Source organism: Cimex lectularius, unplaced genomic scaffold (genome assembly GCF_000648675.2).
Source record: "Cimex lectularius strain Harlan isolate CLEC.00 unplaced genomic scaffold, Clec_2.1 scaffold14, whole genome shotgun sequence".
Classification (NCBI taxonomy): Eukaryota; Metazoa; Arthropoda; class Insecta; order Hemiptera; family Cimicidae; genus Cimex; species Cimex lectularius.
This window is the reverse complement of record NW_019392637.1, coordinates 602,164-708,140: the sequence shown is the minus strand read 5'-3', so window position 1 is coordinate 708,140 and position 105,977 is coordinate 602,164. Positions and strand designations below refer to the sequence as shown.

General features: G+C 38.2%; 7 protein-coding genes and 1 long non-coding RNA gene across 10 annotated transcripts; 4 read left to right on the top strand and 4 right to left on the bottom strand.

Moving 5' to 3' along the window:
• Positions 1-6,101: 6,101 nt before the first annotated feature.
• Positions 6,102-11,007, bottom strand: LOC106663191 (solute carrier family 35 member E1 homolog). Its single transcript, XM_014387843.2, has 4 exons — positions 10,594-11,007; positions 10,449-10,519; positions 6,863-7,000; positions 6,102-6,807 (listed from the first exon to the last, which is right to left on the bottom strand). Exons 1-4 carry the CDS (start codon positions 10,916-10,918, stop codon positions 6,289-6,291), a joined length of 1,053 nt encoding a protein of 350 aa, XP_014243329.1. The 5' UTR covers positions 10,919-11,007; the 3' UTR covers positions 6,102-6,288.
• Positions 11,008-12,366: 1,359 nt separating this feature from the next.
• Positions 12,367-14,445, top strand: LOC106663192 (cation-dependent mannose-6-phosphate receptor-like). 2 transcript variants are annotated; one of them, XM_014387845.2, is made up of 6 exons: positions 12,367-12,686; positions 12,741-12,898; positions 12,965-13,080; positions 13,145-13,276; positions 13,637-13,763; positions 13,822-14,445. In XM_014387845.2, exons 1-5 carry the CDS (start codon positions 12,544-12,546, stop codon positions 13,712-13,714), a joined length of 627 nt encoding a protein of 208 aa, XP_014243331.1. In that variant the 5' UTR covers positions 12,367-12,543; the 3' UTR covers positions 13,715-13,763; positions 13,822-14,445. The 2 variants fall into 2 exon arrangements, with proteins under 2 accessions (XP_014243331.1, XP_014243330.1); XM_014387844.2 differs by having other exon boundaries at positions 12,368-12,686; positions 13,145-13,251.
• A 1,714-nt stretch (positions 14,446-16,159) lies between these two features.
• Positions 16,160-17,915, bottom strand: LOC106663143 (xyloside xylosyltransferase 1). The gene is made up of 6 exons (XM_014387744.2): positions 17,697-17,915; positions 17,585-17,636; positions 17,194-17,527; positions 16,895-17,115; positions 16,590-16,836; positions 16,160-16,528 (listed from the first exon to the last, which is right to left on the bottom strand). Exons 3-6 carry the CDS (start codon positions 17,509-17,511, stop codon positions 16,322-16,324), a joined length of 993 nt encoding a protein of 330 aa, XP_014243230.1. The 5' UTR covers positions 17,512-17,527; positions 17,585-17,636; positions 17,697-17,915; the 3' UTR covers positions 16,160-16,321.
• Positions 17,916-19,214: 1,299 nt separating this feature from the next.
• On the bottom strand, positions 19,215-47,342 carry LOC106663141. Its single transcript, XM_014387743.2, has 12 exons — positions 47,080-47,342; positions 30,339-30,461; positions 30,126-30,270; positions 29,949-30,016; positions 26,685-26,822; positions 26,501-26,611; positions 26,181-26,441; positions 25,889-26,120; positions 24,275-24,420; positions 23,943-24,215; positions 22,586-22,840; positions 19,215-22,461 (listed from the first exon to the last, which is right to left on the bottom strand). Exons 2-12 carry the CDS (start codon positions 30,427-30,429, stop codon positions 22,379-22,381), a joined length of 1,803 nt encoding a protein of 600 aa, XP_014243229.1. The 5' UTR covers positions 30,430-30,461; positions 47,080-47,342; the 3' UTR covers positions 19,215-22,378.
• Positions 47,343-48,266: 924 nt separating this feature from the next.
• Positions 48,267-49,534, top strand: LOC106662989 (ejaculatory bulb-specific protein 3). The gene is made up of 2 exons (XM_014387449.2): positions 48,267-48,570; positions 49,238-49,534. The coding sequence occupies exons 1-2, from the start codon at positions 48,363-48,365 to the stop codon at positions 49,432-49,434; spliced, it is 405 nt and encodes a 134-aa protein (XP_014242935.1). The 5' UTR covers positions 48,267-48,362; the 3' UTR covers positions 49,435-49,534.
• A 2,545-nt stretch (positions 49,535-52,079) lies between these two features.
• On the top strand, positions 52,080-53,251 carry LOC106663247. 2 transcript variants are annotated; one of them, XM_014387937.2, is made up of 3 exons: positions 52,080-52,146; positions 52,532-52,928; positions 53,001-53,251. In XM_014387937.2, exons 2-3 carry the CDS (start codon positions 52,532-52,534, stop codon positions 53,135-53,137), a joined length of 534 nt encoding a protein of 177 aa, XP_014243423.1. In that variant the 5' UTR covers positions 52,080-52,146; the 3' UTR covers positions 53,138-53,251. The 2 variants fall into 2 exon arrangements, with proteins under 2 accessions (XP_014243423.1, XP_024082589.1); XM_024226821.1 differs by lacking the exon at positions 52,080-52,146 and adding an exon at positions 52,180-52,199.
• A 4,546-nt stretch (positions 53,252-57,797) lies between these two features.
• LOC106663103 (amyloid beta A4 precursor protein-binding family B member 1-interacting protein) lies at positions 57,798-98,316 on the top strand. The gene is made up of 11 exons (XM_014387680.2): positions 57,798-58,126; positions 64,558-64,593; positions 71,762-71,875; positions 85,145-85,283; positions 88,733-88,837; positions 88,901-89,109; positions 89,168-89,321; positions 89,392-89,699; positions 89,757-89,945; positions 95,848-96,024; positions 96,082-98,316. The coding sequence occupies exons 1-11, from the start codon at positions 57,944-57,946 to the stop codon at positions 96,760-96,762; spliced, it is 2,295 nt and encodes a 764-aa protein (XP_014243166.1). The 5' UTR covers positions 57,798-57,943; the 3' UTR covers positions 96,763-98,316.
• Positions 94,327-95,820, bottom strand: LOC106663104. The gene is made up of 2 exons (XR_001339994.2): positions 94,520-95,820; positions 94,327-94,451 (listed from the first exon to the last, which is right to left on the bottom strand). It is a non-coding gene; the product is annotated as an uncharacterized LOC106663104 (long non-coding RNA).
• Positions 98,317-105,977: the final 7,661 nt, after the last annotated feature.

Here is a 105,977-nt window from a genome sequence, read left to right as displayed (position 1 = left end):
TGCCTTATGATCTTTGCATATTAGCCATGACGAATTCTTATGTATATATGTTGTTCAAATTGGGGGTTATCGGGAAAAAAGGGCCAGAGGCGACGGTGGGAATCGAACCCACGACCGCGGTGTGAGAGTCTCTCATGCTAACCACTCGGCTACCGCGGTCCCCTAATACATAATTAATAATATACAATTAGCATTTATGAGTAACTACAACTATAAACGTAAAATGATGATAGATCTTGATCTTAATTAAATTATACACTACATTAATGAGGCTACTCATGAGTGACCTACTTATTAGCACTGATGAACCAGAAAAGAGTGGCATATAAAAGGCAAGATGTGTAAGGCGAACCTAGAAAATTGAAGAAAAAATTGAATTTTAAATATTTATGAAAAACAAAAAATTGTAACAAATACAACAAAAATGCAATGCGGTTTTACATACCAAAATGACTCAGTCGCACTGACACTTAAAATAAAAATTAAACAATACACTGTTTCTATGAAGTCTATGAATATAACACTGAAGAGAGTAGAACACTATCAAGTTCACAATATCTTTAGTTTAGGCAAAAATGTAATCATACTCAGTAGGAACCACAATTCAGTTTTGATATAGGCTTAATGACTTATGTCTTGTCATACAAATATATTAGATTTGTAGTATTTTCAACTAGTTATTGAGTGTATGTTTTGAGTGATGATGTGGGTGGCATGGGCAGATTTTCTTCCTATTCTTTGGCCAAAACTGACATTTACTTGTATAAAAGTTTAAAATCAAAAATTTCATCTGGTTGGAAAATCATATATTTTTGGGACTTCTAATGTTTTAGTTAACTGTAGTTCTGTACTAGGCGACGCAGATATTGTTTTATTTTTGGAACACTAATTCCATAAAAATATGCATTTCATTTATTGCAAACCCATCAGATTGAATCAAGATGATTAAATTGGCTGTTTAGGCTCAGATAGAATATTAACACTAACATGCTCACTAACCTGGCTGCCAGCAGAGAAAGTTGACTTACACTTTGTAAATCCCTCCTGGAAAAAGAAAAAAATTAAGTTAAAATTAAAAAATGGTAGACAAGGTGCATATAAAAAATAGATATTATATAAATGAAATTTACCCTCTGAAGGCAATAATCCTTGCATTAAAACAGCTACGATGAACCAACTAACTGTACACACTGTTCAACACTCGCGAAACAACTTAACGCACTGTTAAATAGTACTTTGTAAAAAATGTAAAAGTAGATGTAAAAATGTCTCAATGCCCTTGGAAAAAGAAAACAGAACTGTACAACGTGTACAATAAATTAAATGTAATTTAATACAAAAGTTACTTATCAGATCATAAAAAACTATTGAATTAAATGTAACAGCAACTTACATAAACTGGCCTACAAATTACATGCAGACAGTATTGAACCAAATTATTATATTGGCTGCTGGGGCAATAATAAATATTAACACTAACATGCTCACTAACCTGGCTGCCAGCAGAGAAAGTTGACTTACACTTTGTAAATCCCTCCTGGAAAAAGTAAAAAATTAAGTTAAAATTAAAAAATGGTAGACAAGATGCATATAAAAATAGATATTATATAAATGAAATTTACCCTCTGAAGGCAATAATCCTTGCGTTAAAACAGCTATGATGAACCAGCTAACTATACACACTGTTCAACACTCGCGAAACAACTTAACGCACTGTTTAAATAGCACTTTGTGAAAAATGTAAAAGTAGATGTAAAAATGTCTTGACACCCCTGGAAAAAAAAAGAAAAAAATAAGCATACAATAAGTTAAATGTAGTTTACATGCAAATGTAATTTATCAGATCCCACAAAAAATTGTATTGAACATAACAGCGACTTATAGAAAGATAACAATAGAAATCCAAGATTAAGACAGCTTCAACAACCTTGCAGCTTATTATTTCGCTTAAGTTGAGAGTTCGTTTGGCCTCAGCTAACTGGGTCCTCACAGTGTCTTAATCTTGGAGAATGACTACTCCGCAGAGTTTAGTGTTGGCGAGTAGGGTGGCAGGAAAGTTATTGAAAAGTATGAAAAAAACATTCTCTTTATCATCAGCGTTTTATGGATCCTGGCATTGTCCATAACTAGAAATGTGTTACATAATGAAAGCCCATCAAGTTTTGTACACAGCTCACATAAAAAAATCCCAAAAGTTTATCATTTTTCAAATATTTATATTTTTTGATGAAATAATTTTACTTTTCTTAAATTTAAATAAAGGTTTTCGTAACTAATAGCTCGTATTTATTTTCCCCCTGTCTATAAAATCCCAAAAGGGGCAATTATTAAATTTGTTGAGGCAATTATTAAATTGGTTGAAAAAATTATTAATTTGACTGAAAAGTGCTATATATTAATGCTAACAACTGGAATATTTGGAATGAACAATAGGCAAAGTGTCATTGTCATCAGTTTTAACATGCCAGATTACATTATGAATAATTTGTAATTTCTAAATAATGAAATTTTAAATATTTCAATTAATTATACTTGTTATCTAAGGTCTTGGTTGAGAAATATGGCAAAAAGGGAGGAAAATTAAAAGTTGTAGATTAAGTTAAGGAGTTGGTCTGAGTTGATCGAAGTCATGAAAGCTCAGGTTAGAGCAGCGTAATGAGCCAAAAGTTGTGGGGTTCGAATCCCGCTTGTTTTTAATTTCAACCAAGACTTTAAGTAAAATGTATAATTAATTGAAATAATTAAATAGGTCAATTATGACCGCTAATCATATAAGGATTAAAGAAATTTTAACATCTTTGCCATTCAAGTCAACTCAGACAGCCAGTAGCCGAAAGTCTTTTGATATGTGAACCAAAATAAATAAATTATATCAGTCAGTATTATATAATAACTGATCAATTGTCTATATACAATGGAATTCATTTAAAAAAAACAAAGACCGAGGCTTTTTAAACTAATAAATGTCCAAATTGAAAAATACCTTTCGCGAGGAAGAAAATGCGATGTCGAATTAATGGCCGCCAGGAGTGAAAGAGGGCGAATGGCGGGATATAACTTCCCAGTCCCCCACCTACAGATAATTATTTGTACAATTCTTTCACAAATTAATTTAAACAATGGAAAATGTTTAAAAATAATGTAAACTGATTACTGTAAGTAAGTTTATTTTAATTACGCCCAATTCTTTTAAAAATTTAATAATAATTGATTACTTTCAGGAGATTGTTGACCAAGCTGGCAGTGAGCTGATAAGCCGACGATTCCTTGTTTAGAATTTGTATAATTATTTCATTTAAAAAATAAATAATTAATTCTTATATATTCGTCAATTTTTTTGCTATAATTTTTGAAAAGGATTTTGGGGAATCTAATATTTTTTATTTACACGGAATGCTCCTTGAATCACCAGCAGTTTCCCGCCATTCTCATGGCCGATTCTGGTTGCAACTTGGGTCAAGCGCGACTTCTTTCACGGTAAGCTTTTATTTTGAAATATTACATATAATTTTATCTTAATAAAAGCTGCTTTCTCTGTCAAATCAAAGAGATATTGTTAAAGAATTTTTTTATAAATCGCCGGTTTCAAATATTGATTTATTGGATGTACTAGTGCAACACAGCAATCGGTATAAGCTTTTCGGATCACCTGGGTGACTTTGGTTAAATTTCCTAATGAATTAAATTCCTAAAGAATCCTAAAGCTAAGCAAATGCCTATTCACTTCTCACAGTCCACTGGCAGGCTCGAGAATCACCAACCCTGGAGGCAGACCTTACACTTATCTGTCCAGCCATTGACGTTGGGATCTGGAGGGGGGTGCTGCCAACAGCTACGTCAATTCAGCACCGAATGTACACCGTTCCAAACCCTTTTCGAAATCACATTCATTCTTAAATAAATTCACTCCTATTTACATAACACACATTCAAATGGGGCGATGGAGTACTCGATATCACTTACCACATACTTTAACATATTATACAACTAACCTAATTGAAGGTAGATGGGGGACTTGATATTATACCATTGAACCTCTCACACCACACGTTCACATTAATAAATACTTCAATTAATTATTCTTTTTATGTAAGGTCTGGGTTGAGTTGAAAAAGTTAGTGTCACGAGCAAGATTCGAACCCACAACCTTCGGCTCAATATGCTGCTGCTCTAACCACTTGAGCTATAGTGACACTACAGTGGTTAGATGAAGGTCGTGAGTTTGAATCCCGCTTATGACACTAACTTTTTCATTTCAACCATGCCTTTACATATAAAGAATAATTAATTGAAATGAGTAACTTGGTCAATTAGACCACTAAACATAAATGGATTAATAAATACATTCACTCTCAACAGAAACTAGGTGTACATAACTATTATTACTGTACAAACTGTTAAAAAATGAATAGGAATATTTGTAATTTATTCTTATTCCATTAATTTTAACTAAATTAACCAATATATTATTTTTAGTTGGATAAAACAAAATAGAAAATACAAACAGAAAACAATCAAATGTTAATTCTTATTTTTAATGATGGATTTACTTAAGAATAGTAGACACTAGACATGAAGATTACTCGTTTTGTAAATGAACACCTTTTCTCATCTTTTATCCATTTTAATCCAGTTGTATTCTCTTTAACTGTGGAAAGACATTTTGAAACAGAATTTCTCAGTATTATTGTGAGAATGAGGCATAGAGGCAAGTGGATATCACAGAGGCATCGGCATTTTTCAGAACGTAGTCTCCTGGGCTTAAGCCCAATTCCAAGAGACTGGTAGGAGGTCTGGTATTGGATTTCAGCGAATTACAATGTTAAAAGTGGATAGAAATATTGTCATTTCTATAAGAATGGAACCCTTTCCATAGTGCCCGCAAGATTGTAAATGTTTTAGCTACGGCCTTTATCAACACAAACAATTCGTAATCATTTGTGGGGAAGTTGGCCTCAAATCGTATGCCTCTTTGAGACGACCTGCAGCAACAGCTTGCCACTAGCCGTGCAGCAAGCACCTAGAAGATAATGCCAATTGAAATGCTGTTATGTTTACTGACGTCGCATTTCTGTCTGTATAGTGATAGCAGGCACTGAAGAGTCTATGAGAACAGGGGGTGTGTACAATCAGTTCATGCAGTTTGTGGTGTAATGATCGGGGCTGGGATTTACACTGGATTACGAACTTTTCTCCATACTGTCGACCTCACCCCAGTCCGATATGTCCAAGAAATTATCAAGGAATATATCCCTCAAACGAGGGATTTTCTATTTCTGGATGACAATGCCAGCTCTCATAGCGGCTGAATTTTTCATTAGTTTAGAAAGCCCATTTTTGTGCAGGTTACTATAGAACAATCCCGTTTCCTCCAAGAATTGGAACATGGGACCCAAATACTCACTGATGTCCTCAAGCACAATTCTCAAATTGGGTAGTACTTCTGCATGCTCTACGCACCCTTCAATTAGATGGAACATTTCAAACAACCTTCCTCTGCAAGCCAGATACATATGCTGGCATTGGTTCAAAAGTGTCCATGTGTCCACCTTAAACGGATGAGGATGACCCATCTAGGAGTCAGATCCTCTGAGGGGTGTCCCGGCCTTCACTGAAAGAAGTTTCTTTTTTTAGTTTCGGTTGGTTTTTCTTTATTAAATTATGATTTTTTTAATTATTATAGCTCGTTTTAATGTTTTCATTTATAATAGAATGACAGTAGTTTATAGAAGCTCTCCATTCAAACAAGGAAGTTCAAACAGTAAATTGTAAACATTTATTTAAATTTAAAAAAATAACAATAATAAAATTTTTTTATCTCAATTCTAATCGACAGCCCTAAGGAAAAAAAAGAAAAGCTATAAATTTTCAATAAATTATCTATTATTCTATTATAAAAATTGTTATTTACAATAAAATTAAGTAGAGCATCTCACAGTTTTTTTTTCTTTGACAAAACAACCAAACAAAACTTTACACAAATATTAAAAAATAAACAATTATTAATGAATAAATAACGATTTTTTGTTGTTGCTCATTTAATAAACCTATTTACAAAAATATATGTCACTTCTATATATATTGACAATTTGTTCTTTTCATTTTTTGTTTTATAAAAAAATATCACAACAAAAACATAAAATTTAAAAAAAAAAATTGTTTTTCCCTTCCACCGATTCAATTTCGCTCTGGATATGGTTTTTTTTAAAAATTATATCATTATATCAGATACAATTCAATATGTAAAATTTTGTTTATTCATTTTATTTACTTAATGGTGATATTTCATTAAACAAAGTACGATATTTTGCTGTTGTTGTTGGTATAACTTGGAAAACCGTTGGCAAGTCCATTGTGGTTCTTGACCGGTGACATGGTGATGTTGTTTATGGTCGAAGGAAGGAGTGGGTGAGACTTTTCCACTTTCCTCGCATCCAGTTTTGCTTTGTTGTATGCTAAGACGCCGAGTACGGCAAGCGTCATGCCAAGAACATTCGCTGAGGTGACTGGGTTGCCCAGCATAATAAGCGACGCCGCAATCACGAAGAGACGTTTGGACGCTGATGCGACACCATATGTCAACGGGCTCACCATAGACATGACAGAAAAGGCGAGTATGTTCTGGAGCCAGTTGAGAAAGCCGTCCGTGAGGAGGAGCGGCAACACCTGCCCCCTTCGGAGCAGTGCGGTCTCATTCATCAAATGGCCCAGGTCGAACGACAGCCAGAAAGGGATGAAGAGGAAGAAAGACAAACGGCCCAGGATCTGGAGCAGGCGCAGATGATGCACACCCGTATCATGAAGGACCTACAATCCATCTGACATTAATTTTCATTTTGTTTACTTTAAAATCATTCAATACCTTCTTGGAGAATATATTTTGTAAAGAATACTGCAAAGTGGCGGCCAGCGCGCTCAGCAGGCCTAACAGGTCGAAGCTGAGTTCGGTCATCGTCGCAATGATCACACCCAGCACTATTGGCACAAGCGATAAATAAACCTGAAACAAAAACAAAAATTACAGCTACAGACAATCCAATACAAAACTATAATTTTCCTCCTGAAAGAATTATTTTGCTTTCCATTTTGAGAAATGTATAACCTGCTGAGGACTATCAGCAACATTGCTACCACCCAGGGATGCAACTATGCTGATTACGTTGGAAACATTGCACCTCTAAACAGCAAAACATTACAGGATATTATGACGATATTAAGCATCGTTCTAACACCTCCATGACAGGAGTATTCGGTCCTGCAACCAAATACTCACAACCCATGGGAAAATACACCAGTATCTTCCAAGCTGAGGGCCATGCAATCAAGAAGATTTACCCAATTAAATAAAGAATATAGATATGATGTCAGATAGTCAAGCAGCCATCAATGTGCTAAGTTCAAACACAATTAGCTCTAATGATGATGCTGAATTGCAAAACCAAACTAAACAAATTAGGTATGCAAAACAAAATCAGCTTCTATTGGGCCCCAGAACATGAGATTAGAAGGCAATGAGAAGGCCCTTGGAAGAAAAGCTGTACCACTGATAGGACCTGAGCTTTTCTGTGGCATAGGAATGAGCATCTCAGACATAAGGCAAAAAGAAAATGTGGGACATGGAACTCACTCATTGGACACAAGCAATGCAAGAACTTAGCTATCAGGATTCTTAAAAGGACAATTCAAGCTAAACGGAAATCTGAAGAAGACTTGCATAACCCAACATGGCACGTATTTTTAAAAGTTTTAAATGCCCTCATTGATGATTTACATTGTGAAGATTTTAAATCAAAATGAATTAAGCGGTTTGGCCTCACTATAGGCGACAAAAATAAATACTTTCCGTAAAATTAACAACTATTGGGTTGTCCGGAAAATAATGCAGGATTTTGGTATTAAACAAAACAAAAGAAACTAGTTACTTTAAAGCAATGTTCTTTAATCAAAATAATTTCCCATACTCTCAATACATTTCTCCCAACGTGTTGGTAACTTATTAATTCCNAATGAGTAATCCTGTAAACGTAAACAGAATATTTTATATAGATTTTTTTTAATGAAAACTTAAAATCCTGCATTATTTTCCGGACAACCCAATAAATCAAAATTTCAAAGTGTGAAATGTGCAGTATTTAGTGACCATTAATTAATGATTATCTAGAGATCGTGAGATGTGGCTTGGTGAGATGTAGGGTTAGAAAAACATTTACAAAATCAATTGTATAGATTGTCCGACAACTTACATCAGAATGACATCCCAATATCTGGATAAGAGAGTAAAACAACAAACCTACGATGGCAAAAAAACCAAACAAAATCCTATAGCACTGGCTACATTTTGAACACCAACACAATTTTGATTTCAACAAACCAAAAACATTAAACACAGAACAAAATAAACATAAATGTAACTTTTTAGAAATTGTTTACATCAACTGAGATAAAACGCAGCATCAATTACAGAATAGCACATGTAAACTCAGCAGCAGCTATGCTAATATTACAAAACAAATTTGATATTAATAACACACATATAACACACAAAACATATAATACAACATATAAAGCAATTGTATCTATTTCACTTGTGATTAAAAAAAGAATTCCACACATCCTCTAAGGCTGGACCCCACATGCCACACCGCGTGATGGCCGTCTGTCTGGTGTCACACGGAGAGCGATTAGAACAATGGAAGTGAGTCGACTAGTCCTCACCTACACATCGCACTATGCCCGACTAGTTTGGCTTAGTTTTTGACGGATATGGATCTTGTGAGCTACAGTGAAGTTTATTTTATTTATTTTTTTGTAATATTGCATTTATTTTTCTATTCGCTATTGTCTTTTTATAATCTTAAAACAATTTTATAATTTTTTAAAAATAATTTTATATAAAACTTTGTCTCATCGCGCTTTATATGTGGAAGCAGCGAGTAAAATTCCCCTTCAACACATCTTTCTTTCCATTCATCGTGAACCAACATTCTTCTCCTTCTGCTATGATTTCTTTGCCAACTAACCTCTTCCTCTAAAGCAAGTGGCTATCATCCCTAATTCACTATTTTTAAAACTTCTTAACATTTTTTCTCAACGAAACGATGTAGCTTTGAAGCCGATGAACAACTTAGTGTATTGTCCAACACGGTGGGTTCACTGTGCAGTCATGTGAGGTCCAGCCTTAAATCGTCATGGCTCAGTGTTCTAATAACAGCCATATTATCCAATATTCTTATAATATTAATAATTATCTAATATTCTTATAATACTATCTAATATTCTTGAACTATAATTCATGAATTCACTTGATGTTAAGATTCAAGACACTCCACACATCAAACAATTCTACATAGTCTAAATCTTCAACAATTTATCATTCCTTTCCCTAATAATCCTATCTTTAATAATAAAAAGCTAACTAGGCCTGAACAACAAACATTACCCTTTTTTCTCCACTGTAAGTCCCTTTCACCTCAAAGGAAATTAATTTCTATCCCTACTTCATTTTTCAAATGTCATGTAATCAGGATTCGATTCTCAGGTACTTCTGAAGTGGCCACGGGGAGGTATTAATGAAGTAATTACTTCTATTAATTATTAAATTAACCTATATTTGCTTAGTGGTCATAATTGACCATATTAATCATTTAAATTAATTATTCTTTTCATCTAAGGTTTTTGGCTGAAATTAAAAAATGGCAAAAAGAGGGAAAATTCAAACAATTGTAGGTTGAAATGGGAAGTGTCCGAGGGGATTGAAGTCACGATAGCACAAGTGGTTAGAGCAGTGGCATATTGAGCATAAGGCCGTGGATTCGAATCCTGCTCGTGACACTAATTTTTCATCTCAGCCAAAAACCTTAGACGAAAAGAATAATTAATTGCGATAAAGATTGTTTTTCTAAACCTACATCACACCAGACTGCATTTCACAATCTCTAAACAATAAAACCATTAATATCTCACTAACTCAACACAACACACAACTGTGATAAATTTACACAGGAAACACACTTTGAGTGAGTACAAGTATTTGATTAAAACTAACATTTCTATATTGTGTACATCTTTGGATAAATTCATATTCACATCTTACATATAATTTGAACAATGTTTATAAATCCCAGGGCCTGAAGATGATCTCAATAGATCGAATGGCATGATAATAAAGAAAATATTTTTTTTTAACCCTCATCACACCAGACGTTTTTTGTGCAGCAGTGTATTTTTAATTTTTTTTTTTTTTTTTTTAATTCTCTGTGGTAAAACTGGCAAAGAAGGAATGAAAATTTGTTTATACATATTAATTTTGACATATGGAGGCTATCTAAAAATAAGGTTATAACCTAAAAGCAACCTATTCAGGCGTAACCCTCCTTACCATATTGAACGGTGAAACAGATTTGAGGGGGAAAAACTTTTTAAAAGAAATAATACTGTTATTATTTTACCTTAAGAGTGTGTTTTTCGCCGAGAATAATCCTGGACAGGACGACGGTGAAGAGCGGCATGGTCGCTTTGACTGAAAAAAACAATCATGAGGGAAAAACTGTGTCAAGGGGATTGACTTCGGTTGCGATCTGACAACTCCAATACCTGTATGAGCGTACGACACCGGCACCTTCCAGATGCTGACGTGCGTGAAGACGGACGCGACGAACTTTCCCAACGCCAGGGGTACGAGGAACTTGAAGTAGAACTTCCAACTGAAACTTGAAGCCCGCCTTACTCCCCATAGGTTGAAGAACGGGCCCGAGTAGAGAGTGATAGAGAGGAGTTGGACCATTGTCACCGTCATCGGATACGGGAAGTCGTTTAGGAGCATCTTACCGACGACGTTGTTGCTGCTGCTCACTACGTACCAGCATAGGCAGAGCGAAACGACGGTCAACAACTCTCTCCGATCTTTTGAGTCAGCCATGCTGGCAGCGACTGACACGAGAGGCTCCGACAACGGCGGAAGATCGATCTGCTATCGGATGGCCAAGGCTGCCAACATAATACAACAAAATAATAAAGGCATTTTATAATCCAATAATATACAATTAAATTACAGCTACTAAATAAGTAATAAGTTATGGCAGGGAAAATTCCGTCTGATGGAGGTGAATGGTGAAGCACACACACACTGCTGGAGGGGGGATGGTGACGCTATATTTCACCATCACCCTTCACCACTCACACTAATAAATAAACGCATTAAATAGTTTGGCTTATTAAGTAGCTTTTATATAAACATTAGGGCAAACCCAGAACACCTGCTTAATCAAATAAAAACTGATCCCAACATTAAATTCATTAAATTATTCTATGAAAACCACCCTAAACTGCCTACACCATATATATATATATCGACGTCTTTCACAATCCGAGGTAGATCCAGATCAAACCCGAAAAATAACTCAGTCCCCAACCCCTCCCTGGCTACTTCCATAAGTTAAATTCGATTTTTCTCTTACAAGTAAGCGAAAACAGGAAACAAACCCTCAGAGTCCAAACAAAATTCCTTGAACTAAACCAATCTAACGATGATGCTTTAATCATATACACTGATGGTTCCAAAAAATCACATATGGTAAGTTGTTCTTATGTAATTGAGGGTCACTCTTCTATTTTTCCTCTACGCTCACTTTTCAGTCCATAAAATGCAGAAATATTTGCCATTTTAAATGCTTTAGATGATCCCCCATTACCATAAAATAATTATATTTTCTGATTCTTTATAGTGCACTTCAAGCAATTCAGAACCCGCACTCCAAAAATCCATTATTTCAGAACAATTGGCCAAATTAAAAAAAAATCTGAAGGTTCTTCTGTTTCTTTCTATTGGATACCAAGTAATGTCAGGATTAAGGGAAATGAGCTAGATGACGCATTAAAAGCTGCACAGAACAATCCCATAATCTCAGTTTTAATAAATCCTGAAGATATAAAGTCTGCTTTCAAACTTAAAATTATTAAATTCACTAATTTCGTGGTCGGCTTGACCAATTAATGAATTATAATTAATTAAGGTTTTTAGTTGAGATAAAAAAGTCAATGGCACGAGCGGGATTCGAACCCCCCCCCCATTGAAAGATGGCAAAAAGGAGGGAAAATTCAACAGGTGCGGTTTTTATTTTTTTATGTTTTAGGCGATTTTTAGATATTTATATATTAAATGATAATCATAAACAGCAATTTTCTTCTTTTTTAAATTTTTTATTACTTGAAGGGTTCTTTTTTAAAATTAGTTTTTTAATTTTTTCTTTAAACTTATTAATTATTAATGCGAATAATAATTTTACATTATTTTTAATAAATAAAATAAATTATTTAAATGTAATATATTTTTTTAGGACAACTTCACAGGAGACAAGCCTGTAGGATAACCTTTTTAAAACCTCTACCCCATTTCTGTTGATAAGTCTTCCTGTCGAGATTGTTGAAAGTCGTAATTTTTTATTAAACAAATTTTGAATTATTTTAACATTTTCAATTATACGAATAAATACAAATTAAACGGAAGTTTGTGGGGTTGAAAACAGGTCGAAGTGGCGATTGGAAATGATCGTTTGGCTGGTTGTGCTCGTCCTGGTGGGCAGGGCGACGTCGGATGTTCGGTCGACAAACCTCTGCGTCCTCAATGACGTCAAAAATGCCGAAAAGATGAAAATGATGAACGAAATCAACCTGCTCAACAACGAAAGGTGAAATATTTATTTATTATTTTTTTTTTAAATATAATCTTCTCATTTTTATAGGTTTGTCGTAACATCAAATGATTACACATACGTTGTCACTATGTGCAACTCTGCTTCAAAGGAGGCGGAAGGTAACGCTAATGTTATAAGGACAAAGGTTCCGGAGCATAACGTCACCGTACTTGGCCGGTACAACAACACAGACATCGTCGGAAGGGGTGAGTGCTTGAAATACACCCAACTATAAACATGTTTACCCATGCATATATATTTTTCTTTTACAGACGAATGGCGCATAATGACCTTCGCAGATGGTGATGTGATCCGCGAAAGCTCAACGTGCAACGGTACTAAGTGGAAAACGCTTGTCATACTCACGTGCGACCCTGACGTCTCAATGGTAACTTCTCCCGTACTCTGCACATTTAATGTTTATTTATTAATTTTTTTGGCGTTTTGTACAGCTTGAACTGATTGACCCATTAAACGTCGGCTGCGTCTCCATCTTCCTTCTCAAGACAAGCATTGTCTGCCATCCTTCTCAGAGCGTCGGAGTTATCATATTTTATCTGTTAGATTTTATACCTTTTTATCAAGTTAGCATGATCTTTGTTTTGTTATCAGTTGAACTACACTAATTCAGCGAGAAATCATCAAATAACCTTATATTAGATAAGAAAATAATGATATCATCATAATGATTATTCTGTTGTCTGTTAGTATGCATGTATGTTGTGAGTCGTTTTGAACTGTCCTTATGACATAACAATGAAACAAGCTAATCATGATGATTACTCTTATATCAGACAAGAAAATAATCATATCTTGATGATTATTCTACTAGATACGAATGTGTATGTATATATATANTATATATTTACATGACAAATCAAGTGTGATGATGATTATCATGTAGTCTTTTAACTCTAGTTTTTAATTTTTTTTTTTTTTTTCAGAGTTCTGGTTTTAATATTGTGCTATTTCCTTATCGGGATGGCTTACAAACGATTTGTGACGGGCGCCAAAGGTCTTGAGCAGATACCAAACTACAACTTTTGGCGGGACCCCACCGCCTGGGCACAGGTGAGATTGTATCTATTTAAATTACGATAATATTTTTCCTGTTTGATTTTTTTTTCAGGATTTAATCGGGAAGCAGGAAAGGCGCAGCGAGCCATGGCAGCGTGTCAGCGCCGACGCAGCTGATGAGCCTCTCCTCCACCCATAGCCCGCGGCCCAGCAGGCCTAGGAGGAGGAGCCCGAGGGGGAGACGGCGGTTCTACCTGTCAGTTCAACATGCATCGAAGTAAACAGGGCACAGCTTCAGAACCGGTTCACGACCGTCTTCCTCAACTAACCAATCCCCGAAAGGCGGAAAAAAAATCTATGTTCGTTAAAAAGTCTAGTCTCCGCCTTTAAACCAAAAAAATATCGAGAAATAATAGAAAGTTGAGGGAAGGGTAAACAAGTTATTTTTTATAAAATTTTCAAGATTTTTGAAGTAAATCAGAAATTTGCCTAAAATCTGAAGTTTAGCCAATTTTTGGAACTTTTTAAGTGTAATTTTCCCCTTGAAACGTTACCAAAGCGTCCAGATTAAAAATAAAAATAATAATATTTTTATAAATGACTTAGTGGGAGTATAAACAATATAGCGTACCGTTGGCGATGTTTTTGCTTAGAAAAACAAACCTAACACATCGGCATTTTTATTATTATTGTTTCTGTGTCATAATGTGTATAAATACATGAGTCATTATATTAAGTAGTTGCTTCATTTATTTATTTATTTATTTTATTTTTTGTTTTGTACAGGTGTAAAATTATTCGATGTGTGTTTTTGGTTTGTATGTTGCTCTGTTTGGGCCACTGCCTCCATGATTGGGAGGGGTTGGAAAATATTTAAAAAATCGGACAATAGAATAGAATTTAAATAAAAAAATTGTCATTTGTAAAAAAAAAAAAATGTAGATAAATTGAATAAAAGTTTTAAAGTTTTTACATATTTCCTTGCTGAAACCTGGCCAACATGTTGTTTTTGTGCCTTGGCTCAGTTAAATTTTATTTTTACCTTTTTTATTTAAATTGCAAGTTCAACTTGCCAAGTTGTATGTGTTTTTTTATTGTAATAATTTTTCATAAATTAAGAGCATTTGTTATATTATTAGTCGACTCCACGGAGAAGTAAGGGTCAAGGAAATCGACCAATGAAAATGACATTGAGGTTTCAATATGGTTATCTATTCAAATATGTCTCCTGGGAAGTGGTCTTCCAAAGAAACACTTAATATTGTATAATATATAACTTAATTAATTGACTGAAGATTGAAGAAAAATACAGTTGACAATAAAGAAACTAAGTAAGTGCAAAAAATACAGTAATTTTCACAAACATAACCTCTACTAAGAATTACAGTTTTTGATCCAACAAACAAAAATTAAAAGTCGACTAAACAAAAACTGATAAAGAAAACATTTATGAAATACTAACCTTAGCTGGACCATCATCTTCATTAGTCTTCTGAAAATCAGTGCACCCAGGTGCTCGAAAATTTCTGCCTGAGTACAATATATTGACACTTCTTATTTACTTGAGTGGTTCGGCCAATCGCCCTTTCGATGTTCGAATTAAATATTTAGGGTGACAATGGGATTGAATCTCTCACGGGCAATTTCTGAACCTGCATCTTTGCAGGTCATTTTTGTCGGGGCCTTTTCCACCATATCATTAATTACCGAATCCCTGCAACCCTAGAAACACCGTGAATACACTCACAAGAGTTGCTCACAAATCATTCATTAATCAACTCACCTGAGTCGCTCTCTCAGGTGTCACCCTCACCCATTCTTTAATCCACTCACAAATCACTCATTCTGCTCACATGGGTCACCATCAAATCACACATCACTTGCCTGAATTTATTAATCCACTCAATAATCTATTCTCATTAGTCACTCAATAATTGACTCACTCATCCACATAATTAAGTCATTCATTAACATGACCGCTCACTCTTCGACTTTCTTTCTCGTCCACTGTGACGTGTCATTCATCCATCCTTACAAATGAATCACTAATCCACTCACTCACTGACCATTAGCCCATCCACCCTTACGAGTCACTCTCTTGTCTACTTTATTAGCTCATTCATAACACGACCGCTCACACATCAACTTCATATCTCGTCCACTGAGACATTGTCACTCATCCACCCTTACAAATTATTCACTAATGAGTCACTCATTCATTCATATATAGGTATATACAAGTTCACTCATTAACCATCAGCTCACTACTCTGATTTGTCACTCACTAATCCATTCATATGAGCCGTTCACTTATCACTCACATTAGTCACATCTTTTATTAGCTCGTCCACTCACAATTCTTTGTTCGCGGTTAATGATCAGAGGGTTTAAATTACAAAAAATCTTTTATTGGTTAAAATACATGTTTATAAAAATTTTGCTCTTTAAGAGAATAGATATATAAAAAATATTGGAATATATGTAATTGCACTTATTTTCTTTTTCTCACTTATTTCTGTACAATCATGTATGTAATTTTTTAAAAAATTTTTTCTCTTTTCTTTGATAATGATAAATAAAAAATAATGTATATACAGTTGTAAAAAATTTTGTCACACCTGAGGTATCTTTGAATTGCAGTTCCCGTGATATATCTTAACGGTAGAATCGCACCTCGCAAACGTGTCGAATGTCTCCTGGTAGCCGTGGTCCTTCCACCACTCACAAAGCTGCCGGTTCCATCCGCAGTCGAGCCTATGTATGAGGGACGGGTGCTCGAAGGTGAGCAGGCTGTAAAAGTCCTGGTCGCCCAGGTGGCCCTAAATGAAAATTAAAGAAATTTTTTTAGTTAAAAAAAAAATAATAAAAGGAGTTGTAGACCTTGAATATGTATTTGCTGGCTAGGCGGTTGACTTCGTGCTCTTCAAGGACATGCTGGTACAACGTAGAACGCCGCATCTTCTCAAGGTCGAGGAGCAACACGCCCGAGTTGATTCCGGGTAGGCCGCCTTTCGAATGGGCTGCGCCGAACCTGGTCGTGTTGTTTCGACTACGGTACAGGTAGAGTATGTGGTGGTAAACTGGCGTCAACTCTGGAGCAGCTCCGATCACCGATTCGTTTGAAAACCTTGAAATTGTAATCGTACATATATTTTTTTTTAAATACAAAAACCTGACATTATTACTTATCGAATTCGTCAAAAAGCTCTGTTATGTCTGTCTTAATGAATGTATCGACGTCGAGCATGACAACTTGTGACTGAAAGATGAACTTATGCAGGCCAATAGAAAGGAAAAAAAGCGATGCGCTGTAATACGCGCCCGGCTGGGAGCTGAAATGTTTCTGCATCACCTTGATTATGCTTTCCATTTTGTTTGTCAGTACGTGGACTTCATGGTACACTACCTTTTTTTATATAAAGTAAATTGATCAATTAAAAACAAATATATACATATATATGTAAATATATAAATACGAAACAACCTTGAGATATTTCCCAGTGTTATTTTTAGCTGCGTCGACTATGTCTTTGGCGATGTACCGGCTTGAAGCGTCAACAACAAGGTTGAGCGACAAAACAGCACCGGTCGTACGCAATAGCGAGTCTAGCATGCGTTCAAACTTGCTCTTTATCGTCGGATGGCCCTGCTTCACCCTGGTGAATATGCACCAGACGTTGTAGTCACGCGTGCTGGCTCGTTGGCGTTCAGGATGAGGCGTTTCCCCTCTGTCAAAGCTAAGGAGGATCACGACCGTTGTGAAGACGAGAAGGACGACCAGGGTCTTGTGGATATTACGCATCAGGGCTCTCGCACATCTGCAGTACAAGTAAGTAAATATTTTTCTACAAAGCGCAAACACAAAACTAATTTACCTGAGTAAACTTTAATCGCCGAATCTTTCAACCATCACGATAAATATTTTCCCTTCAAGAAAACCAATAGAAATAAATTAAAGTTCAATCACAAGTAAAATATTGAACTTACCTTCCAACTTGACATTTAGAGCATTCATTAAAAAAATCAGATAAATTCACTCATTAAATCATATTTTCAACACTTTCTTTTTCAATTTTTTTTTTTTAAATCTTGTAAATATTATTTAAACTTAATTTCCCCCCTGGACTTAGAATGTTCAAAAAGTGTAAACAAAGCACAGTAACAAGACGCGATACGGCGAGGAGGTTAAAACACTGTTATACAACACATCTCTTCGCTTCACATAAGATACCATACGTCAAACACAAAAGTAACCCCTGAAAACGGAAAATTTTTAAAACAAAAGATCAATGTCTTTAATAATATGTTTATTAAAGTTAAAATTAAAAGTTTCTCACGTCTGGGGGAATTTTGGATTTGTATCGAATTTGTTGACAATCGATTCTCACCCCCAATTTGATTTTCTAATACGGCGGCCATTAATAAAATATTATCGATATAATCGATATTGTTAAAACGGATTCGATTATCCTGGCCCAGTATACATAGTATAGAGGTATATTTTACGCGTAGCAACAAGTCACTTATGATTTGTCACATGGTCGTATGTCTTGTTCTTATCTCCTTACAGTTTTGTATCCTGGTTTCTGCTACATGTTCTACTGGTCCTGTACCTTATTCGTTTTATTGTTAATCTTTTTTAATGTTGTTTTACTCTATTTTTTAGGAATTGTACGGTCTTTCGCACGTACTCTTTTCCACAGTCACATTTTATGCAATACACGTGTATTCTATACCAAAACTACATATGCTATTAATGTATACTACATCGCCAACATTATATCTTAGTTCTTTTAATGTTGGCAGGTGTGGTGATATTTTGTTTTTTAGATAGCAATAGAATTTACAGTATACCATTATGTATGTGGCCAATAGATTAAATTGAGTATAGATTCTTACATTTTCGTTTCTAATTTGGCGGCCTTTGATAATGAAAAAGTCGATATTTGTATAATGAATCGATTCTTGCATTTTCATTTCTAATATGGCTGCAATTGTTAGTGAAAAATATAGATGTATCTAATAATGGTAAAAATCGATGTTTGTATTATGAATCGATTCTTGGGCATCGATTCCGTTGAGTATCGATTCTCACGGCATTTTCATTTCTAATATGGCGGCCATTGTTAGTGAAAAATATCGATATAACTAATAATGAAAAAATCGATATTTTTTATTATGAATCAATTTTAAATTATCGATTGTTCTGCTTAAATTAATGTTAGGATTCATTCTTGACCGCCGATTCAGTTGAGAATTGTGTTGAGCCCCCCCAATTAGATTTCCAATATAGCGGCCATCGATTAAGCCGTTGATATATCTGATTCGGCCGAGAATCGATTCTTGACCATTGTGAAGTTCGATAATCGACCGCTTGCCATCGATTTTGTGCGCAATGGTTTACTTGCATTTTCAACTTACCTTTGTTTAACCTCATACGAGTTTTTGCCCTTTTCTTCACCCACCTACAAATTCAATACGGGTTGAGAATATCAAAGATGAAAGTGTGTTTTAACTTTGAACAATTCAAAGTGCATTTATTTGGAACATAGATATATATATATTTTCATATTGTAAATACATTTACGTTCTTTTTTTTCCATAGAAAGAAATAACCCTCGTCTCGCACCTATTCGTCTAAGACAATAAAAATAGGTTTTGTAACAATTGCTCATAATACAAGAAATTTTTTATTATTTTTTTGTGTTTATTTTTAGTTTTGATGATGAGGCATCGATAAATAAAAAGGGGGAATATGAACGTAAAATTCAATCACCCAGTTCCATTTCTTGAAACGTTAGGCCTTTCAAAAATTCATGATAAAATTACAAATTCAATAAAAACAAAATAATTTAATTACCTAATTCAGTAAAGAAAGGAAAAAAAAGGACCGGAGGTTGTATTCTTCGGAATAATAATAATAAGAAGAAAACGTGCGATAACAACACACGAGAGGGCGAACGGAAAAACAGAGAGAAAAATATTTTCACACACGATTCCATCTAGGTGGGAGAGTGTCGGGATTTTCGGATTAGATTTTTTTTTTTCAAAACTTCAGTATTCTTTGTAATTTTTAATTTTGCCTAATTTATTACTCCGGAGGTAACGAGAGTGTAAAGTAGGAAAGAAATTTCCTCGGTGCAGTTTGAGGTAGGTTCGTTTTGCTCTCAGCACTAATGCCCTGAACAACAATTTCGGCGCCAAACGCATCTTCGTCTGACCTCATTGAGATATTTTAGCTTTTTGATCAGTTTTATCTAACCTTATCCACCTAGATAACCGTCCATCTTGCTAATTTTTGTGCAAAGAGCTGAGCTACTTCGCTTAACCTCTTTGAGATAAATTTGCCTATCTTATCATTTTCGTCCAACCTTATCCACCTAGAGAAACTTCCGCCATGGCAATTTCGGTGCCAAACACTGATTCGGTTAACACCATTAAGACAATTTTAGCTATATGATCTTTTTTTCTAACCTTAACCACCTAGAGAACCTTCCGCCATGGTAATTTTGGCGCCAAACTCATCTTCATTTAACCTCATTGAAATAATTTTGCGTATATGATCATTTTCGTTTCAATTTTCCGCCACGAAGAACACTTTCGGCGCCAAATGCATTTTCGTCTAACCTCATCTAGGGAAATTTCTCCGCAATGAACAACACTTTCGTCGCCAAATACATTTTCATCTAACCTCATCTAGGGAAATTTTTCCACCATGAACAACACTTTCGGCGCCAAATGCATTTTCGTCTAACCTCATCTAGAGTACTTTTTCCGCTACGAACAACACTTTTGGCGCCAAATGCATTTTCGTTTAACTTCATCTAGACAACCTTTTCCGCCATGAACAACACTCGGCGCCAAATGCATTTTCGTCTAACCTCGTCTTGAGAACTTTTTCCGCTACGAACAACACTTTTGGAGCCAATTACATTCTCGTCTAATCTTATCCACCTAAATAACCTTCCGCCATGATAATTTTGGCGCCAAACTCATCTTCATCTAACCTCATTGAAATAATTTTGCGTATATGATCATTTTCGTTTCAATTTTTCGCCACGAACAACACTTTCGGCGCCAAATGCATTCTCGTCTAACCTCATCTAGAGAACTTTTTCCGCTACGAACAACACTTTGGCGCCAAATGCATTCTCGTCAACCCTTATCCACCTAGAGAACCTTTCGCCTTGGTAAGTTTGACAACAAACACTTCTAACCTCATGTAGAGATCTTTTTCCGCCATGGCCAACATTTTCGGCTCCAAACACTTCTAAACACTTCTTCGTCACTCTTATTAATCTAGAGAACAGTTCGGCGATGGAGGAAGCATTTTCTCGCCTAACTTCTTCGCCTTAGGCCAACGGCGCGAAACTTTACTCCTGAGTTTCCTTTTCGATTTAAGAGAGATGCACTAAGTGATATCCGTGAGAGGAAATAAAATGTATCACTATTGGAAAATTTTTTCCTAACATTTTAAAAATTTGTCTTTAACAATATTAATTAACCTAGAAACTGAAATTGAGCCCCTCTCCAATACATTTTCGAAATGCCTTAGGTTTTTTTAATATATATTTTTAACTTTAGAACGAAAATTCATATTGAAGCTAAAAAATCAAAAAATGATTAATTTTATTTAGAGATTGTCCATCACTTGAGTGAGATAATGAAAATTGGAAAAACAACAATTTGTACTAACTACGAGGTAGTAAAACCGGTGGGGTTAATTTTTTTTAAAATTATTACCTTTATACACTTTTTTATCACAGTGGATTCCTTCGATATTTTTTATTTTTATAATCCTGTGTGAAAACGACTCAACCGAGTTTTGACCGATTCAGAAAGGCCCAAAAAAATCTATATCACATTCACCTAACCCCATGATAAATAAAATCTCACCCCGATAATTTAAAGAAATTTTTAAAAATCCTTCCGAATTTTTATTTAACATTCCAACCCCCTCTAATTCTATACTTTATTGCTTTTTGTTTGTTTCCAATTTTTCTCCTTAATAAACTTACAATTAACATTTAAACATTTTCATCCTGATTTTTTTTTTTTGTATATTATAAACTTTATATCATATATGTGTGGGTGTAAAAGTTATAAATCACATTATAATAACAGAAACTTAAGATTAAGATTGTTCTAGAAAAGAAATACAAAAATTTACAGTTTTACACATACACACGTACATACACGTGTATGTATATATTTAAACTATTTTGTGTGTGTTTGTACAATTTTCCATCTCTAAATTTTATTATATATATTTTTTCTTCCAATTTAATTTTTTTCTTATCTTAAAATTTATACACTTATTTCTCTGCATCTTCTGTTTACACAGTTTTTTGTTTTAATTTTAGAATTGTCTTAAGAATCCATCACATTTTTTCAAAAAATATACACTCGTCCGCTCGCTAGTGAAACCTTTATTTACACATTTTTTCGTTTTGAGTAAGAACTAAAATTCAAATCAAATTTTTCTCGGTGCTCTGAGTACAAATTAAAAAAAAATTCTGCCTAATTAATTTTATTCCTTTTAAAAAGACTTTTTTTGACAAAGCACAGAGAATTGCAACCTAGAGATTTTTTATTTATTTATTTTTTTAAATTTTCGGTCTTTATTTTTTTAACTTTTAAAATTTTCAACCTACGCTTTTTAAAAAAAATCATCTTAGACATACTGCAATCAGCAAGAGTGCCGTACTGAGGTGCGCCGCCGCTCCGCTGCTGCTCACTTCCACGCACTGGCCTGTAAAAAAAAAATAATATAAATATGTTGAAGTCGTGAGGAGCGGTAAAGAATGAGGTAGTTTAGAAATAATAATAATACTAATATAAAATAATAATAGTATGTTAAAAAAAATGTTTTTTACCTTGGCTTGTGATGTTGAAAGCGAGGATTCCCGTGAGGCCGGGTATCACAGTCCTGCTGCACGTGTCTGAGCTCGTCGAGAACCTGACGTAGTTCCACGAGGGGATTTGACCGGCCCCGTTGCCCACGGCCGACCTGTGATGGGCCGGACTGTAGACGAAGCAGTAGCGCTTCGAACCGTGCGACGATCGGCTCACAGGGGTCGTGATCACGAAGCCGGTACCGTTCTCCGACCAGCCGGCGTGGCATGTGTACGCTGACGTCAAAGGAATGGGTTATCAAGTGATTCTTTCGTTCGCGTAAGGGCTGAGTTGGTGAGATGGTCACTTAATGTCATAATAACAACTGTACGATTCATTAGTTTCATGGTTCACCGTTTCGTTCGTAGAGTAACTGATTAACTGTTCGCAAGACTCAGTCACTGAGTCGGTCACGTTCGTTAAATCACTGAGTCAACACTCGTTCGCTCAGTTGGTGAGTCAGTCACTTAGTCACTGTGTCGGTCACTCCTTCCCTCTAATCTATGAGTTGTTCGCTCATAAGATGAGAAGGCCACTCAGAAGGTCACTCTTCCTCAATGGGTGAGATGTTTGCTCATTTGATGAATAGTCATTTAGTCGGTGAATCGGTCACTCGTTCCCTCTAATCGATGAGTTGTTCGCTCATAAGATGAGTAGGACGCTCGTTTGGTGAGTGTAGGTCACTCAGTCTTCAATAGGTGAGTTGTTCGCTCATTTGGTGAGTAGGTCAGTCAGTCGGTCACTCGTTCCTCAATGGGTGAGTTGTTTGCTCATTTGATGAGTAAGTAACTCAATCTTCAATGGATGAATTGTTCGCACATTTGGTGAGAAGGTCACTCGTTCCTTAATGGGTGAGTTGTTCGCTCATTTGGCGAGTAGGTCGGTCATTTAGTGAGTAGGTCACCCAGTCCTCAATAGGTGAGTTATTCGCACATTTAGTGAGTAGGTCACTCAGTCGATGAGTCGGTTGTTCGTTTCCTCAAATCGATGAGTTAATTGCTCGTTGGATGAGTAGGTCACGCAGTGAGTCGACTACTCGTAGGCTCAGTAGAAAAGTCGTTACTTGATCAGTCAGTCATTCTTTCATTTCCAAATCGAGAGTCGTTCGCTAAATTGGTCAGTCGGTTACTCATTAGATCAGTTGGTTAATCGGTCACTCAGTCGGAAGGTAGGTCACTCGTTCGCTCAATGTTATATGTGATTCATTATGTCTATCGATCTGTCACTTTTTTATGTGTTCAGCCAATAACTGGTTCAATCATTAATTCCTTGGTCCACAAGTCACTGTTCGTTCGTTCAATCATTCTTTTGAAAATTCAAACCTCAGTATTGTCTTACCGGACACGATGCTCCTGACTGAGCCGTCGCACTCGGACCTCAGCTCCATCGTGTCTCTCCTCGTGCATGCCGAGTTGAGGGAGATGGCTTCCAGCGGGCAGTTGTCCAGGTCCCTCAGGCCTCCAGCACCCTGGTCGTCGCTCTCGACCTCCTCGGAGGCGGCGGCGCCACCCCCGGCCGCCCTCATCTCCCTCCTGTTTCCACTTTGCCTGAAAATCCCTGTGACCGAGTAACGCCCCGGGTGAGGGCAAGGCTTCAGGTCTGGGTTCGATGCTGCAAAAAAAAAATTTATTTAACAAATGGCGGTGCGTAAGGTTTTTCGTTATACTCACTGACTAACGTGAGGTATGGGACAACCGCTCGGTCGAAGTTGCTCTTGCTGCACGCCTCTTCTGCTCTCCTCGTGAAGCTACCTGATTGTACTTCGAGCACATGCTGGTCCCGTTTATAAAAAACCATACATACATAGCCGCTCTGGCTGTGGAATCACGAAGAAAAAAGATTATAAATTATATCGCTGTATAGACCATTGCTGAGTGTGCGAGTATACGAGTGTATGAGGAAGTGTGTTAAAAAAAATTATATATTTGATTAACGCGATTATTAATTTATTGTAATGATTAAATCGTAGAAATCGATACTTAATAATCAGCCATATTGGAATGCTATAAAATCGATTTGTAACAATTCGCAATATTGACCAGCGTATAACGATTCTTGATCATCTGCCATATTAGAATGTCATAATATCGATTCTACGCTATCCGCCATATAGGAATGCTATAATAACAATTATCAACTAGCGGCCTCATTTGCCAGCGATATATCGATTTCCTAATTATTCGCCATATTGGGACGCCACAATGTCGATCGTAAACCATCCGCCATATTGGACGGCCATAATATCGATTCTAAAATATTCGCTATATTATCAGCGATATATCGATTCTTGACCATCCGCCGTATTGGACACCATAATATCGATTCTAAAATATTTGCTATATTATCAGCGATATATCAATTATTGACCATCCGCCGTATTGGACACCATAATATCGATTCTTAACCATCGGCCATATTGGCCAGCGATATAACAATTATTGACCATCCGCCATAATATCGATTCTTGTCCAACCGCTATAACATCCATTCTCAAATATCGGCCTTATTTGTTAGCGATATATCGAATCTTGACCGGCCGCCATATTGGAACGCTATAATATCGATTCTAAAGCATCCGCCTCATTAGATCGCCATATTATTGATTCTTAACTATCTGCCTTATTGGAACGTCATAATATCCGTTCTTAACTATCTATCATGATATCGATTCTTAACTATCGGCCATATAGCCAGTGGTATATTGATTTTTGACCATCCGCCACATCGGAACGCCACAGTATAGATTCTAAACCATCCGCCATATTGGCCAGCGATATATCAATTATCCTATTATATTATATATCAATATCCGCCATAATATCGATTGTTGACCATCCGCCATAACATCGATTCTAAACTATAGGCCTTATTTGCCAGCGATATATCGATTCTTGACCATCCGCCGTATTGGGCACCATAATATCGATTCTTAACTATCGGCCATATGGCCAGCGATATATTGATTTTTGACCATCCGCCACAGTATTGATTCTAAACTATCCGCCTTATTTGCCAGCGATATTTCGATTTTTGACCATCCTCTATATAGGAACGCCTTAATATCAACTTTAAAACATCCGCAATATTGGACTGCCATAATATCGATTCTCAACCATCGGTGTTACCAGATTAGACCGCACAAACATCGATTCTGGACAATCGATTTGCACTAAATAGTTGATAATCCCAAACAATGTTTCCATCGATACTACATTGAGTACGAGAGAGAGCTCGACATTGAGTGATTTCGATTTGCCTCATTAACGTTTTAATGTTATACTGACCATCCGACCGTATAGTGTCCGACGATCTGCACATGGTCACCAGACGTCGACGCCGCAAGGGGTCCTTTCACCTCCGAGCACTGAACACGCGTCTCCTCCCTTCCTTCCGAATCGGCAATCCTCAACGTAGTGTTCCGATGCCTTAGGGAGTAGCTTCGCCTGTGGTCAAGAGTGTGCCACTGGCCCGGGGCTGACACCCAATTCGGGAATTTACACCTGCTCGGGCTGCTTGCTGTAACAAAATATATTCGTTTGTACTTTTTTTTAATGTGTATATGTGAATTACGAGTACCTTTGTAGAGGGTCATCGTCCTGCTTCCTTCCATCGGGCTGAAGAGTCCGTTGCAGGTTGCGTCCCCGCTCTGGGCCACCCTGTACGCCACTTCCCCGTCGCCGTCCCCTGTCCCGATCCCGTTCCCGACTATCGGGTACTTGTCGAACACGAAACACCTGTACCTGTCCTCGTTCGAGGTCGCGTGGCCGTGCTCGATCTTACCGACCAGGTACCGAGACGAGCCCTCTTTCCACATCGCGAGGCACTGGAGCTCCTCAACTGCAAAAGTAAGGGGCGGATTAAGGAGATTAAAACGGATTAAGAAATTAGATTATTACCGGCGCTTTCGCTTCCGTAGACGTCCGGGCAGGCTTGGTACCTCAGGAGAAGCCTGCTGTCTTGGGTGCACGGCTCCATCGTCGACGCCAACGTGTTGCACTCACCATGGCCTGAAATAAAACCAGAAACGTCACAAAAATTTTATGTACAAAATAACTGAAAAGAAAAAAAAACACAGCTCACCTCTGTTGTAGTGAAAGGTGTGGTATCCTGTGAATGGACAGGCGAGAGGCACTGCGTTCTGCCTGAACATCGAGTACAAGAGGGCATCGCCTGTTATTTGAGTGCATAGTGCCAGAGAATCAAGGTGAGAGCAGTAGGCTAAAAATACAAATACAAACCGTCAAAAACGCCAGAAATACGCCCTGAGGCCTGAAGTCGAGAGTTAACAGGTGAAAAAGGGGGGAAAAACTTTCTTTCGGAGGGGGTTGGGGTTTGGAAGGGAACGCGCGGCCGGCCAGATAAGGAGAAAGTTAACGGCACTTAAAACTTCCGGGAAGGATCTTTAATAATCTGTTGCTCAGAAATTGCCCTGAAATATGGAGTTTCCGTACTGCTTTTAAGGTTTCATGGGCCGGGGAGAGGGGGTCGAATTCAACCACCCGTTATGAGGGATGATCTTTTGTGGATCCTGGTTTCATTCAACTACACCAACAGTCATTCTGTTCACACACCCACATATTCATTCCTTCAGGTATTCACTCGCTCCATCACCGAGTCAGTCCGTCACACTCTCACAGATTCATTCGCGTACTCATTCATTCACTCTCTCATTCAGAAAATCAGTCGGTGACACACTCATATATTCAATCCTTCAGGCATTCACTCGCCTTTCCACTAAGCAGCACTGAGAAGGTCAGTCACTCACATATTCATTCCTTCAGGTATGCACTCGCTCTTTCACTAAAACATTCGGTCACACACTCACAGATTCATTTATTTAGCCATCCTCTAAATCGACAATCTCTCCGTCGATTACACATTTCCTGCCAACCAGGTAAACATTGTCATTTATAAAAAGGGCAAAGTTGCGGCAGGACTTATGGGGCGATTTATTTTTATATTTTATTTCGTCAAGCACGCGATGAAATGAAACGGTCGTGTCCACTATCGTCGCGAACTCACGCCAATTCGCGTTACAACCTCCTCATGGTCGATCAAATATGCTCACAAGGCAGGCAGGCATCGGAAAGTTCAAAAATTGGATTTGTGGATTCGTTTCTTTATTTGTTTGTTTATTACGCGTGGCCAAGTAGAACCAGGCCGTACGGTTTGACCAACCGGCCAAAACCCATCCCCCTTTGGACGCCACCATCGATAAAGGGGTGGCTCCAAGGGAAAAAGTGCGTATTTGACCAGTGGATCTCGCCCTCGCTAACGAACTTCAAATCCAGTTAGACTTAATTTCCGGGACCGTGTGTTTGTTTCACGTCCAAGGATCCTAAAGACGGGCAATTTTTACAACCCTTTCCCCTTTCTTCCAGGCCACGTTTTTCGCTCTCGCCAAATGAGACAAAGAGGGCCGAGGATGAAAGAACACAGGAAGGGGATGAAATGTGAAACGTATCGATTCAACCTCCACCCTCCGTCCTACAACAGCCCACCAGCATTTCATACTTAAAGAGATCATAGGTACATATAGAACGCAAGTGTATATATTACTCGATTGTTCAGACATACCTCGGGAAAATGTTTGTCGGGGGTGGAGCCCATGAGTCATTTTCCGTGACTCAAACCAATTCCCCCCCTTGGTTGAAAAAAAAATACTCACGTGATCACGGTCAATCAAGGAGGTGATGGTGTTATAATAAAGACATTACACCTTTGAGCAGGGGGAAGGAGGCAAGACGAAAAATAAAAACCAAATCGCGAAGGAGTGGTGGCGGGAAAATCGGATTTACTCAATTGAAACCCCTGAAGATTAAAAAAAATTAGGAGGTTTAAAAACACCAAACAAAAAGACTCAGTTGAGAGCCAACGGTCCACTATAACAAACTTTTTTTCTTGAAACGTCCAACTATAGCAAAAGCAACTATTTATTAGGTTTCGTGGTCCGATTGACCAAATAGCAAAAGGTTTTTTTTTTAAATTGGAACGGTCCAAAAGTAACAATCAATTGTTTTTAACTGGAAACGGTCCAACAGTAACAAATGCTTGTTTTTACTTGGAACGGTTCAACATAACAGGTTTTTTTTATCTTTCTTGAACGGTCCACTAGTAACAAACGCTTTTTTTTTTTTTTTTTTTACTTGAAACGTTTCTATTGTACAAAACGTTTATTTTTACTTGGAACGGTGCAACTATAACAACAGTTTGTTTTTTAACTTGTAACGGTCCAAAAGTAACAATCAATTGTTTTGAACTGGAAACAGTCCAATAGTAACAAACGCTTGTTTTTACTTGGAACGGTCCAACATAACAGGTTTTTTATCTTTCTTGAACGGTCCAACAGTAACAAACGCTTGTTTTTATTTGGAACGGTCCAACATAACAGATTTTTTATCTTTCTTGGACCGTCCAACAGTAACAACCGCTTGTTTTTACTTGGAACGGTCCAACATAACAGGTTTTTTTATCTTTCTTGAACGGTCCAACAGTAACAACCGCTTGTTTTTACTTGGAACGGTCCAACATAACAGGTTTTTTTTATCTTCCATGAACGGTCCAATAGTAAAAAACGCTTATTTTTAACTTGAAACGGTTCAGCTGTAACATACACTTTTTTAACTCGAAACAACATTAACAGTAACATTTTAACCAACCAAACAACAACCGATCGTTCGAAGTAAGACTAATATTCAATAACGTGAAACGTTCCAAATTAAAAAAAAAAAAAATAAAATAAATAAAAATAAAACAGTTTCCAACTTGAAACGTTCCAACTGCAACAAACGCCATTCTTCTTTGTTACGTACCAAATGGCCAACTTTGGATCGTTCCAAAGAAACTTCTTGGAACGTCCAAACTGTAACAACGCATATTAACGATATTATCTTAGAACATCTCAACTACTAAATACGCATTCCGTTTAGTAACGTTCCAACTTAACCCTACAAACGCATTTAACTTGGAACTCCCCCCCTCCCTCAATTGTATCGAACGATCCATTTAGCGATGGTTAGAGATGTAATATGTAATAAATGATAATGATGTAAAATGTAATAAACGCTTTTGACTTGAATCGTTCCTTTAACAGATCCGTTTCAACTTGAAACGTTCCAACCTAATAAGAAACGTTTTGCTTTTAGTATGATGAAATTAAAATCGAAGAACTTTGATCGTTCCAAAAGAGAGTAATATCAAAATACTTGGAATATCCAAATTGTCCACTTAAACGTTTCAATTAAAACTAACGTTAAACGATTTGAAACGTTCCAACTTTAAAAGCCATTTTCAACATGAATAGTTGAAACTGTAACAAACAATTAAAAAAGAAAGAAGACTTACTTTCTTTGTACTGGAGTACATTGTTGTGCACTTCGTGTATGGAAACACATCTGTAGCAGACGCCGTTCCTGGAACAAAAGAGAGTCGTCAATTTAAAACCGGTGGTGGGGAGAGTCCGCCTGTTTTCGCTTGTCTTTCTTACCGTAAATGTTGAAAAAGAAAGGGAAAAACACTTACTCGTGCACAATGAGGTACTTGTCATCTCGCTGGGCTATGCAACGCCCTTTGGTGCTGAACCGGTTGAGGAGAATGGTGATCGGTTGCCTCACGCCCGATTGGAACCACGAGCCTTGCCATTTTTCAGGGAATAGGCAAGACGATTCTTAAAAAATAAATAAATAAAGCATAAAAAAAATTAATCAATCATTTGATTGATTAATTTATCTTTACCGCTATGCCGGGCTGCGTATCTCAGCGGCGGGGCACCCAAGAAGAGAAGAGCAACGATGAGGGGCGCCGACCTCCAAAACACCATCACCATACTTCCCCGGCTGCCTCCTTCATCATAGCGATCTGAAAATCATCAGGCAGAAGAGCAAAGATAAGTCAAAGTCCAATCGGATGAACGAACCTGTGAATGACATCGGCTAAATAAACGCTTTACAACTTGGAACGTTCCAACTGTTATAAACGCATTATGTGATAAGAATGGACAATTTCGGGAATGTTTTAATTTTTTTTTTATAAATAATAGGAGTTGTTTCTCACTGTCAGGAGCTATTTCATGATAGTTGGATTGTTTGAAACGTTCCAAGTTTTTCGTTATCAATTTCATTTAGAACGTTCCAAGTAGGATAGTTGGGACGTTCCAAGTTTTTTTGTTATTAGTTTCATTTGATCGATCCAAGTTTTATAGTTGGCACGTTCCGATTAATTTAAACTTAGTTTCATTTGGAAATTTTGTTAAAATCGAAATGTTTAATACAGTTGGAACGGTTTAAGTTGAAAAATGTTTGTTATAGAAGGGACGTATCGCGTTGTTAAGCCTACTTTCATTTGAGAATGTACAAGTAATTTAATATTAGTACCATATGGAACGTTGCACGTAGGACAGTTGGGAAGTTTCAAGATTTTTGTTATTGATTTCATTTAGAACGTTCCATGTTGGACAATTGGAACGTTCCAAATTTTTCGTTATTAATTTCATTTAGAACGGTCCTTGTTGAACAGTTGGGGCGTTTGAAGTTTTTTGAATTTCATTTGGAATGATCCAAGTTTAACAGTTGACACGTTTCAATTAATTTAAACTTAGTTTCATTTGGAACGTTTAATACAGTTGGAACGCTCAATGTTGAAAAACGTTTGTTACAGTAGGGACGTACCATGTTTTTGAGCCTAGTTTCATTTGGGAAAGTACAAGTGGTTTCATATTAGTTCCATATAGAACGTTCCACATTGGATAGTTGGGACGTGCCAAGTTTTTTGTTATCAGTTTCATTTGAAACAATCCAAGTTGAGCAGTCGGGCGTTTCAATTAATTTATTATTCCAAGTAGTTTTTCTGATATTAATTTAGAACGTTCCGAGTTAGTTAGTTAATGTTAGTTTCATTTGGAATGTTCCAAATACTTTTATCGTTCCAAGTGTTTGTAGATAGATTTTGAACGTTCCAAGTTGTTAATCTCAATTTCATTTGGAACGACCCAACTATGTCGAAATTGTTTTACTTGGAACGATCCAAGTTAGAATTTTGGTACGTTCCAAGTAGTTTAATCTTATTATCATTAGGAACGATCCAAGTTTTTCGATATTATTTTCATTTGGAATGATCCAAGTTTTTTGATATTATTCTATCTGGAACGTTCCAAGAAGTTTAACCTTAATTTAATTTTCCCGGTAACCTTTGTTACAGTTGGAACGTTCCAATTTGTTTTACGCTTGTTGAATTATTTGAAATCGTTCCACGTGTTTGAAACATATGGCTACGTTCGGAACGTTCCAAGTGGTTGAACATCAGTTGAATCGGTTCGACCGTCCAGGTTGTGAGTATTTGTCACATGTGGAACGTGCCAAGTTCATAACCATAATTGATCCGGGGGTATTTTCAAGGGTTTTTAATGCTTTACCCAGAGGTTGAAAATTATAATCGGTACTCGCGTGAAACACGGCCGGCGATTAATTCCTGGCGGTGGCGGAGGTGTAGGTGGAGGGGTAAAATTGTCCCAGGACCCGGTGGATATATTTGTTTTTAACCACCTCCGCGACGGCGGGGGGAAGGGAGGGCGCATTAATTATTTCGCGAGATTTAACACGAATTAAGGGCCCCCGCCACGGTTTTCCCAGGGAAAAAGGCCGGATTAAAAATTTATCCCCGGCATCCTTTTATCCCGGATTTAACGGCCGGATCCGTCTTTCCATACCCTCTCCACCAACACCACAAATCACAAATTGGACGGAACGAACTTGGTACGGCTTAATTATTCATGTTTTTCCTTTCCCACCCTTCACTATCACTCTCGTTGAATGTATGTGCAGAAGGAAAAACATTGCCGGGATTTTTGACATTTTTTGGCACGAACCCGACCCAAATTCACTCAGTCACTCACCGTTCATTCAGTCACATTTGTTTACTGACTCAAGACTCAAATGAAACTGCCCAACTTGGCACGTTCAAATGAAACTAAGGTTAAACTACTTGGAAAGTTCCAATTGGACAACTTGGATCGTTCCAAATGAAACTATATTCAAACAACTTGGAACGTCCCAACCGTAACAAACGTTTATTAACTTGGAACGCCCCTACTGCTCAACATGGGACGTTTCTAATTAAACTAAACTGAAAAAACTAGGAACGTCTATACTGAAACAAACACTTTTTAACTTGTAACGTTCCAACTGTAACAAACGTTCTGAATTGAACGCACGTACTTGAAACGTTCCAAATGAAACTAACATTAAACAACTTGGAACGTTTTAAATATAAGATTCTTTCTATGTAAGTTCTTGGTTGAGACAAAAAAAGTCAGTGTCACGTGCGGGATTCGAACCCACGACCTTCGGCTAAATACGCCGCTACTCTACCACTTGAGCTATCGGGACTTCGATCCTCTCGGACACCAACTCTCCATCTCAACCTACAACCGTTCAAGTTTTCCCTCTTTTTGCCATTTTCAAATGTCGTGTAATCGGGATTGGATTCTCAGCGAATTATGAAGTGACCTCGGGGAGCTGTTTAGTGAAGTGATACTCCTTTTACTTATTAAATATTAATCCATTTTACGTTGTAGTGGTCAATTGACCAAGTTACTACTTTCAATTAATTATTCTTTCTATGTAAGGTCTTGGTTGAGATAAAAAAAGTCAGTGTCACGAGCGGGTGGATTGAAGTCACGATAGCTCAAGTGGTAGAGTAGCAGTGTATTTAGCCGAGGGTTCGAATCCTGCTTGTGACACTGACTTTTTTATATCAACCAAGACCTTACATAGAAAGATTAATTAATTGAAAGTAAAGTAGTAACTTGTTCAATTGATCACTAAAACGTAAAATGGATTAATAGTTTTAAATATATCTAAACGAATAAAATTCACGAAATAAAAAAACCTAACATGTGGTTTCACGATTGTTGAGACTAACTAATTCTACTTCCGGCTCTCACCCTAAAATTCTATAACCTCCGTCGACAGAAAAAAAACAACGCTTAAATCAAATTTCATCCCTTATTTTGAAGGATTGCCTTCCACCCTTTTTTTGCTCGAGTTGGCCCTCGTCAGGACGACAGGTGCAATTTGCCCTGTTAAAGCCAAGGGGGGCGGGATACCCGATATGAAGGTCGCCTCGGGGGCGATGTAGAGGAGGCGACAAAAGCCCGCTTTGTTGAAATTCGCCCATGCGAATAAGAATAAGGCAAGAGGAGGTGAAAGTGAAAACAAATTGGGACCTTCCCACTAAATTGGATGAAAAATTTTGATCCGATTTTATCATTCACCTATCCAACGAGCCATTCTTTCACTCAGACGGTTTGTCATTTACATTTCGTTCACTTAGCTTGTCAATGACTTACATTCGTTCGGTCACTCAGTCACTCGATTAATATCACATGAGTTCGTTGATTGCATCCACAGCACCCCCCCCCCGTAGTTCAGAGGTCACAGCAAGAATGCGGTTGGGCCCCTTTGTTTTTAAAAGCGATAAATCAGCAACTCATCGCCCTTTCTTTTTTTAAACCCCCAGTGCGAGTCATCATCGATTTCGAATTAGGCCGGGAGGAAAAATGGGGTCGGCCGTCCGTTTGCCGTTTTTCCTTTTTTCCCTCCCCGTCAAGTTTTTTCGGCTTTTTTTAAACACAGGATTCCACTTTATCCTCTCGGACGATTCGACACGGCTTCGCTTTTACACTGTACATCCCCTTCGCCCGGAAGCCGTCAGGGCGAAGGGGTGGCCGAGGCGAAATATAAATATACGCGTTAATGCATGAAAGGGCGAGGGAAAATTAAGAAAGCCGTGGCATCGGCGGCGGCGCAACAGTTCCGGCCCCCGGGGTAAGGGAGGCGACCGGACCCTTGATTTATAAGAGGGTGGAAAATGATAATTTTCCAAAAAATATTAACGCTGTAAATATTGACCCTTCCGTTAGAATAATACCGAAAACACCCATCTTTATTAAAGTTCCGATTCGCGTATTATTAATTGGGTAGGTCGTGGAGCAAGTTAAAGAACCTAAAATGTCTAATAGAGAAAAATATTTCTACGGCGATCCTGATTATTATGTCAATACGGTTGGAACGATTCAGACGCTCGAAGTGCTAACTATAAATCAGCTGGAACGTTGCCAACATTTTGTATTCCTACGTCGAAGCGGTTGAAACGGACCATACATTCCAACTGGTTAAACAGGTAGTATTTAAGAGGTTGGAAGAGTTCATATGTTCCAAGTGGTTGGATAACATCGTCAATGCAGTACAAAAAATTTTTTCCAGTTCTTATTTTTCCAACTGGCCAAACAGGTAACGTTTTGTTAGTTCCACGTCATTCCATATGTTCCAAGTTATTCAACAAGTAAGTACCACGTGGTTGGAACGTTTTTTAAGTTTCGAATGGTTGGATGATTGCGTAAGAACAATTCAATCGGTCTATAAAATTCCACAATACTAAACCAAATCGTAAGCACTCCCAACAGTTCAAATGTTCCAACAGGTTGGAATGTTTCAAAAGTTCCAAGAGGTTGGATTCCTATGTGAAAGCTGTTGAAACGGTCCATAAGTTCAGAACGTGGAGTCACACGTTCCAAGTGGTTAAACACCAAATATGAAATAAGCTGTAGCGTTCATTTCAGATTGTCGAGTTACATCACAGCCAGTTGAAACCGTCACAAGTTTTATTGAGTTACACAATGTTAGAACGGTCCGTAAGTTCCCAAAGGTTTGATTAGTACGTCAAAGCAGTTCATACAGTTCTTATGTTCCAAGAGGTTGGAATGGATACGTCAAACCTGTTAGAACGGTCGTTGTCATACAGTTGAAACGTTTCATATATTGCAGTTTGTTAAGCAGGTATTATATAAGCGGTTGGAACGTTTTATAAGTTTTTGGTCGTCGAAATTCCTATGTAATAATCGAATTTATGCGAGATGGGGAGTGAATTTCCCCGGATCCTGTCTCTTTATTACGGCCGAGACTCGGAGAGACGCGATATCCTCGGCTCTTTATCGACGAGGGGCGACTTAGTATTCTCGTGGGGAGGCATCCGGTTTCCGGAAGGGGATAAGGAGTGAAGGGGCAGCCCCTTTTACCCTCCCCTTTTCCCACTTTGTCCGAAACCCCGACCCACACTGGGCCCGCCGCTGCGACTACGAGCCTAAAATCGAGAAATGAATCACAACGCCTAACGAGCGGACGAAAAAAGAAAGGAAACAAAATGAAAAAAAGATCACACGAGCGCAATTAGGCTAGTCCCCTGACCCTCCGCCGCTCACTCATCATCACTCTTTGATGATAAAATGGGCTTTGGCTGGGGGGCAATTGCAGAACCTATTCTTTAACTCTCTACTACATTAACTGCTGCTTATTTGCGTTCTCTCACATGAGCGACCCATAAAACGAGCCAGGTTTTCGTTAAATGGGCTTATGAGTCAGACGTGACAAGAAGCAGCTGAAGGTCCCAAAGAACAACAATTTGAAACTTTACAAATGATTTAAAACAACTTGGAATATGACAAATGACTCAATTCCAATGTTCTAACTACAATCAACGCTTTCATATTTGGAACGTTCCAACTGAACAACTTTAACGGTTCCAAATGAAAGGATGAATAAAGTGCTTGGAACGACCCAAATGTTCAACTAGGATCGTTCCGACTGACATTAATAACAAAGTAAAACTTGGATCGTCCACAAAATTAACAAATGCTTTTCTTCTTTGGATCGTCCCAACTGCACAACTTGGAAAGTTCCAACTGTATCAAACGGTTGTTAACTTGGAACGCTCCAACTGCTTCTTTGGCTTATTCAATTGGGTTAGTAACAAATGAAACTTAAGGTTTAACTATTGGAACAAACATTTTTCAATCTGAATAGTTCCAACTGTACCAAAGCTTTTTCAATTTTAGAACGTCCCAAGTGCAATAAGCGCTTTTCCTCTTTGGAACGTCCCAACTGACCAAGTTGGTTCCAGATGAAACTAAAATCAAAAAGCTTGGAACGCCATAACTATTCAACTGGGACCGTTCCAAATGAAGCTAATAACAACAAATTTGGATCATCTCAACCGTTTAACTTGGACTGCAACAAATGAAAGTATGAATAAACTACTTGGAACGTCCCAAATGTTGTACTTGGCTCATTCCGAATGAAATTATTGTCAAAGAAACTTGTATCGTCCACAAACTTTAAAAAACGCTTTTCCTCTTTGGAACGTCCCAGCTAACCAACTTGGATCGTTCCAAATGGAACTGAAATCAAATAAGTTGAAACGTACCAAATGTAACAAACGTTTACTAACTTGAAAAGCCCCAATCACTCAAATTGAATAGTTCCAAATGAAACAAAGGTTAACATTCCAATTTGGGACTTTCCAAATGAATCAAACCTTTTATAATTTGGAACGTTGCAAGTGCAATAAACGCGTTTACTCTTTGGCAGGTTCCAATGGTAACAAAAGCTTTTCCTCTGAAGCAGACCAGATGATCAACTGGGATCGTTCCAAATGAAACTATAATCAACGAAATTGAAATGTCCCAACTGTAACAAAGGTTTAATTAGTTGAAACGTTCGTTCTAGCTGTTTAACCTGGAACGTCCCAAGAAACCACTACCAACATGAAATATTACAACTGTAACATTTTTCCACTTTGGAACTGTTCATCTTGGAACGTTCCAAATGAACTACTTGGCCCCTGATGTTCCACTCGGATCGGAACTATTTTGTCTGGGGGCGGTTGGAAAGAAGGAACGGGGGCGGCGATTTCCTTTCAGATGGTAATCTATCGACCCACCACCGCCCCTCGGCGCCCCGACTCCAGTAGACGGCTGGTCCACCTTTTACACGGGGGTGGTCGGCCACCCCCCCCCCGCCGCGGTGTGGACCCCCTCTGCTATTTCGGTCTTGTCCGTTTCCACGCTAATCAGCGGTCGTCGATTATCCTCAGTAACTTCGATTCTTTTTGTCTATTTTAAACAAATCGCTCGTAAACACCCACAAAAACGAATTATCCAGGGAACCGCCATACTGCCTTTTTTGGGCTAATCTCCGGATACATAAAACGGATTTATATTCACGCTTTTAAAGACGGCAATACTTAATCTGATTATAAATGGAAACGGTTTTAAACGCTAACGCTGAACACGTTTCTGTTTGGGATTTTAATCCCGACGGTTTAGGACAAAATCGGATCATCAATCCAACGTTAACACACGGTGGATAAATATATTTGTGTTATATTCTATGGAAAGATTAGACCTAATCTAACAAATAGACGTACGTGGAGAGACATTTTTTAATTGTGGAATTTAAATACAAGATCTTCACCGGTTGGAACGGTTTGCAAGTTCCCAATCGTTGGATTATTCGAACTAAATTGTTGGAACGGTTCAGAAGTTCCAAGTGGTTGGACAGCTCGGCAAAAGTAGTTGAATTGGTTCATTAGTAACAGGCGTTGTCACATAGTAAGCAGGTGGAACGATTCATAATTTCAAAATGTTCACTCCATGACGGCCACTTGGAACAATTCAGAAGTTCCAAGAGGTTAGATAGCAGGCAAATGTTGTTGAAGCGGTCCATCAGTAACAGTTGGATGAGTCACATAGTACGCAGTTGGATGGATTCATAATCTTAAAATATTCACTCCACGATGGTCACTTGGAACGGTTCAGAAGTTCCAAGTGGTTGGATAGCTCGGCAAAAGTAGTTGAAGCGGTTCATTAGTAACAGGCGTTGTCACATAATACGCAGTTGGAACGATTCATAATCTTAAAATATTCACCCCACGATGGTCACTTGAAACGGTTCAGAAGTTCCAAGTGGTTGGATAGCTCGGCAAAAGTAGTTGAAACGGTTCATTAGTAACAGTTGGTTGAGTCACATAGTACGCAGTTGGAACGATTCATAATCTTAAAATATTCACTCCACGATGGTCACTTGGAACAGTTCAGAAGTTCCAAGTGGTTGAATAGCTCCGCAAAAGAAGTTGAAGCGGTTCATTAGTAACAGGCGTTGTCACATAGTAAGCAGGTGGAACGATTCATATTTCAAAATGTTCACTCCACGATGGTCACTTGGAACGGTTCAGGAGTTCCAGCTGGTTGGATAGCTCGGCAAAAGTAGTTGAAGCGGTTCATTAGTAACAGGCGGTTGAGTCACATTGCAAGAGTTGGAACGATTCCTCATTTTAAAATGTTGAATCCACGATGGCCATTTGGAACGGTTCAGAAGTTACAACTGGTTTGATTTCCCTTTTAATCCCCCCGTCCCAATGACACTGAACTGTTTCCCGCGGGATTTTAGTCGGATTATAAACTAGAAACAATTATCCTTTTGAGTTTAAACGCTAATCACTAAGCACATTTATCTTTGGGATTTTAATCGGATCATCCAACGAGACGTTAATCCCCGCCGGGTAATTTCACTCGTTGTATGGCGTGGCAAGATTTTAACTAATCTATGGTAGTGGCCATTAATGGATTATCAATTTCAACGCTAATCCCTGCGAGAAAGGATCATTATTACGGGTTATCCATTGAAAAAGTGAAATACCCCCCACTCCAACCGTGGGTTGTGAACCGATCAAAGGTTACCGCAAAACGGATTTCAACGCTAATCCTAGACGATTATATTCGATGGTTCATTCTAAACAGATCGTTTATCCACTAAAAGGGCTTATGGTTGGATTATTAATTAAACCAATTATTAGTGTCGTTCGGTTGAGGGATGGGGGAGTTGATTTTTAATCTATGGAGAGACATAAAGGGATTATCTCACGGGCGCGTGTTGACATCAATTCTGTTTTTATTTTTTATAGTTTTTTTTGTATTTTTTTTTAAAGCCTCCTTTTTTTCAATTGGTAAGGTCAGCGCATTTAAAATTGATACGGTCACGTTCCCGTGTCGAAAAGGCGTTTAAGCCCCATACGTGGGGGGGGGGAGGCGGTGAATACGGGACGAAAGAGAGCAAAGAGGGCTGAATAATTCAAACGCTAAATCGTTGATGAGGTCAAGGTATAATCAGAGGAGAGTGGTCGCCCTGGGCCCGGATGAAAGTGGTCCGGTTAATTTCCGAAGAACGGTCGGAAGGGGTTTCAAAGGGGGCGGGGGCGGGGGAGTTTCTATTCTGCAAAAACCCGGAGGAGTAGGTGGTAGAGAGGCATTTTGTAATTCTCGAACTGGAACAAAACATCTACACCGGTTGGAACGGTTCATATTAAACTTATACGTGTATAAGCATCTGGAACGGTTCGTAAGTTCCAAGTGGTTAAACACGTAGTAAATAAGTGGTTGGGAAGTTTCTTAAGTTCCAAATAGTTGGATTATTAAGTTGGAGCTGTTGAAACGGACCATTAATTTCATATTGTTGAGGCAAGTCGTAAAAGTTGGAACGGTCAATAAGTTTCAAGAGTCCCATCATAAGTGGTTATAATGGTAATTTGAGTAGCATATTCCTATGCGAAATGAAAATTTTAAATATGAAATATGATGAAGGGGTCCATAAGTTCCGTGTGGTCGAACTACAACCTAAGCAGTTGGAACGTTGCATATGTTCCAAGTTGTTACTCATGTAGCATGTAAGGGGTTGGAACTATTCTAAGGTTCCAGGTGGTTCAGTCGCATCATCGCTGTTCCCCAGGCAGTTGGTTCACTACCTCGTAGGAAGTTGGAACGTTCAGAATTTTCAATATATTGTCCAGATAACGTTGAAACGGGTCAAATAGTTGCATTCTTACGTCAAAATAATTGGAACGGTTCACATGTTCCGAGTTATTCAACAGGTAGTAAGTGGTTGGAACGTTTCAAAAGTTCGAAGAGGTTGGTTTGATACGTGAAAATTGTTGAAACGGTCCATACTCCATAACGTTGGTTCACATCACAAGCAATTGGAACGGTTCGTATTGAACTGATATGTGTGTAAGCGGTATTGTCCAGATAACGTTGATACGGTTCAAATAGTTGCATTCTTACGTCAAAATAATTGGAACGGTTCAACAGTTCCAAGTGGTTGGCTAGCTGTTAAAATGATTCATAAATTTCAAGTGGTTAAACCGTTTGGACTCGGTGGGAACGGAACATATGTTAAATTGGTACATGTTAAACTCCTTCATGTATTAGCTACAAGGGTCCATTTGTGCCTAGTGGTTGAGTCACATCGTAAGCAGTTGGAAATGATTTATATTTCCAAGCGGTTAAAACGCCGCGTATGACTTCGGTTGGATTGTTTCGTAAATTCCAACAGGTTAAATGGCTACGACAAATCGGTTGAAACGGTCACAAGTTCCAGGTAGTTGAGTCACACAGTTGGAAGTTACATATGTTCCAAGTTGTCAACTAAGTGGTACATCAGCGGTTGAACCTGCTCATAAATTCCAAATGGTTGTATTGCAACGGTTGGAACAGTTCATTATTTGCTCAGAGGTTAAACAGGTAAGTATGAAAACGCTGGGAAGGGTCCATCATATTCAAGTTGTATAGTTAAGTCAAAGCAGTTGAATCGTTCCATAAGTTACAGGTGGTTGTCACATCATAACCACTTGGAACGATTCATGTTAATCCACAAAGTGTGACATCATCTTGAACGGCTAATAAGTTCCAAATAGTTGGATGGACATCCTAATCGGTTGAAACGGTTCATATGTTCCGGTTGTTTGAGTCGCACCATTGCTGTTGCCCACGCAGTCGAATCGCTAATTCGTACGAGGTTGGAACGGTTCATATATTTCACAATGTTTTCACAAAATCCGAACGGGTCGGAACGTTCGAAAATTGTCACAAGGTTGGTTTACACTACGACGTGGACACATAGCTTTCCTCGGTGTTTTTGTTTATTGAGAATAATTGTTAAATGAAAAACTATTACTTTTCGAAAATGTTCCGTGGGCCGTTCCGTCCTCCTCATGGCAGGGGGTCGGAGTAAATGGTCGGTGGAGCGAGTTTGGCCGGGTTTTACACCGCCCCGCCACCCCCGACCCGATCAATACAGCTCGCAACCTTGCAATCCGCCGCCAGAACACAACCCCCGCCCCCGCTCACGCTACAGGACTACGGCGAAACGCCTCGGGCGGCCCGCATCCCCCTGGAAACCGGCGATAATTCCAGTGACAAGTTATCACTGATCAATAGTCACAGATTCGATATGGAAACGTAAAAAACAAATATATTTAAAAAACAACGGGTCCGTGTAATTTCGCTTTCTTACTTTGCTCTAAGCCATCCCCAACAGAGTCACTTTGCTCTCTACAGTTCAACCAGCGAGAACTTACGGACCCGACTCTTGCCCGATGGCAATCATTATAATATGACGCCTCAGATCATCGGCTGGTTTGAATAATTGAATAAGGACGCGATTGAAAAACAGAGGAATTAGCATAAACCGATTTGGATCAACGGTCTCCGATGCCCCCCCCCTCTCGGGTGCATAATGACCGTCGTGATCATCCATGTCCGGATAGGGCTGTTTATCAAGACGCTATCTACGTGATTAACTATCTAATGCACCGGCCTGTCGTTGATAATTAAGCTGGACTGAGAAAGAAAAAATAAGAAAGGCCGGAGAAGCTAATCGAACAAAAAATATCTTAGGTCTATGCTTCTCTTGGCCAGGACGCAAGATTCTTTGGCAGGGTTATTAACATTCCGGAATACCTGCCTCGATCCTGGTCAATCGGAGGACGTTAGATCAGTCACAAGCGTTTCAAAAGTTCAAAACAGAAAAAAACAGCCAAATTTTGTCAAATAGCAAATCGAATAGATCGTATAAGCTTCAAAGGATTCGGTACGGTTGGGACGTTCCAACTGTATGGACCATTACCAGGCTCACCAGCATCAAAAAGCCCTGAAAATTTTGAAGAGTTTGAAACGAAAATTTCAAATATTACGAACGTTTAGAGCGTTTCAAGTGAACCAACTTTACCCAGGAGTCTGTCAAGCTTCCATGATTCTATGCGGTTGGGACGTTTCAAGTGAACCAACATTACCCAGGCGTCTGTCATGCTTCCATTATTCTAAAAGAGTGGAACGATCCGAGTGTTTTTATTTTCCTAGGCATTCGTTAAGTTGAAAAGAAAAAAGTTCCAAACATTTAAAATATGCCGAGTATTATAACTACAACCTGACATTCGTGAAGTTACAAAGTTCGAAACAATTGAAACGTTCCAAGTGTACTAACTTTCCCTAGGCGTCCGCCAAGCTTCCATTATTCTAAAAGGTTGGAACGATCCGAGTGTTTTTATTTTCCTAGGCATTCGTTAAGTGTGAAAGTTCCAAAAATTTAAAATATGCCAAGTATTATAATTTCAACCTGACTTCGTGAAGTTTCAAAGTTCGAAACAATTGAAATGTTCCAAGTGTACTAACTTTCCCTAGGCGTCCGCCAAGCTTCCATTATTCTAAAAGGTTGGAACATTCCGAGTGGTTTTATTTTCTTAAACGTACATTAAGTCTTAAAGTTCGAAACATTTGAAACGTGCCGATTGTTCCAACTATAACGAGACATAACTTTCTCTAGGGTCCGCCAAGCTTCCATTATTCCAAAATGTTGGAACATTCCAAGTTTTTTTATTTTTCCAGACACTCGTTAAATCCCACAGTCCAAAAAGTGAAACGTTACTACTTTCCTCCGGTTGGAATGATTCAATTTCAAATTTCAAATTTCAAATGTCCCAATTCCATTTAGAACGCGTTAAAATTTCAAATAATCGAGAATGAAGGCATGGCCCGGCCAGGGCTGTTCCTCGGGAAGGAGGTGTTTTGCAAATTCTATGAGCTTCAAAGCAATCATTGGTAATGATTGTTATTTAATGGATTCCATCTCAAGACATTGCCCACCGTCACTCTCTCAAATAGTCCATAGAATAACATCCAGTTTTAATGATTATCTTCCCCGGTTGAATCAGCCCAACGTTTCAACAAATATAATATATATCGTTCGTTTCAAGTTTTCAAACGCTTTACAGATTTTGAACCAGCAGGAACGTTCTTCTATCCAGTCTTGTGAACCGTTTTAAGTTTCACGGAGTTTCGAGCGTTTCAACCGATAAGATTGTGACCTTGAAGTCTTAATGTCTCACAGATTCTGAACTAGTTGGAACGTTTCGAGTGTTTTAATTTTACTAAGAGATTCATAACTCACAGATTTTTTTAAATTGTATGAAACATTTCAAATTTTATGTACGTCCTTAGACTAGAAGTTTCAAAGATGCGAACGGTTTAACAGTTTCAACCAATCGAATTATTCCATTTAGCACTAAAGTTTCACTGAGCTTTAGACGGTTGATAGTTTCAGCTGGCACATTGTAGCAATGAAATATTTAGTCATCTATTCCCAAAGGTTGTCGCCAATCCTAACCTCCAGGTCTCTAGCATGCCTCATAGGTACTTAACGGGTTGAACCTCAACCGATACAATTGTCCATTGAACGCTTTATTCTTAAAGAATGTTCACCGGTTGGAACGTTTCAACCGTCATAAACGGAATTTTTTAATTCTTTCGTCTCACCGATTCCTAAAATTTTAGAACGTTTCAATTTGTACAATTGTAACATTGAATTCGCTAAAGTTTCTTAGCGCCTTAACAATTTGAAACGTTCAACCTTCACCTATAATGCCTGGAAAATTGTTAATTGGTGGGAATGTTTCTTAGCAAACCACAACTTTGTGCAACTGTGAACTCTTTAGACACACCGATCCCTCAACTTTTCAACTGACACAACTGTACCTTTGCATCTTCCTAATCTTTTGGAACGTTCCAACCGATCTCTTTATTACCACCGATTTCTCAACGCTTGGAACGTTTTAATTTGTACAATATTGTAACACTGAACTCGTTAAAGTTTGTAAGTGCCTTAACCGGTTGAAACGTGCCATCCGGTGCATGCAACTTTGAACTCTTTATCCACATCGATTCCTCAACCTTTGGAACGTTTCAACCGATACGATGCAACCTTGAACTCTTTAATGCCTCTCTGATTCTTAACCGGTTGGAACGTTTCAATCTAAACAATTGTAATATTATCTAATAGGGTGTAATGTATCTCGGATATTTAACTGGTCGAATTAACTTGAATCCTGTAATGTCTCAGAGATTCTGAACCGGTTGATGCTTTTCAATCGGTGAAAATGTAACCTTGAACTTTCCAGTCTACCAAATTCTAAACGTTTGTTCCAGCTGGAATGGAACGTAGTACGATGCGAGTAAATTACCGACTGAACGACGACTTTCTCATTTCGAGTACGGAATCATCTTGTTTTCATCTTTTTTAATGATGCTAGAGGCTCATCTGCGTTTCCAAAATTATCATTCCTCGCCCTCCGATAAATCGACAACGCCCCCTCCCACGGGTATATTTAAGTTGTCACAGATGTCACCCCGAGTCTCCCGGGGTACTTAGAAGGGCTCCTCGCTCCCGTTTTATTAATAGGAGCCGTTTCTATTAGCGTCCCAGGCGCCCTGCGACTCCGGCCCCGGTCGATCGGCATCAACTTTTCAAAATGGTGCGGGAACTGAGAGAGAGGAAGTGAACGGCGACGCGAGACCGGCAAGGGATGCATTGAATAATAAAATTCCCTTCACCACTTTGCCCTAAACATATAAAATAAACAGAAAAACACGCAAAAACCATAAGTAATCCCATACATTAAGAAATTTTAATTTTTCAAATATATTTTTAAAATCATTAATTGGAGGCCATGGTGAAATTTAATCGGCAAAAATCATTGTTCGTTCACTAAATGAAACATTAACACAATCATTCATTAATCGTTCGATCATTTAATGAGCCGCTCACCATCGTCACTTACAGGTACACTCAAGGTGTTTGTTTTATCGTTCGTTCACTTAATAAGCTTATAGCCGATTCACACACAGGTTCACTCCGTCACTTTGTATTAATTCATCGTTCGTGCACTTAATGGGCCACTCACCGATATAATCACACATTCACTTACTCTCGGTGATTCTTTCACCGTTCGCTTAATGAGCCCGTTCATCCATAGCCACTCACATTTTCATTCGCTCACGTACAATGATTCATCGTTAGTTCTCTTAATGATTCACACTCCAATACAGACGCACACTTGCTACACACATTCACTTGCTCACAGAGATTCTTTCACGGTTCACTTAATGCGTCCATCACCCGTAGTCAATTGTTCACTCGCTCGATTTCATTCATCGTTCGTTCGCTTAATGAGCCTAATGCCCAGTCACTCACTGGTACATTCGCTCACACACAATGATTAATTTGTGTTGATTAATTGTTAATTAATCGTTGTTCACTAAATCACTTAGTGATTTATTTATCAGACGTCCACTAAATTAGTGACAAACCCACATAGTTAGACGTTCACTCAATCACACTGATTCATCATTCGTTCCCATAATGAGGCACTTACCCAATATTCAACGAGGCACTCACTCAATTAGTGACCCATTCAACGTTCGTTCTCGTATTAAGCCGAAAACCCATCGAAACTCGTTCAGTGATTCATTCATCGTCAGTTCTCTTGATGAGCCACTCACCCACCGTTAATCGTTCACTCGCTCAGTGATTCATTCATCGTTCGTTCTCTTAACGAGCCGATAAACCATAGTCATTCTATCACAGTGATTCATTTAATGAGCCGATAACCCAGTCACTCACTCACTCAGTGATTCATTCAACATACGTTCACTTATTGAGCCACTCACCCTTACAATCACACGTTAACTCACGGCGATTATTCATCGTTCATTTAATGAAGCGCTAACCCATTGCCACTCCGTGATTCTTTCATCGTTCACATCATTAGCAGCTAACCTATACAATAGTTCGTTCACTCGCAGATTATTTCCCTGCCCTTTGGAAACCCCCTATCTATTGACATGCACGATTTGTTTTTTGTTCTTTTTCTGACTCGCTTTATCTCCATCGTGTCTGGGAGGGCGGGCGAGGAAGATTCCGGTTTGAGATAAATAACTAGTAGCGGTCTCGACTTCACGAACAGACGAAGCAATTCTCGTCCTGAAAGGGGGGGGCGACAATTTCAACAAAAAGATAATATTCTTATGGGAAAAAAAGAAAGTGAAAAGCCCCCAATCGTCGAAGAGAGAAAAAAAATTTCTCAGTAAAAAAGTAAATAAATACAATAAATCTTTTTTTTTAAATATGAAGACATTAAATAAAGAGCAAATTTGTGGAGGGGAAGCGACATTAAAAATTGTTCAAACTTTTTTTGGTCCTCTTTTGGATTTTAGATCGGTCCAAATTTTTCACAACAAACAATACAAAAATTCATGATTTTGTTATGTCAATTTCTGTTTTAACCACAATTTTAACAAGATTTTTCGTTTTATTTATTTTTTATATTTTATTCTAACTTTGATAAGCATGGCCGACCTTCAGTTTTCCTGGTCAAAATCCAACTCTCTAAACAATCTCTTTCTTTTAGTAAATCTTTTTTTGTTTTGTTTAAACAATTTTATTCTAAATAAAAAATAATTAATTCAAAGTTTAAATACCTCAACATGACAACTGCGTCGGCTATCATCTCGATGGGTTAATCCAATAGGGGTGAGGGACATCCACTGGGCTCACTGGCAAAATATTTTTTCTAAAAAAACCGACTCACAACAAATTTTCCAAAAAACATAGAATATTTAAACAATTCAACCCTTTTTTTAATAAACCAATTTTTATTTTTAATTTCACCGGGCCTGGAACGCGCGTTAATACGACGTATTGAACTTTTCCGACCGTAATGGGTTCCCCGACTGAAAAGAGGGTGGCCGGGCACCCCCAGGCCAGGGATGCAGGGCCGCCAACTCAAGCGGCCTTTATGAGACACATTTCCCAGCTTTTGTCAAAACCTGGTACACTTTGAAATACAAGCGCCCCCTCCCCAAATCAAAAAATATTTGTCCATATTCTTTTCGATGAATTGTGATATTTCGTACATTGGAACCTGTAGAGTGTGGAACGTTCAAGAACCGTGTGGAACGTTCCAAATGCCCCAAGCCGGATTCTGCGATTTTTCCTCAATTATTACAAAAGTTAATGTTGTGAAGTTAAAAATCCGTGATTTTTTTCATCGTTTTCTCTAAATAATAAACGATTTCTGTCAAAAATGCCACACCTTCCCAAAAGTTTCAATTGTTCAAAATTACCCGTGTGGAACGGTCCAAATGCTCAAAGTCGGATTCTGTGATTCTTTCCCAATTACACTAAAAATATTAACATTTAATTAAGGTTTTTAGTTGAGATGAAAAAAAGTTAATGGCACGAGCGGGATTCGAACCCACGATCTTCGGCTAGATACGCCGCTGCTCTACCACTTGGTAGTGGTAGAGCAGCGGCGTATCTAGCCGAAGATCGTGCGTTCGAATCCCGCTCGTGCCATTAACTTTTTTTCATCTTAACTAAAAACCTTAATTAATTGTAATGATTTAATTGGTCAAGCGGACCACGAAATTAGTGAATTTAAAAAATATTAACGTTGTGAAGTTAAAAATTCCAAATTGTTAACCGGTTTAGAATGCAAGTCTTTCTTCTCGTATTTCATGATCTCCTACCAAAAGATAGTAAAACTGAACGATTTTGAAGTTTTAACGATTCTTAACAGTTTCAAAGATTTCATGTGATTCGTCCTTATCCATGTGTGAATCCTTTTTGGCAATTGATATTTCATTCGTAGGATGTCTCATCGGGTCACTCTGCTATTAAACAAAGGTGTAATTATTTTTGTCGGAATCATATTTTCCACTCGGCCCCTCCCGTCTATTTTCCGTCTGTTAAATACCGGACGATGCCAACGCTGGTGCATCAGTGCAGAATGAAATCCGCGACCCTGCTGATCTGGCTGTTGGCATGCGCCACCTCGTCTACCCAATACACGACCAAATATGACAACATAGACGTCGAGGTGATTATGAAGAACCAGAGACTCTACAGAAAATACTTCGATTGCCTCACGGACCGAGGACGTTGCACCCCTGATGCCAAGGAGCTCAAAGGTAACTGAACTTAGAACTTTTGAAACGGTTGAAATGTTCAATTCGATTTAGTCATAATGGCCCAACTTTTGTACATCCTTGGAACAATTGAAACGTTCTATACTGATTCGGTGCTAATCGTACAGCTTTTGTAAATCCTTGAAACGTTTGAAACGGTTGAAACGTACTGTACTGATTCAGCGCCCAGCTTTTTTACATTTTTACATTCTTGGAACTTTTGAAACGGTTGAAACGTTCTGTACTGATTCAGCGCCCAATTTTTTATATCCCTGAAACTTCTGAAACGGTTGAAACGTCATATACTGATTCAGCGCCCAACTTTTTTACTTCCTAGGAACTTTTGAAACGGTTGAACGTTTAGTACGATTCAGCCCGCTCTAATGGCCCATCTTTTGCTCATCCTTGGAACGGTTGAAACGTTCTGTTCTGATTCAGCCCTAATGGCCCAGTCTTTGTGCATCCTTAGAACTTTTGAAACAGTTGAAACGTTCTACACTGATTCAGCACCCAACTTTATTACCTCTTTGGAACTTTTGAAGCGGTTGAAACATTCTGTACTGATTCAGCCGTACTCGCTCAACTTTTGTTCTTGGAACCTTTGAAACGAGTGCTAACTTTTAAACTTTGAATCCAAGTTTTCGAATATCTATTTCTTCTTTTTTTTCAGATTCGCTTCCCGACGCCCTGGCCACCGGCTGCTCTCACTGCACCGAAAGGCAACGAGTCGGCTCCGAGAAAGTCATCAAGTACCTGCTTGACAAGAGACCGGCGGACTTCGCCGTCCTCGAACGGATCTTCGACCCCAAGGGGCTTTTCAAATCCAAGTTCGAAGATGAGGCGAAGCGCCTGGGCATACCGGTCTGACGCGAAATATTCCAACAAAATATAAACATTTTCCTCTGTATTATCTTTTTTTGAGTTACCTGGGGAAAATAAAACTCCACCCGACGGTGGAAACAAGGCCGAGGTGAAATTCAATTTCCTAACAACCATCCATCCTACTTAATTGTCGGTCCGGTTCTCTGTCAATCGACGTGCAATTAACCAACACCAAATTAGCAAAATTTATTCTTTCAGGATACAAAGAAAAATTATCAAAAACAAAAACAGGAATGTCGTATTGCTGGAACGTGTGAAACGAACCATAACGCTTGGGACGTCCTAAACCGGTGGAAACGCTTTCAATTTTTTCCAATATTTGAAACTTGAAAAATTAATATTTTGAGGAGAAAATTGACGAAATCGAGAAGGTAGTCTTGAAACATTCCGGTTATTTTGAGCAGTTGAAATCTTACAAACGTTTTTATGGTTTTAGAATTTTTGGCAATTCCACAACGTTAACTTGTTAAATGTATAATTAGGAAAAAATCATGGAATTCAAACTAGAGAACTTGGAATATTCCAAACCGGTTAAAGTGAACGGTTGAAACTTTTTGGACACTTCAAAACGTTGCTTTTTAAATGTACAATTGTGAAAAAATCATGGAATTCGAACTGAAGAACTTGGAACAACCGGTTCTAGTGAATAGTTGAAACTTGTGAAACGTTTCAACCTAATCGAAATTTTCGACGCTTCAAAACGTTAACTTTTTAAATGTACACTGACAGGTAAAATATTCAATCCACTTGTAATATAACTCGATTTGTATATGTTTTTATATATTAATCAAAGTTTCAGGTTTTTTAACGTTTAATAATTGAGTCTTTATCTAGAAAAGTAAAGAAAAATGTAAATTGCTAAGGAAAATTAATAATAACAAATAATTTTAAAAAATTAAAAAAGGACGGACAGATGAAATTTGTTTTAGATTTTTAATAACATTTCAATATCGCGTATTTCCTCCTCTTGCCTTAATTACATCTCGAAGGCGCCTCGGCATACTTTCTACCAGTCTGGAAATGTCTCTTTGCTGGAGGTAGCCCAATCTTCACGAAGAGACCTTTCAATATCGTGTAGTGTTTCAAGATTGTGTAGGAAGTGATGGACTTATTCGTCTTTTGAACCTTATCCCATAAATGTTCGATCGGGTTCAAGTCTGGAGAACGGGCTGGCCAGGCTAAGACCCTGATGTTATGCTGTTGAAGGTATGTTTTTACTATGCGACATGTAGAAGGGCATTATCGTGCATTGTAATAGGATTGTCGGTTATTTCATCGGAGATAGGTAACGCATGAAGTTCCAAATTTCATCCACAAGCGAGTTGCCGTCAAAGACCATCCACGAACAACAACCATCCTGCCCATAACATCACAGAGCAGCACATTGAAAAGGTTAGCTCTGGGAAAAATTACAAGTTTCGTACCTTTCATTTCGCCTTCTCCACACTCTTTCACCCCCATCTGGATTGTAGAGCAAATCTACACTCACCTGTAAAAAGTACAGCAGATCAATCTAAAGACCAATGGCATGTTCTCGAGTAACTCTGGATGTTCTTGTCAATTCTGGACCTCTTGCGGGGCAAAAAACCATCAGTCCATATTGATTTAATCTTCTTCGAGCAGTGCGTTCAGAAATTTGGACACCTCAAACTTCCTGGAGCTCATGAATCGCTTGAACAACAGTAAGGTGCCGGTTTCGCATAATTCTCAAAGTCAAAAAACGGTCATCACGTAATTCTGTTATCCTAGGGCGCCCAGAACCGGGCCTTTTATGGTAGGGCCCAGTTTCTCGAAAACGTCTAACGTCTCGAAGTGTTTCAGTCCGTCATCAATAAATGCCACACACGCGCAACATCCTCAGCACTGAGTGGCATTTTTAAGTTTAAAAATTGAAATTAAGAAAACAAAGATGAAACTAAACAGTTTATTGCTTCAGCCTTCCATTGCGACTAAATAAACATTTTAAATTCCATAAAAAGTAAACATTGAAAAATTCTTTATCCTTGTTTTGGGATTAAGGATTAAGTGTCCTTAATACCTCTAATTGATATTCCCAATTTTAAACAGCATAAACAAATATTTATTGATAAAAACACTGAGTGAAATTAAGGGCAGAATTTTCTTTCATCGAGAAAATGAAAAAAAAATCAATTGGGTGTAATTTTTTACCTGCCAGTGTATAATTGGGAAAAAATTATGGAACCCGAATTGGAGACCTTGGAAACCGGTTCTAGTGAACAGTTGAAACTTTTGAAACGATCATAATTCAGTACCCGTCATGTGACGTAGTTAAAAACGCTTACACCGGTGCTATTTAACAGTTAACTCCTTTGAAACGTTCCAATTAGACTTTTTTGTAGCTTCAAAAAGCCCATTTTTGAGTCTAATAAGAAGTTTTTTGAGCTTTAGTCCGCGAGGAAATGAATATTAAAATGAAAAATATCAAAGAATGTTCTACCGTAATTTCAAAAATGTCAGCCTTGGCGGCAAGCACGCCATGGCCTTCGACAGGACCCAAATAATATTTTATCTTTGTAATTTGTACTAATTTTATTTATAAAGAATAAAAAATTATTGTTTTTTTAAATTGAGTTTATTATTATTATTGTTGTTTTGTCGTTGGGTTTTATCGATCAGATGACCGACCGGTTTCAGATTCGATCAAGTTGCCGTTGATTTTTCTCTCGAAGCCTGAAGGTAAGCTGGTTCGACATTCCGGTTATTTTAATTAAATTTTATTTTATTTTAAGGTAAAATATAATCAAAAACTTCTTTGTTTAAATATTTACGTTGTTTTTAATTTTAATTATGAAAAAGTGGTGTGAATTTTTCTGGCTTTGGGTGGATAGACATTGAACCCCTTTCACTTTGGTTCTTCCCTTTTTTAATATAAATTTCAAAGTTTTTTTTAGTATTTTGGAATTTGTACTAACAAACCCGTTTAATTATAAGTAAATAGATTGTTATTAAAATGTTCATAATATTTTATTCTTAATAATTAAAGTACCATTCACCATTTATGAAACGAGAGCGCAAGGTAATTTTATGGTTATAATGAGTTAATTTTTCTTCTTTTCCCAAGATGGCTAGGCTTTTAAAAAATACATTGCCGATGTTGAAATCGGTGCGCGCCGGCTCATCGGCGGTGACCGTCCCGTCGTACATTACCAAATTGGCCGGCCGGGAGGTAATTGGTTTCGGGCACAACGGCGAGGCGAACTACGTCGACAGGAGTGACTTCCCAATGCCTTCAGTGCGCTTCGGCAAGAAGACGCCAGCTATACGCGAACTCCAGGAGAAGGAGAAAGGCGACTGGAAGAAACTGAGCATGGCGGATAAGAAGGCTTTATACCGTTACTCCTTCTGCCAGACGCTCGCAGAAGTCGAAGCACCCACCGGCGAATGGAAGAGCATACTCGGCTTCTCGCTCATTCTTATTTCCTCATCGCTCTGGCTTTTCATGTTTACAAAATTCTTCGGTATTTTAATATCATTTATGTTGAATTTGAAGTTGAAATTATTTTACTTTATATTTATTTTTGTCAATTCAGGCCATAATCCCGAATTGCCAGAGTCGTTCAGCGAAAACAGAAAGAGGGCTCAACTGAGACGAATACTCGACCTGAAAATGGACCCCATTGAAGGCATCTCTTCAAAATGGGACTACGAAAACGACAAGTGGAAGTAAACATTCTGTATAAAATTTAAAAAATCTTTTCAGTAGTTGTAATATTCATCGGTACGATGTAAATCTTTGAACTTATTACATGGAAGGAGAAATAAAATTGTATTTAACATTTAATCTAACATTAGCTTTAATTTTTATTATTTTGCCTGCTTTTATAAATTAAATTTATGTCATCGCACTGTCATAAGTGTCAATAATATTTGGTGAAAATGAGCCAGACTGCTAGGAACAATCATCAGATCAATGGTATTTCAATTACTTACAGTTCGTGTTTTTTAATTACTTATCATCCCCCTCGATTAATAATTTAGACTTTTCATAATTTTACGAACAAATTTGGGGTCAGTGTTTAAGCAATCAAGAATGAAAATCCATGGATCGGTTCAGCCATATCGGCGTTTGAAGCATTCACAATTATTATAAAATTACATACAAGAAAATATTTGACATCCCATAATACCCAAAATTTTTGTCTATCTGTCAGATTTAATATTACAAAAATTGACTGTTCCCACTCATAATAGAATGTTTGTCTGGCTATTTGATTCAATTATATAAAATCAACGACCAACAATCTTCATCCCATAATACAAAAGCTTTTGAATTTTTTATTGGATTCAATATTGAAATTTTTTGATCTAACTAATAATAAAAAATCATCATCCAACAATCATATCCCATAATACAAAAGCTTTTGATTTTTTAATTAGATTTAATATTGAAATTGTTTGATCTGACTCATAATACAAAATCATCATCCCATAATCCAAAAGCTTTTTCATTGGATTCACTGTTTAAAAAAAAAAATTATATAGAATGTATGTCTGGCCATTTGATCGATTAATACAAAATCATCGTCCAACAATCATTTCCCGTAATATACAGCTTTTGAATTTTTTTTTAATTTGACTCATACCAATAATAGAATGTTTGTCTCGCCATTTGATCCAATAAAACAAACTCATAATCCAACATTTATATCCCATAATATTCTTTCGGTTTGGTTCAATATTAGAAAGTTTTATCTGATTGTTTCAACCCATAATAGAATAATTTGTCTGACCATTTGATCCATTAATGCAAGCAATCATTGTCAAACTGTCGATTCCACAATAGGTCTATCCATTGTAGTAGGAAAAGTTAATGTATGAGATTCAGTATTAGGAACTCTTGGAAATGATAAATGATGGAGTGATTACGGTGTTCAATCCTTTTTAAAAAGATAGTTCCTACTCACAGTAAGATATTTTGCAACGTTCCGGATTTCGAGCCCTTTAGCTCATCATCAAGTTGAAAGACTTTTACAACCACGTCTCTTGCATGAATTGCAAAAGTGAACCCGCTGATACCTCATCTTTAGGAACTCTGTCTTACTGTCTTATCCCAAAATAGAAAAATCATTGTCCATCTGATTCGATATTTACAAATCTCTTCATCCTATCATAGAATATTTTCTTTGACATTGATAAGGCAAAATCATCACATATAGTAGATAATCTTTATTCAACTGTGAGATTAAACTTTTTATAAAAGGTTTTTGGTTGAAGTGAAAAAGCTCGTGACACTAGGTTTTTCATTTCAACCAAAAACCTTACATAAAAAGATCAACTAATTGAAAGTAGTCATTTGGTCAATAGACCACTAAATATAGTGGATTTAATATGATATTAAATGTAAAAAAATCGTCCAACCATCATATCCCAAAATAGAATATTTGTCTAGCTATCATATCTGACAGTAACCTTCCAATCAGATTCAATAAAAAATAAAATGAAATAATAATAATAATAAAATTGACATTTAGCATTCATAATTTGTCCCATCTTTGTTCAAACATCAGACTCGCCTTTGGCTCCAATAATATATTTTTGTCTGACCTTCGGAACAAGTAGGAATTATTTGTTTTTCCAACGTATATATTAATTCTAAATCTTTGTCTGACCATATCATCCAATAATGCAAAATCTGTGCCAAACCTCATATCATATCCCATAAAAGGAAATCATGATACTAAGTTGTTGCAGAAAAAACTACCATTTTATCAACATTGTCATGTTGTAAAAAAGGGGGGGGGGATGAAGAAAGTATTTATTGGTCTATATCTGTAGTCAGTTATCTCGCACTTTATTTTGATAAATATTTGCGCTGTTTTTATCTCTGTTCCCATATTGCCTCCCCTCCTGTCACGAGGTGAAGGCGATAAACTGATATGACGATTATCACTTATCACCTGGGCAATATGTCTGAAAGAAGGGGGGCTGTGGACATTTACCATTTGCATCAAATGTGATTCTTTTTTGAGCACGGTGGAGACAATGCCAGTCCACCGCCTCCGAGACAATAAGGTAGGACGTTTCCATCATATGTAAGAATTTAATTGATGCATTTATACATTAATAAAAGTATAAAATAAAAATTAAGATATTTTAAATATTATATGCATGACTATTTTTGTTGGTCATTTTATTATACACAAAAAATGGTTTGGTGAGAACAAAAAATGTATCACCTCCAATATTAAAACTAAAATAATATAAATACAGATGCAAATATTTATATACATAAATAACATTAATATATATTCTTTTTTTGCATTACATTTACAAGGTAGGCAGCTGCCGAGTAAGTTGACAATATTGCTACCAACCCAAGTCGGAAATTATGCTGAGGTGTAAGTTGGCAACATTATTGCTACCACCTAAATAGGCAACTAAACTGAGGAGTATGTTGGTAACATTGCTACCTCCTCAAGTTGGAAACTGTATTGTGGTGTAAGTTGGCAACATTATTGCTACTACCTCAAATAGGCAACGATGCTGAGATTTAAGTTGGCAACATAGCTACCATCTCAAGCAGGCAACTGAACTGAGGTATAAGTTGGCAACGTTTTCATCATCCCAAGTAGGCAACTATGCTGGAGTGTAAGCTGGCACCATTGCTAATACCTCAAATAGCCAGCTATGCTGAGATGTAAGTTGGCACCATTGCTACCACCTCAAATAGGCAACTAAACTGAGGTGTAATTTGGTAACATTGCAACACCTGAAATAGGCAACTATGTTGAGAAGTAAGTTAGAAACATTATTGCTTCTACCTCAAGTAAGAAACTGTACTGAGGTGTATGTTGGCAACATTGCCATCATCCCAAGTACGCAACTATGCTGAGGTGTATTAGGGATGGGGTACGGGCCTACTCAGGCTTTTAACCCCTCGGGTCCTGGTCGCCCGCCCTGTGTAATATATATGCTGAGGTGTAAGTTGGCAACATTGCTACCACTCAGTTAAGCAATTATGCTGAGGCATAAGTTGGCAACATTACTACGACCTCAAATAGGAAACTATACTGAGGTATATGTTGGCAACATTGCCATCATCCCAAGTAGGCAACTATGCTGAGGTATAAGTTGGCAACATTGCTACCACTCAGTTAAGCAATTATGCTGAGGCATAAGTTGGCAACATTACTACGACCTCAAATAGGAAACTATACTGAGGTGTGCAATGTTGGTTACATTGCCATCATCCCAAGTAGGAAATTATACTGAGGTGTAAGTTGGCAAGATTGCTATCCTCTTAAGTAGACAACGTGGTGTAAGTATACTATTACAATTGTAAGTGAGTACATAAAAAAACTTTATTTATTTATATAATAATTTAAAAAAATAAAATTGATTTGGGTATTTGCAATTTAATGATTGCTCCGACATTGGCATGGTTCGACAAGTCGACAAATAGCTGATTGACAATGGCTGTTGTAACACTAATACACATTCATTGATATGCATATGTATTTATAATTTCTTTTTTCATCCTCAAACCTGTATTTATAATTTAAAAGAGTGCGAGGAAAAATTACAGAATGTCAATGGAAATTGCATCAACTGATGTTGTTTCTTCTTTTTTTTGTCAATAAATACTCAATAAATTATATAATTCCCCTTCCCCTCTCTTAAGAGATGACACTGTTTCTTTCAATTTGAAAGCACCCCGGATTTTATCTACAATTTCATTTTCTTGTTAATTAATTCATTAATTCAACTTGTTCGAGGTATAGTTGAGATGATAATTTGGTAGTATCAAAAATTCCAAACTGATTGAAACGTTCCAAAAGTTTCAACTGTTCAAAAGTACCGGTCAGGTACGTGCCAAGTCGAACTTGTGACTCCCTCTATTGTTCTAAAAATGAACGGTTTGGAAGTATTAAAAATTCCAAACCGACTGAAACGTTCCACAATTTTCAACTGTTCAAAAGTACCAGTGGGGAACATTCTAAGTGTTATATTCATTGATCCCCCTTCAAAAATGGACTATTTGGAAGTGTCCACAATTCCGAACGTTGCAAAAGTTTCAACTGTTAAAAAAAACCATGTGGTATGTTCCAGCCTGGATTAATTTGCCACCTGAACAGCTGAATCTCTCTGTTTCCTAATGTTCAACCATATTACGATTGTTTCATCTGTTGCTACTTATCGATTTGATTAAATTTTAATGTTTTTGTAATAAAACTTGGATTTTTTGTAAGGCAACAATTTTGGCGGGAAAAGTCGACATTGTTGCCAAATTAGATTTTTTTTTTTATAAATTATAAAAGGCGATCAACCGCTTTGGGTCAGTTTCCGCCTTAAAAAATTTCAAGCCGGGTGGAGATTGGGCCACAGCTCAGGAACCCCCACAATAGCGGGAACCAGATTTTAAAAAAATCTATACAATCGGCTAAGTAATTTTATTGTGAAAGATTTTTTTTTTTTTTTGACGGTTGAAAAAAATTCACCTAAGTCGTTTTTGAATTTCGCTAAATTCGGCGGGATGGAGGCGGTATTGATTGCCCCGGGGGCGGCGGCCGGCCTCCCCTGCCGCCCTACACGCCTCCGCCCACCCCACCCTTCCACGGCCATCTCCATCGCGCCCGCTCCCTTCGGCCAGTCTTCGACAGAAAACCGCCGTGGAGTCCACGTCGCACCGCCGGCACAAGGATTATCCCCTCGCAAGGTAAGTCGCACGCGTTCTATTTCACAAAAAAATTAATTAATAATTAATGTATTAACGATAAAGAATGCATTTAGAATGTGACAATGTCAATTTCAAATACGGGCTTGTCGTGCCATCGCGATAAAAGTCGTACAGACACGCAATTCCTCGTGCGTTGCCGCATTTCGGCGTATTGCGAAAAAATTCAAAATCGCCTCCCCTTTGGGAATTTAATAAACAAATATTTAAAGACCGGTCAGACAGCTCCGAATAAGTACTAAGTAGTTAATTGTAGGTAGTAGTTACTAATTACTATTGGTACTGACGAAACACCAGTGTGTCAACCAACCAGTTCTAACATGAAAAAACTGGTCTAGTCGTAGTAGCTACTAAACGTACTTTCAAACACTCAAACCTGAGAAAATATTGCATTGTAATAACCTATCTATTACATGTAATCTACAATACCTACTGGTGTGGAAGTAGGAAGTACTAGTTGTATGTAGTAGTTACTAAAAGTACTATTGGTTCTGACAAAACTACAGTGTGTCAACCAATCAGGACTAACAACATGCATTCTAACTGTTATAGTCGTAGTAGTTACTAAAAAACGTACTGTCAAACCTGTGAAAATATTGTGAAGTAATAACCTAAATCTAATTGAATATACTCTACCATTTGGACATTCGTAGTAGTTAATTGTAGGTAATAGTTACTAAAAGTACTATTGGTACTGTCAAAACTACAGTGTGTCGACCAACCAGCTTTAACAATATGAAAAAAATTGGTCTACCGTAATAATTACTAAACGTACTGTCAAACACTCAAACCTAAGAAAATATAAAAATAGAAGTAATAACCTAGTTCTAAAATGAATATACTCCACAATTTTGTATTATGTAGAAGTAGTTAATTGTAGATAGTAGTTACAAAAAGTACTATTGGTACTGACGAAACACCAATTTGTTAACCAACACAGTTATTGGATACAACACTCAACGCAACCGTTGTAGTGGTAGTCAAGTTGGACCTGTGTAGTTTCTGTAGTTTTGACGGTCTGTAGTACTTTTAGTAACTACTACATACTACTTACTTTCCCATTAACAGATTTTAGATTACAAATATGTTACCTAGGTATAAAGCACACCGTTCTTTCGTCAGTCGTAATTGTAGTTTTCGTTGTGTTGCAGTTAAACTGATATTGTAATAGTAGGTACTAATTACATGTGGTAATTACTCGCATACTATCTAACATGAGAAAATACTGCATAGCAATAATCTGCAACACTTACAAGTGTGGAATTAGTAGGTACTAAGTGTATTAGTAGTTAGTGAAAGTACTGTCAGACTGACAAAATAACAGTGTGCCTTGTCCACCTAGGTCTACCATACTTATAATCTATAAACCACTAGTGTATAAATATTAGGTACAAATGCTAAGTAGTAGTTACTTTCTTGGTTACTTGTTGTAGTAGTTTGCTATAGATGATAGACCAGTTGGTGCTGACTTCATAGTAGGTAATAGTTACTAAAAGTATTATTCGTACTGCCGAAACTCCAGTGTGCCTTGTAAACCTAGATCTGAAGTACTTACTCACAATCTACAAACTACTAGTGTATAAAAATTAGTGAATATCAGTACTACAGACTAAGAAAACGTCAGTGTGTCAATCAACCCAGCTCTAACTTGGGTACAACATGCAATGCAACTGGTGTAGTATTTGAAGGTACTAATCGTATGTACCAATTACTAAGAGTACTGTTGAGACTGACAAACACTAGTGTGCCTTGTCAACATTTGTTTATATACGTGCAAACTACTAGTGTGGAAGTAGTAGGTTGCAAATAAAGTAGTACTTACTAATACTATTATCAGTGCTTCAGACTATACAAGTGCAGCATATCTTGTGTAGTCTGGTGGCCTCATCAATTGATATCCGGCCAAAGTAATGTTTGTAGTAGTTACTAAAAGTATTATTGGGACTGACAAAACAACAGTGTGCCTTATCAACCTAGGTATTACATATTTTTAGTCTACAAACTATTAACGTGGAAGCCAGTAGATTCTATTTATATGTAGTAGTTACGAAAAGTACTATCAGCAGACCGATAAAATGATAGTTTGTCAACCAACCTGGTTTAACTTGGGTTCAAAATGCAATCTAGCTGGTGTAGTAGTAGTAATCGGTACTAATCAGATTTAGTAGTTACCAATATCAAACCTGAGAAAATACTGTGCTGTAGGCCTAATTGGATACAATCTACAATACTTACTAGTGTGGAAGTAGTAGGTATTAATTGTATTAGGAGATAGTAAAGGTACTATCAGGACAGCTGACTGAGATAACGAGAGAATGTCACCCAATCATGGCAACCGGTAATAGGCACCAATTTCCAAAATACTATCTAATTTGTGTAGTAGTAATAGGTATCAATTGTATGTAGTTGTTATTAAGTGAATCTATGTTACTTGCTATTACTACTTTAGTAGGTACTAATTGTCTCTAGGAGTTACTAAATGTACTACCAGTACTACAGACTGACAAAGCAACATAGTGCCCTCTCCTCCTAGATATACCATACTTGTAATGTACAAACTACTAGTGATAGGTACTAATTCTAATTAGTAGTTACTATCATGGTTGTAGTAACTATCGTTTGAAACAGATGATAGTTCGACCAGCTGGTGCTGACTTCATACTAATTTAGTATTTTCTCTTTTTGTGGCTTCGACTTTTACGTAATAATTGCCAAAATTTGGACTTCTTTTTTAAAAGATCGAACTGGGCCAGAGGTTGCACCAGGTCCCGTGGGCGATCCAGATACCCACACGCTGCCCCCGCCGGCCACCCTTTTCGCACCGGATGTTTTGAAACTGGTTTACCTTTTTTTCTGTCCATTTCTCTACAGATTTTTAGTCGCTTGTTTACGTCTGACACGTGCGTGCGAAAGACGTTCGTCTTTGCCGGAGTAGAGACACAGTTGAATGGTAAAAAAAATTAAAAGAAGTAGGAGTGGGAAAAACGTCGTATCCTGTTCGGGCAGATAAGACATCCGGCACTGAGATTAAAAGGGATACCACAGATGATTCGGGTAAATGGATAAATTTATCATATTTTTACTTCGACGTCCTCTCCACAAAAAAATCTTAGTAGCTAATCTAACTAATGTTCAATTTGGCCCTTAATAGATACTAAAAATAACATTATACAAATTGCTTATTAATTTTTAATTAATTTCTGAGATTGCAGTTTCATTTTTTTAATGAACAGCTGATTTAGACTATCTGTGGACACTTGCACAGGTGCAGTGCTACCACGTCAACTAGGCAACTATGCCGAGGTGTAAATTGGCAACAATGCTACCACCTCGAATACGCAATTATGTTGAGGTGTAAGTTGGCACCATTGCTACCACTTCAAATAAACAAATATACTGAGGTGTATGTTGGCAACATTGCTACTACCTCAAATAAGCAACTATCCTGAAGAGTAAGTTAGCAACATTGCTACGACCCAAATAGGTTACTATGCCGAGTTAGTTGGCAACATTGCTACCATCACAAATAGGCAACTATACCCGGTAAGTTAGCAACATTATTACCATTTTCAAACAGGCAACTGTGCCCACTAAGTTTCCAACATTGCTACCAACTATGCCCAGTAAATTGGCAACAATAATACCATCTCAAGTAAGCAATTTTGCTGAGTATGTTAGTAACAGATAGGCCAATAGGTTGTGGTGAGAACTAGCAACCACCTTGTTACCACCTCAAGTAGGTAGTTAGACTGAGTAAGTGGGAACATTGCTACTATCCCAGGTAGGCCACGATGCTGAGGTTTGGCAATATTGCTACCTCTTAGGCAACTATGCCGAGTAAGTTGGCAACATTGTTGCAAATAGGCAAGTATGATGAGGTTTAAATTGGCAACATTGGTTCCACCTTAAAGGGTAACTATGCTGAGGTATAAGTTGGCAAATTGGTACCAATTCAGGTAGGCCGGTCATTATGCCGAAGTGTCATACTTTGTTGTCATTACTTGTTAACAATCTTGTTAGGTTGAATGGTTAGACAGCGTTTGGGCTTGTAGAAAAGGCTGAAACTAATGGGTTTCCTTTCTGAGGGACGGAATTCTGTTAAACTGAACAAGTGGAATCCCAATCGCCAGATTTCTTCAATTTTGTAAGGAAACGATCTGGAGGGGCACATGGTAGGGCCAATAAAACTAGGGTCAGAATTGCCCCAGGATCCTCTTTCCTCTTTTTTTTCTTTACCCTTCCAGCTAGGACCGTTGTGGTTTCGCGACTTTGCCAAATCTGATTTCCCAATGAGACCCGGGATAAGAGAAAAAGATCATTTTGGGCCAGGTCCAGTACAGCGTCTTCCCTATGAGTCACCAGGGAAGGGGCCGGTGAGTCAGACCCTGGATCCCCGTCTTCCTCAGTCTGAGGGGTGTCGCCGACTCAGTTTTCCCTTTTACGAAAAATCAATCCCCCCCCCTTCGATTCGGCGGTGTAAATCTGGGGCCGTATTGCCGGTGCGACGGAGCGAGGAGAGGCGGACCCACGAGAGCGAGGACGTTGTGCAACAGCACATCGTGGCCTTGTTATCATTCGAACTGGAAACAACTATTAGCATCTCATGGCTAAACAAATTTTCTGTTTACGCTTATCAAACAAGTCCCATCATCGACCCATTTCATTTATATTATCTTTTTCAATTTCCACGTGATGGTGAATGTGTCTTAACTACCAGTCCCTTATGAATTCTCGCAGTTTCATCAGCCAGCACCTCTTTCGTTCACTTTCGCTCTAAAAGTACTTACTCATTGATGTAAGTCACTCGTTCGTACACGACCAATACTAGATTTTTTGAATTTCAACCCCCGCATTTGCAGAGTAAAGACCTTTGTAAGCCGTCTGGAGCCGCGCCACGATTTTTTTCCCCACTGGGGGTGGTTAAAAGGTCAAACGCCTCCGTCCCGGAGAAAACATTCTCCCCTTCACTAACCGCTAGACACAAAGGAGGAAAAGGGAATAAAAACAATTAAAAGATTGAGTATTTTCCAATGAATTCCCTTTCCCTTCCTTCGAGGGGGGTAGGCAATGGCCCAATCCATTATGGTTGTTTTCCCAAGGGTGCATCCCTCGCGCTTTCAGAAATTTTTCCCTCATCCCTCGTACCGGGCCTTCTCGAAGACGGTCTCTAAGTAACGCATTCGTTAAATATTTGCGGCCTTTTTTTGTTGCTATAAATCAACCACAACTTCCCCAACAGGAAATAGACCGACTTTGAGTTAGGTGTCGTTTTATGGGAAAGAAAATTTTTTAAATCTGTAATATCTGTTCAAACATATTTCTTTTAAGACGCGCAAGACGCCAAACGTCTGCCGAACGTTTATATTCAATTAAGTACTCTCAAGTAAGAGCCACTCATTTGGGTCAAAAAGCGATCATTCATTCGTTCATTTAGTTTTAGGAATCAGACATTCATTAGTTCACTTAGGCTACCATCAGACAGACATTCATTTTTTTACTTAGTTCCATAAATCAGGCATTCATTCTTTCACTTAGGTCCATCAGACAGACATTCATTATTTGTCTTAGTTCCATCTGCATGTCATTCGTTTTTCACTTAGTTCCATCAGTAAGTCAATCATACGTTCACTTAGTTTCATCAATCAAACATTCTTTCTTTCACTTAAATTCATCAGTGAGACATTCGTATTTTTCAGTTAGTTCCATCAGACATTCATTCTTGTCTTAGTTCCATCAGCCAGACATTCATATTTTTCCCTTAGTTCCATCAGACATTCATTATTTGTCTTAGTTCCACCAGCCAGACATTCGCTTAGTTCTATCAGACAGACATTCATTTTTTTACTTAGTTCCATCCGTCAGGAATCCATTCTTTCACTTAGGTCCATCAGACAGATATTCATTATTTGTATTAGTTCCATCTGCATGTCAACCATTCTTCACTTAGTTCCATCAGCAAGTCAATCATACATTCACTTACTTTCATCAATCGACCATTCTTTTTTTCACTTAAATTCATCAGTGAAACGTTCGTATTTTTCAGTTAGTTCCAGCGACATTCATTATTTGTCTTAGTTCCATCAGCCAGACATTCATATTTTTGTCTTAGTTCCATCAATCAGACATTCATTCTTTCACTTAGGTCCATCAGACAGACATTCATTATTTGTCTTAGTTCCATCTGCATGTCATTTATTCGTTCACTTAGTTCCATCAGCAAGTCAATCATACGTTCACTTAGTTTCATCAATCAGACTTTCTTTCACTTAGGTATCAGTGAGACATTCATATATTTCGGTTAGTTCCATCGGTCACTCCTTCAAAGATTGATTCGTCTATTTTGTTCGGTCCGCCAGCCGATTAACAGAACTTTTTGACAATTTATTTTAAACTCGAAATTTTCTTTTTTTCAGGGATGTTTTTCCAGCGTTAGATTCCAGGAGAAGGTGGTAAGTGGTTTTATTTATTGTAATTTTTTTTTAAATCCTCTTGCGAGTAGTAATTGCGAAAAAGCGGCCATCTATCTGGGCGGAGGGATCCCGTTTTGACCAGGACTGTACTTCACTTCCTGCCTCCGTACGACGTCCCTTCTTCCCGGCTTCCGGCCCGGAGAACAAAGACGGACGGGACTGGAAGTTGTTCCTCTACCGATCAGCCTCGCTAATTGAAGACGGGGAGATTGACAAAACATCTCAGCTCTGATTAGATTCTATTCAGTGGCTAAGACACTCATGAGTCATAGAGAGAGAACATCAACCACAATCACTAAACAAAAACACACTTTCTACCGACTGTTAATTTAGTTTCTACTCGGCCGATCAGTCTGCTTAAAATCTCTCTATAGGAACAATGTTGCAATTTTCTGTCACGTTGGCAATAATCTGATCAACATCAGCATATCGAAATCACTTTAAAAAAAAATTTTCTCCCAACATTTACATGTGACAGACTGATGTGAACAGTGTTGCCCATTTTGCCACAATAGCAGGAACATCTAAGGTAGAATTGTTGTCAATTGAACAGTGTCGTCAATTTTTCCACGATAGCATGTACATCTAAGGTAGAATTGTTGTCAAATGAACAGTGTCATCAATTTTTCCACAATGACATGTACATCTAAGTTATAATTGTTGTCAAATGAGCAGTGTCGTCAATTTTTCCACCATAGCATGTACACATAAGGACAGATTGTTGTGAACAGTGTCGACAATTTTTGTCAATAGCACAATAGCATGTGTAACTCAGGTAGGATGGTTGTCAAATGAACAGGGCTGGCAATTTATTCACGATAGCATGTACATCTAAGGTAGGATTGTCTTCAAGTGAACAGTGTTGCTTTTCTCTTTACAGTACTCCCAGATACACGTTTAGGATACCGATCTGGGAAAAAATTAATAGCTTTTCGAAAACGCGTTGTATATAGGAAAAAAATAGAAACAGCGTTCTGCCGGAAGTCATTCTTTAGTAAGGGTGTGGCAGGTTCCTCGTGTAAATGAAAAACACGTGTGCCGACCTGCGATCCTCAAGAATCCCTCGGGCCTGATGCTTTGAAAAATAGTACATTTAGTTTCGTCCTTTTGTCTTGTTCGGATAATTATGTATTTAAGCCAGTGGTCACTCGGAGGCCGTTTCCTGAGCGCTCCCTGCTGAAATTGCATGCCATTATCCGCCGGTAGCCCCACCAAGGACCCCAGGTCGACAAATAGAGAAAAATATCATGCCGTAAACACGGGCGTGTAAAATCGTATTTAATACGGTAATTATATGACAACGAAAAAGGGGAAAATTGTCCGTTTGTCGCTCTTCTTGGATGAACACGGTGACAACACACCATGGTCTTCAATCACAGTTGGGCCATTAATGACGAAACTTCAGTAATAGTGCGCAAATACTAAAATGACAAAGGCATTGCTCATATTTTCAGAGATTCTAACGTAATTCTAAACAGCAACTCTTAGTTTAACCCGTTTATCTTACAAAGGTTATCGCTGGTATTTTTCTTTGTTTTTATTTGGACTTTTGGATTGGCAAGATTGTAGCAAGAATTTTCTGCTGATCATTTATACGGGTGTTTCGCTTTGAGTATTTTTCAAGAGAATATTCCCTTATTGGCTTACCGGCTTAAGGCAAAGAACAAAAGCTTAGCAGGATTTATTTAGTTTTTGTATCCTTCGAAGCGGGCGTAGGTGCCACGACCTGAATGAAAATGCCCACGGACACGTGATGCCCACACTCATGGCCTACGTGTACCACTTCTTGAAACACCTGTCGCGGTGAAATCTTGAAATTTTCACTGTTTAAAAAAAAAGTCCAAACGTTTTCCGAAAATGACATAATCCTGTCGCAAACGTTGTCAAGTAAACAGTGTTGCTATCTGTAAAATTATCTACATACATCTGAGGAAGGATTGTTGTCAAGCGAACAGTGACACCAATTTTTCCACAATTGTACGTAAAATAATACATAAATTGACGCAATCCAGTGAAATACCACTAGTTCAGTTTTTCTTTCTTTTACTTTTTACGCATCCCTTTTCCCCTTTTACAGGTGTAAACGAAGTTTAGGGGTGGCCGATCAAATCATCCCCCGGTCCATTTCACACCCCCCAGAGCCCACGAGAAAACCGCTTTATTCCCGTACGTATTCTCCCCACGGCAACCGCCGACCTGTCCATTGAAAAAAAAGATGTGCAATAATACAATTGGAACGCCAAGGATGAGCGGATTGACTGAGTTACGCAAGCTTTGCGATAAGAGGCAATCGTGACGTTTCAAAACGGGCAATAAAACACAAGCCGAACTGCTTTTCTCAGAAGTTGGCGCAACGTCCAATTGAGACGATTAACTGTTTCGATAAATCAAACTGTTATTGGAGGCGGCGGCGGCGGCGTGGCTAGGCCAATTTTTATTTTGGACCAAAAGAAAAACGAGGCGTAAAGTTCAGAGCCGTTAAAAAAGCATTTCAGGGCTCGTATTCAAAGTCACCAACAAGGGTTGAAAACACATTACAAATCATTGTATCATCTTCAAACTTTGAAACGGTTGGCGGTTCACGTGACAACATTCCGTCCTTAGACGTAAAAAATGGCAACAAACACTTTGAGCCCTGAAGATGATCTCAATAAAGATCGAAACGTTGGCACGATAAAGGAAATGTTTTTATAAAACCTACTTCACACCAAACCACATCTCACGATCTTCAAATAGTCATTAACTAACGGTCACTAAACACCATACAAAATGGCAACACTGTTAAGTTGACAACAATCCTTTCTTAGACGTACATGCAAAATAAGAAAAAATGGCAACACTGTTCACGCGACAACAATCCTTCCTTACATGTACATGCAAATGTGGGAAGATTGGCAATACTGTTCGTTTGATAACACTCATTTAGATGTATGTACACAGAAAGCTGAAGAGTTAGTAACACTGCTCTCGTGACATTAATCCTTAATCGAATGTACGTGATGTATGTGTACATGAGAGAAAACGTCAACACTTTTAACTTGAAAAAAAAAATCCATCCTTACAGGTACCTGCAAATTTAGAAAAAAGACAATATTGATCATTTGACAACAATCCTTCCTTACATGAACATGCAAATTGAGAAAAAATGTCATCACTGTTCATCTGACAACAATCCTTCCTTAGATGTACATGCTATTGTGGAAAAATTGGCAACATTGTTCACAACAGTCTTTCCTTAGATGGACATGGAAATGTGGAAAGACTGTCAACAAGGTTCACTTGACAAAAATCCATCCTTGACTTCATACAAATTAAGATAAAAATGGCAAAACTGTTCACCTGACAACAATCCTTCCTTACATATACATACAATTCTATAGAGAAAAAATGGCAACACTGTTATCCTGAAAACAAATCATCCTTCCGTGTGCATGCAAATTAAGAAAAGATGGTGAAACTGTTCTTTTGAGATCAATCCTTCTTAAAAGTACATGCAATTTCTCATTATTTGCATACAATTAATTGTTTGTTTAAATTATAGTTACACGCGTCGATTTTGTATTACGAACCGCTTAGAGAATTCAAGAGCGCCTGCTTATTATAAGCGGATGTCATTGTCATAAAATAAAATCTTCGGATTGGTTCATTTTCATGTGATATCCATCCATAGGTAGTCCCCCTTCTCACCTCCCGGCTCCCAGGTCCATTGTATATTTACGATATCCGACCAAATCGGGGAATCCGCATGCCGGACGCGTACGCCAATCCGTTTTGTTTAGTTTATAATAATAAAATGTTCTCCATTCAAGTCAGGCGGCGGATAGGTGCGAGTCGATGCCGGCTCCATGGAATCTTGATGAGGGCCTTCCTGCTTGCCTTTTGAAATTTTTATTTTCGTCACCTTTCACCGTAGGGCGTCTTTATTTAGCCGGAGGGGGAATCCTTCATGTCGTTTACGTGCTATTTGTGGCCCTTTTTGGGATGGCCGGAACGATGGTGTTATTTTAACAAGGTGTTCTTTAATTAACAACAACAAAAATGTCCCCCGTTCCGGATTTCCGAGATTATACAGGCGTTCCGTCTACTTCTGGAAGATATCCTGTATATCATCCTGCGGTGTATAAATTTAATATAATCCGAAACGTTCACCGGTGTTTAAATATAGATTTTCTTAATTTGTTCAGCCCGTGGTCGGATAACTTTGTACGGAGGCTCAAAGCTGGAATTCGGCGTAGTATAAGAATCCAATATTATTTCAACTGTAAAAGCAATCCGCTTCAGTGTACAATATCCGTATATACATCTGAGGAGAGATCGTTGCCGATTGAACAGTGGTACCAACTCTACAATATTTGATATATATCCTCTAAAGAGAATATATATAATCTAAGGAGAAATCGTTGTCAAGTGCTACTAACTGCACAATTTTTTCATAATTACATGCACATCTAAGAAAGGATTACTGTCAAGAGAACAGCGGGCCATTTTTCTCCCTAAATTTGCAAGTTGCTTAAATGATCAGTGTTGGAAATACTTCAACATTTGCATGTTACATACATGGGAGGATTGTTAACATGTGAACAGTTTTGCCAATTATACAGTCTATATGTATACATCTTTGGAAGGATATGTCAAGCGAACACTTGTCAATTTTACACAGTATTTCCACATTTGCAAGTACGTTTAAGGTAGGATTTATAGTGTAGCCAATTGTAAAATATCTTTATCTCTCTCTCTCTCTCTCTCTCTATAGAGATATATATATATATATAGAGAGAGAGAGAGAGAGAGAGAGACAGACAGACAGACAGACAGACCGAGAGAGACAGAGAGAGAGAATTGATTTCAAGTGAACAGTCGTCTTTTTTTCATAAATTTGAATATTCATCTAGTTTTGCTTAATTTACATGTATAACTAAGGTAAAAGTATATTGATATGGTCATTGTTGCCAACTGTACAATATTTCTATGTACTCTAGGTACGAACAGATAGTTTTCGAATGAAAAGTGTTACCATTTTTTCTAAATTGAAGTTTACATTAAAAACAGATCACAGCCAAGTGAACAGTTGCGAATACTATTTTTAAACTAAATTTGCGTGTACATCTGAGGAAGGATTGTTGTCAAGTGAACAGTGTTGCCAATATTTTTTAAAACTTAATTTGCATGTACATCTAAAGAAGGATTATTGTCAAGTGAACAGCCTTGGCAATTTATCACACCAGACCGCATCTCGTAATCTTATGGTCACTAAACACTACACAAGTATTTTTAAAGGTTTTTTCAGGAACATTCAAACAATCAATAATATGATAAGTTGAATGGTTTATTTTCCTGAAAACCGCCTTAAAACAAAAGAACTTCAACTAAGGATAGATTGTTTTCAAGTGAACAGTGTGCTTTTAAGGATGTTACAGTTTGGCCAATTTGTATTCCCACTTTTATAGTTACGAGGGATAAGGTAGAGGGTATGAGCATGCTAGCGTCATCTCTTGCCTCAGCTTAGTACTACCAGGCAGCTCTTCCCTGATGAATGCGAGCGCAACCTCGCCGCGATTTTGAGAACCCTCACCGCAGCTGATGAAAACCAGTTTTTAGAAATTGCATAAAAATAAATCAATTAACGGGGAAAAAATCCCAACTCAGAGCCGTAAATAGAAGCAGGAAAAGGAGAATTTTTAGCTGGTTTGTTTATTTATTCGCCCTTGAAATATGTAAGAGAGAGAACGTCTCCTGTCGATGAATGCAAATCCTTCGAATATTTTTCTTCAAAAACAACGGACCCGGATTTAAAATCCGTTAAGTAATTATATCATAGAAATTGAAAATTGATTAAATGTGTGAACTTCTCACATCACGTGGTCTTATTTTATCAACAAATCCATTGGTGTTAATTTTCTTCTAAAACCGAATCCGAATCTAAACGGAATGATTAGACCATTTAATAGGAGCAATTACATAAACAATTTGATGAATAATTGGAGGTAGTCTTCGATGAATAAGACTGAACTACCTGGACACCAATTCTTGAGAGGATAAAAGCAGGGTCAAGTTCAATAGATGGTCTAGAATCGATTTTAATTAGTCTAATCGATATACAAGAATAGATTATGAGTCAAATCGATGCTCAAGAATCGATTTTGATGAGTCGAATCTATGGTCTATCTATCCTGAATTGAATATATGGTTAGGAATCGATTCTGAAACGAATCAATAGGCAAGAAAGGATTTTGACGAGTTGAATATTTGATCAAGAATTTATTCAGAGGGGGATGGAGTTTCAAGAATCGAATCGACGGTCAAAAATCGATTCTAGATTGAATCTATGTGCAACAATCGATTATGGATAGAAACTTTGTTAAACTATCGATTCTGAAAAGAATTGATGGTCAAGAATAGATTCTTAATCAAATCAATAAATAATAATAGATTTAGAGGAATCACACAAATTGGCAAGAATCGATTCTGAATCGAATCAATACTCGGGAATCGATTTTGAGAGTCTAATCTTTGGTCAAGAATAGATTTGGACGAGTCGAATCGATGGTACAGAATCGATCTGAATCGAACGAAAAGGATCAATTCAATCGTCGAGAATCGATTATGTTGAAAAATGCAACACCGTTCACATGCAATTGTGGAAGAATCGGCAACACTGTCCACTTGACAATTATCCTTCCTTAGATGTACATGCAAAACCAATAAATAATATTGGTAACACTGGTTATATGCAAACAATTTGTCCTTAGATGATGAAGCAAACTGTGAAAAAAAAATTGAAAAATTTCACTTGAAAATAATCCGTCCTTAGATAAATATTGAAATTGATACAAAATTGATCCAACTGTTCAATTGACATAGATGTTCATTAGATATAGATGCAAATGTGAAAAGTTGACCAGTGAATCGATGGTCGCGAATGGTCGTCCATCCGCCATTCGTTTACTAATTGTTCACCTTTCAATTTTTCACATTCAATCGCCTATTCCCGCATTATCATCCCTACTTCCCTACCTCGCTAAAAGTTACGTTCTAGAAACATCTCGACCTATCTTATCTAACTAAAATTGCTGATTATCAGCAGTTATATGGCCTTCGACTTCTAATAGTTTCAGTCCTACGCTGTTCCATTAGATTTTTTTTTCAGGCGTTCAATAGAGAAATGGAGACGGCAGCCGCCCAGATCCGGCCTCCTGTACAGCACGACGATCCAGAGGACCTGCTGAACGTGTGGCTCGGCGAGCTGGACAACTTGGCACTCGTGAGTAGGATCTCAGTTATTTGACTACGTTTTTAAGTGTATTTACAACACAACCGGAGGAGGTGAAAATCTGTCGGGATTTCGGTCGCAGGTGTTGCCCAGGTGGTTCACCGGGAATAAGCAGATGGAAGGGAACAGGTGCTCAGCGGCGGGGGCACACGTCCTCAAGGGGCAACAGGAGAGATTTCGTCCCAGGCAGATGTACCTTCGGGCACGTGTTGGGGCCGGTTTGTCTTTAGGCTTGTTAAAAACCCCCGTCGAGGCTTTTCAAAAAGTCGAAATTTGCACCACTCCCTCCTCGGAAAATAAAAATTGATTGTTTTTGGCCAAATTCTTAGGGGGCAGGTGGCCAACGCTGTTGCGACAACGAACCTGCCGTGATTAATTCCGGTTTTTCGTTTAATTATGAAGGCAGGTGTTTGCTTCCGATTTGTAAGAATTTTTTTTACAACGAAATCCTTAAATGCTCGCTTGACACAATTCCTCACGATTCGCAGCCATGTAAAACTCTTAGCGGAACTGATTCGTTTGTTCAGTCAATGATTTCTTTGCCCTGTTACATCGTTTATTTAGTCGTTCTCGTTCATTCATAATTGATTCTTTTAGTAACTGTATCGTACACATATTAATGCGTTCGTTTGACCATGGAATCGTTTCTTCAGGCCCTAATTCGTCCGTTCAGCCATTGATTTTTTTATTCAATAACTCGTTCTTTTCTCACTTTTTACTTACTTTTTTTACTCGTTTTTTAAAATCAATAACTCATTTGCTCATTTATTCATTAATTTGTTTGTTTAGTTACTGCTAGCTCGTTCATTGAGTCACTGATCAGTTCGTTCATTTACTGATTCTTTTCTTCAGTCATTGATTCAATCGTTCAAACACTAATTCGTTTGTTAAGTTATTACTAGCTCGTTCATAGAGTCACTGATCAGTTCGTTCATTTACTGATTCGTTTCTTCAGACACTGATACAATCGTTCAGACACTAATTCGTTCTTAAATTTAATCACTGATTGAATTGTTCATTTACAAATTCGTCTGTTCAACAAACGAATTATTGACACAACAAATGAGTCAGTTGATCAGTGACTAACGAACAAGTAAATGGCTAAAGCAAACGAGTTATTAATTTAAAAAACCTAGTCAGTTATAAAAGGAACGAATCAATGAACAAATCAATCAGTCGGTGAATAAACGAAGAATCAGTGACTGAACAAATGAGTTATTCATTCAAAAAATGAGTCAGTGACAAAAAGAACGAGTGGCTCAACGATCGCATTAGTGACCCAAATAAATTAATCAATAAATAAGCAATTCACAAATGAACAATCTAATCAATGACTCAATGAACAAACGAGTCAGTAACCAAAAGAACGAATCATGGCCAGAAGAATGGACCCCGTGATCAAAGTGAAAAAAATAAATAAAAAAGGATTAGTGAATAAAAAATCTGACTATTGAATGCCCGAAGGAATCAGTATGTGAACGAACGATATGTCGATGACTGGACGGACGAATCGGAGGAGACATTGTGGTCAAACGAAGAGTCAATGAACAATCGATTCATTGAACGAACGAATCTGTGATTATAATAATGAATCAATTCGGTGCGAGAAGAAAGGACTCCTTGGTCAAACAAACAAGTCAGCGAATCAACAGAAATTAATGGAACAAACGAATCAGGGCAAGAAGAAACGACACCGTGTTCAACGAACGAGTCAATAAATGAACACTCTATTAAAAGAACGAATCAACGGCCAAATGAACGAGTCGATGACTATACAAACGATTCAATGATCATATTAAGGAATCGGTGACACTAAACAGTTAATTGTGAAGGAACGATCAAAAGAACAAGCCAGTGAAGATGAATCTAATGAATGACGGTTTGTCGTATCGAGCACGTATTTTAAATACCAAACATTTGAAGCATTCGAAGAAATCACACAAGAACAAGAAAAAAAGCTTCTACGTCACGATTGTATACAGAGTACATCCTTTTTCGACCCCTCCCCCGTTCCCTAACGCCGGCATTTGACCCAGTTTTGAGAGGAAAGTGATGTAAGGCCCTTACAGTTAACCGAAGAAAAAAAAATATAAAAACATATCAAGGAAGGTCACGACTATGGAAAATGTAATCGCTAGAATATGGGAAAAACGTCGCACGGAGAAAAGGAGACGAAATGTCGTAAGGATCTCCACTTCCCTCTATCTCAACATCAAATTGATGTTCGATGGGATCACCTCATCGAATAAATTACCAAGAGAACAATAGAAGCTCGTATTAAGTATGAAAGGATACGGCACGGATCGACATTTGTAAGGGAATAAAAACTGTCAAGGCGAAGAAGTTTGAATGAGGAAGAGCCGGGGAGCGAGAGATTAAATGGAAAAACGATTAGTGATTGAACAAACGAATCGGTAAATGAATGAACTGCTCTGTAACTGAAGAAATTAATCAGTAGATGAACGAACTGATCAGCAAATAGACAATCGGATCAGTGTATAAACGCAAGAAACAGTGACTAAATGAACGAACGAATCGTGACTAAATGAACGAACTAACTTGTGATTGAACTATTGAATAAGTGAACGAACAAACTATTCAATGAATGAACCAAAAAAATCAGTGGCTAACTGATCGAACGAATCACTGACTAAATGAACGAACTAATTAGTGATTGAATGATTAAACGAGGGAATGAACAAACGAATCAGCCAATGAACGAACTAACCAGTGGCTAAGTGGAAGGACAAATCTGACTGCTCGATTGAATGAGTGACTGAACAAACCGATTATTAAATGAACAAACTGATCTATGACTGAAGAAATTAATTAGAAGATGAACGAACTGATCGACAAATAGACGATCGAATCAGTGCATAAACGTAAGAAACAGTGACTGAATGAATGAACAAATCAGTGGCTAAATGAACTAACTAATTAGTGATTGAACGATTGAATAAACACTCGAATCAGTGGCTAAATGAACGAACTAATCAGGAACGAAGGACGAATCTGACTGAACGATTGAATGAGTGACTGAACAAACGAATCGGTAAATGAACGAAATGGCCTGTGACCGAAGAAATTAATCAGTAGATGAACGAACTGATCAGCAAATAGACGATCGAATCAGTGTATACACGTAAGAAACAGGAATGAACGAACAAATAGTGGATAAATGAACGAACTAGTGAGTGAATAATAAGTGAATGAACAACAGAATCAGTGAACGAACGAACTAATCAGTGACTAAATGGAAGAACGAATCAGTGATTGAACGATTGAATGAGTGACTGAACAAATGAATGAGTGACTGAATAAATGAATCGGTCAATGAACGAATGAAGTGCGATAGTTGAGTTAATGACTCGTTTTAGTTGTCCAATAATTCATTTGTCCAGTCTCTGAAACTTTTTTTAAAATCAATAACTGGTTTGTACAGTCAATGATTCGATCGTTCAGTGACTGACTTGTTCTTTCATTCAGTCGCTGATTGAATTGTTCATTTAGTAATCAAATCGTTTATTTACTGATTAATTTATTTGGTCATTGATGCAGTCGTTGAGTCACTGATTCATTCTTTTTGTCACTGACTCGTTCGTTTAGTAGTGGATTGGTTTTCTTCATCAAGTTATTGATCGTCGTTGGTTTCCCTTCTTTGAAAATTTTTCAGCTGGTCTCGATGTTTCGTCTTCCTCATTTTCTCCACGTTGAAAGGATGGCTGATTTTGTCCCGTTTCCTCTCTGCAGAAGATGCCAACCCCCGGCGACCGTCCTCCGGCTGAATATTTTCCAAGATGCCGTTGTGCGAGGAGGATAGGCCCGAATCTGAATACAATGGGTTCGACGCCCACGATCAGAAAAAAAAAAAAAAAAAACGAAAAAACTGCAACACGGGTAATACAAAACGGTTTTATTAGTACAAATCGAAAAAACGCAATGAAGTATTGCATGAGGTTCTTTGTCCATCATGCGACACCCTGAGTAGCTGCTTCAACCGAGTCAATTTTTAGTTAAAAGGTCCATATGTTTATTTGAACCCCTGGTTTTATTTTTCCCGAATGCAGGTGGCCTCCTTTTTTTTTTTTTTTGCCTTCAGGCCCTTCGCCTACTCGAAGCCCCCAGGTAGAAAAGGGCAGACGAGGCCCGGTGGTAAGCCTTCTGTCAAAGCACACTACTCGGGGGTGGATCCAATAGAAAATTAGCCTCTCTTAACACCAAAGTTTAATTTAAAACAATCCGAAATAAAATCAAATTAAAATTTAAATGCGGAACGATTCACCGTCCACGTGCCGTTATCCCCTGGGTATCGCCGGCGGGGCTCGATCATAATTGACAGAAAGCCTGACAATACACAGATACAAATAAAGAGGAGAGCGATTGGTCCTTCGGGATTAGAAAAAAAAATGACAGCCGATCCATCAATCAATCTACACCGTCTATTTATTTTATATTTTTATCGAGAAATCCTTGTGCCAGCTGTGTTTTATCCGTTTATGAGGGTGCGTCGACCTCTCTGGCTGAGGAATCCGTCAAATAAAGGATGGTCTGTTTAAAGCCGGTAGGGCTTAACTGATATGAATTCTCCTGTGAAGAGAAGGGGGTGGTAGACGTTGTAAATTCGTAATGTTCCTTCGATTGACGGTATATCATGAAATACGTGCTGGAGTTTTCAGAGAAAAAAAGACAGCCACAACACTGATTCACTCCCTCGTTTGTACAGTTCAATTGTACAATCGTTCGTTCACCTTAGGATTACATCTAGTTCAGAGGGTCAATTGTTCAATCACTCGTTTACCTAATAACCTTTCCGTCCGGGTTTCATTAGTTACTGTCTCATTGAATCATTCACGTTCACAGCAGCAGTTAGTCATTCGTTCACTCATTGAATCATTCACGTTCACAGCAGCAGTTAGTCATTCGTTCACTCATTGAATCATTCAGTCTATCTCGTATTACTATCGTGCCTACAAATGCAGTTAGTCGTTCTCTTGTTGATCACTCGCTTGTTCACTCATTGAATCACTCCCTAGGCCATTCCTTGAATCACTCACCTGTCCACTAATCGAATCACTGTACATCTCGCCTACAACTACGATTAGTCGTTCATTCACTCGTCCACTCATTGAATCATCACATGTCCACTCGTTGAATCACTCATATATCCTCTTTGAATCACTCACATGCCCACTCATTGATTCATTCACATATCCACTCATTGAATCACTCACATGTGCGTTCATTGAATCACTCACATGTCCACTCATTGAATACTTCCATGTTCACTCATTGAATCATTCACATATCCACTCATTGAATCACTTACATGTCCACTCATTGAATCATTCACGTGTCCACTCATTAAACCACTGCATGTCCACTCATTGAATCACTCATATGTCCTCATTGAATCACTTATCCATCCAATCATCGAATCACTCACTCGTCCACTCGTTGAAGCATTCACATGTCCACTCATCGAATCACTCACTTATTCACTCTTTGAATCATATATTTGTTTACACCCAGTTTTTTTTTGGCTTTGCCGCAGGCATCCGCCACTCCAGACCCACATTTCATTTATTCAATTTATTTCAAGCGTTTATGAACCTTTATTCAGTCCCTGTGCTTTTATCGTCTCTTTCCACCCGTGAGGAAATCAAGAGTCTAATTGGCGAGCTTTGGCGGATCCACGGCCGTCAAGTCATTACGATATTTTGACAGGTAATGCGGGTCATCGAACTGTCAAGTTTCCGATCATGTTTTTCTCTCGTTGAAATGTAAATTTCCCAGTTCTTATTAAGTACGCGCTCTTTTCTCACAAAAGATGGAAGGGAAACGCGACAGGGGTTTGTGGTGGGGCGAAACGGGTACCTGACCCAGCCCCTTCCTGCCTTTTCATCACGGACGGTCCGCGTTCTCCAGTCCCGACTTTGCAGCCGACGTGCAGACGTGTTGAGAACAAAGGCAAAAGAGAGAAAAAAGATATGCTGTGAAAAAGTGTCCAAACGAAAGGAGAAAATCAAAGGCAGAAGGATGTTGGGTAAGCTGATGAGGTCCTTCAGCGTCCGCGCACCTCCGGGTGAAAACCCCTACAAGAAGAAGTTGAAAAGGAGGAATTCAATAACAGAACAGGTATTTTCTATGATATATAAAAATGAAGCTATTGGGTTATAAAAAAAGTAGGGTTTTACAGTATGAAGGACATGGCATGACACCCACATACCCATACCCATACCCTTTATGAAAGTGGAAAAATAGAACACGATTTATCAAAAATATATTTCCAAATCAAATAAAGAGAATCCAAAGTACTTTCTCATCTCCAAGATCTAAGATATTTTCCTTTTTTACTCTCCTTGGCCTTTCTGGGTCAGGATTCAATCACGTACCGACGATAAAAGATCAACCAGTGCGAGGGATTACTGTTATTTCCCCGGCGATCGCGTGCACCGGCCTTTTAGAAATACCCCGTTGGGCGAAGCGTGGCCCAGCGGACCCGTTCTTTTGTGGGAAAATGCATTTTTTAATAAAATACCCCTAGCCGCTAATACATTCGAGAGATTTTCCCTCAATCAATCACTTATTTGAACATTTTCCCTAGCCGTTCCCGCTCGTGCGCACAATTCACACATTCTTGAATTCTTTCTGCCAGTAAATCAATCATTCACACCACGACAAATCGGACATTGATCACTAATAATTAAAACACTTAGCTAATATGCTCAGTCATTTATCTCTTCACAACATTAGTCATTCTCACTACCACATATCAGACATTCATCACTAACTAACGCAGTCGTCATTCCTTCATTCACAATGTCACTCATTCGCCCCTTTTCACAGTCAATCATTCATTACTTCACAATATCACTCATCCGCTCCATCTCACTGTCAATCGTTCCTTCCTTCACATTGTCACTCATTCGCTCCTTTTCCCAGTCAATCATTCATTCCTACACAATGTCACTCATCTGCTCCATCTCACTATCAATCATTCCTTCCTTCACAATGTCACTCATTCGCCCCTTTTCACAGTCAATCATTCATTCCTTCACAATATCACTCACCCGTTCCATCTCACTGACAATCGTTTCTTCCTTCACAATGTCACTCATTCACTCCTTTTCCCAGTCAACCATTCATTCTTACACAATGTCACTCGTCCGCTCCATCTCACTGTCCATCATTCATTCCTACACAATGTCAGTCATCATCTCACCGTCAATCATTCATTCCTTCATAATTTCACATGCAATCATTCCTTCCTTCACAGTGTCACTCCTTCGGCTCTTTTCACGGTCAATCATTCATTTTTTCACAATATCGCTCAGCCGCTCGTCCTAGGCAATCATTCATTTCTTCTAATGTCATTCATTCGCTTCCTTCTCATAGTTAATCATCCATTCCTTAACATTCCAATCATTCATTCCTTAAAAATGTCACTAATTCCCCCCTTCTCACAGTTAATAATTCATGCCTTCACAATGTTATCCGTACTTCCAGACATCATTCATTCACTACTAACTATGTAGCTAACGCTCTCGAGATACGCTCCTATATACAGTCAGTCAGTGATTTCTTCACAATGTCGGTCATTCGCACATCATTCACCATTAAGTAACTATGTAACTAACGCTATCGTCATTCGCTCCTACGTATAGTCAGTCAGTGATTTCTTCGCAATGTCAGTCATTCCACTACCATCATAGTGTAATTTACACAACCATTCAATCGTTCAGTGTTCCATCCATTCTGCTGTATGGGATCTGATTCAGTGATTCTTTTCCATAGTCAATTGTTCACACCGGTTCATTGTAGTTCTCCGATCCGGCCGTTTAAAATCATGTCTTTCTCGTTGTTTGCAAGTGTAAAAAAAACGCACGTACGTTCGTGTCCACGTGTTAATACGTGATCAGCGCTAATCAACAGACCTTGGACGCATCGGAACATAGGCTCGGATTCGGATCAACTCCAGTTTTAAGAAAATAACATTTTGTCGTTATAGAACGTTAGAAAAAGGAGGGTCGGATGTCCGGGCCGTCAGGAAAATCTGTTTTACCACGGTTTGTGAAAAATCGAAACGCAGCTTTCCTCCGGAAAGTGATGCAATCGGGGAGAAAGAGAAAACCCTCGGCGCCCTCGCGTGACTCGGATTTGGAAAAGGAAATGGGGCCGAGTACCCTTGGAACTCTCGTAGGACCGGCTGTTGCGAAGTGAGACAAAAGGGAAACGCCGGAGGCAAGTCTGACCTTTATTAAATAGAAACGACGGATTGAACAATACTGTTCTGCCGTAAAATCGGATTTCCAGCCTCGACCTGCCCCGGCCGAAGAGGAAGATGCGATCGTGACGAAAATGTTAAACAGGCCGACGAATCAGTCAATCCCGACAGGCTTGAGGATCGACGTACCTCCAGGGAAAAACAACGGTTAAAAACAATTATTACTAAAAATGAACAATCACGTGAATAATATTCCAAGGATTTTTTTGAGAATAAATAAATGGGATGGCCCTCTTTTGGATTAATGGATTTGAAATTTTCCAATTGTAGAGGTATATTCTGATATTTGTGCTTTGTTCTCAAATTCAAATTTCCGGGGGGCGGTCTCTGAAGTTTGTATTTTTTCTCCGTTCTCAACTTTAAATTTGGAGGGAGGGCTCTGAAGTTAGTTTTCGTTCTCTTTTCTCAAATTTAAATTTCGGGGGCCTGATGTTGGTGTTGTTTGTGTTTCGTTCTCAAGTTCAAATTTGCGCAGGGGTCTTTGGCATTTGTTTTTGTTCTCTGTTCTCGAGTTCAAATTCCGTGGGCCTCTGATGTTGATGTTGTTTGTGTTTCGTTCTCAAGTTCAAATTTTCGGAGGGGTTTCTGAGGTTTGTTTTTGTTCTCTGTTCTCAAGTTTAAATTGGGGGAGGGGGAGCTCTGATATTTGTGAGAAGTTCAAATTTCTCGAGGAGAGGGTCTTAAGTCTGTGTTTAGTCTATGTCCTCAAATTCCAATTTCCAGGGGGGTTTTAGCAGTTGGTTTTTGTTCTCTGTTTTCAAGATAAAATTTGGGGGAGGTCTCTGACGTTTTTTGTTCTCTGCTCTCAAGTTCAAATTTCGGGGGGGGGGGGGCCTTTTATGTTAGTGTTTTGTTCACAAGTTCAAATTTGGGGGGAGAGCTCTGATGTCAGTGTTTTGTTCTCAAGTTCAAATTTCTGGGGGGCTCTGAAGTCTGTATTTAATTTCAGTTCTCAAGTTCGAATTTCTCCACCACATTTTACATTGATAACAGAGAACAAAAACAAACTTCAGAGACCCCGCCGAAAATTTGAATTTAAGAACGAAATGCCACTTTTGATGACCGTTGAATTATAATTGTGATGTTTCTATCGGTGTGTGATGGCCAGGATTCGAAGTCGTTTTCTTTACGCCAACAATCATCGACTGATATTCCCATCACACACCGATACAAACATCACAATTAAGAAGGAAACACAAACAACATCAACATCAGAGGCCTCCGAAATTTAAACTTGAGAACAAACCACCAACATTAAAGGCCCCCCAAATTTGTCGTTGAGAACAGAACAAAAACAAACTTAAGGGTCTTTTGATGTTTGTGTTTGCCTTTTTTCTCAAGTTCAAATTTGGGGGGAGTGAACTCTGATGATTTTGTTTTGTTCTTACGAACAAATTTCGTGGGAGGCCTCTAATGTTTGTTATTCTGAAGTTCAAATTTCGGGTGGGTCTCTGTTTCAGTCTTGTTCAATAGTTCAAATTTCAGGGGGGAGCCTCTAATGTTTTGTGTTTTGTTCTTACATGCAAACTTTGGGGGCAGGATCTGATAATTTTGTTTTATTCTCAGTTTCTCTAAAATAGGTCCCTTATTATCATTAACTATAATGTTGCGTTAATTCGGGTTCTCGTCTAAGTTGAAACTTTGGAGGGAACCTCTGTCGACTTTGTTTAAGTCCCCACCCGCGCCATCTTCTGGCGAAGTCCCATACGACTCTCCTCAGCATCATCCCGATAGATGCCGTCTATGCTTCCCCTCTACCATACCAGGGGATGACTCACGAGTCAGAAATCACAAGGAACGGAACGCAGTCAAGTCAGGGGGACAGTGCTGACCGTCACGTCTTGCGTTTCATATTAAGTCCGGCTCGCAAATCTTCGTCCTTCCGTTCTTCGCTCGTATCGCCGTGAGTTTTATGACGCCGGAGTACGAGGAGGACTTCTACTCGGTCATATTCGAGAAGGAATGCAACGACGAGGTAAATCCCCCAATGGGCATTTCTCAATTATGCTCGGTTGCAAAATTTTCCCCCGCCGTCAGCGTGTCGTAAGCACCGCTTCCACGCGGCCGCGGGCTTAGGGGGACTTAGTAAGCGCCAAATTGCGGAAAAGTGCCCGATTTCAAAGAAGAATTGCACACAGTTGGCCCGGGTTCTTTACAGGGTGGGGGTGGGACAAAAAGGACAAAAGTGTTAACCCATAATCCTCATTTTTTCCTCTCCTTAGTCAAATCAGGCCAACTGAAACGCATCAAATCTATTTCAAAATTTCTACTTATTCAAAATAATAAAGATTCCCCATTAATTAGAGCAAAATGTCAAATTTTAAAGAACAACTGCACAGAATAAAACTGATACAAATCTCACCCCTCAAAATAAATAAAACTATAATGAAATAAATAATATTAAAAAAATGAAATTGAGAACAAACCACACTTTGAACTTGAGAACACAGAACAAAACATAAAAATTAGAGGCTTCCCTTCCAGATATTTTAACTTAAAAAATAAAAAATAAATAAATGAATTTAAAAAAAAAAAGACAAACATTAGAGGTCCCCCCGAAATTTGAACTGGAGAACAAAACAAACATGAGAGTTTCTCACTCCACGAAATTTGAAATTGAGAACAAAACACACTTTGAACTGGAGAACAAAACACTTTGAACTTGAGAACACAGAACAAAACGCAAATATACGAAGCTTCCCCTCCAGATATTTTAACTTAAAAATAAATAAATAAATAAAAAATACAAACATTATAGGTCCCCCGAACTTTGAACTTGAGAACGAAACACAAACAGAAGAGGTTCTAACTCCACGAAATTTGAAATTTTGAACTTGAGAACAAAACACAAATTTTGCGCTTGATAACACAGAATAAAACACAAATATAAGAGGCATCCCCTCCAGATATTTTAACTAAACAATAAATAAGTAAATAAATAAAATATATAAAAAATGGCCAGAAGGCGCCCCTCCACAATTTGAAATTTTGAAACACTCCGAATGTTTCTCATCGTAAATGCAAATTTCGTGAACAGTCATAGGAGAGCGGCATTTTCCTCGCCCATAAAGTAACTGTTCACCGAGCACTCTGAAGGGGTCGACCCTTTTTTTGTCAGGTCAGGGTGAAAGTTTTCACTCACCTTTCGTCTTTTTTATTTCCCATTTATTAACAAAAAATATTTGGATTTGTCCAATTTTGTACTTTTTGTTGTTATTTTCAAGGGCGACGACCTCTCCCTCCGTCCCACCCCCGCAGTGCTCGTTCTATTTTTGCGTGTAGTACGCACATGTGTTCTACGTGTGAAATTCCGAGTCACCCCCCTCGCGCCAAGGGCGAACGCAATACTTTGTCAATAGGTCTCCCCAGACGAGACGAAACAGGGCTAATCCGGCCCGGATGAGATCACGATACGCCCTTCCGGCCCCTCGGACACTGTCACGACCCACCCTCCATCTCTTGAAACGGCGTAACGCACCGAATGGGATCTACCGCCAAATACAAATATTTCAGACTCGTCTGCAAATCAAAATTTTAATGGGATGGGAACGTTTCATCACTTTCACCTAGCACACATTCTCAAATTCAGTAATTCGGTGGGTGAATCATGTACACTCTCAGCCACTCGTATGGTCTGTCGTTCACGCAGGGCATTCATTCGCTCGTTCGGTCACTTTACACACGCGACGAGTTCGAGCAATCGGATCGTGACTCACATTGTTCACACTGTCTTTCACATTACATACAAACGTATGTAATGTGGGCTCATTCGCATGTCAGTAGATAATATGGGCTCTTTCTGGGTCATTCACTATTACAAGTTTGTAAATGCGTGCTCGTTTCCATTCACGCGTTTGAATTTGTACTTTTCGCGATGTGTTCTTTTCTTTGTCAACTGGCTCGGTTCGGGGCTATGCGCTTAAAGGTCTAAAAATACAAACAGGTTCAAGAAAAATTTAAAATAAAACAGTAGGGCCGTAAAAAAGAAGGAAGAAAGATTATCAGCCATAAAGCCCCCACCCGGACTTTTTTTAAAGTCCCCTCGTGTACGGGATATCTTAAGGAGATAAAGTGCCTGTTTGAAACCGGCCCTGTGTATTTTTAAACTCTTGTTTTATTTTCGCTATTTTCTCTCTTTCTGTTTGTATTTTTTCGAATAAAAATTAATAAATAGTTAGGCCTGTGAAAGGACTTACGCCAAGGGCGTCCTTTATAGCCGGTTGTAATAGGGGGAGGAGTGGATTCCTGTATCTCGTTCACGTTTCCGGGATGGTGTGTCGGTCCGCCGAGTCTCGCTGTTGTTTTCGCCCGTTGAAAACTGTCGTTCAACGTGGGACTGTGTTTATTTTTACCATTTGAAGGGACAAAGACCCCAAACGCTCCCCTCAGGTCTATTTATTGGGGTTTCCTATACTTCTCAATAAAAGAAACTCTTCCTTTGCCGAATCCTTACTGATGAAATATTCCCAACTCCAAAAGTCGTCAGGCAAAGGTTTTTGGTTTTGTCAGGTTTTTGACTTTTTTTTTACCCCTCCACCCACTCATATTTCTGTCTCGGTCGTTCATTATCGACGAACAGTTGGCCCTTGTCCGGCTAATAGACTCCGTCGCCCTTCCCGGGCGTGGCAGATGCGTCCACCGATCTGAATCATCACGATGATGGTAAACACGATTAGTTTGAAGATCCGGACCCGGAATTTTTCTTCATAATAGAGGGGGCCAGCCATGCTTCGCATTTATCTGGGCTTTGTTTTTACATATAGAAAACTTTTTTTTAAAATCGCTCCTCGGTATTTGCGATTGTCGTCCATCCCCCTCCATTCAAGGAGTCACTGACACACGGCTTCAAGTGCAAATTTCCCGTGTCAGCATTCCTGGACATCGTGCGAACCGCAGCCGTCGGATGATTAAAAAAATCCACCTCGTTACGTTTATAATAATCGATTATAATAATATTTTCCTTGTTTTGGTTTCAGGGCCTGGACCGTGTTGTGGCGACCCAGCAGCCTGCCCAGGAGGCTGAGAACCACGTGACGGCACAGCTGAGGCCGCTATCCTCGGACCTCAACCACCCCAGGATCGACTCCCTCAGATATTCAATGGCGAATATGGAAGGTGAGATAAGTCAATGGTTCACCAAGTCCATTGGACTAAATAGATCACTAATTAAGTAACACTCACACTTCACTAAGTCGAACACTCGTTTCTTTACTCTGACACACATTAAGCCGTCCGCTTAGCCATTAGCTTACTAAGTTTTTTCGAGGTTCGTTGCACTTTTTTGGCGGAACTCCATAGTTATAGGTTGAATATGAATGAAGACATTAGTTCCAACTATTTATTTTATAAAAAGTAAAGGCTTCATTGATTTCAATACGATTTCCACTGGTTCACTCAGGTGTTCGCTGACTCACTCGGTCGAACGCTCACTTACCCAGTCGTTCTGTCACTCGTTCTTTACCTTACTCACTCAGTCGTTCGGTCATTCACTCATCTTTTGCTTTCTTATTCAGACGTTCGGTCACTCACTCAGTCTTTCGTTCGCTCACTCATTGTGTCTTTCTTTCACTTATTGAATTCTTAGGCCACTCTCAGTATTTTGCTCACTTACCCAGTCGTTCTGTGACTCACTGAGCCTTTCGCTCATTCAATCAGTCTTTCGTTCGCTCACACATTCTTTACCTACCCTGCCGTTCGGTTACTCATTCTGTCTTTCATTCACTTACTCATTCCTTCGGTCACTCCCTCAGCATTTCGTTCGGTCATTCATTCTTTACCTTTCTCATTCGTTCCGTTACTAATGTTTTACCTTACTCACTTCGGTCCCTCATTCTGTCTTTCGTTCGCTTATTTAATATTGGTCACTCACTCAGCCTTTCGCACAGTCTTTCGTTCACTCGCTTATTTTTTACCTTATTCATTTAGCCTTTTAGCTCACTCATTCTGTCTTTCATCACTTAATGAATCCTTCAGCCAATCACTCAGTATTTTGCTCACTTACTCAGTCGTTCTGTCACTCACCCTGCATGTCACTTCCCCAGCCTTTTGCTCATTCAGTCAGTCGTTAGTCCACTTACTCATTCTTTGCCTTATTCGTTCGTTCGCTCATTCATTCTTTACCTTACCGAGTCGTTCAGTTACTTATTCTGTCTTTCATTCATTTATTCAATCCTTCGATCACACACATCAGCCTCTAGCTCTCTCAGCCTTTCGTTCGCTCACTTATTCTGTAGCGCGCTCATTTCTTCATTTTTGTCATTCACTTACTGAATCCTTCCGTCCCTCACTCAGTATTTTGCTCACTTACTCAGTTGTTATGTCGCTCACTCATTCTTTACCATACCCTGTCGTTCGGTCACTCATTCTGTCTTTCATTCACTTATTCAATCCTTGGATCACTCAATCAGTAGTTTGCTCTCTTATTCAGTCGTTCGGTCACTCACTCAGCCTTTCATTCGCTCATTCATTCTTTCTTTGGCTCACTCAGTCGTTACCGAGCCACATTCGTTCTCGCTCACAGAGTCGCTCACGGGACTGATCACACGCACGTTCGTCATTGCACTCACTAACTCATTAGGCCACCCGTCGTGCGTGCAATAAATCAATCTTTCACCAATTTCCCGTATTCATATCTTTAAACAGTTAAATGAAGAGTTTGTGAAGAGGAGGGTTTACTACGTAAATGTGACAAATTGTGTTGATATTCGATAATATCATGGGGTCGAGGATGGAACGTGCTGGACCGTTGGAAAAGGAAAACACGCAAATCGCGTGTCCGTCTCGCCCACACGTAACATTTCTCAAAAATGTCGAAACTAGTTCTCAGAAATGGGTAAATATTTTTTTTCGGCGTTGCGATGATGACGAGGAGGGCCAAAATCCCGTTCCCCACCACTCTTTCACATAAGGCGGGCCAACGATCCTTGCATCTGCTCATGCTAAAGGGGCGGGGAGGTGAGCAACCATGCTTTTGTTAGTACTTCGGAGTTTAGTAGTTACTAACGGCGCCGTCACACGAGCCAGGGGGCTAACCTTTATCAGTGAACCTCGCCTTACAGTTTTGTTGTGGTACAGCCTTGTTTTGTTTTCTTCATTAGACTCGGACACTCAGGACTTGAGGTAACGATTTGTATTTTTATCGAAAAGTTTCTCAACTTGACGACATATCGGAAGGGTGCGGCGAGAAAATTGAGCCGCCGACCGACTTGAAAACCTTCAAACCCCGTGCCTCTTATTTTTATTTTACTTCCGACAAAACACTGAAAAATTCAAAATATTTTTTTCTATCTCAACCGTATTTTGCGTCATAACATAAAAAAATCCTCTACAAGCAACATTCGGCTGATGACCCCCTGACCTCTTCAACCAATTGACATAACGACGCCAGAGGACGGCTCCTTAATTTGTAATAATCCTCGTATCTGTGTATTCATTTTAACCGACGACAAAAAAGAAAACAAATAAAATCCTTCTTAATATTGGCTTTAAAAAAAATTATACATTAAACACACGATTCACACAGTCTGTGTCGAAACGGGCTCACGCTATTCCTCTTTTTTATGTGGGAACACGCACGCTGTAGTTTTTACACTTGAAACGTACAGATGATGAATTCAGGAACAATTTTCTTTTGTTTTGTATCAAACATGACCGGCACATGGTTGGCAGAGTTGTTCAATAGTGGACCACTCACCAGCTCGTTCATTTCGTCGGTGTATACTTCAGTAATGCTCTCACTAACTCGTTCATTCGTTAAATCATATACATACATCCCCCGTCTTGATTACTCGCTCAGTTGTTCACTGAGTCACTCACTAACCCGATCAATCTTTAAGTCCCAGAGTGTCGATGTTCTCACGCTAATTCGTTGTCATTCACTAACTCGGTCGAGTTAGACATTGGGTTCATTCATTTGGTAAGTGTATACTTGTGTTACATTGTGCCACGCTAGTTCACTAAGTAGTTCGCACGCTCGTTCTTTGAGTTAGACACTTGGTTCGGGCATTCGTTAATTGTTCAGTGATGCGGTTACTCATTTATTCATTCATCGTGCCACTCTACACATCGTAGTTAACTCGCTCTTTCACTATGTCTCTCACTCGCGTGTTCACTATTTTGTTCTCAGTTGTTCACCAGTTCGTTCATTGTGCAGCCGAACAGCTCTTTCACTATGCCCCTCACTCGCTCGTTCACTATTTTGTTCTCAGTTGTTCACCAGTTTGTTCACTATGTCGTTCTTATGCTCATTCATTTTGTCAATCATTTGCTCATTCACTGAATTGATCACATTCGATCAGTATGCCACTCACTAGCTTATTCATTGAGTCTCTTAATAAGTTAATCCCTTCTAAATGAATCTTAAGTCGCTCAATCCTTCTTTTGTTCGGTTTTTATCTTGTATCAAAATAACCCAATTGTTCATTGAGTCGCGTTGCCGCTCGATCGTCCATAAATAAACTTTAAAATTGAACGGCCAATCATTTAAGATGAATCATGTAATTGTTAAGATAATGCATCCGCAAGCAGGAAGTGTACACAAGTTTTGTCATGTTTTTCCCTTCCAGATACGCAGGATGTTGATTTGGATGCGATTCTGGGCGAACTTTGTGCCCTAGAGAGTGAATATGAGGAGGCGATACGAACTTCTAATGTGCCAAAAAGGAAATCAGGTAAACATTGTTTATTTTATTTTTATATTATTATTTTTAAGTAAAATTACGTTCCACTTTCAGTTGAATTAGGCACAAGAGAGATACCTTCGTCTAACAACAACATGCACCACTCATCTCGTCTGAGCCAGGTGTCGACAGCTTCAGCCGTCCCGAGTCAGACGTCATCAGGTACGAGGACCCACTCGCCAGACAATGACAGTGCCTTCTCAGATTCGGTGTCACTCCTGTCGAGTGAAAGCAGCACATCTGGCGGACACCATGTCAGCTTCGTAAGTGCAAGTCTGACCCAATCTGTCACATTTGTTTTAAAACATTTTTCCTCCTTAGGCTGACGTGCCGACGCCGACAGTGGGCATTGCAACAAGTAAGGCTGAAAAGATACGCCTCGCAATGCAGAAAATGAAAGAAGCATCCGTCAAGAAGATATTCATCAAGGTCTTCAACGATGATGGAAGTGTCAAGTCGTTACTCGTCGATGAAAGTAAGCCCTGGTTACACCATCTTTTAATAGTTTTGGGTCTGGTTTCAATATTACAATTTATTTATTGTAGCGATGACATGTGGCTATATTACGCGAGTGCTGGCCGAGAAAAACCACAGGCCATATGACCCGCGTTGCGCGTTGGTCGAACATCTGACTGACCTGTCGATGGAGAGAGTCTATGAGGACACTGAGATCCTTGTAACCGAGCTGATGCGTTGGACATACTCGTCCAAAAACCGTCTGCACTTCACATGGGACAGGGTCGACAAGACGCTGCTCGTTGACGCACCTTGGCTGTTCACAGGGGCTGCCCCAGATGGCATGATGCCACCTCATCATCATGGTGTCTCCCCGAGAAATCTTGACGTCCTTGAGGTAAGATTTTACACCAATTTTAAATTAAAAACTTATTAAAATTTTTCTTCTTATCAGGACTTCTTTGCTGGCTCCGGTGTCCCGTCAGTAGAAGGCCCATTGTACATCAAATCCGATTCGTCACGCAAAGGCTGGAAAAAGTACCACTGTGTACTCAGGTCCTCAGGTCTTTACTACTGGCCTAAAGATAGGTCAAAGTGCTCGTCGAAAGATCTGGTCTGTCTTGCAACATTCGACGTTAACACGGTAGGTGGTCCATTTTTACATTTCCAAACGTATGAACGCATAAATCCACTGTAGTTAAAATTACTAGTGATTGAAACGACCACCAAAGCCTTCAGTTCCATCGATCATTCATTGCTCCTCTCTAAACTTTTGCAAATATGCCATCTGATGGATCCATCTTTCTTTACATGCTGCCTTCAATCAGTTGCTATTTCTAATGGCCACACATCTCTCTTCCTCCCCTTTTCAGGTGTTCCTTAAGACTAGCATTTCCTGTATTGTTTTGCAGACTATATCCTCTAATTCCTTATATTTGTATAAGAGTTTATACCAACTTCCAAATTTGTCAGTCCTTCCATTCCTCTGACTTTTGGCTATCCCCAGCATTCAGGAAGGTGTAATTTCCATAAACCAATGGCTCATAAAAACAACTTAAGTCCCAGGAAGTCCAAAGCTACCAAATTTCTGTGACCTTACCCTTATTCTTAGGGGACTCTTATCCCAGAACAGAGTATTTTTGCTCTACCTTCTCTTTCATTCACATTCACTCTTTGGTTTTTTCTCTTGTCACCATCGCTCATTTTCCAGCTTCTCATTTGCGCATTCTCACTTCATTAAAATTTCATTCTTGTTTTTACATTATCACACTTTTCTTCACTCACACTTTTTCATTATCACTCTTTTTCATCATTTTCTCAAACCCACACTCTTCATTCGCCTTAATTCTACTCACACATTCACAACCACTCCATTTTTCCCTTCTACTATTGAAACAATCATTCTTCTCTCTATTCATCTTTCACTCACATTCACTCTTTACAGTTTTCTGCATAATAGCCCAGATTCCAGCTTCTCATTTGCACATTCTCACTTTCTTAAAAGTTTCATTCTAGTTTTAGTCGTTATTGCCATTTTCTTCACTTATCCTTCATCACCCTTTCTCATTACTTCCTAAAACTAATTCTCTTCACCTCCACTCACACTCATTCACATTTGCCATATTTCTCACTTTGACTATTGAAACACTCGTTCTTCCCACTATATTTCTTTCACTCTTTGACTTTTCTCTCGTTCCCGATTTCCCGTTTCTCATTCATACTTCATTAACACGTTCATTCTAGTTCACATTTATTCATTAAAACCATTTTCTTTCCTCCCACAATCGCATATTCACTTGTTTCACCTTGTTCTCACTTGCACACCTTACATATCACAACCTTTCATCACTCTTTCTCCACTCACACATCCACAATCGTCCTATTTTTTACTTCTGCTATTGAAGCGTTCATTTTATTTTGTCTCTTCACTCCACATTTAATTTTTGGCTTTCTCACTCATTCACAGACGTTCTCACAGTTTTTCTTCATTCCCATCATCCACTTTATTGTTCCCATTTACACTCCTTCAATATCGCCCCTTTTCATCACTTCCTCAAAATCAGATGCTCTTCATTCGCCTTATTTCATGTTAATTCACAATCGCCCTTTTTCTCACTTCTCTTATAGAAATGCTCATTCTTTCCTCTATTTGTCTTTCATTCACATTCACACTTTGGCTTTCTCACTTCTGCGATAGAAACATCCATTCATACTCTTTCTATTTCTCACTTTTGAAACTTTCATTCCTCTCTCTATTTGTCTTTATTTCACATTCACTCTGGCTTTCTCTCTCATTTAGTTGTTCTCACAGTTTTTCTTCACTCCCATCATTCACTTTATTGTTCTTGCTCGCACTTTATCAATATCGCCCTTTTGTTAATCACTTCCTCAAAATAAAAGGCTCTTCATTCTCCTGTAGAAACATTCATTCTTTCTTCTATTTGTCTTTCATTGACATTCTCACTTTGGCTTTTTCTATCATTCACAATCACCCTTTCATTATCGTGTAATCTTTTTCCTAAATGGTTGATTGATTTTAGGAATATTCATTTTAGGGTGGACCGGACAGCTTTGGTGACATTTACAAATCTACATTTGGCACTGAATTCTGTGCCTGACAGGAATGATGACATTTAAATTCTTTCATTGTTGATCCTTCTAGCTATCTTTTTATTGCCTCGAATATATGTCCCCCACCCAGAAAAGGAAGAATTGCGCATTGTGGTGTGTATGAATGTAGTAACTGGAGGGTAAATATCGTCTTGTCTCACACGGGCACGTCCATTTCAACTTATTTGTTTATTATTGTTGTTGACTCTAATGTTTTTTATAATGTTGTTTCCTCGTGCGGTCTAAAGTAAGATTGGCCCCTTTGCGGCGGGAGGGGCGGTAAAAATACACCGATTCGCATGGAATCTACACGAAAACATGCTATTTCCGTCGGTATAAACGGATTTTAAAGAGGAAGAAGGGGGAAATTTAAAAAAAACACTCCCAGGATGTCATCAAACCGGCGTTTACGTGTTTTACTTAAAAATAGTCCTTCTCGGACCAAAAATAGACCCGTTGGGACAAATTTAGCTTAGGATAGGATCAATTTGTTCTCCCGTGTTCTGGTTGTAATACTTTTTCCACCCAATTTCGTTTAACTCCTCCTTGCCTTCGTTGAAACATGAGGAAACATTTGTGTACGAATTAAATAAAATTTGAAAGACGTCCACTCATTGAAAATAATTCACTAGTTTCGTGGTCCGCTTGACCAATTAATATATTTCAGTTAATTAAGGTTTTTAGTTGAGACAAAAAAGTCAGCGTTACGAGCGGGATTCGAACCCACGATCTTCGGCTAGATACGCCGCTGCTCTACCACTTGAGCTATCGTGACCTCGATCCACTCGGACACTACCTTCCCATCTCAACCCCACTTTTTATTTCCCCCCCCCTTTTTTGCCATTTTTCAATTTTTGCGGCGTATCTAGCCGAAGATCGTGGGTTCGAATCCCGCTCGTGACACTGACTTTATTTATCTCAACTAAAAACCTTAATTAATTGAAATTGAAAATAATGTTGGACTAATTTAAAAACACAATTACATTCCAACAGAACGGTCAAGGGCCAAATGTTGAAAGATGAATTAAACGTGTGTGAATGACTAAATCATGTTGGACAAAGAAACACACACACACAGTGTGTTCAAACAACGTGAGCACGAATGACCCAAGTGATTTATTTGGACAGGCGATTTGAAATAAGTGAGTAAAGAACCAGTAGGCGAATGATGTGAGTCAATGAACTACAAGCAGATTAATAAAGTGAGTGAGCGGAAGAACTATTAGGTGAATGAAGTGTGAGCGATCGAATGAACCAGTAGGTGAATGAGTGTTCAAATGAAATAGGTGAGGGTGATCAAATAAACCAATATGTGAATGAAGTGAAACAGTGATCGAATGGGGTGTGAGCGATCGATTGAACCCTTAGGTGAATGAAGTGAATGAATGTTCGAATGAAGTGAGTGAGTGGTCGAATGAGACGTGAGCGATCGAATGAAACAGTAGGCGAATGAAGTGAGGGAGTGATCGAATGAACCTGTAGCTGAATGAAGTGGATGAGTGATCGTCTGAAGTGGATGAAGTAAATAATTGAATGGAGTGCGTGATGGAATGAACCAACTAGAGAATGAAGTGAGTTAGTGATTGAATGAAGTGAGTGCGGGAGGGATCAAATGAACCAGTAGGTGAATGAGTGATCAAATGAAGTGGGTGGGGGAGATCGAATGAATCAGTAGGTGAATGAAGTGAATGAGTTATCGAATGAATCAGTAGGTGAATGAGTGATCGAATGAAGTGGATGATAAAGTGATGGAATGACCAGCAGGTGAACAAAGTGAGTGAGCGATCGAATGAACCAGTCGCTAAATGAAGTGAATGAATGATGGAGGAATGGATTCGGTGAGGGAAGGGTCGATAAACCAGTAGGTGAATGAAGTGAGTAAGTAATTAAATGGGAGTGCGTGATTGAAAGAACCAACAAAAGAATGAAGTGAGTGAATGGTCGAATGTACCAGCAAGAGAATGAAGTACGTGGGTGATCATATAAAGTGAGTGTAGGAGGGATCGAATGAACCAGTAGTAGGTGAGTAAGTGATCGAATGAACCAACAAGAGAATAAAGTGGGTGAGGAATTGATCGAATGAACCATAGTGTATGAAACAAGTGAACAAATAGAACCATGTTTGTAAGTGAATTTTGTGAGTGATAAAATGGGCTTGAGGTGAACAAGTGATTTTAATGAACGTATGAGTGAGTGAGTATAATAAAGTGTGTAAGTGACTGACGTTGAGTCGATGTACGAATGTACGGAATTAACGAGTGTAATATGGCACAAGGACTTACTGAATAATTGTCGATTTTGTGTTCCCTAAGGTCCGCTCTGTCTCGCTTTCCAATCTCACATCCTACAAATAATAAAGTTGTTTAGATGAAAAATACACCGGGAAGGTGGTAAAACGAAAAAAAAACACTGCGAACTTTGTCTCAAATAAATTTATTCAAATACATATTAAAATAACGATGGATTTTTTTTTAAAGTTTTGATGGCAGAACAAAGCTGTGGAAAATACTGGAATCGAATCATTTTTGGCGAGTGAACCCTGGAAAATGAAAATAAATGACAAAACATTAAATCAAAATACAGGGTACATAACATATATTATTGTACCTAATTTTAAATTTTAAGAGGTGATGATGATGATGATGATGCATCAGACGATCCCCGAGTAGAGGAGGTAGAGACAGGTGAGTAGGCAGATGAGTACGAGGTATGTCGAGATGAGGGAGGTCGTCTCGTTAACTGCTTTCGGCATCTTTTAATTTGATTTTTCTTCTGTTTTTATAATGTGTCCGTCCGATCCGGCTATCGGGTGCAGACTGGTGTCGAATGACCTCAGCGGATCGGAAAACGACTCTATTTTCGGACAGGGGGGGCCTGGAAAATGGGGCTCGGCTCCTCGACGGGGGGTCCGCGAAGCATCGCTCACACCAGATCCGATTATCGGGAAAAAATCGTATTGGAAAGTAGACATGCTTGACTTTTTATGAAAGATGGTTGTATGTACTATGTAAATGAGCGAGAGCTAATGGTTGAATGACTACGTTAATAAACAATTGACCAATTGACAATGCTTGCGTTGAATGAGTAAGTGAATGTGCTTGCGAGTGTGCGAAAAATGGATTAATGAACGTGTAAGTGATTGATTGATAGTGTAAATTAGCCAGTGCTGATTGATAGCGAAAAGGTACAGTGATCATCCTTGTCAAAAAAGTTTTGGAAAATAAATTGTACTAATAGGTCAAGGTTGATTTTATTTCGTTTGCCTTGTAGGCATTTTAGTTAACGGGTTTCCAGTTGATTTCTCGTTGGGTATAAACTCGAAAAATGTTTTTTTGCGTTATTTCCGTTTGCGTTCCATTTGGTTACCAGGTGTACTGGCGGTGGTCCAGGGCCCGTCAAACTCAGCCGATAAAAGCTATTTTTCAACAATTCAACAGGGGGGGGGCCCATTCAAAAAGATAGAAAATCTGGACCTAGTCCAGGAAAAGGGGAAGGCGTAATAATAAATGATTATTGCTTCCTTCTCGCAAAACTAATCGTTGTTTTTCAACCTACAACAACCTTGCATCCCCCGCAGGTGTCCGTTATGCAGAGAAAGGTTGCTCGATGTGTCCCACATAGTCGAAGCGTGTCGTGCCTTGGCTCCCTACAGGGCGCGAGTAGGCATGCCGCTCTTTCGTTTATTCAGTCACTAATTAGTTCTTTTCTTCACTGAATTGGATGTATGATGCTCGTACGTTCGGTTACTAATTTGTTTAGTAACTAATTAGTTCTTTCATTAACTGACTCGTTCGTTTAGGCACACATTAAACCTTTTCTGATGCTGGCTCATTGGTTCATTCTCCGATCCATTCATTTATTAACTCGTTCACTTTTTCAAACCCGCGTTCTAGCGTTATGGCAAAATGTATATTGTTTTTGTTTTTTTTGTTCAGGTTTATTACGGCGTCGGTTGGAAGAAAAGATACAAAGCTCCGACTGATTTCTGCTTTGCCCTCAAGCCGCCGAGTGTTCAGGACGCGACCGGCAAGTCGTACAAGTACATCAAGTGCCTGTCCGCATTGGATTTGACATCCCTCCACACGTGGGTCACCGCCATACGGACGGCGAAGGTAAAGCCAAAAATCAATTGGATCTGTGGAGTTTTTTTTAATGTTATTTTTTATTAGCATGGAAGGCAGTTGTTGTCAGACTACAAGACTTCTTTGGAGTTTTGCGACCACGACGAGCTGACGACTCCCAGACTCCCCCCTTCGTCGTCTTCGTCCGTCTCTTCGTCTTCCTCCTCGTCTGGCTGCGACGTCGGTTTCGAGGCCGAATTCCCGTGCGGCACGATCAAACGGAAACCGGCCAAAATCCCACTAACGACGACGACAAGGCAGCTCAAATCGGCGGCGATCGGGGAAGAAGAGCTCATCGATGATGACGACGAAGACGAGCTGCCTCCCCCGCCGCCCGAGCTGATGGTCGACGACGACGACGAAGACGACAATGCACAACCGGGCGAGGCGCCGCGCACCCTCTTCGTCGGCACGTCGAGGAACCCGGATTTCCTACGGGATCTGCACCGTGTCGTCGAGAAGAAGTGGCAGGTCGCCGAGAAGTGCAGGCTCGAGAGCGGCACCTCGCCACACCAGGTCCTCGGCTTCAGGCACTACGACAGGTCTCTGTCTGTGAGCAAATGGCTGGAGGAGCACTACGGCGACCTGCCTCAGATCCAGCAGGGGGCGCCTCCGAGGGCGTCGAGCCAGTCGCCGAGCAGCCCGGGCCCTGTCCCGCCGGGACAGACGAGGGGCCGTGCGCCTCCACCCCCTCCCAGGGCTCCGACGACCGTCCTCACCAGGAGGTAGAAGTCGGAAGACGAAGGGCGCGAGACGACCGGCCGTCGCATTCTACCACGGCAACCCCACAAAAGGAGCACCTCCGCCTTCGAAAAGAAAAGGACCGATCCTGGGAAAAAGACGGATTTACGAGTGGACTTCGTACGAGACGGAAAATGGCAGCTAGTTAAAATATAAGAAAAACTCAACTTTCCCCCCTTCAATTCAAGCATTACCACCTCTTCTATAGAATTGTCGCTCTCACCACCATACTTGGTTTCCCCCACTTAACTTTCTTCATTCCTTCTACAAACAAAAAACTTTCTTGCTTTTCCCTTTCCCCTTCCTTATGAGATTTTGCCCCCACCACTTAGACCATTTTTTCCAGTCTTTCACTACTCCTAAACAAATATAGCCCCCACCACATAAATTATTCCGATATTTAACTTCTATTTTCTCCTCCTAAACAAATTTTGTCTCACCAGTAGTTCTCCTCTACTTAACAATTGGATTTCCCCTCCTACACAACTATTCCACCACTCATCTTTTTCCTTTCCCCTTCCTTAAAGAGGTTTTGCCTCCACCACTTAGACCATTTTCCCTACATAGTATTACACCACTCCTAAATAAATATCGCCCCCACCACATAAATTATTCCCTTTTTTAAACTTGTATTTTCCCCTCCTAAACAAATCTTGCCTCACCACTGTTTTCCCTTATTTAGTCTTTCGTTTTATCCTTCCTAAACAACTCTTACCTCACCACATCAACAATTCCACCACTCATATTTCCTTTAACCTAAAAACTCTTGCCCCCACCACTTACACAAATATCCAACTATATCTTCTCTCAACCTCCAGTCTCCTGCATATATTTTCCGTCTCGTCGACAACACTGCGACCCACTGATTGCGCCGTTTTAGAAATGTAATAAGCAGGGTTATATATATGATTAAAAAAAGGTTTACTGAATTTTAAAAATTGCAGAACTTTTTGAAGAGTGGGCAGATTGAACGGATAATAGAATTTAGTCTTATTTGTAGTCAAAGAAATTTTATATATATTTAATGTTTATTTTGTTAATTGTACATATGTATTTGATCTCTGAATGAAAAATTTTTACTGCAGGTAAAACAAATTGTCTAACCGTTTTTTGATTTTTTAATGTAACGCTTGAACACTTTGTCTGTACCTTTTTTGTATATTGGAAACCTGTGTTAATGATGAGGTATAAAATAAGATAATGTTTAATAATTCACAAAAAACATTGTTAACCATTAAATTTAAAGAGAATTTTAAATATAAATGAAATATTGCCAGAATGAAATTTTTGTAAATATATTTTTGTTATGGAATATCGCACAGATTTCATACGCGTTTGTTGTATATTTCAAATTAGGGTTGTAAGCTCGCAAATTTCCTTTCTAAATGTTATTTTGGCGCATGCTTTTTAATGTGTCGGTAATACATAAAATAAAATATAAAATACAGCCGCCAAATTTACAGAACAGTGTGTAAATAGATAGAGCAAATTTTGTTTTAAAGGAAAAGAAAATTAATAAATAAACGTTGTTTCAAATAGGAATCTTTTTTATTCTTGCAATTATCCAAGTTTTCCACGAGGATTGGCATTGTCAATAACTGTACCTCTCAACGTTTAGTTTACCACTCCAGAACAAACAGTGCCCTACAAATTATTGTTGTCTTGTTAGATGAAACCACCTGCCGGGACGATTTGAAAAAGAATTAAAGAATTAAGCTCGAAAAGCACATATTTTTCGAGAAAAAAAACGTAAAAAATTTATTGTCTTTTAGGATGTAAAACAACCTACGGAGTCGATTGGAAGACAATTAAAGCTCGTATGCCCTTCATTTTAGGAGATAATGGAGATCAAAAATACATTGTCTTTTTCCATATAAACGACTCGCTTGGGCGATTGGAAATAAGTATTAAGCCGGGAACACACTAACCCAATGCAACGCCATACGACTCTGACGAATCTCTCGCCTTTTCTGTTCTGTAATCTTCTCTGTATGTTTTAAAGCAAATAAATCTTTTTTTTAAACGGCCTTTGGTGTTCCAAACATAACTGGCGCCCGTGAATAGGTACAGCGGAAGTTCACAGATTTTACTAAGTCAAATTGACTTGTTATTTTCACTATTATTGCGTGATCAATTTCCCGCATTGTATTAGAACGTGAGAATTAGCTCTTAATCCGCTGTCTGAAAGAACGAAAGCTAAATTGGCCGACTTTAAAACATTAAAGTAGAGAAGATCTACTCTGGACGAAGAAATAAATACATCACAGAAAATGTCTTCCTACTACAAGCAGAGAACTCCTTCTACATCGTCGGAAGAAGAAGAACCAGAGATACGTCATCAACACGGTGGGAGTACTTTTGTTATATCTCACCCTAACACATATTAAACCTCATATCCTCAAATTAAAAAAATATAATGCCTACTTCTAAACCTCTCCTGCATGAAATCTTAAAATTCCTACCAAAATACGATGGAACCCCTTATAGATTGCGGGAGAAATCATGATTAACTTAACGCATCAATTAAACGCAACATTAATCAGAACGCTAGTACACGGTGAACATCCTTCATTAGGTGCACATTTACAATTATTACGAATACAAGACGATGTGCAAGAACTAAATTGATAAATGATTGCAGCACCGTTTTACAACTCAAATACAATACAACATTAGATGCCATTAATAAAATAGATTTTAAAAAACATTTTACACCATTACCACCCTATAAAATACCACATCATGAAAACCCATTGTTCAGACGAACCAATTACAACAGACCACTCCAGCATCAACCTTTCAAACCTCAATTTCCTGGTCCAAAAGGGATTCCCAAAACACAGTTTCAATGAGAACTGTATACTCAAGACCGAATTTTGAGAATTTTCAAAAAAATTTCATATCCCCGTATGAATTAACTCATTTAGACAAGGTAAATTACGTCACAATGAAATGCAACGTATGAAAGATCAAATCAATTCATTAACTAAACCAGATAACAATCTTACTGATCATTTTTTAGAGACAAGCCTCAAACCACCGAAAGGCACCCCAGTCAGTTTGAACTAAAAACGATAAATAAATCATTACCGTATTCTGTCGATTTGAAAAACAGAAAATGGCTTGTAGATACTGGATCACTTAAAAATTATATAAACCCCTCATTAGTCGTCCCTCCTAATATTACAAAATTTAAAGAAAACTTATAGTCAAAACCCCGAATGGCGAAAGTCAAGGCTCTGAATATATTCTTTTTGACCCAAGTAATGTATTCCCTACTGCTTCAAAAATAAAAATGTACAATTTTCACCTAAATATGACATATTACTAGGTTATGGGACGTTAAGTGAAATCAAAGCAAAGGTTAATTATGAAAAGAAAAAGTTAGAATTTAAAAAAGGTTCAAAGGAATTATTGTTTTTGATCGAAAAAACTAACTCTAAAACCAGGGTTTAATGCAGTTTCTCTTCCTGTTAGGTCAATTCCCAACTTGGAAACAGGACTAATCAAATCTGTTAATAATAATAAATATAACATTGAAGAAGGGATTGTTAATATCAATAATAATGAATGTATATGTATAATTCACTCCAATGAACTCATGACCGAGCCCATGGAAGTGGAAGAATTAGAAACAATTCTCGAACCCAAGAATAACGCGACCAATTGTCCCGATAATCTTTAAAAATTAATTAATCAAATACCTTTGTTATTACATACAAACCATATGAATGAAAAAGAAAGATATAAAATTACTAATTTAATAAAAAAAATTCCAGAAATTATTAAGCGTGAGAATGACCCTTTAAGCAGTACTAACTTGCTAAAACACAAAATAGTAACGAAAGACAAACTACCTGTTTATCGCAAAAATTATAGGTATCCACAAATCTTTAGACGTACACATTGAAGTAGATAAATTATTAAAAAACAAAATTCGAACATTCGATCTCCCCGTACAATTCGCCCATTTGAGTAGTTCCAAAAAAACCTGATGCTTCCGGAAAAAGAAGATAAGAATCGTAATAGATTATAGAAAATTAGATGATAAGACAAATAGATAAATATCCCCTACCGAACATAGAAGATTTATTCTGAAAAATTGGCAGAGCTACATATTTCTGTACTCTTGATTTGGTTTCTGGATTTCACCAAATTGAACTGGATCCTGAATCTTTACCAAAAACAGCTTATTCTACAGAAGATGGTCACTATGAATTCCTGCGTATGCCTTTTGGTCTAAAGAACGCACCGCCGACCTTCCAAAGAGCTATCTATGAATATAATATTATCCAGAATTCCGAATGTTTTTGTGTATATGGACGATATAATTATTTTTTCAGATAATCTAAATGAACATCTTAAACACCTAAAAACAGTCTTTGCAAAACTCAAAGAACATAACCTTAAATTACAGCTTGATAAAACAGAATTTTTTTAATTTTAATAAAACAGAATACTTAAATTTCAAGTACTTAGGGCATGTAATATCGGAAAAAGGAATCAAACCAAATCCACTAAAATTAGAAGAGATTAAAAACTTCCCAATCCCTAAAACGGCAAAACAAATAAAACAATTTTTAGGCCTCACTGGTTATTATCGTAAAATGATAAATAATTACCCCAAAATTGCTAAACCCCTTACCACTGTTTTGAGGAAAAATACTAAAATAGATATTACAAATAAAAATTACATAGAATCTTTCCAAAAACTTAAACTGTTTCTTCAAAACAGTCCTATTTTGCAATTACCTAATTTTTCTAAACAATTTATACTCACTACTGAAGCTTCTGACTACGCCATAGGAGCAGTATTGTCTCAAATGTTTAATGGTAAAGATTTACCAATAGCATGTTAAGTGTATTAGTTGAGGCGGAGGATCAGTACGAGCTTCTTTTATGGCATTAACTATAGATTTATATTTAACTTAGATCTTTATCATTTTACTCCTTCAATCTTTTAAGAGCGTTATATTTTTGGCGTATATTCTCTCTAGTTTCTGCTATTTCACGAGCCAAGCTAGATGTTATTTCTTCCATCGTCATCGATTTAATGATTTTTTTCTCTATTTCAAAACATTATATAGGTATCAAAACCTTTGCCGTAGCGGCCATTTTTTAATGGCGAATTTTTGTTGATCACGAGAAACCCGTAGTTGCCATCGTCCCAGCATTTTCGACAAATATTGGAAAATTCCTTAAATGATACGTCCGAGTTTACATGATCTTCATATATTCTTTTCATAGTTAGTAAATCCTGTTTGACAATAATAAGTAAATTGACGTTATCTCTTATCAAATGTTTGGGCACCCTGGTGTAACTTTGACAAAGGTAAAAAGAATCTATACCACTATGCCGTCCCAAGCAAAAGTAGGATCTAACCCTATCTTGTTTATCACAGGCGATGTCATCAAATAGAATAATAGAATCCGGGAGGGCTTTGTTTGGAGGTGGCACGTAATCATTATTGTCAAACATAAAAAAACCAATTCCTTTAAAATTGGAGAAAATAGTTTTCAATTTTACATACTTTGGCTGATTACGTATGTCATCAATTTGACAATAATAAGTAAATTGACGTTATCTCTTATCAAATGTTTGGGCACCCTGGTGTAACTTTGACAAAGGTAAAAAGAAAATAGATTTACTAAAGAGATAAACATTCTGAAATTTTAACCCATTCAAATTGTATATGTTAGGATTAAACATTAAATTAGTTTTACCACAATTAGATGGTCCTGAAATTAAGCATCTAATGCTATTGGGTAATAGGGGGTTATGTTTAAAAAATTGATTTTTATGTGATTCATTATCTATAGTCCTGACCGAGAACGATACATCTTGCTACTTAAACAACATCATGACAACTGATGTCATAATTATCATTTATTCTGTTATATATCAAAAATGAAGGTGTGTTCTGCTAGAGAAATGCAGTTGCATCATTTTTTTTAACTATCTAATTTCGCGTATTGGGTGAAATAGTGATAATTTCAATGTTACAATACGGCATAAATTAATATGACAATGCCCAAAGTCCAACCATTTGTTGTATTCATTTTCCCGAGGTATGAACACGCGATATTTCTTTATCAAAGTCAACTATTCCTTACAAAGGATTAATATAATGTTTCAAGGTTCCAAGTCCACCAATTTGTAGTATTTAGTTTAGCAACATGTAAACACCCGATGTTTATTTGTTAAACTCATCTATTCCTAATATAGGATTGGTATAATGCTTCGACGTCCCAATTGTAATTATTTTCACGAGAACACTCGATGTTTCTTTATTTAGGACTTTGACCGCTGATGGTATTAAATTTTAGGTATAAAAGACGTCGCTGGTCTAGAAAGCTTATAGTAAGTAGAACAACCTCCACTGTGTTCTCTATCCAAGCAGCAAATTTCGACATTTGAGATTGTGAGTTTTTAAAAATTTGTTTACTTTTTTCTGGATATTTAAAGACATTGATTTTTTGTGTAACTGAAGTTTTTTATTTGTTAAAAAAAAAGATTTTCTATCATTGTTATTTAAAGAGATTTGATTTTTTTATATTTTCCAAATATGAACTCTAGCGATGATTATTTATTTTTTATTGTATGTGGATTTTGTAGCTATTCTTTCGATTCGAGTTTTAATGGAACCAAGAAATTTGTGGCTTAGAATTTTCTGAATATTTCGGAATTAATGACGAGGAAACAGACAATTCCCGTATTTGTTCAGTTTGTGTAATTCTATTGGAAAATGGTCAAACAAAATCTAATCACTATATCAATTTTAAATTGAAGATGAAAGAGGTAATTCCGAAAATAACGAATATGATCGCAACAGATACATAACTTTTAATATAGTTAAAGAATTTAATTCAACTATTAAAAAATTAAACCTAAAAAAAATCTATATGCTTTAAAATCACATACCCAACGTCATCAAATGTCAATAATCTTAGTTGGTTAAAAATGGTAATTGACGATGTTACGGAGTATGTTAAAAGAAATTCTAATCTTAGAGATAAAATCTGTTTAACGTTTAGTAACGCTAACATCGCTAATCAGGGGTGGATCCCTTATACCGATGCTCAGGAGATTGTTGGAGGCAGTGTATGGGATATGATTCAATCAGTATTTCGAAGTAATGCAAGCGCAGAACAGACATACGATTTCAATGTAACTGCCTCAATCGTAGAAATGCCTACAGGAACGGTAATAGTGAATATGAAAAACTTTTCTTTTCAGGATATGTCTCGACTAAAAAGAGGAATAATAACAATTACCAATGAAGATCGTTTATGTTTACCACGGGGGTTAGTAGTAGGTCGGGTATTGGCTAAAACAGGGGGTAAAAGAGATCCAAAGTATATAAAAATCAGACAAGGCTATTCCAAATTGCAAGAAATAAAAGACAAAAATTGATTAAAAAATCCGGAATTGAGATAAAAGAAGAAGGCGCAGGAATAGATGAAATGAGGAAATTTCAAAATTATCTAAGAAATTATGACATAACTGCGTTTGGGTTTAAAAATAATAAACGCGTTAAGCTTTTTCAAGGGGGAAATTCTGCGCTTTATAAAATTAATCTAATACACGAAAATAATCACTTTACTGTAATTTCAAGCTGTACATCTGTGTTTAATTCCCACTATTTTTGTGAAAAATGCAATGTCACTTATTCTAACAAAGAAAGACACATTCGTAGAGAAATTTGTTCATGCTGTTTCAAAAAACCGAAATGCAAAAAAGATCCTAAGCCGACCTTTTGTATCGACTGTTCGCGAGATTTTACTAATTATACCTGTTTTACAAGTCACTTAATGAGCAGCAGTAAAGGGAAATCGATATGTCAGAAAATAAAGCGATGTACTTTATGCAACACTACTTACAATTCGGTTCAACGGAATGCACCTCATGAGTGCGGTGAAATTTTTTGTACAATCTGTAACGCTTTCAAAAATAGTCAACATTTATGGAATATTAAGCAGGACAAAACGTCTCCTACGTATAAAAATTTATTATTGTATTTGTATTCTTCGATATAGAAACGAGGCAGGAGAAAAAACTTTCAGACAAGGCTATACTCCACGAACCAGACTTATGCATAGCATAGCTCAACAATCATGTTCAAAATGCGAGCTGTAAAATGACATACAAAAATTATGTTCATATTGCAGGTTAAGGTAACAATTTTTGAAAAAAATCCCATCGAGGGTTTAATCAATTATCTGCTTCTACCTCGAAAACAATTTGCAACAATAATTTACGTAGCTCACAATGCTCAATCGTTTGATTCCCAAATCGTTTTAAAAACATTACTCGAAAACCATTGGATTATTCCTGATCTTATGATGCGCGGAGGAAAAATATTAAATTTAAAATTCAAAAATGTCAGCATTATAGACTCTCTTAATTATTTTCCGATGCCTTCCTGCCAAAATCTAATAAAAAAGAATATTTTCCTCATTTTTTCAATAAATAGAAAATTAAATTAATGTCCCTAAAAGATAGAGAAAATTTTCTAAAATGGCATGAGAGTCATAGGGAGAGTAATTATATTTTCCATTTTAAAAAAGAATTAATCGAATATTGCATAAATGATGTTGATATTTTACGGCGATCGTGTACCATATTCCGAAAAACGTTTATCGACAACTGCAACGTCGATCCATTTGTTGAATCGATTACAATAGCTTCAGCATATAATTTAGTGTTTAGACGAAATTTTTTACGACCAGATACAATTGGAGTGATCCCTCGAAATGGGTATAGATTAGATGTGGGATTAGACTTCAGAAAAGGATATAAAAAGAGGGTTGGTTTTAAAAAAGTTAAGTTTAAAAAAACACGGGGAGTTAACGAGAAATAACCTCTCATGTCGGAAAAAAATATAGAATTTTTGAAAACGGCCAAATATAAAATTTTACCGAAATCACAATGGAAATGTTAAATGTAGAAGAACGCCCTAGTTGCGATAAGATCATAGAAGGTATAGAATTATATTCACATTATCACAAAATTACAACATGGTGATGAGATTAGAATCACTGTTCAACACCAATGTATTTACACATTACCATGGGAGAGTTTTCTCTATTTAGAAGGGAAATTTTTAAAAGAAGACGAATCAGGTGTACCAACTAATAGTACATTAACTCAGAACGCTTTTGATTTGTTCGATGAAATTAGGTACGAAATCTATGGAACAGAA

Bases quoted from the DNA above. Each gene is read 5' to 3' on its own strand.
- LOC106663191 (XM_014387843.2), bottom strand. From the start codon at position 10,918: ATGGCTGACTCAAAAGATCGGAGAGAGTTGTTGACCGTCGTTTCGCTC. The intron at 7,001-10,448 runs GTAAAATAATAA...TTTTTGTTTCAG, and splicing joins GCGAAAAACACACTCTTAAG to GTTTATTTATCGCTTGTGCC. The intron at 6,808-6,862 runs GTATTGAATGAT...GATGGATTGTAG, and splicing joins AAAATATATTCTCCAAGAAG to GTCCTTCATGATACGGGTGT.
- LOC106663192 (XM_014387844.2), top strand. From the start codon at position 12,544: ATGATCGTTTGGCTGGTTGTGCTCGTCCTGGTGGGCAGGGCGACGTCG. The intron at 13,081-13,144 runs GTAACTTCTCCC...CGTTTTGTACAG, and splicing joins GCGACCCTGACGTCTCAATG to CTTGAACTGATTGACCCATT. The intron at 13,252-13,636 runs GTTAGATTTTAT...TTTTTTTTTCAG, and splicing joins GGAGTTATCATATTTTATCT to AGTTCTGGTTTTAATATTGT.
- LOC106663143 (XM_014387744.2), bottom strand. From the start codon at position 17,511: ATGCGTAATATCCACAAGACCCTGGTCGTCCTTCTCGTCTTCACAACG. The intron at 16,837-16,894 runs GTAATAATGTCA...TACAATTTCAAG, and splicing joins CTTTTTGACGAATTCGATAA to GTTTTCAAACGAATCGGTGA. The intron at 16,529-16,589 runs GTCTACAACTCC...ATTTTCATTTAG, and splicing joins CCAGCAAATACATATTCAAG to GGCCACCTGGGCGACCAGGA.
- LOC106663141 (XM_014387743.2), bottom strand. From the start codon at position 30,429: ATGGTGATGGTGTTTTGGAGGTCGGCGCCCCTCATCGTTGCTCTTCTC. The intron at 30,017-30,125 runs GTAAGTGTTTTT...CTTTTGTTCCAG, and splicing joins AAGTACCTCATTGTGCACGA to GAACGGCGTCTGCTACAGAT. The intron at 24,421-25,888 runs GTCAGTATAACA...GTGATTCCACAG, and splicing joins GGACACTATACGGTCGGATG to CCAGAGCGGCTATGTATGTA.
- LOC106662989 (XM_014387449.2), top strand. From the start codon at position 48,363: ATGCCAACGCTGGTGCATCAGTGCAGAATGAAATCCGCGACCCTGCTG. The intron at 48,571-49,237 runs GTAACTGAACTT...CTTTTTTTTCAG, and splicing joins TGATGCCAAGGAGCTCAAAG to ATTCGCTTCCCGACGCCCTG.
- LOC106663247 (XM_014387937.2), top strand. From the start codon at position 52,532: ATGGCTAGGCTTTTAAAAAATACATTGCCGATGTTGAAATCGGTGCGC. The intron at 52,929-53,000 runs GTATTTTAATAT...TTGTCAATTCAG, and splicing joins CATGTTTACAAAATTCTTCG to GCCATAATCCCGAATTGCCA.
- LOC106663103 (XM_014387680.2), top strand. From the start codon at position 57,944: ATGGAGGCGGTATTGATTGCCCCGGGGGCGGCGGCCGGCCTCCCCTGC. The intron at 58,127-64,557 runs GTAAGTCGCACG...TCTTTTTTTCAG, and splicing joins AAGGATTATCCCCTCGCAAG to GGATGTTTTTCCAGCGTTAG. The intron at 88,838-88,900 runs GTAAACATTGTT...TTCCACTTTCAG, and splicing joins TGTGCCAAAAAGGAAATCAG to TTGAATTAGGCACAAGAGAG.